The 144,179-nt window shown below is 38.2% G+C and overlaps 1 protein-coding gene and 1 pseudogene across 1 annotated transcript; both read right to left on the bottom strand.

The window, feature by feature from the left end:
• Positions 1–13,214: 13,214 nt before the first annotated feature.
• On the bottom strand, positions 13,215–41,320 carry LOC118854757 (annotated as a pseudogene).
• A 4,914-nt stretch (positions 41,321–46,234) lies between these two features.
• LOC118854756 (transmembrane protease serine 11A-like) lies at positions 46,235–118,749 on the bottom strand. Its single transcript, XM_036765021.1, has 10 exons — positions 118,742–118,749; positions 102,637–102,758; positions 101,037–101,155; positions 83,712–83,779; positions 79,320–79,480; positions 72,000–72,038; positions 65,536–65,707; positions 57,556–57,815; positions 50,640–50,782; positions 46,235–46,396 (listed from the first exon to the last, which is right to left on the bottom strand). The coding sequence occupies exons 1-10, from the start codon at positions 118,747–118,749 to the stop codon at positions 46,235–46,237; spliced, it is 1,254 nt and encodes a 417-aa protein (XP_036620916.1).
• Between the last annotated feature and the right edge of the window lie 25,430 nt (positions 118,750–144,179).

Below are 144,179 nucleotides of genomic sequence, written 5' to 3'. Positions count from 1 at the left end.
GCACTAAGTGATGTGTAAATAGAATAAGCACAATGAGTTCTGACGAGGGAAGGATGCTTTCTGGCTGGAGTGAGTGAGGAAATGGCATTTGTACAAACCTTGGGGAATAGTTGGATAAAAGGGATGGGCATTTCAGGTGGAGGAAACAACATAAGCTAAAATGAGACTGCTCAGAAGCAAAAATAAAAAAGGCAAAGAATGTTCATGGAATGATGATATTTCAAGTTAGTGATGGCATCAGGTTCATCTGATGGAAAGACATTTTGGGACCTGCTTGTGTAGTGCCTTAAATCAATTGTCACATGACCATACAGAATCTTAGAATCATAGAATAAAGTAGGATGGGACAACAGGGATGAACTAGTCTAGCCTACACCCAGATGGTCACTCCAGCTTTTGCCTGGAGACCTTGAGTGAAGGGGAACACGCTAAGTCCCAGGCTAGCCCATTCTGCTTTTGACCTGCTTTTGTTACCAAATTACTCCTTGCATTGAGCCTAAATTTGCCTTTTTACTGTGACTCTGGTGTTCCTCCTTTCGAGGGCCAAGCAAAATAAGTCTAATCACTTAACTCCATGAAAGGTCTCCAAATGCTTAAAGCCGATATCCTGTCCCTCCTGCCACCCTCACATGGAGAGGCTGTGCAGTTGTACTCTTGCCGAGATGGATACATTGGCTTGTTGCTGCTATTTTGTCCTAGGTCTGTTTCAGACCAGTCCTGCCCTGAAGGATCATCGCTTATAATAAAGTCATGAGAGGTAGTACAGGGTCGGCTCTGTTAAGTATACTCCAGGCTGTGATGCTTGGGCTTCCCATACATTTAGGCCTTCTATGTATGTTTTTGGCATTCATGTGAGAAAAAAGATTTACCATCTTCCCATGGAATCAAAGAATTTTAGGGCTAGAGGGAATTTGAGAAATAATTTAACTTTGCTTTCTTATTTCATACAATCACACAATCTCATAGCTCAGCTAGTCCAATCTTTCTTGAGCATGGATCCTCTGTACTACATCCCTGGAAACTGAGCGTCTGGCCTCCAGTGATCAGGAATTCATTATCTACTAAGATAGCTAGTTCCACCTTTGTATAACTAGCTCTGTCAGGAATATTTTTTCTGTATGTTGACACATCCTGCGTCTGACTTTTAGATTATAGCTTGCTTTTAGGATGGAACTTGGATCTTTCCCAGCATGGTAGAATCTACTAGAACTTGGGTTCTTCTAGCATGGCCTTCAGGAACCATCATTTCCTCTGTAAGGCTTTTCAAAATAGGAATTTGTGAAGCAGCTAGTTAACCCTAAATTATATATAAGGAACTCTGCCTGGGTTAGGTAAGACCTCCATATTTTCTTTTTGTAGACTGTATTCCAACCAATATTTGGGGATCAGAGGTTTCGATTCATTGGAGAATGTCCCAAACTACAAATCCCAGGAAGTTAATCAGCCAGTTAATAAACATTCATTATGTGCCAAGCACTGGGGATACAAAAAGAGGCAAGAGTTCCTGCTTTCAAAGAGCTCACAATGTAGTGGGGGAAGACAACAAGCAAATCTGTATATGCAAACAAGCAATATGCCAGATAATTAGGATATAATTAACAGAGGGAAAGGCACTGGAATTAAGAGCAATTGGGGAAGGCAGAAGGTGAGATTTTAGCTGGAAACCTATTCATGGGTGAAGAAAGAGGGAAATTTCTTGGGGTGTGGGAGATTCTGAAAAGAGTCACAGGGGAAGCTAGAAGCTAGATTACAAGAAGAAAATATTTGGTGCTATGCCCAGTCTTTGGCAAAAGCAGTGTTGGGGCAGAAGTGGCAGAAGTGGTGGCATGATGAGGTGGGAGGTTTGGTTTTCTTTTGTTCCAACAAGTGAGAAGTACCAATACCCAAGAATTTACGAAGAATCAGTAGCAGTTTCCACAACACACAGTCTGAGAAGCTCCTACGCTATAGATGAAAAGGTGAGTACTGCCCATAGCCCATGCTAGGCTCCCAATTCCTCTAATCCATTGAGCCTCTTGCCCTCCTACTTTGTGGGGAAGCACAAGGACTATTTGGAAGGTAGTAAATCTTCCTGAAAAAAATAACTGTGTCTTTCCTTGTGCAAAGATAAGACAAGAGTGGGAAAGAACTGAGCTGGAAAACTGGAATTTGGGAGGAGCCATTTGAGGAGACTGTAATGGAGTTTTTTATTCATTTTAATTTTCCTAGTATTCATCCTGTTTCTATTTTAAATAAGTTTTTCTTTCCTTGTTGTTGCTAATTTATGTATATTCTGTGATTAGTAACAGCTGGTTATAGGAAAGAATTTCTGAGAGAGGAGGTAATAGCATGTCTGAGAATTAATCTGGGTATATATGAACACCAAAGCAAGTACAAATACCCAGGGATAAAAGACTAGACTGGTTAAACATAGAATTGAAGAAGTACTTGGGACAGCTGGGCACAGCAAAGCCCCACCAGGACCGATGGCTTTACGCCTTTGCTTTTTTCCCTTGCCCCCTACTCTAGACCAGGGTAACGCTTAACATTCTAGGCTGTTTGACTGATTACTGGGCTTGAATCATATGAATGTCACCATCCTCTTCCTTCCTGGGAAATGGAGTACCACCAGACTTGGCCATAGATCCTGTCATTGCCTTCTCAGATCCTCCAGGCCTTGCCGTATGCTTTGCGTCTACAACTTCCATGCATCCAGAACTGCCATCTGATTTACTGATGTAACCTAAGGACTCCTGGACCTTGCCACCCACCCCACCACTACCGTCTTATGATTTTAGACCTTTCCATTCACTCAGCAACTAAATTTTCTTATGTATGTTGCCTTTCCTAATTAGAGTATAGGTTCCTTGAGATCAGGGACTATTTTCATTTTTCTATTTGTATTCTCAACACCTACCACAGTATTTGACATCTAACAAGTACTAAATAAATATTTTTCTTAATTCATTTACCCTAGAGCAGGAAACAACCTTAATAAATCATCGTATCCAACCATATCATTATAACTGGGGTTCTAAAGCCATACAGCTAGTTAATACAGAGTGGGACTAGAATACAAATATTCTGATTCCCAGAACAGTCTTCTTTCCAATATTCCAGAGTGCCCCTTCCTCCACTTAGGGCATAGTCAGGACTTGACGACATGTTTGAAAATGAGGCTGCTTTCAAAACTAGTTGAATATTTCTCTCTCTCTCTCTCTCTCTCTCTCTCTCTCTCTCTCTCTCTCTCTCTCTCTCTCTCTCTTCTGTCTCTCTCTCTCTCTTTCTGTCTCTCTCTCTCTCTTTCCATATCTATCTCTCTCTGCCTCCCCTCCTTCCTCCCTCCCTCCCCACACCCCCTCCCACCACCCTAGCACACCTGAGGGGTGGAACTTCACCCTTACAAGAATCTCAGTTGTAAAGGCCAAATCTGGCAACAAAGAAAGGCCTTTAATCACATAGCATAAACTTATTATTAACTAATCAAATTGAAGCTTGAGATCGTAATTCCCATTACTCATCAATATTGTTGTTTCTGAGGCTCACAGCAAGCATCCGTACTAAAGACTGCCTTTTGTCCTATTGCACAACTTATAATGTAGTGCTTCATGGATATGGTTGTTTATAGTCACTTTAGGCAGTCAACCATCTCAGGCAGAGCTGGAATATTGCATAAGTTTTTTTTTCATTCAGACTTTGCTTAAATTCATATTTAAGCATGAGATTACAAATGAAATTCACTTTTCAGTTATTCTGAAATATATGGGTGCTTAAATTAAATTGTAAGACCAATGTAATTTTTTTCTTACATTTCATTTGTGGGATAAAAATTATCCTGGAAATCTGGAAGAATGATCTTGACAATCTGACTTTAAGGAGAATTGAAGATGAGGACATTTTTTTAAAAAAATCGAAGTTTCCCTTCACTTTGGCTCCACATACAAAAAAAAAATTATTTCATTATAAACCTTGGGGAAAAAAAAAGCAGTAGTTGGGTTTGAGGGCAGCTATGTGGTACAGCACATAGTGCATTGGACTTGGAAATAGGAAAACTTGAGTTTTAATCCTGCCTCAGACATTTAGTAACTTTGTGACTCTTGGTAAATCACTTAATCTCTCTTTATGCCTCAGTTTTCTCATCTGTAAAATGGGGATAGTAATGGTCTCTACTTGATCTTTGATCTGCCTGATCTTTGCCTCAGTTTCCACAATTGTCAAATGAGCATAATAATAGCATCTATGTTCTAGGGTGTTGTGAAGATCAAATGGGTTAGCATGTCTTAAAGCACTCTATAAATGCTAGGTATTGTTATTGAAGATAAATAATAATGATGATAATAGTAAGAATCGCTTATACTTATGTAGCATTTCACAGTAGTATCCAGTCTGATGCTCACAACAACTCTGTGTGTCATAAAGGGAAAGTACCCTCCATGTGGTGGCAGTTGGCCTCCATTTGGTCAACATGAAAATTGAGTCTTAGAGTGGTTTGATTGCTTGTCCAAGGACTCCCAGTGGTAGAGTCTGGATTAGAATCTAGGTCTTCTGACTTGTAGTCGGCTGCCATTGCCATTACACCGTACTGGTGGATCAAAGGTACAAACATCTTAGAAGTACACTTTTTAAAGCCCAGAAGATCCAGCTTTTGAATGGAACAGGTGAGAGATTTGATACTACCAAATTTTTCTGGTTTGTTTTATGTAAAAACAAGTCAATTTTCAGATGTTAATGTATAATAGTATTTCATCCTTTCCTGCTCCTTTCTCTTCTGCTTTCACATTAACCAAATTGTTGCACTTTCATTCTTTCCTCATTTTAATTTAAAAAATTTTTTCAACTAACAAATTTTCTTCCTCTCCCTCCTATGCCCCTATGTAAAAAAACCACTTATAATAAATATGTATAATTAAGCAAAACATTTCTCCCACTGTCCATGTCAAGAAATGTATATCTAGCTTAATATTTTGAATTCATCACCTCTTTAGCTAGCTGGGTTCCTTGGTTTTTTCTTCTGGTAGTTAGGCTAGATTATCTCTTAGTTATGTTTTAGTTGGAAAATTCTATGAATTTCTTCTGGCTTTTGCTTATTTCTTCTTTGGGCAGAGTGAAGGAGCAGAATGAATAGAAGTAAGGTCAGGAGCTGAGAGAGAGGCCATGGGTACCTCCAAGGTGCTAAGAGAATGAGTTGGTCATGACATTTAAAAAAAGAACATAGCAGTGGGTCCTAGTCTGTGCACTGAATTATTAAAAGCGTTCTGTGAACCCATATGCACACTAGATATTTTGATTTTGTAATTTTATTGAATAACTCTATGATTTTATTGATGCTGAAGGTTTTCCAGCACCCCAGAGCCAGGGTAGCATCAGACACTTACTAGCTGTATGACCCTAGGCAAGTCACTTGATCTTTGTTTTCCTCAGTTTCCTCAATTCTCAAATGAGCATAATATTAGCATCTACCTTCTAGGGATTTTGTGAAGATAAATGAGATAATATTTTAAAAGCGCTTAGCATATAGCAAGCAAAATATCAATGTTTATTCCATTACCTTTTCCTTCTACCCTCTTTTCCCACCCTCCATTTATAGAGGGAGAAAATCTCTACCAATGAATATTTGTACCTGTTCTGCAATTTATATAGTCCAGGGAGCTCTCTGGGACATAGAGAGGTCAAGTGAATTGTCAGAGAAAGGACTTGAATACAGGTTTTCACGACTTCGTCGTTGGCCATCTAACCACTGAGCCATGATGCTCTTTATTTTTGTTTGGCTCCAACAAAAAACATGGAATTGTTCAGTGTCATTGGTAAATATAACCATCTCTCTAGATTGAATAATATATCTCATATGTATGCTAACTGTTCTTTTTAAGTGTATGTAGATTCTATTGTGATTAACAAAATTCAAGTGTAGGGATAAGAACTGTGGTTTCGTTTAAATAGAGAACACCAACAGTGAGGAAACTCCCTCATCCAATGTAGGTTGACACCTTCTCTGATCCCAAAGCACTGAGAGATTAAATAATTTTCCCAGGATCATACAGTCAGCGTGGATCAGAAGTGGAACTTGATTCCAGACTTTCTTTTGGGGCCAATTGTCTTATATTCATTGGCTCAAACAGGCTTTCAATAATACCAAAAAAAGTAATACAACTTCATTTTAAAATCATGCATGAATTCATATGAGCTTTTTGTTGTCATATATTTTTTTCTGTGTTAATAGGGGAAGCTAATATGTTGCAGAGGATTGAAGGGTGACCTTGGACAATTTCAGGTAGCAATGATTGAACAGCTAAAAAAAGAAAACCCTTCTACCCCACTCCACATGAAATCTTCTCACACTCAGATTGAAAAGTCTGCCCAATGATTGTGTTTCATGATGAATTCTTAGTTTTTTCAGCTAGGTGACAAGTTTTACTCTGCAAAAAGCTATCATCTATCAAGCTGCGAGTTCAATTCTATCCACTGAAATGTATCAGCTATGTGACTACAGACAGGTTCCTTGGTACTTTCAGTATCCCAGAGAACTTTCTGAAACTATAAATTATAGATGAATTACCTGTTTGTATAGGTGGAAGATGTTTGTCCTTATCTAATTTCTTATACCAGATACAGGCCCTCCTCCCTCAAATAGTACAAGTGGTACTTGAGCATGTGGTAGTGGTGGTCTTCCTACCTAAGACAGGTTGGGAACTACTTGATTAATGACATTGTCACATGACTATTTTTGGCAGTGGATCTTTCTCAACCAAATAATGTAGCCCTCCCCTCCCCAATCCACCTCCAGTTACAAAGAACTCAATGAAAGTAGAGGCATATTTTTGTTGAGGAGACTAAAAGAAGGCTGGAGGGAGACAGCAGGTTGTGTGGGAATATGAATCCCAAGGTTTTTTAGTGTGCACCACTAATATACAAGATCTCATGGTTCTAGAGTCTTTGTATCCATCCAAAGATACACCCAGTCCTATCTGCTTAATTTCTGTGGGCAAATGAAACACATATCTGTTGGTTGGGGTTTCAGTGCACAGTTTTTAAAAGTAAAAACTTAGCAACTCAGGCTTTGAATGAATAAGTAGGAACTTAGAGAGGACTTTTTAAGGTTATGACTTATAGTTACTCTCCCATACACTTTGGTTTCCTCTTTATGTGACATTGGATGGCAGGGTGTCTTACAGTTTTGAGCTCATAGTTGACTTTATTCACAAATACCACGCATGAAGATAGAGAGGAAGAACATGCAAAGACAATTATACTGTGCTCAGCCTTGTCAAGACTTGTCTATGTCTGACATAAAAAAATACCTTTTGTTTAGTTACTTCGGAACTTTCCTCAAACTAAATTCTGAACCACAGAGAAGCAGGGGAACATTCTGTTCCCTTTCCCTAACTCAAGCTGCTCAAGTAAGAGGACGGAGCCCATGGATGTCCCTGGGCATTGTGTAAATAGCAGTAACTGGGGGCTTTTAGAATGTCTTAAATCATTGGGACCCTACAACAAGAAGTAGAAGGGTGAAAGGATGGGGAAATCTTCTGATATAATCTGAGGCAAGCAAGATAAATACCATCTTTGCAAAATATCGGTGGCTTGGCTTCTTCTCTAAATATAATCAAAACATGTATCTTTTCTGCCTTTGCTGCTAATGAAGCATTCAGTCACTGGAGTTATTCCAAATAAAGGTAGCAATGTAAAATGATTTTGCTCAGTGAGATTCTTTGGCACTGAAACTGATTCAATACACCTACCGATGTACTAGCAGAACACTTGCTAAACATAATATACCTATTGGACAATTGATTTGGTCCAAAATGTACACCTGGATTTCCACACCCAAACATCAAATCGATGTTTTATAGCTTCCAATACTTTTCATACAGTTCTTTATGCATTTTGATGAGGTTTCATGAAAAGGTGACAAATTCTTATTCTGAATTCAAGCTTTTTGTTAAAGCAAAAATTGTTATATGCATTTGGACAATATTTCCTTCTGAATTCAATTCAATTTCACACACACAAAAAAATAAGCATGTCCTACGTATGAGGAAATGTTCTAGGGGTAAGCTTTAGAATGAGCCACCTACATTCTATCTCTTTCTTCATGGATTTTTCTGATGACATAAGAAATGATTTCATTATAAATGCCCCCCTGCTTTGAGTTAAAGAGGAGTCCTTTGTGTAGATATCAGGAGTAAAGTTCAACAATGGTTATGTTGTAAAAATCTAATGATGATAGGATGCTAGCTGCTAAACTAGAAAATCTGACATTTTAAACATGTAACTTTTTTTCAAACTCACTGATTTGGACGCCCAAGAATTTGAATTTTTGGAGAAACTAGGTATGCATGTGAAACAGGCATTTAAAATTTTATCTCCAAAATGACAAAATATGTGATCAGATTCATCCATTTAATGTTGGTAAAATTTAAGGGAAAAATCCTCCCACAGTTACCCAGGTCTACAAAATATCAGACAACCTATGTGGATGATTTGAGCATAAAATTAACAACAACAAAAGAATATATATATATATATATATATATATGTATGTATGTATGTATTTGCATCTTGCCGACAAGCCTAAAATTCTTAAGCATACCCTTTCTTTATACACAGCATATTTGAAAGCAAAGAACCCCAAGTTTGAAAGGTAGAACTCAACTTACCTATACATTCTTTTTTTCTGAATGAAAGGAAGATTCTTTCTCCAGTCTACCCAGTGCTCTGAGATTTTTCTTCAAATGAATGTCATCTCTTGTATTAATTGTGATCTGTGTGCTGGCTGGGGATAAAGGAGGAAATCTTAGTCAATTAAAACATAACTTGTTTAACAAGTCTAAAGGTATCAACTTTAACCAATGGCAAAGCTTAGTGAATGGACTCAGCAGACATGAGGGCTTTCGTAAACAAGTAAGAATTTCCTTGTTCTGGGCAATTACGAATAAATGAAACAACTGGTGTCGACACAGAGGAAAGACTCCAGTTCTTCTTTAAGTTACAAGAACAACTGCTTCTGATTCAGGAGCTGATGGGTCATTATCCCATTGTCATGGTACCCTATTCAATGCCAAAACAAATCTTAACAAAACAAAGAATATCAGAGGATGCTATTCATGCATGTGTGGATAATGATACTGCCGAATTCTTTCTCTTCAGTGGTAGGAATGAAAAGTGATGCATTTCTCCATGAAGTAAATGTTTATTGAACACCTCTGCATCTTATTCTGAACATTGAAAGGTGGGACTACAGCAATTTAAGACATGGTTCCTGCCTAATAGGATTCAATCATCTTTATGGGGAATTATTGGCTTCTACCTTTCCTCCCCTGGAACTCTGGCAACTCAGCTTTCTAGTTTCTCCCATCATATTCTTACTGCTACCACCCTTGAGTTTTACTCATCTACTTCTCTGTGGACAGATGAAAAAAAATGTTTTCAGAAGTCACAGAACTCTTCTTTAGGGTCTTAAAAGAATTAAAAGAAAAACTAACAAGCATTAGGAAGGTATTAGGCAAGGGTTAAAATAAACTAAAGGAAGAGGCTGCAAAGTCACAATGTTATTGATTATCTTTGGTCTTCCATATAATTTGTTACTTTAAAGAAATAATACAAGGCAATATTTACTTCAAAGATGTAGCTAGGACAAGTATAAATATATTCCTCAATACCTAAGAGGAACAATCTCCTCTATGCCACCTTGGTCTCTGAGGAGAGAACTTACACTTAATACTCTTTGAACACAACATTTGCCCCCTGCCGAATTCCTGTCCAAATGAGGCATAGCCAATAAGTCTTCATCTCCGACACTGATAGCTGGACGAAGTCAAGCAAATTGTTCCAGGCTTCACTCCTTGCCATCTAACCCCTGGTGAATTCTGGCATGAATTCCAGCTCCCAGACTTATCTCATTCTGGTCTTTCAAGGCTCACAAGGTCATGTGTATCTTCAGTCTCCTTCACCTAAAAGAGGAGAAAGTGAGGCTGGTGACTTTGAACAGCTCTCCCTCACTTAAATCCAATTTGCTTGCAAGTCATGGCATCACCTTCCTGATATCATGGTCTTCTTTGAGAACAAAGGACAAACAACAACTTGTGAGTAGTCTGAACTGCCCCACTGGGGACCCAACTGGCCAATTCCAGTTGGGCAATGCAACTTCTTCCTTCCTTCCTTCCTTCCTTCCTTCCTTCCTTCCTTCCTTCCTTCCTTCCTTCCTTCCTTCCTTCCTTCTTCCCTTCTCCCTTCCCTTCCCCTACCCTTCCCTTTCTCTTCCTCTGTCCACAAAGGAATGCAAATTTTGATGGCTGAAACCTAACAAGATATCTTGGGGTTTATGGTCTAGATTCCTTTCTTTAAGACTCTGCCTTAAATCCAGTTTACTCTGGTTCTTACTGATTCCCAACAATAAGCCCCAGTCCAAACCCTACTTAGTGGTGTGCCCTGATGGCTCAGAGTGAAGAGAAATAGTAATTGTTTCTGTTTTGGCCAGAAACCCTGAGGGTCTTCCCCTCCCATATTGACTTTTTTTTATCGGGTAAAAGGGGCCATTCTTGTCTCATTTCTTTCTTAGCTTTATCCACTGAGTGGGTGTTGCCTCAGTCAAAGTGAGAACTTGGAAAGACCTTAGCCTAAAAAGGCCAAGGTCTCCCACTGCATCTGGGGCCATCTCCAATCATCCTGATCTATTTCTTGCCACTGGACCCAGATTGCTCTGAAGGAGAAAGTGAGGCTGGTGACTTTGCACAGCCCCCTCTCACTTAAATCCAATTCACTTGCTAGTCACTGCATCACCTTCCTGATGTCATGGTCCTTGTTGAGAATGAAGGACAAACAACCTGGTACTCTACCTACTGTAGGACCTAGAGGAATTCTTAGCCTCTTTCAGAGTCTTCTTAGTCCTAGATCTAGGAATCTGATGTTATATCTTTAATCAATTAATCAATAGACATTTATTAAGTGCCTACTGTGTGCCAGGCATTATGCTAAGTTCTGTCTTTAGAAAAGTCTTCTAATCTGTCCTCCCTTCCCTCTTTGGACCTGCCAAAATTCCTCACCTGGAGTTTTGGATATCCTATAAGGATCTTACAGGTGTCTCCTTTACCTTTGATTTCAATCTGTGAACCTATTTGCTATTTTGTCCTTTTCTCCAGCTCCCAGGATGAGACAAGCCTTTTTTTAGCCATCCTCTCACAGGCTTCAGACCTGTCTGTACATGGCCCCATCCTCCCTATTGATCCAACCTTCCACTCTAGAACTGGATGTCTACTCATTATTTCCGATCCTGATGGCCTGTTTGTTTTACCAATTTGTTCTCACAGTTGACCATTTCCATCTGTTGCTTTTCAGATATATTTCTGGACTTTATTCCATTTGGCAGCTATCTGGCCTTGGTCTTTGAGGTGTCTGCTGCATTAATTTTTGCCTTTCTCAGAAGATAGTTGTCTACAAATACTCGAAGGACTATCACTGGGAAAAAGAAATAGAATTGTTCTACTTAGTCACAGAGAGCAGAATGAGGAGCAGTGGGTTCAAACAAGTAAATTTTGATTTGACATAAAGGAAAACTTTCCAAAATATAGAACTGTACAAAAGTAAGAGATACTGCCTTGGGAATTAGAAAGTTATCTGTCATTAAGCACCTTCAACCAGAGGTTGAAGCACTTGTTGGATATGTTGTAGAATTTTCTACCATATATGGGTTGGACCAGATGGCTTCTGTGGTTCCTTACAACTCTAGGATTCTGTAATTCTATTATTTTCTCATTTTTTTCTTTTTTTTGTTTTTTTTTTTTTGTTTGTTTTTTTGTTTTGGGTTTTTTTTTTTCAGGGCAATTGGGGTTAAGCAACTTGCCCAAGGTCACACAGCTAGTACATGTGTCAAGTTTCTGAGGCTGGATTTGAACTCAGGTCCTCCTGACTTCAGGGCCAGTGTTCTACTCACTACACCACCTAGCTGCCCCCTCATTTTTCTTTTTTTCCTGTCCGAGGGCTTTGACCTCTATTAGATTTCCCATTATTCTACTATTTCACACAGTCCTCTAAATCTGGACTTACTAACACAGATTGGCTAAGAAACTATGACCAAGGAATTTTTATCCACTTTAGCAAACTGCTAGACCTGACCAATTCCCTGGTAATTAATGTGCAGCAAATTAGTTGTGTAATTGATAGGTGCCATAGGAATTCAGAGGAAGGAGACAATATTGTGCTGTGTGGTAGATAAGGAAGGTTTCTCTGAAGAGGTAGGTAGGAACTGAACTGGGTTTTGAAGTACAGGTAGGACTAAATTAGGTAATAAGAGAGAAAGGAGGCTATTGCAGATGAGGAGCACAGCTCAAGAAAAGGCACAAAACTCGAATGAATGAGGAATGCTTAAAGGACAATGAATAGTATAGCCTACATGGAATGAAAATATATAATGGGAAGTAGTAGAAAATAAAGTTGGAAAAATAGGTCGTGGGTGGAATGCAGAGGTCCTTACGAAAAACCTGGTTGCAGCCCCATTAAATCATGGGGATTTTCTTTCAGAATATAGACAGTAATATTGCTAAATCATCTATGTTTGAAAATATGGTGTATATATACACATTTGTATATATGTACATTTATATATAAATTAATATTTATGTTTATATCTATGTATACATTCACATAAATATATTTCTCTACAGATATAAGACTACAGAGAAATTCCACCATTGGAAATTTATTTCTTTGGGTAAAATATTTATTCTTTTTCCAAATCTCTCCATTTCTCTCTCACATAATTTCTTTGTGCTTAATATTGGCCATCCAAATGTTTACATTTGTCTATTGACAATATCTCGAAGAATGATAAATGGTTAGTAAAAAAGAGATTCGGATGTGTGCCCCTTCCCTGATCCCTTAATCCCTTGTCACCCCTGCGTTAAGTGACTTCCCTTTGTTCTGAATTCCTGAAGTATGACTACAGGATCATAGAATGTAGACCATGATAGAATGTAGACCTGGAAAGGGCTTTAGAGATGATCTAATCCAATGTCCTTGTTGTTGTTGTTTTGTCTATTACTAATTAATTAATTGTTAAATAGTTGTTTATTGGAAAAAGTGGGCTGAGGAAGGATAACTAGATTCACCAGAGAGCAACAAAACCATACAAGTTAGGAGTGGTGGGAGAAGTCAGCACAAAGCTCTGGGATCTCAGCCTCTTCTTGGACCAGGAGGGATGACCTGGAGTGTTTAGACATACCCAGGTGGAAGGCCTTGACTTAGTAAGCATGGTTAGAGACAAAGAGAGACTGGTTACAGTTCCTGACTCTCCATTTGGAGTATACTTGCCTTGAGCAGCTTGGCTGTTAGCTGTGACCTGCTTAATATATTCCTCTTGGGCAGCCTGCACATTGTCCTTCTTTCCACCCCAGGTCTTGAGGGCAGATGCCTGCAGGGCTTGGCCATAAGAAAAGGGCAGGGCCCATGGCTTGTGCAAGGGGTGGGTGTTGATGGCATTGATTGATGGAGGCATCCTCTTCACTCTGACCCCCAGAGAGGAAGGTGATAGGAGATGCTTGCAGGGCTCAGCTATAAGAAAAGGTCAGGACCCATGGCTTGTGCAAAGTGCAAGTGTTGGTGGCATTAAGGTTGATGGAGGTATCCTCTTCTCTCTGACCCCTAGAAAGGAAGATGACACCAGTAACTGCAGGAGGCACAGTCTGGCAAAGGGCAGTTACAGTTGCAAATGCAATCTCCTCATGTGAATACTTCTGGGTACAGGCATGGCCACGGGTGACCATGTTAGGCTTCAGCAAGGTCCCTTCCAGATAGACATGGTGGTCACTCAGAGCTTTGTAGATAGCAGCCAGGACCTTCTCAGTGACTTGCTGACAACACTTCAGATTGTGTTCTCCATCAGGGAGGATCTCTGGCTCAATGATGGGGACAATGCCATTCTGCTGGCAAATGCTGGCATATCAGGCCAGCACGTTGGCATTCTCCATGATAGCAAGTGGGGAAGGTCTATAATCCCTAATCCTCAGTACACAGCTCCACTTGGCAAAGTCAGCTTCATCCTTCTTATACTGGGCACAGCACTTACTCAGCCCATCCAGACTTTGGGTGGTAGTCTCACCATTGATCCCCGCCAGAAGCACTACACCTTTGTCCACCTTATACCCACAGTGCCACCATTTGCCTTTATGACTTTGGGGAAGGGACGACCATCATGAGCTTTCTCATAGAGTGTCTCATGGAAAAGGAAAAAACCTCCAATACAGGTGTTCACTGCCTATAGAGGTTGTCAATTTTCTCCTGTGTTCTCAGTTCCAATGGACTGCAGCCCTTTGCAATGCTGCTGGGGGACTCTTCTGCTGCCAAGATTCCCTTGCCCAGAGAACAATTCAGTGACCTATATCACACAGTTCTTTCTTTTACTCTGGTCTCAATGCAGGGTATTGGCAAGGTATGTTTTCCTTGGCTGTGCTGGTAGTTTCCAGCAGAAAGCACACTGCTTGTGGTCAGGAATCAAACTTCTGCCTTGTCTATTATTTATGTCTGACTCTTTGTGCCCCCATTTAGGGATTTCTCGGCAAAGATACTGGAGTGGTTTGCCATTTCCTGCTCATTTTACAGACAAGGACACTGAGGCAAATAGGATTAAGTGGTTTGCCCAGGGACACATAGCTAGTAAGTGTCTGAGGACAAATTTGAACTCAGGAAGATGAGTCTTTCTGACTCTTGGCCCAGACTTTATCCATTTCAATTTGAAGTTCAGAGAGGTTGTAGGATAACCGAATCAAAGGATTAGAGTTAAAAGGAACCTCAAAAGCCATCTAATACAATCCCCTTATTTTACAGATGAGGAAATTAGGGAAATGAAGTGACTTGACTAAGGTTACACGGGCATTAAGAATAAGAGGTAGGATTTGAACCCAGGTCTTCTGACTCAAGTTAGGGTTCTTCCCATAGTACTACCTTGCTGAAATTATACAGATGCTAAGTTTGCTATCTGGGATTTCAGCCCAGGTACTCTGAGTCCCAATCCAGTAGCTTTTATACTTATTTGCCTTATCACATATATTGCCTTATACATAGTTATTTGTGTATATATCTCTTTTCCTCACTAGATTGTAAACTCTTTATGGGTGAGATTCATGCCTTAGCTTTCCTTGAACATTTCCCATGTAGTAGGAGTAGTATCTTCACCCTTCCTTCCAAGTAAGTTAGGCTAATTTTTCTTTAAAAGTATTGAGACCGTCATAAGACATAATTGACTCAGACTGTTGATATCACTTCCTTTTTGCCTGAGTACAAAACAGCCTTTAGGATCTCCAGGCTGGCCCTCTGATGATTGGCTAATGAATCACAGTGGACCACTCAACCAATAGAACTTCTCTCAGCTGAATCAACTCTAGATGTCCTCAACGCCTACTTTTGTTGAAAATCCTTCTCTTTTTAACTGAATGAGCTATTATTGTGTCATTTTGTTCCCATATTGCACCTGAACTATCAGGGCTCTGGTGAGTCAGGCCCAGCTCAGAGCAATAACCCTTGTCTTCTTCCTTTATACCCTTCTCCTTTTCCCATTCAATTTGTATTGTATTTAGAGGTATCTAGTCCTAGATTATAAATTCCTTGTTGGCAAGGACAATGTCTAGAACAGTGCTTTATACAGAATAGATGCTCAGTGAATATTTTGAATGAGTATTTAATAAATTATATGTACTATTCCAAACAAAATTGTAACAGAATAACACTCCAGTTGCCACTCAAGAACTGGAAGACATTACGGGAACAACATATAGAGATTATCCAAGTTTCAGTCTATGCAATGTGCCTACTATGTGCTTGACATAGAAAGGAAGGTAGGGCCCTGGAATTATGCATTAGAAACCAAAGTATTTTTTGTGAACAGTGTTCTGTGGAAGATTTATCATTCATTATTAATGAATAAATTACAAAAGTCACTCAATAAAGTAGGTGAGGGCTAGGAGGATGGGTATTAACTCATTGGAGGGAACTATTAAAAACAGAAGGAAATGAGAAAACATCATAATTGAAATATCAGAGCTCTTGTCACCCAATCTGTGAAGATGTAGGGTGGGGAATAACTTCCTTTTTCCAGAGGCAAGTTCCTACACTCAAATTAACATGACCTAGAAGGATAGAGTAGGGTAGCTTCATAAGGAGAGATGAGAGGAGGGAAATAATCTATCTAAAATGGCAAAGAAGACAAATAATTCAAGAACTGCTAGGATTAGCTCCATTTCCTGCCTGAGTGAAGAGTGTGGGTTCACTACAGCAACGTATTCCTAATCCTGGGCAAGATTTCTGAAAAGCCATGAATCATTAGTCAACAGGGAGAGAGACCAGACTATAGGTATGAATCACTTGGTTCAGCCCATCACCATGTCAGAAAAAAAAATCAAACCTGTGGCTTACTAAGGTCAAGTAGTGGTATTAATTTCTACTTTTGACAGAAGAATTTTTAAAATTCAGTTATTAAGGTAAAGCTTCTTGAAGATATGTAACAACGGTGGAAAGTGCTTCTTTATTGGAGGTCGACTTAGAAATGGAAAAGGATGCTTTTTTTTTTAACTGGCTTGCCTTATTTTTTAGGCTCTACCTCTGTGGTACATAAAAGTGAGCATTAAATTACATTTTGTTTCAAGGGGCTTAGCCACTAAAGTTTAATATAAGTATAATAAAAAATAAAAGCTTTAGTCTAAAGTAGCCTCTGATTTGGCATCTTCTTCCTTCCCTCACCTTCTCCTTCTTACCTGTTCCCTTTCCTCCATACATTTCAAAGCTTCCAAGTCAATTCCCCACCCCTCCACCCCCGACCCCACCAAGAGACCAAAAGAAAATCTTTGTTATAAAGAAGAATCACTTCTGTCTCTGTTGAATATTTTCTTTTTCTCCCAACTGAGTCACTCTATGTCACTCTTCTCTTACATATTGTGTGGAATTATTCTTCCTATTCCCTGCACATTGTCCCTAAAAATTTCAATCCTGCTTTCTCTAAGTATGGGGGAGAAAATTAGATGAAATAAATAGAAGGAATATTTATAAATATTTATAAGATTTTCTTCATGGACATCCAAACTCTTTAACGATCTGGCAAAGTCAGTTATTGGTATTTCTCCTAAAACCCCCTAAAGTAGTGAAAAACCAAGAAATGGCTTGTAAGGAGGACAGCAAATAAGAATGACAAATGCAAATAGTCTATCTAATTATAGCATAGACTACCTAAGAACTATTTTTAGCTCCCTCCCCTTCCATATCTTCCAGAAAAAGGTGATGGTTCTGACACCATTTAAGAAACTCTGTGACTTACTACTAATAAAAATACAACAGAAATACATGGATTTAGGCATTATGTGGCATGTCAGTGTGTTGTATTAGCTAAAAAAGATGGATAATTTGAAGGGTTCATAATTTTAGAGGATCCATGATATCAACAGCATTGATACTACTTTCATCAAAATATCAAAACCCATTCGTACCCTCCTTTCTTCTATGATTTGTGTTGCTTCCCTAACCCCACCCAAAGTCCTTCTGATCTTCTCTTATTCCTACTGCCCCTACACACATACACACACTCACACACACAAACACACATGCATTGATTTTTTTAAGGACCTCTCAAGTATATAGCATATTTCACTTCATATTGCAGTTACTTGTCGATATGTCATATCTCTTACTGAGGTGTATGAGTGTTCAAGGAGGACTAGCACCTCTGGTGTAAGGGCTTGCTGTGACCTTTTCAGGGCTGCTCATCCACCTTTGGTGTCTACCTGGCACTCAACTCTCACCTGTAGCTGCAAGAAGCTATAGCATGCACCATGGCCACACCATCCAGTAAACTCTCAGCAGACAGGCTAACCCAGATTGAGGGTAACCAATGGGCCATAAACCTATCAGTTAACTAGGGGGATGTCTACCCCAAGCATTCCCTTGGTGGAATGAGAACAATTTGTTCTGACAGTTATGAAGGTGGCTGATGGTGGCTGAAGCAGGCACTGTGGAATGCTTAGAGGTTGGTCAGATATCAAAGATGTTAATGTCATCTACTGCATCCCAGGGCATCACCAGTCATCCTAATTTTTATCTTGCCACTGGACTTTGATGACTCTGGAAGAGAGAGTGAGACTGCTGACTTTGTGCAACTCTGGCTCACTTAAATCTAATTCATGCATAAGTTGAGTTATCTCCCTGTGATGTCATTGGTTCTTTTAGAAAATGAAGGACAAAAAACAACATATCTCCCACTAGATTCTGAGCTCCTAGCAGACAGGGACTATGTCTTTTTGTCCCTAGAACAGTCCCTCACATAGTATATGCTTAATAAATGTTTGCTGACCTATTGAATGAAAATGTGAGGAAAATTGGTGATTTTCATCACTTCAAGTAACAAGCAATGACTATTTTATCTTTGGAAGGAAAATCTGTGATTTATGTCTGTGGTCAAGACAATAGTATCTGGAATTTTCCCAATGCCCAGTTACTTTATAGGTCCAATATTATAACTTAGCTTTCTTTCCCACTCTTGAACAATGAATTTTTTTTGATCATTTTAATTTCTGTTCATTGACAAAAGTGCCTGTTGTTTCTAACCTATTTGTCCTGCACCTGGAAACTGAAGGAAAGTCTATGGAAATGGCATCATTTGTTTTTTGCATGTAAACTTGCTGAGACAACATGCAGCAGAAGTCATAATGGTTTGTTATGAAGTAGTTTCTGCTGGTTAGAGTATGACTAAGTGTAAGCCTTGGATATGGTTTCTCATAAGTAACATAGTGATCTACATTTCCCAGTGTGATGTCTCTGATTTATAGCTTGCCCATTGATTGCCGAGCAATTATAACAAAGAAAATTTCTATTTATGAGTGTTAATGGTAATGACCAATATTTATGATGTGATGTCAGTGTTCTGGAATCTATAAAACAACAACAAATAGAATTAATTGTAGTGACATATTATTTATCAGAGTGATATAAATAATTTTATTTTGGTAGAGATTGGAGCTAGGGAGTTCTGAGCTGCTATGGACTAAGCCAATCAAGGTTCATATTACAATTGACATTCAATATGGTGAGGACCCTAGGAATGTGGAGGGAAAGCACCATGTTGCCTAAGGAAGGGTGAATTGGCCCAAGTGTGAAACAGAATAGGTTAAAATGCTATGCCATTTGGAATCACACTGGGCCTATCAGAATGAATAGCCCCTCTACTTCCATGCCAGATGAGATAGGGAGATGAAGGAAAGGAGAAAGGGAAAGAAAGGGAAGATTAAGAACTTATCGTGTTTCAAGAACTCTGCTCATAAAACAGGTAAGAGCAATAGAAAGAAAAAAAGAAGTGTAAATACAACTTGGTGAGAAGCCTAAGCAAAGTTATCCCAAGGACAATGAAGGATGAAACTGGAAACAAGTCAACAAAAAGATGAAAAGAGAAAAGAGCTATGTCATGGACTCCTTTGACGGTCTGGAGAAACCTATGGATCCTGTCGCAGAAAAAATGTTTTTAAATGAATAAAATGAAATATATTGCATTACAAAGAAAACTAATTATGTTAAAAAACAATTATCAAGATAGTAAAAAATGAATTCGTGGACCCAAGGTTAAGAACTACTAAATTATAATATTGGAGTAGTAGAGTAGAGGGAAAAAAGGCTCTTAGATTTTAAGCTTTTGAGGGTAGGGAGCATGTTTTGTACCAGATTGACCTCAACATAAGACTAGTTATTAGGTCTCAATATAAGACAAGGTAAAATACATTTTAAAAAGACACCTTAGTATATATTTGTAGAAGCAAAATGTGTATACCCTGTGTCCATAGTGTAGATAGGCAGGTAAGCATGGCTACTTTTCCAGGATGACTGCTCTGCCTCCTTCAAACACTGCCATTCTTTTAAATACTGATATAGCAGGAAGAATGTCCAACGAGCTTGCCTGAGCTTCCTAGGTTGGGCCTGGTCCTTGGAACTCAGGATCAGCTGTGCCAGTTAATTAATTCATTCAACAAGTATTAAGTATTTACAGAACTCAAGTTCTGCTGAGATGAAATACAGAATATTGGATCTGGAGTTAGATCTTCGTTGTTGTTGAATCATGTACAAATCTTCATGACTCCATTTGTGGTGTTCTTGGCAAAGATACTGGAGTTGTTTGCCATTTTCTTCTTCAGCTCATTTTATAGATGAAGAAGCTGAGGCAAACAGGGTTAAGTGACTTGTCCAAGGTCCCATGGCTAGTAAGTGCCTGCAGCCAGATTTGAGATCAGGAAGATGAGACTTTCTGTCTTCAGGCCCAGTGTTTTATCCACTGAGCCACCCACCTGTGTGATGTTGGGCAAGTTCTGCCTCAGCCTCAGTCTATTCCTCCGCAAAATGAAGGAAGAATATTAGACTAGGTGGCCTCTGAGATCCCTTGCAGCTTTCAAACTATGAGCCTATGAACATGAACACAGAACATACAAACTGTTCCAAAGGTCTTAATGTACTTTATTGCCAGCTTAATATTAACTAATATTAAGCTATTAAAGCTTTCACTGCACTAAGATTTTTAGGATACCCCACATACAGAGGAAATACAAAATAATATGGGGGTCATAAGAGACCCTAATAACTAGGGTAGGGGGTACACACTTGAGCAAAGCCTTGAAAGATGATAGGAATTCTAAGAGACTGAAGTGAGGAAGGAATACATTTCAAAGAATTGGGAATAGTCTATGAAAAAGTTCAGAGAATGGAGGATTGGGGTAACAAATAGCAGTGAGGTGAGTTCAGCTGAACTATAGAGTGCATGCAGGAATCTGTAATAAACCTAGAAACAAGTCTGGAACCCATTTGCAAATAGCTTGAAATGTCAAACAGAAGAGTATACATTTATTCTGGAGCTTCTTGGCCAGGGGATGGAAATAGTCAGATCCGTGCCAAATAAATCCAGCAAGTGTATGGAGAATAGAAAGGAGAGGGAAGAGACATGAGGCAGGGAGTCTAGCTAGAAGGCTATTTCAATGGTTCAGGTGTGATTCAGAGATGATGAGGGCCTGGATTAGGGTGGTATCCATATGAATGGAGAGAAAGGGATGGATGTGAACAGTACTTGGCAGCTGATTGGATATGTCTCTGTGTGGGAGAAATGGGAGAGAGTGAAGAGTCCAGCGTGACTCCAAGGTTGTGAATCTGAACAACTAGAAGGACAGTGCTGCCCTTGATTGGAAGGAAGGAAGGGAAGAAGGATGGAAGGAAGCATTTATTAAACACCTACTATATGCTAGGCACTGTGCTAAGCACTTTACAAATGTTATCTCATTTGATCCTCACAATGACCCTGAAAAGTAGGTGCTATTTTTATCCCCATTTTATAGCTGGAAACTGAGGCTGAGAGAGGTAAAGTCTGAGGCCAATATTTGAACCCAGATCTTCCTGACTCCGGACCTAGCACTGTAACCACTTTATCATCTAGCTGCCCCTGATAGAAACAGGAAAATTAGAAAAATAGGTGAGGTGTTTGGGGAGAAAGATAATGAGTCAGATTTTGGACATGTTGAATCTATAATGCTTATGGGACAAACATTTGAACTGTGCTGACTAAAATCTAAGGCTTCCCAGGTATTGCAGATAGGTAGCAGGGAGTTCTCTTCTCTGCTAAATGTTATCTCCATGTTATCTGTGTCCACCCTCTCTCCCTCCTTGGGTTATTTTTCAGAGCTGTCACATTGAACTTTGGACTGACTGTTTGCGGCAGTGACTTGCATGCTGAATTTTTCCTGTGTGTCTATGTGACTTCCTTGCTTTCAGTGCCTGATTCATCACCCTGCCCTGTCAGTCTGTGTTCCCTGCCCAAAGCTGTCTTTGTGTCTGGCTGAGCGTGGACTCCACAAAGAAGCTCCACGTGTCAATTCGTCCTGACAGGGCAGGTAAAGCAACTGAGTGTTCCCTTAGCTGGGCCAACTAACTCAGGCAATCAACGATTCCCTTCAGGTTAGTTGGCCATTCTGTAATCTCACTTTACCTAGAAGCCTGAGAACTAATGGAGAGGGGGTGGTCTAGCATGCTATGACATTTAGACAGATGCCATTGCAAGATATCTTACAAATGATGCCTACAGAAACAGAGAGAGATCCCAATGCTTGAGATCTGGAGAGTAAGGGAGGGGCATAGAGAGGAATTTTTATATTGAAGTCATTTTAAATTATATGTTTAAAAATCCTGTCAGGTTTTTAAATTCCTTGTTTTAACATGGACACAGGCCTTTTGAGAGGACAAGTTCTTTTTTTTTCCTTTTTGTTATTATAAGTTTTATTATATCTTTTTGTCTCTTCTTTGATTTAGATCATAGGAACTTTTACCACTTTGGCAACTCTTTTATAATTTATAGTCTTTTAAAATTCTATTTCTTTATTTATTTTTAGTTCTCAATGTTCACTTTTATAAGTTTTTGAGTTGTAAATTTTCCTTCCTCCCTTCCTTTCCCCCTCTCCAAGTCAGCATGTAATCTGATATAGGCTATACATGTACAATCATATTAAACACATTTCCACATTAGTCATGTTGTGAAAGAAGAATCAGAACAAAAGGGGAAAACCACAAGACAGAAAAAACAAAAGAGAAAATACTATGCTTTGTTCTGCATTCAGACTCCATAGTTCTTTCTCTGGATGGGGATAGCATTTTCCATCATGAGTCTTTAGGAATTGTCTTAGATCATTGCATTGCTGAGAAGAGCTAAGTCTATCAAAGTAGGTCATTGCACAATGTTGCTGTTACTGTGTAGAACATTCTCCTGGTTCTGCTCATTTCACTCAGCATTGGTTAAAGCAAGTCTTTCCAGGTTTTTCTGAAATCAGCTTATTCATCATTTCTTGTGCAACAATAGTATTCCATTACATTCATATACCACAATTCGTTCAGCCATTCCCCAATTGATGGATATCCCCTCAATTTCCAATTCATGGCCGCCACTAAAAGAGCTGCTATAAATATTTTTGAACATGTTGGTCCTTTTCACTGTGACAGGACAAGTTCTTAGATGTTCTGTAATGATAGTCAAGTTGTGATAATCAGAACTAGGAAGTTCTTAGGAATACAATTGCATTTAAATGATCAGTAATATTCAGTTCCAGTTTTCAAGGCAAAAAGGTAAAGGGGCAGGAGGACATTTTATTCCTGTGACCTCCCAGGTGAGAGGAGCAAAGTGCCCTTCTCTAGGTCCTATGATTTGTAAAATAAGCAACTTGGATTTCTTTAATTTCATTCCCTAGCAGAGCAACATTTATTATGTGTGGTGTTCCAAAAGTCTTAGTACAGTTTTAAGATATTAAAACTATATTTGCTATTTAATATGATAGAATATATTTTTAAATGAAAAAAATGCCTATTCTATTAACAGTAAGGCCTGTTTATGGTCAAAGCTGTCTTTTATTCAGGCCAACTGGTATGCTTTTTCTTTCCTTCATAGTACCTGCTATGGGAATCAGTAGCCTGTGAGATGGATGCCTATCACAGCACACAGCGTGATTTTGAATGACATTCAGGCCAAAACCTGATAGATAATTGTGAAATGGGTAGCTTGTCTTTGATATCCTCCCCTTTCTTTCACTCTGTAAATTACCTGACCTTGCCACATATAAATCCAGAAACAGAGACCCTATGTCCTGTCCTCACTCTCCACTTGATGGCAGCTAATCCCACTTGAAGTTTTAGCTAATCGTTGGTGTTTTAGGTAGTAAGGCCTGAGGTAGATACCTGTAGGAGTATTAGTGTTTCAGAAGAGAAATCTTTAAGGTTATGAGTGAGCTGAGTTGCAAAAAGGAATTCATGAACAGGCTGGGTTTGTCTTTCTGGATATCGTTTCTTTCTTATTTGACTGCTTGAGGGAAAACGATGCAGAGGAGTCAGAGGGAAGGGTACAGACTAGCTAACTAAGAACGAAGAAGGTAGATGAAAACTCTCTTTTTAGCTGTAACAACCTAAATAGAATGCTACCTCTGCCTGTGGCCAAGAAAAGAGCCATTAACAGCCCAGGAAAGTAGACTGGAAACATTTGGTGCAAAAGCTTGAAGGCAATGGACAAACCATAGGGAAGTGTTTTTGACTGTTATCAACAAAATTTCAGAGTAAGTTAGAAAAAGAGCATTCTATTTAAGTTGAGGGATAAAAACGGGGTTAAATTAAGCTGCAGTCAATAAGTTGTAAGAATTAGTGACAAAGGTATCAAAATGTTCACTAAGCCATGTGTTCAATATTATAGTTTAACTGTTCTAGCAATCAATGATAACTTGAGACTGATTGGTTCTAGATTTTAGTCAGTTGATAAACATTTATTAAGTAGCTAGCATGTGCCAGATACTGGGCTAAGTGCTGGGGACACAGAGAAAGGCAAAAGACATAACTTGCCCTTGAGGATCTTGTAATCTAATGGGGGAAGACAACATACAAAAAACTATGTATGACTAAGCTATATAGAGATTAAATAGGAAAATCAACAGAGGGAAGGCACTAGAATTAAGAGGGATTGGGCAAGGCTTCCTGTAGAAGGTGGCATTTTAGCTGGGTCTGAGTTCTCCCTCTCCTTATACAGATTGGAACCCTTCCACATATTCTCATCCTATGTGAATCTTGCTCATGTCTTTCCATACATCTTCTATAAAATACTTGTGCTAACTCAAGGATGTGAGTATAGTAGTCTATGCATCTATTGGCTCTCCTCCCTACATGAGTCATCAAGCTTCTTTTCTAGTTAAATATGTCCTTGATGATGGATGGCATTTAAGAATTAGTGGTAAAATCTTTTATGCTCTCTTTTAAATGTTGGTAATATGCTGCATCTTACTTACACCCATCATGTGTCTTTCTATTTGCTTTTTGGTTAATGTAAAATTTTGATTATACTGTGCTCATGATGTTTCATGATTCACAACCATATGAGAATCCCTAGGAAAATATTTGTATTGAAGAGGTACTCTTATTGTAGTGGTAAGCAGTTTGGGATTATTGAGCGCATGACGACATTTCCAAACTGATCTAGCCAGTCTTCTCCTGCAAATGAAATCATGATCCCAGCTTATTCATTTCACATTTCCTGTCCACGATAATAGCTAGTTATCTTTATACATAGATTTTCTGAGGGGCCTTCTTTGTGATCATTCCTCTTGCACTTCAACAGTCTGGACTTCTTGTCTCCTTACCATGTGCTTTCCTATCCTGGAGAAACCTCCCTCCTTGGGCCCTAATTCTTGACTGGTGACTCCAGAGCCCAAATTACCATTTCTTAAGTCACCCTAGCCATACCTATTTCACTTCCAACTAGATTGACTCAGGACTTTACTTCCTTCTCTCCTTTCAATCAGGTACCCCACCTACTCCCCACCCCAGCTCTCCTTCACGTGTCGTCTTCCTTCAGTAGGATGTAAACTCTCTGTAGGTAGGAATTATATAACTTGCTTATATTTTTATTCTCAGCATACATACCCATCACAGTATTTGGCACATACTAAGTGCCTGATAAATAACTCTCTTCCTCTCTTCTCCTTTCACCTTCTCTTCCCACCCCCCCCTTGCTCTCACTCTCATCACTATGAGAATATATATATATATGTATATATATATATATATATACATATATATATATATATGTATTGCTCAAATTCTGACATATAAAGACAGCAGTCCATTGAGTTCATCTATATACACTGAAGTGCAAATTCAATGGACTGCTGTACAGCTGCACACCACAGTATGAACAATATATATTTCATCTGCTTTGTTTTTACTTGTGATGATTTTGTCAATCACTTTCGCATTGCTGTGAATTTCCCTGAAGAGGATTTGCAATGTTCCAGGCTTTAATGTAAACTGATAAAAAGTCATCTGCAAATACAAAGCATTTGTAAGAGGATCTCACCATAAATAGGAAAACTTTTCACTTGGACTCTGCCAATGTCATGGAATACATCCTGTATTCTTATGTATCTTATGTACATCTGTGAGATATACCTCACGTCTAGCCTCTATAAGGCTATATATAATTCAGCACATCAAATGCTTTTTAAAAAGCAATAGTTATAATATGATGAATATGCTAAAAGATATTCTTTTTTTCTATCCTCATTGTTACAACCTCTCTCCTTGTCCATCATTTTTTTTTCACTATTTTCTTAATTAGGCTTCTTAACTAGGTATCACTCTTGAGAGATCTGGAAGCTTTCCTTGCTTCTTACTCATCAAGAGATTTTCTCAGAGAGGTTTCTTTCCCATCCCCCACCTGAAAGTCAAAGGGATTGTACCATTTCTATACGTGGGGGTCAAGGATAATTTTATTTGATTATTAATTGCACCATGTTATTTATACTGCTTTTATGTCTTAAGTGCATTTTTCCTTTGGATTTGTGGAGCTTGTATGGCCTATAAATAGAAGATGTTGCCCTAGTGGGTCTCAGGCCAAGATTTGTGAGGCCAGTTACTCAAAAAAAAGCCTACACTGAATCTTAGAAAAGCAATAAGGAACTCCAGATCCAGAATTCTGAGCAGAATTTCAGGTGACCATTTTGTAGTGACTTACCTGTGACATTGATAGATTAGTTAAGATTATTTATAGATTAACAGATTAATCTAAGCCTACCTGCTCTAACATTTTGGGGATCCATGGATTTTGGGGAGAAGAGAAGAACATATAAGCTATATTGATATCTAAAGGTATATATCATATCAGTAGCAGTAAACTTTATTACTTGAAATGTTTGCAATAGCAAATATATCAGGGACCTGTGATTTCGCCTTTCATTAACAGAGATTACAACCTATCCATTTAGAGAGTTGCTGTGGTCAATTAAGTTACAGCTGCCTTAGGTGGGAATTAGGTTTGTAGAGGCCTATAACCAGAATGGACTTTGTTTTCTTTGAATGACTCAGCTTACCTCATTGAGCTTCCCTGGACACTGGGGCTTGCTCTTCTGGGGCAGGAAGCCCAGCCACCATGCCAGAGAACTTCCTGTGTGATGAGTCATGGGGCTGGCTGAGGGGAGGTGTGTTAACCTGGTCTACGCTAGGGGGAGGGGCCAAGTCAAGAACTAATCGGCCCTGGTCATTCAGGCGGCACTTGATGATGTCAAAAACTCTATAAGAGGGGAGAGGACAGCTTGAAGATCTCCTTTTCCTTTTCCGGTTGGAGCCAGAGACACCTACAGCCAAAGCTGAGCTGCCGGTAGCAGAGCTGACCGGAGGCCAGTGGGTAATCTTCTTACCATAGAGGGGAAGCATGTATACAATTTTGCCTTATACTATCTCACTTCTCTGTGGCCTCCTGGTTACCCTTGTGAGGCGGACTTATTGGGCCTGGAAGCTTTTGATGAAAATATCAAAATGGGAACGCTGGTTTGTGGGCTTGTTACTGTGGAGTATAAATACATGCTTTAGTTCTCCTGCCTTCTGCCTAGAGAATTCCTTATATCCTGTGGTTCCGGACCTTTTAGGCACATATAAGATTCTCTTTGAAATCATAAATTCTGCCTTCCTAATATATTGCCAAATTCCATTGGCTTGCCATACTCCATCATTTTCATACTCATCATTTTCATCGCCATAGCTAACATTTATATAGTGCTTTAAGGTTTGCAAAGGACCTTCCATTATTATTTTATTGCTCCTCACAACAACCCTCCAGGATAGATGATATTATTATCCCCATCTTTCAGTTAAAGAAACTGAGGCTGAGAGAAATCAAGTGGCTTGCCCAGAGTCTTGTATTGAGGATAGTGATGAAGACTGCCTTGGGCTCCAAGACCATAACCTTAGTCCCAACAATCTTTCCTGGGTCCTTTCCACACGGATTCATGGAATCACAAACATCACTGATGGTAAAGATTTCTGGACAGTAAGTCCAACCTGATGGTTATCTTGTTGTTCCTCCTTTGTTTTTTAAGAAGACCGATGACATCATAAATAAGTGATATCTTGACTTACCCATTAATTGGATTTAAGCAAGGTGGAGTTGAGCAAATTGTCACCCTCACTCTCTTCTTCCAGAGAAATGTAAGTCCAGTGACAAGACAAAAGCAGGTTTATTGATGGACTGCCTGGGATGCAGTGGATGCCCTTTGTGTCTTAGATGTCTGACCAGTCTCTAACTGTTCCACAACACTTGCTTCAGCCACCTTCAGGCCATTGAAACAAATCATTCTCATCCTCCCATTCCACTGGAAGAAGTCTTCATATGCTTGGAGTAGGCATCCTACTAACTCACCAATGGGTTTAAAACTTTTTGGCTACTCTCAACCTGATCTAGCCTACCCGCTAGTACATTTTACTGGGTGGTGTGGCCATTGCACATGCTATGACATCTTAGAGTCACAGGAGAAAGTTTGGTGACAGATAGACACCAAAAGGGGGTTAGCAGCCCTGGAAATGGCTTGGTAAGCCTTCATACTGATGGGGTTTAGACTGTGGGAGTCCCCTTGAACTTTCCTTGGATCTTCCCACTTGATGAGGCATTTGCTGAGGCCATAAACCTTTCATTATTGCTAGGCCCAAATCTCTAGGTTACTCTTAACCTAGCCTAGTCCTCCATTGTCCAGCTACTTCCCACCCTTGATCCTAACAAAATGTCTATGCTCAAATCTGTGACCCTTAAACTAGCCTAGCCCTACAAGGTCTGTTATCTCCAGGTAGCCTTCAGCTACCCTTAATCCCATTCTCTTGGTTCCTGGAGTCTGACCTCACCCCAGTCCCATCAAGATCCTTCTTAGACTCCTCCTCAAGACCCTCCCTAAACCCCTCCTCCCATCACCCCAGGACCACCATAGATCCCTCCCACAATCTTTGTGTATATAAGTCTCATCCTGCCTCCATGAAGGTGCTCAGATTCCATCAACCTCAGATGGAATCTGGCCTGCTTGTGAAAACTAGTGTCACAAAGGGTGAGATTTCTTAAGACCATCCATTATGGCAAATCTGTAATAAACTTTATCTTTCTTTGGCTGAGAAAGCTTGAGTTGAATTCATTAGAGCAGGACCTGGTGTGTTGGTATTTTGGGGTCTCGAGCACCCCTAAAACATATGGTTCCCTGACCTCAACACCAGAACCACCCCTAGATCTCTACCACAACCTTTCTGTATGTAAGATCCATCTTGCCTTCATGAAGGGGCTCAGATTCAGTCTAGCTCACTAGATTGAATTTAGCCCACTTGTGAAAATGAGCATCACAAATGGTGAGATTTCTTAAGACTCTACCCACTGTGGTGAATCTTTGATAAACTTTGTTTTTCTCTTTAGCTGAAAGAAGGCTTGAGTTAAATTCATTTGGGCAGGACCCAGCATGTTGGTATTTTGGGGTCTTGAATATCCCTAAAAACATATGGTTCCTTAACTTCATCAATACCAGAGATGCTAGTCCTCCCTGAATACCCCAGGTATTCAGGTAGAAGTTATATTGTAGTAATTTTGTGAAGGATATAAAACATGCAGCATAGTCTTCTACAAGTAATGCAGGAGTCATGCCTCTTTGAATAAGAATTATTCATATTTCAATAATCAGAGTAAGCTTGAGTTTCTGTAAGGAAATTATGGGTGTTATGTTTTAAAGGACTCTTTAAAGGAAACAAGAGACAGATAATCAGACTCCCCTGTCCATTTTTCCACTATTTGGAAACAAATATTTCCTAGATGCATGATTCTGTCATAAGTGAGGAGGCATACTAGAAAATATGGAAGACAGACCAAGGATAAACTTAAGTATCAAAGTGTTTTATTGAAGGAAATAATATAACCAGCTGTGTTCTTTTGAGATTGTTCTGGGACCCCAAAATGGTGACATGCAGGTCCTGCCCAAATGAACTTGACCCAAGCCTTTTTCCAGCTGAAGAACAAGGTTTATCAAAGATTCTCCGTATTGGCCAGACTCTTAAGGAATCTAAGCATTTGAATAGCTAATGCAAGTGGGCCAGATTGAATCTGAGCACTTTCATGGAGACAAGATGGATCTTATATGCAGAAGGACTATGGGAAGTATCTAGGAGTGGCCAAGTAGTCTGGGGTGATTGGAGGAGGGGCCTAGGGAGGATCTTGATGGGAATGGCCGTTAGGATGGAGTGACTGTGAGGTAACACCAGGCACCTGGACCATTAGACCAAGGGAGACTCGGGTCTAGATGAGATCAATGAGTGGAGGTCTAGGGTGGGACTAGACAATGGAAGGCCAGTTGAGAGGATTACTGGCATGCCTCAAGCAAATGCCAGGTGAAGTAGGAATATTCAAGGAAAGTTCAAGGGGGTTTCCAGAGCCTGTAGCCCATCATGTTCTACGATGGTGTTGGGTGTTTCTTGCAAGCCTGTGGTGAATATCTTCATGCCCATAGTGAGCTCCAATGTTAGTAGAGGGCAGGCTATTGAGAGATGATTATTAATGACTAATGATTTGGGGAGAATCAGAGTTTCCCCTTTTTTTCTATCCTCACTTCAAGACTTCAGTCTCTGAAGGTTGAGTTAACCTTCTTCTCTGTCCAACCCCAACTTTACCTGGAATCTCTAGTCTAAGGTAAATTCCATTCAATCAAGCTTGGGTGGAGACAGATCCTTTTTTCTAGATTGCCCAAGGCTGGGAGTGGTCTGCATACAGTGATAATCTTTCTGTCCTAGAGTGACAAGATGTCACTTTCAGCCCCCCCCCCATCGGAGTAAGCTCACTTCTCTTTGTAAAATCCATCTCTCATTAAACTGTTTACTAATTATAGTTGATTGCTGTCTGATGGAACACCTCTTGTTCAAAGGTATATAAACCTAAAAAAGTAGCTATGCAATCTCTTTGATGGGATGAGAGTATAAAGAGCCTTTTTTTGTCAATCATGTGCTGGCTGTGATAGATAAAATTGACCATAATTTTACCCAAAAGTTTTATTTCTTGAAATTATTTTATTTGCCACACTATGCATGGAATGGTCCATCTTATTATTATTTTTAATGACTTAGGGCTGAAAGGTGCTTATTTGTATGTTTATGATTATTTTGGAATTGTAAGCCTAACCAGGGAAGCTCTCAAATGTAGGGAGTAATCAGAGAGCCAAGGAAACAAAAACGTCATTAAGACACTTAGCCCAATAATGTGACAACTCCCAATTCTTTGAGACAGTTCCCAAACTCAAATATATACAGATATAACACCTTAAGTCAGGGATTTTCTACAATCCTTATACATTAGGATGTTTTACATTTGTGAGGTAGGCTCAAGCTGACATGTTGTAAAAAGCCAGAGAAAGTACATATTACATATCAAAAAGGTAGATCCCCAGGGATCTGGGTAGACCCCTACCCAAAGCATTTTGAACTCCCAAGATTTGAGAAAGGCCTAAAACCTAGATTGGCTAATCAGGAGAGGCATTGTGGCCCACTTTGAGCTTAATCTACCATAATGCTTTGCAATTTTTTGGCATTACAGACATGCCTTGCTCTCTGAGTAAACTCAGAGAATGCCTCTTTCGGTGTCAACAAGGCCAGATGGAACTGACTAAGAGCATTTTTCCTCTTTTTATGGCCATTAAAGATGAAGACCTTAATCCAAGACACTATCTTGAATAATGAGACTTATCTTGTAGCATGTAAATAATGGTAAAGGATCATAATTTCCAATTGACATTACTTTATCAATTGTCTTATCTTATTGTATTTATAACCTATTCACTTAAGAAATTCCTTTCTCATATCGTGGTTAACTATATAGAGACTATAATTCTGACTGACATAGGCATCCTGAGCCAGGAAGGGAAGGAGGAGTGAGAAGAGAGAGGGAATTACTCTGAAGATATAAGATCTGCTTTGTCTGTACATCTTTGAGTTCATTGTCTCACAATGAGCTCCCACAAATATCTCTATATGCATGTTCTGCAAGTTTTGAAAGAAATAAACACTCATATTCAGACTAATTTTACAAACTTAGTAAAGGTTGCCAATTAGGACCAATTCCATACTCTTCGGAATGCTAGTATGGTACTGAAAGCAATAATTTGGGGCTTAGTATCTGAACTCCCTAATGGTCCATCATCATCATGGCACCTGTGCAGGAGATTACAGGAAAGTAGAGTAGTGTTAAAAGACATCATCAAAGAAGAATTGAGCCTTCCAGTACAAGGAAAAATCTAGATATGTTCAACTTTGGGAACTCTACAATTACTGAAGCATGAAACTTTTGTCTAAGGAGGAAACTCAGTATTAGAGCTAGTGTGTTCCTATGGGAGGGAGCATGGTCTCAGAAAATTCCACTGAGACAGAGGACCTCAGGAACCCCTTGAAACAATGGTATCATCTTGAAGATCCATATTTCCTATTCTTTACCTATAATTCAGGTACAAAAGTAGGATAATCAGCATGCATGTGAACTATTGGACTTTGAACAAGATAATAAATGTGGATCAGTATACTATGTCAAGAGTTCAAGATGCTTTCTATTTCTGTTTCCAAATCTATGATCCTGTAATTCATTCTAATCAAGGTCAAGACTTTAGATAGTTATTAGGCCTTGGAAGGAATCAAAGTGCCTAGAACTATACTTCACCATCCTCAAAAAACATTCACACAGGCAGAATGTTTTAATTATATTTCTGCTGAAAGTTCAGTAGATTCAGCACATAGACATTCTAATGCATGCATAAAAGGACACTAAGAATAATATCATAAACTTTTTGACAACTACCTGCAAAGTTTAGGTGAGAGTCACATTTATCTGTTGATCTCTGCTTTGGGGTCTCAGAAGATGGAAAAGATACGGAGATTCACAAACATTTGTTTGAGAGAGCAGATAGAGTCTTACTTATGTTGTCTGCTTGTTTATCTTAGTGTGGGGAGCTGTGTTATGTTGCTATGTTTACTGTCTGGAGCTTGATCCTGGGGATAGTGTCTACTATGCAATTATAGTGTCCAAGGAAAATGGGAGATATTGAACTATTGGAGAGTGAACTCTACCAAGTAATTAAAAGATGGGGCAATATACCAGTCTTCAAAGTAGCTCTGAGAATAGTTGAGACCCTGAAAATATGATACATTACACTCTGTAACTGCCCATCAAGAATTAGTTGGATTCATAGTGTCATATTTTTAGAGATGAAAGGATCCATTAAAACCACTGAGCCCAAGCCTTTTATTTTACAGATGAAGAAACCAAGTCCTGGAGAGGTTAAATGACTCAGATAGGGTCACACAGCTAGCATGTATCTGATCATGAGTTGAAGCCAAATCTTTCTGGTTTCAACTCCAATCCCCTATCCACTATACCATGCTGCTTCTCTAGGATGACAGAAGCTATGGTGGGTTGGTGATTCCAAGGAAGACTAACTAGCAGTTGCAATGGACAGGTGGCCCCAGACTATGGTTCATGTGGAGAGAATTCAGTTCAAGATTCAAAGGAAGAGGATACTGAATGTTTCTATGGCTTTGAGGGACAGGGAAGCTATCCAAGATTGCCTATGCCCAAGGAGCAATTCTGCCTCACATGAGAGGAGAAATGAATCCAGAGACTGCCCTTCTCCCACCTAATGTTATACTTTTATAGGCCCTAAAAATGAATAGGGCTAGAGTAAGCTATCATCACCTGCAGGCCAGTGTGTCTGAGACAACTAAGGGTACAGAACTGAGAGTGGTTTACCAGAAAAGAACTCATACGTGGCACTGATTTAGTAAGTTGCCCGATGGCTAGGATAAAACATGAGGCTCCAGAGGTAAGAGGAGAAGTCAGACCTCTTGCCTAGAAGGTGCTCACTACTGTATGTAGTGTGTATTTTGTACATGAATTTACATTCAATTCAATAAGCATTTTTTTACCATGTGCCTGGCAGTACTAGGCACAAGGGAGATACAATGACGAAAGTGAAAATTGTTCCTTCTCTTATGTCACTTGTATTTTACATGTTAATTCTATACATTAGAAGCATAAGCTCATAGATTTAATTCTAGCAGGGACTTTATAGGTCATTTAGTCAAACCTCTTCATTTTACAGATGAGATATCTGAGTCCTGGAGAGGTTAAATGATTTGCTCAAGGTCATATTGCATATAACCTCAGTATTTGCCCTACTGTGGCACCTGGACGCATGATGTTATGTGTTATGAATTACGCATGAGTGCTGTATTAGGTCTACTGCTTGTAACTCTGATGTTGACATTATATACTATATATCTACATGCGGCCTATGTATCAGATTAAAGGGGCCATCCCTTGATTAACTTCTTAAAGAGGCCTATTCACTAAATGGGCAAGCGTTACCTCACTCAGAGTGAGCACCTGAAAAGGTTTTAGCTTAAAAGGGCCAAGGTCTCCCATTGCATCCTGGGCCATCTCCAGTCATCCTGGTGAATATCAGGCCATTGGACCCAGATGGCTCTGGAGGAGAAAGTGAGGCTGGTGACCTTGCACAGCCCTCCCTCACTTAAAGTCAAGTGCAAGTCATGTTATCATTTTCCTGATGTCATGGTCCTCTGAATAGACAAACACAACAATGTATTGGATATAATTATCTGTGCAATTTAATTTATGTTTATGATTTCATCATATGGATACAGCTGTGCTCTTGTAGTTTTCAGGGATTGTAAATTTTTCAATAGGGAGGAGAATTAAAGAGCATTATGTCAGGTTTCCCTTAATATCTTGGACTCAATTCAAGTACCCATAGTCACCAAGATAAGGAAGTGCTATTCAGTTAGGGAAATTCTAGAATGTCATAATCCTTTTTGGCTGGGATTGTATCAACAGCATAAACTTGGAGGAGGATGGAAAGGAGCATAAAATGTGGTACGTGGAAAGTCCTGGGTTTTCTTTAACTTTCTTGTGAAAAAGAAATAGTCTGACACTAGGAACAGGCTTATTGAGCAGGAGATACACCAGAGCCTGCCCTTAATGCATCTAGTCTGCAAAAAACGTGGAGGCTGGGAGTCCAGAAGATTGACTCCATGTTGAGGAAGTTGGTAGCTCAGAGCCAGAGACAAAGTGCATCCAGCCCCAAGGGGCTGCAATAGATCTCTATCTTAACAATTGAGAACATGCTGAGAGAATAAGGTAAACAATGGTATTTCCTTGCCCCATCTGCTCATACCCTGAGGTATCATTTCCCTATCCTCTTAAGGTTTCCCTGGGAGGCTTGCCCCATTTCCCACTTCAGAAGATTGCCCTTTTGTGAGCCTGAGTAGAGCTCTATTGCATGCTTTTTTTTTCTCTTTTGTTATTTATTCTTTCCTGTAAGTATTTTTGTTATTTGATTTATGACTCTGGAATAATCTATAAAAGGAGAGTGCTGCACTGGTTCAAGTTGTGATTTGTAGATTGATTATTCCAAACTTGCATTGAATCTGGGAAAATTAGCAGGGTTCTGGAGTGGCTCTCAAGTTTCTCATATACATTATAAAGGAGTTGGATTTGATTAGGAATTCTTAATTTTGTGTATGTTAAGGACTCCTGGCAGTATTGTAAAGCCTATGGATCCTTTCACAGAATAATGTTTTAAAATGAATAAAGTAAAACATTTTTTCCAGTTGTTTACATCTGACTTTATTTGTGTGAAAAGAATTTTATAGTAGTGTCTATATAGTTCCTGGGTTTGTTTTGGCAAATAGACTCCCAAGTTTTTTACATTGTCTATAGTATTTTAAGTGGAATTTCTCTTCTATCTCTTGTGGATGAACTTTGCTGGTAATATACAGAAATGCTGATGATTTATGTGGGTTTATTTTGTATCCTGCAACTTTGCTAAAGTTGTTAATAATTTCAAGTAGGTTTTTAATTGATTCTCTAGGATATTCTAAGTATAACATATCATTTGCAAAAAGTGATAGTTTTGTTTTCTTATTGCCTATTCTAATTCCTTTCATTTCTTTTTCTTCTGTTGTTACTGAATTCTAGTACAATATTAAATAACAGATTTGATAATGAGCATCCTTGCTTCACCCTGGTTGTATTGGGAAGGCTTCTAGCTTATTTCCATTATAGATGAAATTCTTGCTGATTGCTTTAGATAAATGTTATTTATCATTTTAAGATAAGCTCAATTTATTCCTATACTCTCTAGTGTTTTTAATAGGAATGGGTGCTGTATTTTGACAAAGGATTTTTCTGCATCTATTGAAATAATCGTATGATTTCTGTTGGTTTTGTTATTGATACGGTCAATTATGCAGATAGTTTTCCTGATATGGAACCAGTCCTGCATTCCTGGTATAAATATCACCTGGTCATAGTGTAAGATCCTTGTGATATATTGTTGTAATCTATTTTCTAGTATTTTATTTAACATTTTTGCATCAATATTCATTAGGGAAATTGATTTATAATTTCTTTCTCTGTTTTGGCTCTTCCTGCTTTGGATCTCAGTACTATATTTCTGTTGTAAAAGAATTTGGTATGACTCCTTTTTCACCCATTTTCCCAAATAGTTTATATGATATTAGGATTAATTGTTCTTTAATTGCTTTATAGAGTTTGCTTGTGAATCCATCTGGTCCTGGTTTCCCCTCCCCCCCTCCCCTTAGGAAGTTCATTGATGGCTTGTTCAATTTCTTTTTCTAAGATTGACCTATTTGAGGATTTTGTTTGTTCTTCTGTTAATCTGGGTAATTTATATTTCTGTAGATATTCATCCATTTCATTTAGATTGTCAAATTTATTAGCATACAATTGGGCAAAATAGCTCCTAATAGTTGTCTTAATTTCATCTTCATTGGTGGTGAGTTCACCTGTTTCATTTTTGATCCTAGTAATTTGGTTTTCTTCTTTCCTTTTTTAAATCAAATTAACTAATGGTTTATCTATTTTTACTGATTTTTCATAAAACCAGTTTCTAGTTTAGCTATCAGTTCACTGGTTTTCTTACTTTCAATTTTATCAATCTCTTCTTTGATTGTCAGGCTTTCCAATTTGGTGTTTCGTTGGGGATTTTTATTTGTTTTTTTTCTAGTTCTTTTTTTGGTTGTTATTGTTGCATGTCCAATTAATGAATTGGACTACTTTTTCTACTTTTTCTCTATTTTATCCATGTAAACAATTAGAGATATAAATTTTCCCCTAGTACTGCTTTGGTTGCATCCCATAAATTTTGTTATGTCATCTCATTGTTGTCATTTTCTTTGATGAAATTATTGGTTGCTTCTATGATTTGTTCTTTGACCCACTTTTTTTTGATTAAATTATTTAATTTCCAATTAATTTTTAGTTTCTATTTCCATATTCCATTATTGAATGTAATTTTAGTTGCATTATGATCTGAAAAAGATGTGTTTGCTATTTCTACTTTTCTGTATTTGGTTGTGAGATTTTTATGTCCTAATACATGGTCAGTTTTTGTTTAGGTGCCATATACTGCTGAGAAAAAAAAAGTATATTCCTTTCTATTTCCATTAAATTTTCTCCAGAGATCTATCATATCTAGCTCTTCCAGAATTTTATTCACCTCCTTAACTTCTTTCTTGTTTATTTTTTGTTAGATTTATCTAGTTCTGAAAGGGGAAAGTTGAGGTCTCCCGCTAGTATAGTTTCATTATCTATTTCCTGCTGTAACTCTTCTTCAAAAATTTAAATGCTATACCATTTGGTACATATCTGTTTAGTATTTATATGACTTCATTGTCTATGGTACCTCAAGATATAATTTATCTCTTTTAATTAGATCTATTTTTGTTTATTCTTTGTCTGAGATCATGATTGCTACCCCTGCTTTCCTTGTTTCACCTGAAACATAATAGATTCTGCTCTAGCCCCTCACCTTTACCCTGCATGTATCTCTCTGCTTCAAATGTGTTTCTTGTAAAAACATATTATAGGATTCTGGTTTTTAATCTATTCTGCTATCTGCTTTCATTTTATGGGTGAATTCATCCCATTCACATTTATAGTTATGAGTGGGATGGTGAAGCCTTTTCATGGAATTTGGATCTTGGTCTTTCGGTGAGTTAAGTGGGATGCATGGGGTTGGGGACCTTTTGGCATGGCTCAGGGATTCTGATTGACAGCTCTGAGCCAATTTTGATGAGGATAAGGTTTAAATTTTGTCTGCCATTCCCCTTCTTAATCTTCCCCTCCATTATAATAGCTCTTTCATGTCTCTTATATGTGGGATAATTTACCCCATTGAATCTTACCTCTCCTTCTAGCACAATTTTCTTTCTCACCCCTTTATTTTGTTTTTTTGGGGGTATCATCCCATCAAAATCACTTAATATTCATACCTTTTCTCTTCATATATTCCTTCTAATTGCTCTTATAGTAATAAAGTTGTTAAGAGTTACAATTTTTTTTTTGCCATATAGAAATATAAACAGTTTGAACTTGATGAATATCTTATGTTTTCTCATTCATGGATTTGTTTTTTTTTTTTTTGTTGTTGTTGTTGTTATTGTTGGTAATGTTGGTGTTTTTTTTCAACCTTTTTATGTTTCCCTTGAGTCTTATATTTTGGATTTTTTTTTTTTTTGGCTCTGGTCTTTTAATTAGAAATGCTTGAAAGCCCTCTATTTTGTTCAATATCCATTTTTCCCCTGAAAATTTATATTCAGTTTTGCTGAGTGGGTGATTCTTGGTAGTAATTCTAATGCCTTTGCCTTCTGGTATATCATATCCAAGTCCTCTGGTTCTGCCAAAATCCTGTGTAATCCTGACTGCTGCTCCATGATATTTAAATTGTTGTTTTTGTTTTTGTTTTTTTGGCTGATTGCAGTGCTTTCTCCTTGATCTGTGAGCTCTGGAATTTGTCTATGATGTTCCTGTGAGTTTTCATTTTGGGATCTCTTTCAGGCAGTGACAGGTAGATTCTTTCAATTTCTATTTTGTCCTCTGATTTTAATATAAAAGGACAATTTTCTTTGATAATGTCTTGAAAGATGTCCAGGCTTTTATTTATTTTTTTTTTGATCATGGCTTTCAGGTGGTCCAATAATTCTTAGAATATCTCTCCTGGATTTATTTTCTAGGTCACTTGTTTTTCTAATAAGAAATTTCACAGTTTCTTCAATTTTTAATTTTTTAAATTTTGTTTTATCATATCTTGATGTCTCGTAGAGTCATTAGTTTCCATGTGCTCGATTCTAATTTTATGGAATTATTTTCTCAGTAAGCTTTTGTACTTCCTTTTCCATTTGATCAATTCTATTTTCTTAGGGAGTTATTTTCCTCTGTAAATTTTTATATATCTTTTTTCATACTATAGACTCTTTTTCATGATTTTCTTGCATTATTCTAATTTCTTTTCCTAATTTTTCTTCTTCTTCTCTAATTTGTTTTTTAAAATCCTTTTTGAGCTCTTCCAATAATTTTTTTTGGGCCTGAGACCAAATTACAATTTTCTTTGAGGCTTAACATATAGCCATTTTGACACTATTGTCCTCTTCTAAGTTTATGCCTTGATCCTCCCTATCACCATAGTAACTTTCTATAGTCAAGCTCTTTTTTGTTTTTCTTTTCTTTTTCTGCTTTTTTTTGTGACATGGTGTTTTTATTTGAGAATTGGGCTCTGGTCCTGCACTCTCCCAAGCTTTTTGTGCTGGGGCTCTGGGTTTTACTGATAGCTTTCAGTAGGCTTCAGGGCTTAGCTGCTTGCTTGCTCTGGAGGATAGGCTTCCCTTCTGGCTTGTATGGGGGGTGGGGGGGGAGTCCTCTGAGTATGGGGTTTAGCCGCTGGCCTGCTCTAAGGGTGGAGCCTTGCTGCTGGATTGCTATGGTAACAGAGTCTTTCTGATGGCTGGCCTTGGAGAAGGGATCTTGTTGCTGGCCTGCCCTAGGGGTTAGGCCCTGCTGCTGGGTTGCTATGGAAACAGGGTCTCTCTTCTGGTAAGCCCCAGGAGCAGGGTCTCACTGTTGCCCTGTCCTAGGGTGGAACTTCACTACTGGTCAGCAATGGGGTTAAGGCCTTGTTGTTGGCTTGTGATGGGGATGGGGCATCTGGGGTGGGGCCTTGTTGCTCTGCACAGACTGCTCACTTGTTGAGGGGGCTGCTTGTTTGCAGGAGGGCAGAGCCTCACTGGTGGATTGCCCGAGGCTTGGAGCCTTGCTGCAGACCCCTGCTGTGAGGTTGGGTTGCTGCTCCTGTTGCTCTTGGACCTAGTTCCCTTCCTTTCCCACCCCAGTGAGACAGACCTTTCCTGCCAAGCTTCTAAGCTGCTTCCCCTAGTTGTTTGGAGGGGAATCTGGAAGGGATTGAGAGGGTTCCTTACTTCCCCATCTTGGCACTGGAAGTCAATGCCCATGAGTTTCAACCATCTTTTATACCATACCATTATGTGAACTTCTTAAAAGTTGGAAAATTATTTGATTTTTAATTTCCTTTTCCATTTTTTCACATTTGCCTAGGGACAGCCTCAATCAGGAGATATAAAGAGGGGACAGCTAACTCAGAAGTTTGGCCTGCCACAGAACTTCTGCTGATGCCACAAGAGAAAGGGGAGAGAAAAGCATAAACAGACAAGGGGACAAAAAGCAGTACAGAAAGAATGATTAGAAACTGTGCAGTCATGATTTGATCCATACTTGTTTCCAAATAGATACATATGATACCTGAGTGCTGCTATTCTAAGAATTTGCTGAGAGTAGAGGAATAAGTCTCTATGTTGGAGAGGCAAAGGTGGCGATCAGTGTTTTAAATGCCTATTTATCACTATCTGGGGACAATTGGTCAGTTCCAGGGAATGGTCTGTTCACTTGGGAACATCTAAGAAAACAGAATTTGAATGATTATTTTGACTAGAGACAGATGCAAGATGAAAAAAATGAAAGGAATCCTGACACACAGGAATTCCTGACCTCATAGGAAAAAGAGACAACTTATATATTCACTCATTGATTCATGTTTGTTGAAATGAATTAAAAAAAAATAAGTGCTTACTATGTATCAGGTCCTGTGCCACAGTCATTGCTCCAGTTGGTGGAATATGAAAAGTGAATAGTGGCCAGTTGATGTGTCATGTACACTGAAGAATCAACTATGTGCTGAAATTGAAGAAAGTGCTCAAAGCCGATGGCAGTTGTTGATTACCCTAAAGGAGTAGCTGGATCATTCTATCAATGCTGGCAATTGGAGGAATTGGAAGGGCTAAATCTGTCCTTGGGGATTTGTACATTCAGTAGATGGAAAATAGAAAGTAGATGAAGAGTTTATATTGTGGGGGAAAAGAATAGTATTTGCATGAGTTTATGAGGAGAGAGAGAGAGAGAGAGAGAGAGAGTGTTTGAGAATACCAATGTAGAAGCTGGGAAAGCATAATTTGTGTAATTTGAGTGGTTTGATTGTGTCAAGTCATACCTGATATCCCTCCAGTGTGTGGCAGTTTGTGACATTCTCTGGCTGTGGATCCTGCGAGAGCTACAGTTGCCCTTAGTACTAACCTTAACTGGCAAGGAACGGAGGCAGGCCATCCCACCTATGTGAGTATGTAATTGTCCTCTGCCTCTGCCTGTGCATCTGGCCAGTGAATTTAGGCATGAATTACTTCCAACTTAGAGTGATTCTATCATATGTAGAGAGTTATCACAAATTTTGATAGATATTATATCTGATTAGAAAGCTGGTTCCTACTGGTAGATGATGGAGGAACAAGTTAGGTTGGAGTATAAATGGATCATGACATTTTGCTCTCAAAGAGCTTCCTTATGTTCTAAAAAAGGAGGTAAGAAGTAAACAAAAACAACCATTGCACAAATAGAATATAATAAGAAGAGTTGTAAAAACAAAAAGCCAAGCTAGTTGTGGAATCAAGAGATGTGGTTCTAGGTCCTGCATCTGCCACTTACTAGTTATAAGAGTGGGTCAATAGCTTGACAGAAGATAAGTAAGTAACTAAGTAAAGAAGATAAGCAACTTTGATTTTTTCATCTGTAAAATGAAAAAATTGGATTAGGATTTTTTAGAGTTCCTTTCAAGGTCTAACTTTTTATAATCCCCAATATCAATAGGAGTAGTACAAAATGTAGAGCCTGAGGAAAAGTGAGATCATTTCTTTAAGAAATAATGTAGGTAGATTTTATGGACCAGGTGGCACTTGACCTAGGCATTGAAATGTTTAGACCAGATCTATGATTTCATTAATGTAAGGGATTGGTAGTATGAACATCCCCTCTAATGATGCTCATTGGCAATTTCTCTGCAATTTATAATCCCTGAGAATTGATTGGTTCAGTGAGTGGATAGCCAGTTTGTAAAGGAGTAAGGATTTGAACCCAAGTCTTCCTCACTCCAAGGCTGGCCCCCTATATACTATGTCAGTCTGCCTTTTGGGCTTTGACAGATGGGCAGAATTTCAAAGAGCATTTAGAGTACTGGATAGAAATTAGGTATATGGGGGAAATAGACTTGGGAAAGCCTATAGCTCATTTTGAGAATGGATGGTAATAGTGTCTGGCCGGAAAATAGGGTATGCAGAAGAGTAGAAGATAAGTTTGGAAAGAAAGCCAAAATGCAGATGGTCTCAAATGTCAAGCTAGGACCCTCAGCAACTTATTTACCATATTCTCACCAAATCTCACCCCACTTCACTTCTGTGGCTCTGCCTGGTTTCAGTTCCATGGGATATCTTGCCCCTTCTAGGTTATGCTCATCTCTTCTAAACTCACCACCATGCTGCTAACTCAAATCTTGATTGACTCCACCTCCCTTAGTCTCCTCTTCTCTAAAATTAGAGGCTGGAGGGCAGAGTACCAAAGTCCTCCTAATGCCTTCCTTTATAGAGGGCAGAAAGTGAACTCTCAGCTCACTCCACTTTGCATCTGCTGCTCTGCCTGGTTTCATCTCCACAAAATAAGATACCACCGTGCTAGGTACTCTGCGGTGCCCCATCCCCACATATCTCTTTTCTGTTGTCTTCCCCTTTAGATTGTAAGCTCCTTGAGGGCAGGGACTGTTTTATTTTTCATTAATCGTATCCTTAGTAATTAGCACAGGGCCTGGCACATAGTAGGCACTTAATAAATGTTTATTGGATTGGATCTTTGGCATTTGAACTTTGTCCTGTTGGCAGTGGGGAGCTGTTTGAGGTGTTTTATTTTTTTTTTAAACAGGGGAGAGATATGATCCAAGAAATATTGTAGGAAGATTGATCTCAGATTTGGGTATAGGATATATTAGGAGTAGTGATGGTGGAGACTGGAGGGAGGGAGATAAGGAGAGAGGACAGAGCTAAGGGTAAGATAATCTGATAATGTCAATAGTAAAGTAATTCCAAATCAATTTATCTCAGGCTCTGGGATACATAATAGTATGATTTTGCAGAAGATTATTGATCTTGATTGAAGAATATTGATGTTGAAGCCAGCATTTAGGAGTTATTTCCTGAATATTTTCCAGTTTTGGCAATAGAGCAAAGAAAGCCATGAGGATATTAGTTGCCAGGCAAAAGCAAATGCGGTGTTGCCATGAGTATATCCAGAATGTGCACAGGTAAAATGGAGTCAATTATGGTTTACTAGAGGAGGGTGACAGTAAAACATCATGTTCAATAAGATACTATAGTTACAGATGAAATCCAATGTCTACCTTAGATGCCATTTTTGCCATTTTAAAAATAAAGGTATTCTTTCAGATCATTTGGGGCTAAGCGTTTCAAGGATTTATATAATATTAAAGGTAGTAGTGACTTCAGAAACTACCTAATGCATCCATTTCATTTTCTGGATTATACTGTAAATTAATACTTACAATCATTCTCTAAAGGAGAGGTGGCATAATGGCTAGAGATAAAGCATAGAGAGCTGGCCTCAGAGTCATGATGACTTGGCTTCAAGTCAGGCTTCTAACACATATTTGCTGTGTGACCCTGGGCAAGTCACTTAACCTAGTGGCTAGTAGGAGTCTGGAAGACCTGAGTTTGAATCCTAACTCAAATACTTACCAGCTGTGTGACCCCGGGAAAATCATGTAAGCACTCAGCCAGAAGTGGGGAACCTGTGGCCTCGAGGCCACATGTGGCCCTCTAGGTCCTCAAGTACAGCCCTTTGACTGAATCCAAACTTCACAGAACAATTAAAGGGCCACACTTGAGGACCTAGAGGGCCACATGTGCCCTCGAGGCCACAGGTTCCGCACCCCTGCTGACTCAGCTTATTTCATTATCTACAAAATGGGGATAGTAATAGCACCTAATTTCCAGAGTTATTGTGAAAATCAAATGAGATAATATATACCAAATACTTTGCAAACTTTAAAGTACTATATAAATGCTAGTTATTAATATTCAAGAGATAAAATAACTGGGAAAGTAAGTGAAGAAACTAGAACTTTCCCAAATTGTCGTTTAGGCAGAATATCCATAGCAGCATTATTTCTAGTAAGTTTCTACCATTTCTTTTATGATCATCATTAAAACTTGTTTATTTATTTATATCTGGAATTGATAGGTGGTACATACAGCAATTTAGACAGACATGGTCCACACCCTCCCAGAGGTTACAATCGAAGTAGCCAAACACATTTTAATCATCCCCAAACCTCAACATTAAGAAAGTCAGGAGTTACAACTTAACACCACAATAGAGAAGTACATATATTTGAAAAAGAAGCAGCATTCGACTCAAAATATTTCTAACCAGTTGGTAGGCAGCCAGCTGCCTAAGCAAATCACATAGTGTTAAATCCTGGCTTCTTGTGTTTCCCAAACTAAAGCAAAGCCAATCAAACAGTACTCAAATGCACTTTGAGGATCATCTGTTCATGTAAATAACATTAAAGTTGCTATTTTTGAATAGTGGAAGTGTTCTTCCTATTGTAAATCTGTATTGAAATTATTATCATGTAGTTCTCATGGCACCTAGGGGAAAAGTGGCCTAAAATAACTCCATTTCACAGATGACGCAACTTAGGTTTAAACTTTGTGAGCAAATAGCACCTGGACACATTCAGTAAATAAAGTAGCAGCATTATCACAGCCTTCATTTAGCTTTGTCCCTGGAAGTAATGAGGCAGATTCTCCCAAGGTCCATATTACCTATGGGGAGAAATTATTTGGGAGGCACATTTGGACTAAGATTTTGCCATCTGACTGTCATAGAGTCTCAGGGTGTAATTGGCTATATTAACACTGGAGAAATAAAATGCTCCCTATAGAATGAAAGGGCTTTATTTAGCCTGTCCCATTGTTTAGGAGTGGAGAATTTACTTTTATTATGGTAATAGTCTATGTTGCCCCCTAGTGGTATAAATTAACAAATGCATGCCAGTCCTTAATAGTCGATTCAAGAGTTTATAGAATTAGAAACTTTTATAATTTCAGGTCTGGAGGGATCTTATGACCAGATGATTTGACTTACCTCAAAACACTGCACAATTTTTAAGCCACTCTTTTCTCAATAAAAACATGATTTGTCCAACACTACCTATGACTTTAATGGTGTAGGAGAGCTCAGAATTAAGGGATTTCCTCCACCTAGGCAGCTTGACCTCTACCCTTTTTAAAGATTTAGTTTTAAAGATTTGCCTTGGGCACTGAGATATTGAATACCATGCCCAAAGTCACTCAACCCAGAGGAATGAGACTTGAATCCAGGTCTTCCTGACTCAGAGACCAGCTCTATTTGCTATGCAATGTTGTTTTTTTTAATACAGTAAATAAAAATTTTATTTTTCTTTCAATAAATAAAATACACATCTATCTCTATGAATGTATGTTCTGGAGGAAAAGTTGAATAGACTAAAAAAAATTAAGCAATAAGAGGGTGTCAAGATTCCAAAAAAAGATGGCGAATCACTGGTTTAATTCACTGTAAAGGCCAGTTTTGTCTTTTGGAGTAGTCTCCACTAGGAATAGAAGCAGCTGAAGCTCTAGGATAATATAGTATCTTTTCTCAGGCTAATGGGATGGTAACTTTTCCCTCATGGCTTTGGCTCTCCTGGAGGGTAAGACCCAGAGAAAGACAAAATAAATGTGTAAGGTGCTAGAAAAAGCACAGTGAAATAAAGAATGGATTTCTAGAGTTGTAAAAAAAACAAAAAAAAACTCATTTTTTTCCCCAATCATACTCAAAATTAGGAACAGATGATCCCAAAAGGCACATTTCAAAATATCTGGGCTTCCCACTTGACATTTTCATGGCTCTCATATTATTTTCTAAGGGACAGAAACCACATATCAGGCAAATCCTCATGATTAAAAAAATTTTTTAAAGCATTACAAATTGTCTATGGATGTATTGGCTGAATAAACCTCCACCTTCCTAAATGTAAATTCATTTTACTGTATTTGTATTATGTTGACATGGGCAATTGTTCAACCAAACTTTTAAGGATATACACATAGCTAAAGATTGGGAATTTCAGATATGCCCCGCATACAAAGAGCTCCATTAGAGACCAGTTTTTGAGGCAATCCACTTCCGATAATAAGTTATTTGGGTATAGACTCCAGGCTTGTTCACACGACCACAGTTATCACCCCAGCTCACAATTCCAAGGAGATACCAAGTATCTTTAGAATCTTTCACTACTAGGGGTCCTCCAGAGTCACCCTGATGAGAAAAAAGAAATAATGAGTGGCTTTCATTTGCATAGCACATTTTGTTTACAAAAGAACACTTCCTATACATTGTCTTAGTAGATTACAAGTGCTTTTAGAAACCTTTAACTAAGACCAGCAAAAAGGCCTCCTTTCTGTTTCTGTGATCTTGTTTCCTAAGAATATTGGCTACTGAAGCCATTCATTTCACCAGCAAAAGGTTCTCAACCCTAAGCACTATATTCTTTAGGATAAAGAGTAAGATCATCCCATGCAGGGTCAGACCAATGCTCTCAGGCTCAGTCTTTTCTTTATATTTCCTGATCCAAGAACCTGGGGCTCTTTGTTTGAGGCTTTACCCTAGTTTATGGAAAGCATTTCTTATACCATCTAATTTTAATCTCTGAAGGCTAGTCTATAAACTAAGCAAGCAAGCAGCAAGCATTTTATTAAGCACCTACCATGTTCTAGGCCCTGTGCTAGGTTCTAGACTGTGAGCTCCTTAAGAATAAGGTTTGTCTTTTACCTTTGTCTTCTCAGTGCTTAGTACCTGGCACTTAGTAAATGGTTATTGACTGACTAAGAAAGGCAAAAACAGTCTCTGACCTCAAGGAACATCATAGTCTAGGCGGGAGGAGCAGGAGACAACATGCAACAACTAGATATATGAATTATGTACGGAGTAAATTGGATTTAATTGCAGAGGGATAGCACTAGCATTGAGGGGGGTATTGAAAGGATCCTTGCAGATAGAAGTGATGGGGTGATGGGACCTCGATCCTGAATTTTCCCATTCATTTCAGCAACCCTGAATTTTCCCACACAACCCAGTCCCTGGCTTCTCAGGCATCTGGTACATCTCAGCTTATCTAGATACTCAAGAGTCCTTTCACTGTGGCTCTCCAACCTAACCCAGACCATTTAATTCCTTTCAAAGGTGCACCTGGGCTGCCATAGGATATTTACCACTACTTAATCCCATCTAGACCCTTTCTCTGTGCTCCTGGCCCACTCCCGGCTACTTACCACTCCTTAATTGCATCCAGATTTTCTCACTTTTTTTTTTTTTTTGTATATAAGTATCAGTCTCAACCCCATCAAGCTGAAGATTCATTAGGAATCTAGCCTTCTCTGTTGGTGTTACAATAAACCTCGCTACTTTGACTGAGAGAAGGCCTAAGTGCTTGAATTTTTTCCAGGCAGATTTATTCTGTACCCTTACATTTTGGGGTTCCCAGCAACCTCAAACCACATCAGAAGTATTTTAGCTGAACCCTGAATTCAGGGAAGCCAGGATATGGAAATAAGGAGGGAGAGCATTCAATACATAGAGGGAAAGCCAATAAAAATGCATGGAATAGGTAGATAAAGTATTTTATGAATAGTTAGACAGGTCGGAAGAGACCTAGGAGAGAACTGGGTCACCAAAGCCTAAAGAGGGAATCAAGCAGAAGAGTATGCTTGTCATTGTCACAGGTGCTCTCTAGAGTATTTGGGAATTAGGAAAAAGGGGAGGGTTTAGGAGGAAAATGATAAGCTAAGTAATGGTTATTTTCCCATTGAGTGCCAAATATTTCTGTGGTTCAGAAGTCCCACTTTTGAATCCTTCCTTTCTCCCACATATGTATAGTGGGAGAGAGGGGAGAAAGTAGAGGAAAAAGCTCATCTAGGGGACTTCTACCTGACTAACTGCATTCTGGTCCTTTCACAGGTATATACAGCTACTTCTGAGCCTCTGGTGAGTCTTTGAGTCACATCTTTATATCAAAGTGTAATTACAGTTAGCACCAAAATCAAGTCAACAACTACAAACATTTATTATCAAGCACCTACTAAGTTCCAAGCACTGGGCTAAGCATTATGTATACAGAAAAATTTTTTAATAAAGGATACTGTTCTCAAGCTCAGAGTCTAATGGGAGGAGGGAATATACAAGCAATTATGTTGAAACAAGATATAGAAAGGATAAATCTGAGACAATCATGGAGGAAAGACACTATCAAACATGGCTTATCATGGCCAAACAGGACAATCTTCTCATGAAGATACAAACAATTATGTTGAAACAAGATATAGACAGGATTAATCTGAGACAATCATGGAGGGAAGACACTAACAAACATGGATTGTCATGGCCAAACAGGGCCAATCTTCTCATGATGAGCCTCTCAGCATTTCATTAGCCTCATCCTTCGATCACTGACATAGACTGTTGCTAGGCCTATACTCAAAGTCTTTCTTGGTTGTTATGAAAAGAAAGACTTGTGTTCTCATACAAAAGTAACCTCCAAAAATCTCACATCCTTTCCTTGCCTAAGTGACACATTAGAATAATGATAGTGATCATAATTTAATTTTTCTTTAATGATTTGGTTCTTTAGGACTATTATGTAGCACAAGATATTTGTTAGAATGATCCAGTATTACTGTACCAGACATAAGAGAAGTAGGAAATTGGGTTGATTATAATGACCCGTGGAAATGTTTTGAAAACAGTTTTTGTTAATAGTTATATATTTCATTCGATCTCAGATCACATCCATCCAACCCTTTTTGTCCTGGGCAACTTTTGTTCATGTGCTCTATAAATCAGCATTAAAGAATCTACCCAGTATGATGAGGGCCATCCTCTTGATTTCTTGACACTGTATGAGTAGGTGTCCAACCAATGTAACAGACATCAGTTGCTCTATCTTTCTTGATCACATCTTGATGACGATTCCTTTTTTCCTATTTCTCCATGTAATTTTTCACTGAGAATACATTGCAGCCCAGTCATACCCACTATATACCTTTCCACGGACCTCTTGGTGATCCATTACTTTAATTCTTTTACAACTAGGATATTACATGACTCACTGGTATATAGCATCAACAAATATATTCATATTAAAAAGATAGGCCTTCGTTTCAGGGGAAGGTTTAAGGTTATTAAAAGCACAAAACAATTTTCCATGGGCAAGATAATGCACTCTCCTCCTTGGTCTGGAAAAAAAAATTCACGAAAAATTTATTCCATAAAGCCAAAACATAAACCTAGGCTTAATGAGGTGAATGACTTGTCCAAAGATGATGGAAGAAGTAAGAAGCGGTGCTGAGATTTGAACGTAGCTCTTGTCTATCAGAGTGAATACCCTTTCAGCTGGTGTAGTTCTCAACCCATTCATACTTTCTCAGTCTGTATGATTCTTATTCAGGTATTTCTATAAATTCTCCACAGAAAATCTACCCAAATCACTTTTTAGTCCAGTTCTTTTAGTTTTTCTTGAGAAATACTCAGGCTGTCTCTCCTTGCTACATGACTGACCTACCTCTTTTCCTGGACAGACATGTTCTTGATTACAAATTTCACTCTTCTAGACCATATCATTAGTGGTAATCTGAGTAAACCTACCATGTGTCTCTTTTTTTTTTGGCCTTTTGTTAGTGATTGGAAAGATATTTCTCCTTGATAAGATATTGGATAGGTCCACTTTCACTGTATAATGCCTTTTCCCACTTTCATTTCCATGGGAAACAGAGAGTTTCAAATTATTGTTTTAAAAGTAACATTTTTCTTTGTTATAATGGGAAGCATTGTAACATGAGAGAGCACAGAGGCTTTGTTAATTTGGTTGTTCTTACTGAGCATTTCAAGTGGAAGCTGTACTTGTATCCATTGCATAAATGACAGGAGACTCTTAGGCAGACGTATGTTGAAGCTAGCTCTAACCAGCTTGGGAAGACAGATTGTTATATTTTTGTGTGAACATTTAAATTTTAGAAATTGGCAAATGCAAATTGGCAAATTTATAAATCAGAGCTTGATTTATTGTTTTATTGCTTTCTAGACTTATGAAAGTAATGGAGAAAAGTTGATAGTACTAATTAAACACAAGTGTGTTGTTTATACTTTTTTTTTGGCGGGGGAGGGGGTGAAGGGATCTCGTTATTAAACATTTGCTAGCACACTCATCATCCTAGGACATAGAGATAAGTTTAAGTGGGACACAGACCAAATTATATCACTAGATCCCTATATCTTTCACTTCCTATTCCTCCTCCTCCTTCCTAATCGATTAACCAGTATTTTACATAGCTAATTACTTACTGGTTATGTGTGCCTGGGTGACTTAGAATTTTATGTACTGTGAATCAACACCATAACTTTAGTTTCCATTTTGTAAAGAATTCAAAAGTATTTATTTTCTGGATTAAATGGATTTCTTTAATAGTAGTAATGATAGTAATAGCAAAGTAATTACTACCCCACCTACCCTGCAGGCATCATAAATTCCTTCCAAGAAACCAGCACAAAACATTCCGTATGTTATCTCTTTGCCATAGACATGCGGCTGCTTGCATATGTCATCACTTATGATTTCCACTGCAGCTTGTCGAAGTTCATTCTGTGAGTCCCCTAAGGATAAATAAAAAAAATAAGTAGTTTCAGCATTTACAATTAACATCCTTTGATAAAGTATCAAAGCAAGCTATCACTACAGTGAAGTGAATTAGTTTTCCCACTTTTTCTAATTTCATTAGCTTTAGGAGAGGGAGTGCCTAATATGAGTCAAACCCTGGCTTTGGATTCTGCTTCAGATATAATTCTAGCTGTGTGATCAGAAGTAAACTCATTTAACATCCATCTATCATCTTTGGCTTCCTGGAGTGTAAAATGGAGGAAAAAATAATAAATGACATGCTGAGGGGGAGTATGTACTGTGAGTCAACACCATAACTACAGTTTCCATTTTGTAAAGAATAGATTAAGGGTGAGGAACCTATGGCTTCAAGGCCATATGTGGCCCTCTAGGTCCTCAAGTGCAGCTCTTTGACTGAATCCAACTTGGCCTCGAGGCTGCAGGTTCCCCACTCCTGGTGGACTGCCAGTTTTGGAAGTCTGGCATATTAGGCTTGATTCTTGTCTCTGAAACATACCAGCTTTGTGACCATGACCATGAACCTAACCTCTAAATGCCCCAAGCAGCTCTCTAAGACTCTTAAGCAACAAAGAAGTTTTCAGTTTGCCCTGGTGCTGGGGGAGACAAAGGGGCCTCTACTGAGATCTTAGAGAATTTACTACAACAAGCAGATTATAGGTGTTAACAGAAGTAATTAACTTGTGCGCAATCTACCTCTTAGAATTGTGAGGAAAGCACTTTGCAACTCTTAGAAACGCTGCAAAAATGAGGCATTGTTGTGGGGTTGGGATTGAATTTGTGATTTCTTTGGTAAAGAGAAGTCTCAGATGAGGGGACTCTCAATATCTTTGCATATGAGGAAACTCCATACCAATGAATGGGGAAGCCCTGTCTGCTGATGCAGGTCAACACTTTCTTTGCAATTTACAGTTTTAAAGAACAGAGGCTAAGTAACTTGCCTAATTTGCCACATAGCCAGTATTTGTCAGAGTCAGGACTTGAATCCAGGTCATCCTGGATCTGAGACCAGCTCTAGGCACAATATTCTATCTCTTGTTGTTGGTGATAATAAATTCATGAGGATTCCATCATAAGCAATTTCTAGTGAGGAAATTATCTGAGAATCGTGAAGTTAGACTTGACATAATATAAATGTGTAGTCATTTCTCTGGCATAAAAAAAAAAGTACCTCTAAACTTAAGAGCAGTTAATTTTCTTTTCCAGAAAACTGCAGTAGCTTTGTTAAAAAGATAAAATGGTTTATTTTCAAACCTTCCTTGTTAGTAAAGTTTCAATTCTGATTTGGTCTGTTATGTGTGTTATTAAGCTTTTTTTCTTACTTAGTATTTTATTTTTCCCCAATTACATGTAAAAACAATTTGAAACATTCATTTTTAAAACTTTGAGTTCCAAATTCTCTCCCTTCCTCCCTCCCCACCCCACCCATTAAGAAGGTAAGTAATTCAATATAATAACCTATGTCATATGTAGTTATGCAAAACATTTCCATAATAGTCATGTTGTAAAAGAAAACATAGATTAAAAAAAACCTAAAGAATAATAAAGTAAAAAAAGTGTATTTCAATCTGTATTCAGACATCATCAGTTCTTTGTCTGGGGGTAGATAGCATTTTTCATCAGGAGTCCTTCAGAGTTGTCCTAGATCATTGTATTGCTGAGAATAGCAAAGTCATTCACAGCTGATTGTCTCCCAATACTGTGGTTACTTTATGCATAGTACATTTCACTTTGCATCAGCTCATGTAAGTCTTTCCAGATTTTTCTAAGGTTATTAAGCTTAGATAATGTTTTTTTTTAAACCTTGGAAATTCATGTTGGAACATGGAGTCATTTTTGTTTTCAAAGCTGGCCTCCCGCCTAAGCTTGGATAATCTTATTTACTTATAAATGACTTTTTAATTGAATGAGCTTTTTCCTTCAGGCTCTAGATGGGGAACCAAGTACAGCAACTGATGGAACCAAACAATCTGTCAGGTACAAAGTCATTGAGGGTGAAAAAACCCATTACAGAAATCTAATTCATGTGCAAGTCAGGATCTCACCATCGTGGTATCATTGGTCCTCTTTGAGAATGAAGCACCATTACCACCACCCCACCACCAGCATACCCAAGGTGTTTTTGTGACCTGCTTAAATGGCAGGATTCTGAGACTTTGGAATAAAACATTTACTTGACCCTGTTATCCACACAAGCCATCATCCTATAAATCTCTCCCTTCCAATGCCAAACTACTAGAATCATCTACATTCTTACTTCTACTTTCTCACTCCCTGTTGCCCCCCTGGATTCTTCCTTTCAACCTAGCTGCTGATCTCATCATATAAATGAAACAGCTCTGCTCATTTACTAATGATCTCTTAACCACCAAACCTAGTCCTCTTTTCTCACTCATCATCCTTCTTGACTTCTTTGCAACTTTTAAGACTGTTCTCCCTGCCTCACCCCACCTCCTAGAGACTTTGTCCTTCTCTGGTTTTTGTGACATTTTATTTTTCTAATTTTCTCCTACTTGTCTGATTGCTTCTTAGTGTCCTTTGCAGGATCATCATGTGTCTCCTGCCTTCTTTGCGTGGGTGTTCTCCAGTATTTTATTCTGGTTCCTCTTCTTTCTTTATACTCTTTCCAAGATTGTATTACTAAATAGAGGTTCAGCTATGACTCCTAAATCTATATTGCCAGGCTTTATCTCTCTTCTGAACTCTAGACATACATTATCAACTTAATGCTGGATATTTCCTCCTGAATTACATGTGGACTCTCAAATACAACATGCCAAAAATTATGAAATATCTTCCTACTTCCAATGGTTTTTTCCTTCAAATTTCCCATTTTATGATTAAAGTGCCACCATCCTCCAAGTTACCCAGGTTCATAACCTCAGAAATATTTTCTCCTCACAACTTCCAAAATTATCTTCCTAAGGCATAAGATCTGACCATTTTAATGGAACATGCTTTTGTTAACAAAGAAGACATGTATACATCTATTCTGAACTCATTTACTTCTAAGATTGGTGTCTTAACTAAAATTAATATTCCCTTCACTGATGCAGGTGATCCTTTCATGCAGTTTCATGAGTTACTGTTAGAAATTTTCATCACTTTCTTTTGATCAGCCTCCGAACTAATTTACTGTTTTTTTCATATAGGTTCCTTAGAAATCACTAACAATTCAAAGATTAATGAAGTCCCACTACTTCTGGCCCCAGGTGGAGTAATCCTGCCATGCCAATCCCTGTGACATCATTTTTTGCTTTCTTTGGTTGGACCCCCCAAAATGGAATGAAATTCTTTTAAAAATAATTGGAGACTTGAATTGCTTATTAATTTATAGAATTATGAAATGGGAGTAGGCATGCCTGGTTTTTGGTTATTCACCTGGAAAGACCATAATGGTAGTGGGGACTAATGCTTCAATCACACTTTAGTAACACACAGAAGATGTAGGGGCAAATGGCACAGAAAATGCAGAGATAAGCAACACTAATGGTGGGGTGGGGTCATAGGAGCAGAATGTGTAGGGATGAGCATGAGGAGGAGTAAGGCAGACAGCATGGAGAAGAAGATGGGGAAGGAAGAGACAGAGACTAACTCATGTAGAATTAGGAGCATTCAGCAGCCTGGATCCAGATGGAGATGGAAGAGTACTTGAGGGGCAGGAGTTTGAAGTTTTGGTGGAGGAAAAGACTAACTGTCACCTATAATGCCTTGCTTGGGGTTAGCTCATTATCATATCCACATCATCTCAAAGTTATTAAGAACATTTAATTTAATGTTCTACTGGTCTTACTGTGGATGTCTGGAGCTTATATGAGATCATAGGAAGGGCCTGACAGCAAGACTTCTGGTTTATCACACAGTCTCAGGGTGTGATTTTTAATTAATGTATAATGCAGTTTGCAAATTATGCTCCTTTGATTTTGGGGACAATCCATGAGTAATTTTTAGGTGCCCCTTTGCAATCTTGCTTCCTTCAATAGTTAATTTTTACTGGCTACTTATAAACTTACTAATCCTAACTAGAAAGGCAGGAGGTTGTTGGGAGACCAGATCAAGATACAATTTTAACATACAACTTTATATTAGATATTATTTCAATAATATTCAGAGAATTATTCATATTGCTTTGCTATTTTAATGTTCTAGAGTTTTTCTCTAAAAACTAATGGTCATGGACTGGTTCTTGGAATTTGTTCTAATGGTATTTGTTCTAATGGGCTTTAACCATCATCAATTATAAGTGAACTATACTTCAGTAATTTGGGTTGTTTTTGCCAAAAAAAAAAAGGGGTCAAATAAAAATAGCATCTTATGTTAGAGAGAAGACCCAAATAGTCCAAATGAAGTTTATATTGAACCTTATATTTGAAGACTTTAGCAATACACATATTGTTGATAAACATGATAGAAATTATCTATGGAATTTGGAATTTGTGTGTATGTTTTAGGATTATGTAGTATGGCTACTTTCCGTACCAATAATTAATCAGTAAACATACACTGTGCTAAGTGCTAGGATAATGTACAGCTGCTGTCATTCACCAATTGCCAGTGGAAATTCTATTTATTGACTTCAAGTTTCCTAAAACCAAGGTCATGTTCTCACAGAGTAGCCACTTCATAAATTCTTCTTGATGAACATAATGAATCCCAAAACTGAAAATCCAAGTCTGTAGCCTTTGTCAGCTATATTAAGGTCTTTGGAAAAAATCAGTTGTGGACTCTGGTTGGGCAGCACGATCATTATCTGTACTTTGACTCTCACTTCCTTATGGAACCTTTACCTGTGGCACACCAGTTGTCATTGTAACTTCTGGTCTCTAGTTGATATATACCAACATTGTTCCTGATTTATCAATTACAGAAGTTACAAATTTTGCCTATTAGGCTGCCATAGTCCTTTGACATTATGGGTCCTAAATGTCCATTTTCATTCTATCTTACTTTCCTACCATATGGTTTCATAGAGGATAAATCACAGAATATTAGTGCTGACAGTGACCCTGGAGATTATCAAATCCAAACCGTTCACTTTATACATAAACAACTATGACAATTAGTGCTAGTAATAATAATAGCTAACATTTATATAGTGTTTACTATATGCCAGGCTCTTTATAATTAGTCTCATGTGATTCTCACAACAACCTTGGGAGGTGTTATTAGTAAACCCATTTTATCATTGGAGAAACTGAGGCAAACAGAGGTGACTCATCCAGGGGTCATGCATATAGTATCTGAGATTGGACTTGAACTTAAGTCATCCTGATTCCAGATAGTACTCAGTGCTCTATCCCATTGTAGCACCTACCTACTCCAGCAGTTTAACGCAGCTCAGTGTTCTATTTACTACACCAGACTACCCTGGTTTGTTTTCTTTTAGCTCTTTGGATAATTAGAATTTGTTGGTTATTTAGGGTATGTACTTTTAACCTAATTGGTAATCAGATCTCCTTAAACAAACTAACAGATGCAGAGGTAAGAAGAGCTCAATGTCCCTGTGATAGTCATGGTGAATTGATAATTACTTGAGTTATCGACACAGAAAACAAAGTATCTTAGTTTAAATAATATCTTTACTTAGAATTGCCATAAAATCCCAAAGGAGACTCATTTGGATATATACTGTAGTTTGTGCTTTATATGTAATTCTGAGAAGTTCATTCCTATTCATTCCTGATCACTCTCAATATTAAATTATCTGTGGTTTAAAAATAGCTTCCCAGATCCAGAATTAGATTCTGCTGAGTCTGAGTTTGTATATCAAAATACCTTGGTGGTAGGGCTCATCTTTCTTATCTAATGCCTCTCTCAGTGTTTCATGACTCAAACATTGTCATTTGCAGTGAGGAAAAAACAGTTAACATTGCCCTGTTTAGCTTTCTATTCCTAAGGTTAGTTGTTAATTTAAGTACCTCAACCTTGATAGATCTATTATCTTAAGGTAATATGTTTCTCGGCTGATTGACAAATTCTCTTTTAACAGACATACAGAATAAACCACAGGCTTATAGTTTGGTCAATACTATAAGGAAACAGCCTTAAATAAACAAAAGCATCCTCTATTAGATGATTAAGGAATTTTTTTTTTCTTTTCTGGAATGAGTGATCTAGAGTGAAGACAGGAAATGAAGACATGAAAAGGTAAAAGGTGTTATATGTTTCAGGAGACATGAGGTGAAAAACAAAAACACCAAATAGCAAAAGTTTAATGCCATCCTTCACATCCATTGTAATAATAATAATGGCATTCATAATAGCATTAAGGTTTGCAAAGTTTCATTTGGTCCCCACAAAAACCCTTACAGGAGAAGTTATTACTTTTCCCATCTTACAGATGAAAAGCTGAGGTCCAGAGTGGTCAAATGATTTATTCAGGGTCACACATCTCATAAGTATCTGCATCAGGTTTTGAACTCAGGCCTTCCTGATTCCAGGTACAGCACTCAATTAATTGTGTCATAAGATCACCTTCATTACAATTAGGCTGACCGAGTAATGTTTTGGGTTTTTTATTGTTTGGAGGGGAGCGGGGCAGTTGGGGTTAAAGACTTGCCCAAGGTCACACAGCTAGGAAGTGTGTCAAGTGTCTGTGGTAGGATTTGAACCCAGGTCCTCCTGACTCCAGGGCCAGTGCTCTACTCACTGCACCACCTAGCTGCCCCAGTGACCAAGTAATGTTAATAAGAATGTGTTGTGCTGACTGAAGAAGCATTTGTATCGTCGAAGTCTTTTCTGAGATACCTACCGCCATATGAAAGAGCTCCGTATCCTGTGATATAGACTGTTGAAGTAGGTGGGAAATAATCAGATGCTTCTGGTAGACAGATACGGCGAATGTCATCAGTAAAGGTGACTTGAGGAGAAATCTGCACTACTGCGATGTCATATTCTCGTGCCGGGGACCGGTACCTTTCATGAACTATGATTCTTTTGATATTTCTTTTCATTAAGGGAGGGTTAATAGTTGTACCAAAGCTAACAGTCCATCCACGTGGGCTGGGATAACTGTAAAAGATGGAGAAAGAATAATGATAAGAATTGGACAGCATTAGATTAATCAATTCTCAGAGTTTATTTACTCTAACCTGTGCCTGCCTTCTGCAAAACATACCTTACAAATGATCATCCAACCTCCACTTGATGTCCTCCAGTTATGAGGAATTCATTCCTTCTGGAGGCAGCTACTTTTTTAAGCAATCATTATTTACAATGCCCGGTCCCTGAACAAAGTATTACTATAAGGTAATAACTTGTGATTTTAGGTATTACTTCTGGGAAGACTGGCTGTGTGACCTTGGACAAGTCACTTAACTTCCTAGTACCTCAGGCAACTTCCTAAGAGGAGGGAGCTTTACACTGTTAATGAAAATATAAACAAAACAAATATAAACAAACAAGTAAATAAAGCAATGAGAGTGATTCCATAAGTCATACATATACATCAGTCTCTTTAACCCAAGGTCACATCTCATATTGATGGGGTACAGGATCTGGGAGCCCCTCTGAATTCTTGAATCTTCCCACTTGATTTTGTCTGAGGCCATAAACCTTTCATTATCTCTAGGCCCAAATCTCTTTGTTACTCTTAATCTAGCCTAGTCTTCCATTGTATGGCTAGTTTCCACCCTTGATCCTGTCAAAATGTCTACGTCCAAATCTGTTACCCTTGAACTAGCCCAGCCCTACATTGTCTGTTATCTCTAGGTAGCCTTCAGCTACTTCCCACCCTTAACTTCATTCTCTTGGTTCCTGGAGTCTGACCTCACCCCAGTCTCATCAAACTCCTCCTTAGACTCCTCCTCAAGACCCTTCCCTAAACCCCTCCTTCCATCACCCCTGGACCACCCTAGATTCCTCCCACAAATCCATCTTGCCTCCATGAAGGTGCTCAGATTCAATCTAGTTCAGTAGAATCTGTCCCTCTTGTGAAAATGAGCTTCACAAATGCTGAGATTTCTTAAGATACAAGCCAATATGGTGAACCTTTAAAAAACTTTTTTTTTTTGGCTGTGAGAAAGCTTGAGTTGAATTTATTTGAGCAGGACCCAACATGTTGGTATTTTGGTATCTCAAACACCCCTAGAAACATGGTTCTATAACCTCATCAAGATATCATCATTTCCATATCTTTCAGTGTCATGGTCTTCCTTTATGATATCTCTCATCTCCTCTATTCAATACTTACAAACCCCTTTATAACTTTGCCTTTCATCTCCTCGTTTGCTTTATCTGTCTCCTCAACATTTGCTCCAGTTTCTGAAGAAAAAGTAGCCCTCTTGATCAAGGCTAATGTAGAGACATTGGTGGTATCGTCTCTGTCTCCTCTGACCACTATTTGTTCCTATGATCTTTCCCTTTCTCCCTTATCTTTAATCTCCCTATCCAAAGGCTCCTTACCTGCTACCTACAAATGTGCTTAGGTTTACTCAATATTTAAAAGTCCTTTCTTGACACTGCCATTCCTTCAAGCTGTCATTTTGTTTCTTTCCTCCGTTTACTGCCAAACTCAGAGCTGTCTGCCCTCATTGCCTTCTCTCCTTCATTATTCATGCATTTCTTAACCCCTTGCAGTCTGGTTTGCAGCCTCATCATGCTACTGAAACCACTCTCTCCCAAGCTACTCTTAACTCCTAATTTCAATGATTTTTCTCAATCTTCATTTCCCTTCACCTGGTAGCTTTTGGTGCCATAGACCATTCTCTCCTCCCTTGACTTCCATTACATTGCTCTTCCCCTTCTCTCTGTCTGATGGCTTCGTTTTCCTTTGCTGTGTAATTATTTATCTCCTGGCTCTATCTCCTTTTTTCCTTTTCTCTCCTCTCCTCCCCTTCCTTTTTTTCTTCTCTTCAAGCTATTTCCCTGGCTGATCTGAGTCTTTCTTCTAATTTTAATGATCATTATACTAATAATTAAAATTCATATAGTGCTTTGAATTTTAAAAGGCATTTTACATATATTATCTGATCTCAGCTTCACAACACCCATTCTCCCAGTTGTCCAAATTTTAATCTCAAAATTATCCTCAATTCTTCTATTTCCCTAGCTATTGAAAGAAATGAATTTTATGCTGTACCATTTGATTATTTATAATAATTTGTAACATTCTCTTTTCCTTAAAAAGGCTAGCTTAAAAGAGGAGCCCCTCCCCTGCTAAAAGAATGTCAGAAGCATTCCAGCTCGGCTTAAGGCACCTAAGCAGGACTCCACACCCAACTTGGAAACCTGATTTCTGTTTAGGATGTAAACAGAATCCAGTGTGGGTGAGTTCTCCTGTCCTAGATCCCTTTCATTACAGTTTAGGGTGACCCAGCTCATGAAGGAGAAACCAAACCAGATAGAACATGGTCAGGGTGCCCAGGTTGCTAGAAGGAGCTAAAATATCATGACCAGACCAAGTTCTCAGTTAACTTCCTCCCTTAAACTCTGTGATACTTGGGAGCTTTTAGCCTACATCCTCATTAAATATCCACCAATAAGGGTTGAGTTTCACTTGTAAGGCAATTCCCTTTCTGAAGGTATATAACTGATTTAAGGTGTTTCAGAGTCTCCCTTGGTGTCTTTGTTTACTGAGAGCAACCACTGACCATCAACTTATTGGTTATTGACTAGACTAGTTAATAAATTGATTATTAATACCTGGAAACTTTGTCTCTTGGAATTTTTATTCAGAAATGAAGCCGGGGCGGGGGCAGGGGGGGGGGGTGTTCAGTAAGTTGCTTATAGTCCCAGAGCTATTGAGTCTCAGAATTTGAACTAAGTTTTCCTGACTTAAAGTCCAGACTCTATCCAATATGTCACACTGTCTCTCAAAGTCTTTAGATGAATTCCCAAATCAGTTTACTTTCCTGCACTCTAGTTTTGCATCTCTTACTATCTACTGTATATCTACATCTGCCAAAGTTGGGTTACCAAACCAGGTAACCAAATCTGCAGCTAGGTTTCACAGTGAATGGAGTGTGGGACTTGGAGTCAGGAAAACCTGACTTTGATCCTGCCCCAGACACTGGCCCTGGACAAGTCATATAACATTCCTCAGCCTCAATTTTTCCACCTATAAAATGAGAATAAAAATAGTACCTACTTCATATGTAAAATTCTTTGCAAACATTAAAGCTCTATACAAGTGATAGTAATTATCAACGTGTCCAAAATGGAACTCATCATCCCCTCATATTGCTCCCCTCTCAAATCCATTCTCTACATAGTATTTGCAATAGAAAAGTCTCAGTCATACCATTCAACTCTGTATCTTCAAATATTTAGTAGTTGTCTTTAAATATTTGAAAGTCTATAGTATTGTTTCTTTGATTGTTGTCTTTTGTTCTCAAAGAGGACCAAAATGACACCACTATGTTGAGGTCAAGGTACAATGTTTCAGGCTGTGGCTGATAATGCCAATATAAGCTTGGAAGGCTCTATTATGTTTATTTTGAGCTACTGCAATTCTTCTGTGCTTATAGAGCACAGCACCTTTTTTGATATGAACATGCCATGCTGGGCAGTCCTGTGCCAGGGTCTCCCATGTCTCACAAACATTGTTAGGCCAAAATTAGCACAAACAGCAGAGAATCAATCCATAACTTGTTGCACCTCAGCCTCAGAGGTTGCATTGAGTGTATAATTATCTGCAAATAAAAGTCATGCACCAATTCTCCCTCCACTTTAGTCTTGGCTTGTAGCTTTTCAAGTTAAATAATTTTCCATCATTGTGGTAACTGGTCTTTCAGCTGTTTTCATCCTAGTTGAAGTTGTCTGACAACTTCACTGAAAACATCACACTAAAAAGCATGGGAGCAAGCACATAGCCCTGCTTCACTCCACTGGTGGCTGTGAAAGCATTGTCTGTTATCCAGAACCTGGGCAAGCATGCCATCATGAAACTGAAGTACAATAATGATGAACTTATCTGGGTGGCCAAATTTTGCCATGATTTTCCACAAGCCATCACAACTGACAGTGTCAAAGGCCTTGGTCAGATCAATGAATGTTGTGTACAGACTTCTGTTCTGCTCCTGAAGTTTCCCCTGGAGTTGTCAGGCAATAAGACATATCCTCAGCCCTTTCTGAAGCCACACTGACTCTCTCATCTTCCATGTGAAAGATCAGCCTTTTAAGGAGGTTTCTGGTGAGAATCTTGCCAGCAGTGACTAAGAAAGACATTTCCCCCACCCCAACCCCACAACATGATTGTCATAGGACAACTTATTTCTTTTTGCTTTATAGAGATGGATAATGGAGGCATCCTTAAACTCCTGAGAGATAACCTTCTCTTGCCATATAACTTGGAAGAATTCAGTCATCTTTTGTATGAGTGGTAGACCCCCTGCCTTTGCAAATCTCAGCTGGAATAGAATTAGCACCAGGCACTTTCACACAGGAGAAGAGTCTAATGGCAGTCAAAACCTGTTTTTTGGTTGGAAGTTTGGTTAGACAGGGATTGATTTCAACCTGAGGTATTCGGTCAGTGGCTTCAACATTGATTGATGATGGTCTGTTGAGAACATTATGCAAGTGTTCAGCCCATCTCTCCAGGCTCATGTCTTTATCACTAATCAAAGTGGCTCTATCAGCACTGAGTAGTTAATATGCAGCATAGATCATCTTTGGCCCATAAATAGCCTTCAGGGCATCTTAAAAGCACTTTGGATTGTTACTATCAGCATAAAACTGAATTTTGCTTGCACTTTATTTTTAATGGAGCTAAATGTTACCTTCTTAGTGACAGATGAACTACCCTGCTAGAAATCCTTTGGAGTTCTTATTTTTCATTTAACAGCTTCTGAATTTCCCCATCATTTTCTTCAAACCAATCTTGATGTTTGCAAGTGTTCTGGCCCATATTAGTAAATGTACTGTACACCAAATCTTTGAAAGCTGCCCATTCCTTTTCTGCTCCTCTGTTGCCAACTATGTATTGACTCAGCTTTCTCTCTAAGTTAGCAATGAACTGCTGCTCAAGCTCAAAGAAGCACTCTAATCTATTGAAATTAAGTCTTCTGGTAGCCATCTTGCCTTGGGGCCTTCTGCTTTTGTTGAATATGGAAGTTTAGTTTAGAGAGGATGCCAATGATCAGTCTAGCCCTCATTGCCTCCATCACTTTTACAGCCTCTCTGTCTCGTCCTACAATGACATAGTCTATTAAATGCCAATGTTTGGTTTGAGAGTGCATCCATGGAGTTTTATTGCATTTAGGTAAATGGAAGACAGCATTGTTGGTGAGGTCATGAGATCCATAAGTCTTCAGTAGTAAGTGTGCATTGCTGTTGCTGTTTCTGACTTCTACTCATTCCAAGGATTCCCTGCCATATCTAATAGTCTGTGTCTACTCTGGCATTAAAGTCACCCAAGACTACAAGCTTGTCCTCTTTTGGCACATTGATGATAAGGGTCTCCAGGTTTTCATAAAATTGTTCTTTGGCCTCATCAGGGTTTGTCAGATGCGCTGATGGGAGCGTACGCACTGATGATGGCAGTATGGCACTTTTCCTGAAAGTGGCAATCATCTTGTCATGAACCTGTCGTTCACTCCTTTTGGGAGGCATACAAGCTTGTTGACTAGATTAGTTTTTATCGCAAAACCTGCTCCCATCACTATGTCCACTTCAGAAAAATGTAACCAGCTTTGACTTCAGTAAGCTGGCCTTCATTTGTCAGCCCTGTTTTCACTCAGAGCTGCTTTTTGGATTTGATACCTGTTAAGTCCCCTCACAAGACCTGTCATCTTTCAGTTCTACTGGCTTTCTTGTTATCCATAAGTGTGTACCCATCCCACATACCAATAATAAATGGAATCATCTTCACAAAAGTTTCTTGCACATTTTTTTGTGTGTGTGTTTTGACCACAGTGTGGGATCTCCGTCTGCCATGGTAAGCAGATCAGGGTTCAGTTTGGTAAAGCAGACAATTTTTAGGGCACCTTTCCTAGCCTCTTCCTCATGCCAGGAAGTGAGCAGTGTGGTCCTTAAAAAAACTGCTCCAACAACCAGGGGTCTGCCAAAGCCCATTTCTGTTTCAGTGAGAAGATAGCCCTATGGCTTGGGCTGCTTGTGTGTAGGGTTGTGACCACAGCTCCCAATATATCCTCACCTGCTGCTTCATACTTGCCTGCTAACACAGGACTTTGAGGTAGGTTAAAATGGTAAAATGGTGTGGGATCACCACATCATCAGTCTTTTGACCCTTACATAAATCAGATTTAAGTAAGGCAGAGTTTGCATGCAGGCTCACTATCTTTCAGAGTCATAGGAATATAGTGGCAAGACAAAAGTCAAGATGGCTGGTGATGGCTTGGGAAGCATGGGATGACCTTGGTGTCTTCAATGTCTGATCAAGGTCTAAGCACTCCACAGCACCTATTTCAGCTGCCTTCATGGTCCTTGGAACAAATTGTTCTCATCTGCCCATTCCACCAGGTGAATTCTTCACATGCTTGGAACAGACACCTCCCTAACTCACTGATGGGCTCGAGCCCCTCATTTACCCTCAATCTGGTTTACCCTGTCTGCCAAAATGGTTTACTAGTGTGTGTGTTGAGAATGCTACAGCCTTTTGGAGCCACAGATGAGAACTATGTAAGGCAGGTGGACACCAAAGGTAGAAAGCAGGTCTGAAAAGGGCTCAGCAGCCCTCACACCAGAAGTACTAGTCTTCTCTGGACACCCTTAGACCCATATCAATGCTAGATATTATTAACATGTCCAAAATGGAACTCATTATCCTCCCATATTGCTCCCTTGTCAATCCTATCCTCCACACAGGAAAGTCTCAGTCATACCCTCTAACTCTTTAAGTATTTAGTAATTGTCTTCAAAAATTTGAAAGGCTATAGTGTAAAAAGTACAGTAAAGTTGTCCTAAATTGGCCTAGAAGGCAGAACTAGAATGAATTAATGGAAGTTATAAGGAGGGAGGTTTCAAATACACCCAACAACAACAACAAAAAAAACCTTTCTAAAAGTTAGATGTGCACTAATAAAAAAGCCTACGTGAAAAGTCATAAGATTATACATATGGGATTATACAATGCCCTTATTTTACAAATGAATTAACATATGTAAGGTTACAAACTTTAAAGCATTATGTAAAGCTATTATTATTATTATTATTGTCGTAGATGAAGAAACTGAGGCAAAGAAGATTGTGACTTGCTCAGGGTCACACAAGCCAGTAATAGCCTGAAAAAGAATTGAAATCAAGCCTTCCTGACTCAAAGGCTCATGGTCTCTATAGTAAGCCATCTAGCTCCCCAGTGCTAATCAGATTTAAGTAAAGATGACCATTGGTCAAGAATACCATGGAAGACATTCTTAGACTCTTTGGGAGTTTGGATTTGATGATCTTCAAATTACCTTCAAATCTACCATTTCAAAATATAGTTTTCAAGGCAGTTGGAGTCTATAAAGGCACCAGGTACAAGGAGATACTCAGGAATATGAAATGTCAGAAACCATTTAGTCTGATCCCTTTGACTTTACAGGTGAAAAAACTCAGACTGAGGGATGTTAAATCACTTTACTTTAGACTACAGAGCTAGTTAGTGGCTGAATGAGCATTAGAACCTAGGTCTCACAGGCCAGTGTTCTTTCTACCTTAGTTTGTTTCCTCTCTACACTAATAGAATTTGTTTAAATGTGTTTGGGAAGAGCAGTTCAGTAAAATTCCATTTTCGTTAGTCATGGGTTTCAGCCTATGACGAATAGGACCATCCTACTTGGTTAAAACTTACTTCTTAAAGCAGTGAGCTGCAGTAACAAGCCATGTGTTACTAATCAGAGTGGCCCCACATTGATGCACATTGTCATGCTGAAGACTGGCTTGCCATGGCCAGGCAGATTTAGGTGCAATTTCTCCACCAATTATTCTGTTGACTATTGTTGGAGTCACTCGTTTGCCACAACCTGTAAGAAATTTGTTAGATGATTAAAATTTTCAATAAATCACCTTCAAGTTATAGAAGGGAACTTGTAGATACGTTTGTATTGGAATACAGTACTTTTTGCTTCTTCATGATCATCAGTGGTTATGCAGAATACAAGTTATTGGATAATGTAATACAATGCTAATTCAAGAAACATTTATTAAGCATCTCTAATATGTAAGATAAAAAAACAAAAAATCACAGCTGTTACAGGAAGTTAACCTCCTACTAAGAGGTATATCATGTAAACAAGTAAATCAGTTCAAGATAATTAAGGGAGGTAGAGGAAACTAGAAACTATAAGGATCAGGAAAGACTTCTCATAGGAGGTGGCATTTGAGTTAAGCCTTGAAAGGAGCTAAGGATTCTAAAAGGCTGAGGGAGGCAGTGCAATTCAGTCATGGGGAACAATCTGTGTAAAAGGCATAGAGGTGGGAGATAGAATATTGTTTGGGTAAGAGTTAAGTGACCCAGTATGGAGAGAATATAGAATATATGAAGAGAATGATTTGAAATATGTCTGGAGATGTAGAATAGAATCAGATTATAAAAGACTGAGAACTTTGTCTTTAATACTAAAACCGATAGTAGACCACTAAATATTCTTGAGGTGGGGGAGTAATACAGTCAGAACTTTAATTTAGGAAGATTATTTTGTCAGTTGTGTGAATGATGGATTGGAGATGGGGGAGACTTGAGGCAGTGAGACCAATTAGTAGATTAATACAATTGTCCAGCAGGAGATGGTGATTTTCTGAACTAGGGTGATAGCTATGTGAGTCTACAGTAAGAGGCAGAAGAGATGTGGAGGTGATGGGATGTAGAAGGTGAGAGAAAGGGAGGAGTTGAGGATTGCTGAAATTTCAAATGGAGTGGAAGAAGGATGTGGTAAAGCTTTTCCATTATTCAATTTGAAGCACAGTCTATCCATCCTACAAACACAGATTTAGTTGTTATACAATTCAGTCAATCCCACTCAAACTTCCCATTATGGTTTGGAGTTGACCTTTGTGGCTGAAAAGCTATTGAACTAGAATGCAAATTCTAGAACAGAGGTTCCCAAACTTATTTGGCTTACTGGCTCCTTAAAAAAAATACTCAGCACCCCCCTGGAAATCTGCTTTCTTCAACCCTTTAACTGTTTTTTTTTTAAATTTGCATCATTTCAAAAAAATGTAAAATTTAAAAATGACACATCTTAAATTTAATAACATTGTGAATTTGTGCTTGATGACACAATATTGTATCATGTAACCATTTAGTATTGTATTGTAAACAAGTGATTACACGCACATATTCCTGCCAATGCATACTGGGCTTCCCGACTATGCGCCATACACTCACCTGTCAACACTTGCTTGTTAAGACCTGTAGGTGGACTTCACCACTGATTGGTTATAACTTGCATTTTGTGTGTTTATTTGGAAAATAATGTAATCACTACAACTTTAACTCTATTACACAACAGATGAAATGTACAGTTTTTCAAAATTTTCTTTGCTTCTTTGCTTATGCTTCCACTGCCCCCTTGTTTTTATTCAATGCCTCTCAATTGTACCCAAGGGTACTACTGCCCCCTGGATTATTCCAGCACATATCTCTGGGGTTGTAACACCCACTTTGGGAACCTCTATAGGAAACTGGGTGGTACAGTGTATAGAGTTCTGAGCTTGCAGTCAAGAAGACATGAGTTCAAACCTGGCCTCAGATACTTACTGTCTGTGTGATCCTCAGCAAGTCACTTAACCTCTATCTGCCTCAGTTTACTCAATTGTAAAATTGGGATAAAGGTAGCATCTATCTCCCAGGATTGTTATGAGGATCAAATGGGATATCTGTAAAGGATTTAACACAATGCCTAGTACATAGGAGTGCTTAATAAAAGCTTGTTCCCTTCTTTCCCTCCTTTCCTCCTTCCTTCCTTACATCTCTCCTTTCTTTCTTCCTTTCTATCTTCCCTTCTTCATACTTTCAATCCCTCCTACACTCTCTCCTTCCTTCCTTCCCTCCTTCTTACCTTAAATCCTTCCTACCTTTTCTCCTTCCTTCCCTTTCTACCTTCCCTCCTTCCTTCCATCATTTATTCCTTTCTTCCTACCCTCCTTCAACCTTCCCTCTTTCCTTCCCTCCTTTTTTCTTTCCTTCATTCCTTGCTACTTTCTTCCCTCCTTCCTATTTTCCCTCCTTCCTTTCTTCCATCATTCCTTCCCTTCTTCCTACCTTCCCTTCCTCCTACCTTCCCCGCTTCCTTCTCTCCTTCCTTTGCTCCTTGCTATCTTCCCTCCTTCCTTCTCTTCCTCTTTCTCTTTCCTCCTTTCTTCTCCTTCCTTCCTTCATTTCCTCCTTTCTACTTTCCTCCTATCTCTCCCTCCTTCCTTCCTTCCTTCCTTCCTTCCTTCCTTCCTTCCTTTCTTCTTTCCCTTCTTCCTTCCCTCTTTCCTCCCCTCCTTCCTTCCCTCATTTCTTACTTTTTTCCTTTTCTCCTTCCTTCCCTACTTTTCCTCCTTTTTCCTCCCTCTTTCTTTTCATCCTTCCTCCCCACGCTCCTTGCTTCTCTCCTTGTATCCCTCCTTCCTTTCCTCCTTTCTTTCCCTTCCTTCTTTCCTTCCCTTCTTCCTTTCCTTCCTTCTTTTGCATACCTCCCTCCTAGCTTCCTTCTTTTCTTTCTTCTTTCCTTCCTTCCTTCCTTCCTTCCTTCCTTCCTTCCTTCCTTCCTTCCTTCCCTCCTTCCTGCCTTCCTTCCTGCCTTCCTTCCTTCAAAAGCCTAGAAAGGTTTGGAGGAAGAATACTAACTATGAGTCTGTGACAATTGACTGAGGATTAGTCTAGCCAAATCTGGTGAGGCTTATCAACAGGAATATGGAGATAAGGGTGACTATATTTTTGTCCCAGTGATAATTTCTTTGAACTGTTTTATAAGGCGTGTTGGAGTTTGCAATTGCATCGTTAGAGGTATATAGTAACCACACAGTTCAAATCATAGATCCTAGAAGTATAGAAATGTTTTATTGCTATACTTATGCTCCTACTAGAGAACCTCATGTAGGAATAAAAAGGAATTGGTGTTTTTATTTTGGAACTCCATGATATGTTTTCAGGTGTTCAAATCATTTTAGTTCAGTTTAACAAACATTGACTGCATGTCAAATACAAGTCATAAGGGATGTACTAAAAGTCGGCTGGAAAGTCATTCCAGGGTTTTAGTAGTAATAACTACCTGAAGTATTATAGATAATTATGAACAGTATCATATTGCAAAGCAAAGAGTAGCAGTGAATGGTAGAACCAGTATATCAGAAGCTGAAACTATACTTGATGAAGCAAAGTCTCCCAAAGACATTCAACAATGAAGATGGAAAGAAAAAAGAAGAAACAGAAGAAAATTGTTAACAATTTACAGAAACCATTTCAACTAATTCTTTTTTTCATCAAAGATGGTGAAACTACTACACTGGGATCTTAATGCAGCAATAGACACAGCACTAAAGAGAACAAAGAGAAAAGTAGCTAGGTTGGACCAAGCATGTATTAGAGGAGATCCATGCTAGAGAAGACTATTTTGAAGGTGTTGAGGGACAGATACACAAAGTATCTAAAGGAGAGGAAGAAATCAACATTATGGAAAAAATCTTGGGTCTTACAAATTGCAAAGAAAGGTAACCAAGAGAACAGAAATAATTACTGATTGACATACCTACTTTCCTAATGAGATAAACCCCTTTTCAGGTTCATCTATATATGAATGGAGAAATTCTCGATAACGGTTTTTGTATGGAACAATAAGGCTTTCACAAGCAATATTCAGCAATGAACCACATCTTGACAATCTTGCAACTGAAAGATGTAGAAAACATAACAGGCCATTGGTGCTTATTATTTGTAGATTACCAAAATTTTTTTTATTTGGTAGAATAAAACACCAAATTGTAGACTCCTTTGTAGCAAAATATCTCTCATCTCTATATCAAGATCCTTCAAGATTCCTCAGAAGATATAAAAACAGGAATAAACCTGGTCAGTCAAGGTATAAAACATAGAGATATGTGCTAGCCAATGTTATATGCTACTGTGATGGAGGAGATCCAGTGCAAATGTCAGGCTAAGGATGAATTCACTGTTGATAGTGATATCTTCCAAATGTTCCTATCTACAAATGTCTTAATTGCACCAGATCTCAAGACATTGCAGTCTCCTGGAAGTATTCTGCAGTCACACAAAGGAGTTTGGCCTGTCCACACACAGAGAAAAGAGCAAGAGGATGAAGAATATCTGCAGACCTCAACCTTTACTTTGATGGACTTATATAACTTGTCCAATAGTGTGTATATCTTGGACAAACTATACAGATGAACATTGAGAGAGGTCCAGAGATAAAAAGGAGGGGGACAGCAGGTTAGATTGCTTTGGGGAGATTGCAAAATTCTTTTACTGACTGAGCCTTTTCTTCCCCCAAAAGTAAAGGCCCATATTTTGGCAGTGACTTTTGTAACACCACTGCCTTCGAAGAAACAAATGACAACACACAGAGGGCAATGGAAAGGCATATGATGGGCTTGAGTAGGTTGCAATATATAGCCAATGAGGAAATCCAGAAAACAGGAGTAAATAAAAAGTCATCAAGGGATTATATATGACAGCAAGAGAATATAGACTGATCATGTGGCAGGAACAAAAGATGGCAGATAGTGAGAGTGGTCCTTTGGTACCTTCGTGGACTTAAAAGCAAATACTCCTACTTTTGGGAGAATATGGGCAAGAATTATACATGATGGGCAAGCATGGATGAATTGCAATCTATATTATTAGAAGGTACCCCTGGTTCAATGATATCATAGATCCATTTGGATATAATTGCTTGAGGACATCTTCTGGGTTTCCATTTCTATTTCTGGGGTGAGAGCAAGAGTGGTTTGCACAAAGTTCCCAGAAAATCAAGTTTCCCTGAGATCATCAGACAAGCAGACAGGTGGTTCCTAGAGGCAGCTAGGTGGCACAGCAGATAAAGTTTCTTGGCCTGGAATCAGTAACACCTGAGTTCAAATAAGGCCTTGCTATCTGTGTGACACTGTGCAAGTCACTTAACCTCTGTCTACCTCAGGAAAAACAATAGAAACTCACTTAGGTGTAAAATGTGGGTAATGAGAGCACCTCCCTCCTAGGGTTATAGTGATGATCAGTGAGATATTAATTGTTAAGCATTTAGCACAGTGTCTAGCACACAGTAAGTACTTAATAAATGCTTGTTCCCTTTTTGGCTTCCAACAATGTCTGCCTGAGTGACTCTACTAGAACATTAAATATTATAGTTATCTCTGAAGTGCATAATAAAGATGATTAATAAATTGTTTTGTGACTATGATATTGAAACACTAGAGCCTATGCTTACATCTGGTGGAGTCACTCAGGCAAATCTGACTGCTCAGTAGAGAGGCTCTATTCCTCCATTATCACAGTGACAAAACAATTTTATCAAGCACCTTTATTATGTGCATCAGAGACAATTACAATATTTAATATACTTGTCATGGGTTTGAGCTGGTTAAAACATGGTGCCAATGAAGCAAATATACTGGGTTCAGACGCTGAATAGATTAGTTGGACATATAAAACAAACATTTCACAATTGCTATCTGTGCCCTTATCCATTGTGAGCAAACCTATAGATGTCTACTATTTGTAGAAGAAAGACCAGACAAGGACATTAATGTAGAAAAAATAGTAATTCAAAGTCCACAGTAGTTGTGGATTAAGGGCATCATGTTATCCAAGGGATTGAGGTCAGCCATTAGTACAATGACTAGTTTCTGGGCCCCACCTCAGCTATTTTTAAAATACATTATTCCTCAGCACAAAACACATATTGTTGGTTTTCCACATTCATTTGCTTTCCTTGGACAAGAAAACCCCCTTCTTTCAAGCCTGTTTTTTCCTTACTTCATTAATATGACTTGAAAATATTTTATGACTCAAAAAGATCATCCTTGAAATTCATTTATAGCTCAGCTTCAGTTTTTGTCAAGAATCTTTAATGTATGTGTATAACAGGTACATTTAAGAGTTTATTTTCTTTTGGCGAGCACATTTCTTTTACTTCTTTTTTTATCCCTAGTGCTTAGCACAGTTCCTGGCACACTGTGTCATAATAAATGTCTACTGTAACTGTCTGACTGATGGGGTTGTAGAGGAAAATGATGATACTCCATTTGGAAAGAGTTTTCTTTTTCATACCATGGAAACCCTACTAGTTATTTAAATAAAGTTCTTAGACTTACATGATTGGATAGTTAGCTTGCCTGCTCTTGAGCTCATAGCTGGAAAAAAGTAAAATATCAAGATTTGAAGTTATTCGGGTCTTTCTCTCTGGCAAATATCACAGAACCCTGACTATATGTGGACTCCGGTTTTATAATCAAAATTTCAACAAAATGTTTGAAAGAAAAGAGACTAATCAGATGAGGGGATTATGTGGTGTAAAGAGAAATGTGTTCAGTATTTTCAATGAAACTGTGAAATGAGTGGGTGGTTTATTAGGCAAGACTGACATACTTTGATTTGCTGAAGTCAGTCACTTTGGAACTATGGTCATGCAACCTCTCTACAACTTCTCGTCATATGCGAATATCATGTATAATTTCTGGGTACTCAAATAAATTCATCAGAGAATCTACTGAATATATTGGATTATGGGTGTCTATTTCTAGATCTTTTAGCATTTTACAAATTTACTAGTACCCCAGTGTAGTTTTGCTGTTACTCTTTGCCCTTGGTATACTATCTGACTTCTCCCTAGGGTCTACATTTTCTTGGTGATACCTTTTATGCCACTTAAATTCAAGCCACCATAGTAAAGTACTAGAGTATATTGACATCCATCATGTATTTCTCCAGGACTTTTGAGTAACTCATGATTCAAAATCTTTCTATATCATGATATTCCATGATTCACATGGAATGACACTTCTTCCAAGAAGTCTTAATTGAGGCCTTTCCTCTCTCCCAAACAAAAACTATCCTTCCTATGTCCAGACTTGCATAAAGCTTAGTTTCTACCTTTCTTATGCACTTAGCCATTATGGTAATGTTAAAAAGATAGGTTTTTGTGTTAGGGACCAGACTGGGATTATTGATTGCCCTGCATAATTTCCCAAATGTCATCCCATCCACTTTGTTCCTCTTATTCAGTTCTGGGCCCACCTCTTTGTCCACTTACAGTGTCTAACCAAGATTTATGACTTAAGAACTGACTCTATGAACTGCCTAGCAACCTGCATCTCAAAATCTAGGCAGTACACATTCTTTATCCCTCAAATCTTTTCATCCATGGACTCTTAGGCAGATCAAAAAGCATGAGTTGGGTGATGACATTCTATAATGGATAAAGGTGGATCTCCTCAACTTATCTTTTTTTCTGCTAAAAAGAATGATTTTTTTAAACTAGAAGAAATGGAACAACATAAAATACTATGGAGTTGCTATACAAAGTAGGGAAAGGGTATGCCTAGAGGCTGGTAATCTGTGATGGAACCAGAGCAAGGAGCTGGTCCAAAGCTGCTGATTGGGCAAGGAGCAGAAACAGAAGTAAGGAGAACCCTAGTGGATTCTCTGATTCAGCCCCCAACCCAGCCTGAAGCCTGTCAAGGAAGAACTAGGATAAGGAGCCCAGACCAAGGTAAAAGCTACAGTTTTAATGTTCTGAACCTGAGATTCTTTCAGCTAGCTGACAGGAGCCAGCACTAATAGTTGTATGCTAGAGCTCCTGTGGTTGTGTCCCCATCCCTCCCCAAACTAAATTAGGATCAGGAATTCTGAAAGCTCAGATCAGGGCTAGGCAGTGATCAGATTTCATCCTAGACTAAACTCCTTTGGGTGTTTTGAAAGTTTGTAGATCCTTAGTCTTAATCACCTATAAGATACTGGAAGAACACTATACTCAACACCTGGAGAAAGCAACAATAGGACCCCAGAGAAGACAAATCAGGATCCAATTAAGCCCAGAATTCCCTGTAGATATGCACAAAGCCTGGCCCTAACACAAAGTCCCAATAGAGTAAATAAGACTGGAAGAATGAATAAACAACAACAATAAAAATATTCTCACCATGAAAACTATTATGGTAACAGGGATGCCAGACTCAGAAGAAAAATAAAATAAAACACTCCAAAACATCCACAAGCAAAGGCTCAAAATAAAACACAGCTTGGATACAAAGTTAAATAGAATTCCTGGAAGAAATTAATCAGGTTTTTAAAGAGTTAAAATTATTCTATAAATGAGATGCTAGAGGAAAGAGTTGGAGGAGAAATTAGAGCCTTAGAGGAGTGACTTGGAAGGAGAAAGAACACTATAATATAAAAGGTAGAAAATATGCCCAAGTAACAGACTACTTCAAAATTATCATGGACCAAATAGAAGTTAATGAGTATGAGACAATAAGAAGTATTAAAAACGAAATCAAAAGGCTGAAAAATATAGAAGAAAATATAGGTGTCATATCAAAACAACTAATCTGAAAAATAGATCAAGGAAAAATAATTTAAGAATCACTACACAACTTGAAAGCCTCGACAACAACAAAAAACCTGGACACATAATAATAATAATAGTAATAATAAGGAGGGCACCAATGCACCTCCTTTCAGAACTAGATAAATTTAAACAAAAAATAAATGAGAAAAAGGTTAAGGACCTCAACATAAGTTTAGAAAAATTCTAGATAATAAACCTCTGGTTATTATTGAATGAAGATAGAAGGGAGTATACATATTTCTTACCTGTGCATGGCACATTTACAAGAATTGACCGTATGTTAGGGCATAAATTCTTCACAAAGAAATGCAAAAAAGTGGAAATATTAACCACATCCTTTAGTGACCATGATGCAATAAAATTATAGTCAATTGGAAAGGATTAAAAACAAACTAGAGATGAAATTACAAACCTAAGGAATTGGTGAGTCAAATAGCAAATCACAAACAAAATACATAATTTCATTAGTGCTAATAAAAACAGACAACATTCCAACATTTTTGGAATGCAGCCAAAATAGTACTTACAGAAAAGTTTATGTAATCAGCATAAGAAAGAACAAATCAATAAATTCGGCATGAAACTTATAAGAAAACTATAGACCAATATGCCTAATAAACATTGACACAAAAAATTTAAATAAAATATTAGCAAAGAGGATACAGCAATATGTCATTATTCTACACAATGATCAGGTGGATTTATACCAGGAAAGAAGGATTAGTTCAATATTAGGGAAACTATATTGATAATAAGAACAAGAAAAAGTCAGTTATCAGTGGACAGAAAAACTGTTGAAAATATACAACCCTTATTCCTGGTAAAAACATTAGAAAATATAGGAAGAAATAGTTGTCGTTGTTTTTCAGTGATTTTCCAGGAATGTCCTACTCTTTTGACCCCATTTTGCATTTTCTTGGCAAAGATACTGGAGTGGTTTGCCATTTCCTTCTCCAGAAATTTTATAGAAAATTATAGAGGAAACTGAGGCAAAAAGGGTTAAGGGACTTGCTCAGGGTTACATAGCTAATATGTTTCTGAGGCCAAATTTGAACTCAGGAAGATGAATCTTCCTGACTCCAAGTCCAACATTCTATCCACTGTGACTCCTTTCTGCCCTTGAAATGAACAGGCTTTTCACTAATAGGGTAAATAATGTTTATCTAAAACCAAAACCTGACAAATCACAAAGCCTAATTAAATACCAGAAATAGAAATTCTGAAGAGCAAAAGAAAAAAGATAAAAGAAAGAACAAATTTGAAAGAAAAACAAAACAAAAACAACCCCAAACAAACAAAAACAAAAACCACTTGAACATAGGAGTATGCTTTCAGGACCAGGTTTGAGCAGAGGCACAAATATGTGATGAAAAAGTGAACTGACTACTTCACAGTTCTGCCTACAGCTGTAGTATATTGACTTCCAATAACAGTGCATTTTTTTTATCTTGTTAGCTCGATGATCCTTTAAATATCACTTAAAAAGTGTGAATAATGACTCTTGTACCAGACCCTAAAGGACTGACAGTACTTCTAAAGTCAGCATCTTGCCTGGCTAGTTTTGCTGTCAATTTGCTGTTCTATCAGAGAAATAATAATTCTTCTAGTAAGTAGTCCAGCCCACAGTGGATGAGGCTTCACTTGTCCTGGCTTCTCAATCTCCCCTAATATTGTTATTTACTAGAGTTAGAGTGAAACAAAGCTTTATTCTCCGCCACTGAAAATTGCTCCTTTGCATTCTGAAGTTACAGGTTGTTTCTAGGGTTATAGCCGATCAAGTCATTCATTAAGTCAAACGGAAGTTTCCAACAGTTGGCATTATTATCTATAGAACCACCAGTTATAGGCCTTACTTTCACAATTTTTATACGGAATTTTAAGCCTGTTTTGGATTCCCTGGCAGCCTCAGACCATGTAAGGATTTTAAAAGTCATTCTCAGGTTGCTTGGGAAGATATTTTTTTCCCCAGGAGAAGAGGTGTTAAAGAGTAGTTTGAAATAATGTTTAGCCACTCTTCATTCAAAGTCCTCATATTCTCATATTCATGTCTTTGTGTGTGAAAAGTCAGTCTGATGTACTGAGAAAATCAATGTTCTTGGAAAAAAGTGAGACCTGAGTTATAATCTTGCTTCCAGAACTTTCCATTTATATAATCATGAGAAAATCACACCCTTTCTAAGTTTCAGTTTCCTCATTTGTAGAATAGGGCTGATAATATATATGCCACTTACCTCATAGGGCTGTTGCAAGTGTCAAATGAGAAAAGGTATGTGGAATGTTTTACAAACAGGAAATGTTAAAATAAATGTCAGTTATAGTAATAATTATTCACAGAATAATAATATAGCTCCCAAAGGACAAGGAGGTAATTCACAGAATATTTTTTTTTCCCTAGAGGAAAACACTGTTTCCAACTAAGTATCTTCTGGTTAAAAAGCACAGGTCAGGGCAAGGGAAGGAAAAGCAACTCTGCATTCTGTTGAGCTGGCCCTCCAGTTCTTGGTGCCCTTCATTTATATGAAACCTTTCAGACTGCAATGATTTCAACCCTAAGGAACAATTTACAGAATAGTAATAGTTTGTATTTATGTAGCACTTGTGTTCCAAAAATATTTTCTGTCTCCTTGTGAATCCTCACAACATTCCTGTGAGGAAGGGAGTAAAGTAATTATCCTCTTTTTACAGATGATAAAATAGAAGAAAAGAAAGGTCAAATGATTGCCAATGATCCCTCAATAAGTCAGTGACAGGACCAGATCTTCTGACTTTCAGGCCTTTGCTCCATTTATTAGCCTATCTAGGGGTGGGGCACCTACAGCCCTGAGGTCACAGGTGGCCCTCTAGGTCATCAAGTGTAGCCCTTTGACTTCAAGTGAAGCTTGGATTCAGTCACAGGGCTACACTTGAGGACCTAAAAGGCCATCTGGGCCTTGGGGCTGCAGGTTGCCCTTCCCTGATACTGTCTCCTAGTCTAGGGAATGAGCCTTAGCTCACCAGCCCAAGTCCTAATAGAAACACTAGTCAGGTGGTGATGCTGAAGGACATCAGTCCATGTGCTTGAAACCATTTCAAACATCATCTCTAGTAACCTGGTCTTTTAAATTCATTGGGAATTAATGCTCTTCATTGGCAACCTCCAAGCAAAGTCATTCCTGGAGACTTTAGTCAGCAGTGAGCTCTTATTAAACACAAACTGTGTGCTAGGCATTATGCTAGGTTGTAGGGCCACAAAGATAAAAAGTCAATCCCCCCTTCCTTCTAGGAGCTTGCAATCTATTGTATGGCTTACAGTCTCTTGTAATGGGTAAAGGACAAAATGAAGACAGGTAAATAAATACAACATATGTGCAAGGTAGATCCAGAGTAATTTCTAGGGGAGATCACTAGTAATTGGAGCAGAAGGAGGAAAGGGTCAGGATAGCCTTCCTATAGGAAGTAGCAACTAAGCTAAACTCTGGAGGAAAGGAATGATTCTATGAGGCAGAACTTGGAGAAAGTAGAATAAAGGCATGAGGATAGATTGTTCAAAAGCACGGAGAAGGGAGATTAAATATAATATATAGGTAACAGAAAGCATGCTGATTTGACTGGGCTGTAGAATGTACCAAGGAGGAAGTGTTCATCGTGAGGAGATGATCCTTTGCTCACTGAGGCTGTGCCAGTGAAGCACAAATTCTGACTGGTCCTATCAAACTATTGAGTCCTTAAGTATGGGGTAATACTACTCCCTTCTTACAATGATAGACTCTTGTATGTTGTCTGAGGACCTTCTTAGCTAAGTTCAGAGTGTCTTTTCACAAGGCCATCTTCAGAGTGATGAAAATGGTTGCCAACAACTCTAGTAGACCAACTACTTAGTTATAGAAGACCGCCACTCATGGAATTGTAGATGCCTTAAAATATTGGTAATTCCATAATCCATGATATAACTTACCAGCATGGCCATTATCTCATAGTCCTCACAATGTCTTTTGTGATTTGCTTCCTAAGGCAACAGAATGCCTAGAGTGAAACTCTCTGCAGGTTCTTCCCTCTCCCTCTTCTTCCTCTCTGGGGAGGGCCATTGGATAATTTTTAAGTCTAGTGCTTTGCAGAACCTATTTAGAACCTTAGTGGCCCCCAAAGAGTTAATATAGCTCCCAAAGGACAAGGAAGTGCTTCTCTGTTAGAACTTGTTCCTACTACTCATGTCTTTATCCCTTTGGGGGAAAAAGTATATATAACATTATACATGTTCTTTAAACATAAGAGCTTCTTGACTATGTTCCAGGTTCCAGTCAAAAATGCAGAAGCTGCAAAACATCCTAGATTTTTCAGTTGCTTAGTCACAGAGACAACAGCTAGGACTTATTATTGATACACATTAACTTCTGCTATTTTGGAATGTATGTCATCAATGGCTTCATCTAGCAGAAAACAAAAGTTACTCCATGGCCCACTTACCTAAGATTTCATTTTTTAAAGTCACAACTTGAGTATAGATAATGTTGAATGTTACATATCCTTTCTCTCTCTCTCTCTCTCTCTCTCTCTCTCTCTCTCTCTCTCTCTCTCTCTCTCTCTCTCTGTCTGTCTGTCTCTCCCCCTTCCCTTATTTATCTACCTGTTTGTTTATTCATTTATTAAGTTGGTTTTTTTCATTTGTTCAGCCATTTTGCAAACTCATTTGTTTATTTTTATTTTTTGAGGCAGCTCAGTGTCATAATGGATAGGGCTCTAAGTCTCATCAGGAAGTCCTGAGTTTGTAATCAGCCTTAGACACTTACTAGCTATGTGACCCTGGGCAAGTGCCATAATCTCTGCCTCAGTATTCTCAACTTTAAAATGGGGTTAATAATAACACCTACCTCCTAGGATTATTGTGAGGTTCAAATTTTGTTATTTGTGAAGAACTTAACATAGTACCTGGCACCTAGTAGATGCTTAATAAATTCTTATTTCATTTCTTCCTATTTATTCATTCAGTCACTCATTATTCATGTATTTGTTAGAAAAATGACCAACAAATTTAGAAATAAATGCATTAATACAAGAATTAATGATAATTGGAAAAACAAATACTTGCCATTGAGCTGGAGGGATGAGGCATTTATTTTCAGAGCTCTTGTGTTTCTTATTTTCTGTTGTAAAATGTTATGAATTTTTTTCTCCCTTGTTTCTCTCTTCTCATTGGAGGGAAACTGAAACACCATTACAACATCCGCTCTCATGCCATCTATTTCTGGCCTGCAAAGCACAAAAAGACAGATGGAGATACCATGGAAGAAACGCTAGAATGGGGGTCAGAAGACTTGAATTTAAGCCCCAGCTCTACCACTACCTAGCTAGATGAACTTAGCATGCACTCTCAATTTCTTCTTCTGTAAGCAAAATGAAGTTGTTTAACTGTATGATTTCTAGGGTTTCTTTAGCTCTAAAATTCTATGACTTTAAATACTTACATCCTACACTTGCTCTCTTATTTGATTTCAAAACCCTTTATGCTCATCTTATGCAGTTATATGTTAATTTTTATTTTGTTTATCTGCATGTACTATAAGTACTTTATCTTCCTCCTACTAAATTGCAAGCTTCTTGGGGTGGAGGAACATGTCATATTTATCATTGTAGCTTCATCAGCAGGTAGAAGAAGAAACTGTACATATTCCAGTGGATCTATGATCACTTACACATAGATATTCCCACCAATGATGCAGGTTGCAACCTATCAATGCCTGCCCTTCATTTACAACTCTTGTCCATATCTTCCCATTCATTCACCATAGGGGTTTAACTCAATGTAGTAGAGGCCTTTGTATTCCATTGACATCCCAAGGATACCATTGACGCATGTGGGTTGTCCATTCCTCTTACTTTTGTTGCATGCTTAATGCATTTTCCCCATCATAAATTGCATGCAACAGGGGGCTTAGTACAGTGGCTAGCAAATAGTAAATATTTAATAAATTCTCATGAATCATTGACTAATTTGATATCCAACTGAATTGAATCTTCCAGTTTGAGCAGAATGGTGTTTGAATTGTTTGGCATGGTGACAGCTTACCTTCCCCAAGCCCCATGATTTTAATTTTTACTCTTCCCCGCCTTCTTGTCCCACAGAGGGCAGTTTTTCTGTTTTTTCCCCTTTCATGTTTTTCATTGAGCCCATTTTTGTGATTCATCCAAAGGTGTATCAGGTCAGGTGCATAGGGACATGTATGACAGTAAGATGTGGTAAGGACTGGTATGTACTTACAACATCTTGGTTTAATGCAATACCATAGAGCTAAGTTATACATTCTTTCAAAACTGAGAGAATTTAGCTATTTTCAGACTATTTTTCAAACATATTAATACGTGATTAATATTCTGGTATAGATTTCCCTAGTAGTCTGATAAAAGTTTTATTTTTTCTTATTGTTTCTTGGTTTGTGTTTTAAATCCTAGGACTAAAAAGCTAAAGAAAAGTCAATCTCCCAGATTCTCAAAGCCAAATAAGGGTGAGGTGGGGGAAGAGAAGGCGGAGGATTAAATAATGAATAGATGCTGTGTCATTTACAAAATATTTCATATATTTTACCAGAGTGGTAACTAGCACAGCTTGAATTTTTCAGTCAATCTAGGTATGTGTATTAAGTACCTACTATGTACCAGGCATTTTGTTACATGCTGGAGCTATAAATACAATTAATGAAAAAGAGTACTGCTTACAAGGAACTTAAGGTTCTGATTTGGGGTGGATGACACTTCCTTCTTGGAATGCTTCATTTTCTTCCTTGGCAACAACCATTCCTCAAACTTGTCTTGTGGTCCTCTTTCTGCCTGTGTTGCCACCTGACCACACCCCTAGTCAGACTGGCTTCTATGATGTTCCCCACACCCCATATGCTAAATCCAGCTCCTAGTGCTCTCTCCATTTTAAAATATTCATTGTGAACATTATATCTCAGAAAACTGCAAACACTACAAATCAGGGCTTGATTTATGTTTTGTAGATTATCTAGACCAGGGATGGTGAGGCCACAGGTTGCCCTCTAGGTCCTCCAGTGCGGCCCTTTGACTGAATCCAAACTTCACAGAACAAATCTCCTTAATAAAAGGATTTGTTCTGTAAAGCTTGGACTCAGTTAAAGGGCCACACCCAAGGACCTAGAAGGCCACATGTGGCCTCGGGGCTGCAGGTTCCCCACCCCTGATCTAGACTTAAGAAAGTGGTAGTGAAAATATTAGTGATATAGATTGTACTTAAAAGTGTGCTATGCTTTTCAGAGAGCCAGTTATTACAAATTTACCAACACATCCTGTCACCTTCTCCTTTGCTCCATCAGAGCTGCTGGCCTCAATTGCTTTTGCCCCAGGGGAAAAATTCCTCCTTAGTACTATGTGTTTTATTTCATTTACAATATTGAATCTGAAGATTAGGGCTTTAGATTGTACTTGATGTCAAATTGACAAACAATTCTCTTTTAGTATGTACATTCTACATCCACCAGAACATTTCTAGACTTAAATGGTTTGCTCAAAAACATCTAGGCAGTGAGAACATGAGAAAGAACACTGAATGAACTCTGCTAAGACGCATTTGTTGTAGTGATTCAGTACTCCCAACCAGGCTAGAAAGTCATTGAATTCATTATCTCTTCATCTCATAATTGTGCTGCAAGTCATGGAGCTATAGAATATTAGAAAGAGAAGGGGCCTTAGAGATCAAATCCCTTTTCACGGATGAGGGACCTAGGGCCCAGAAAGATCAAAGAACCTGCCCCAGATTATATGGTTCATAAGTGAAAAGTAGTATGGCCTAGTACACACACACACTGATTTATTAAGAACTTGGTTTGTTTAAAACTCCCTTCTGACATTTACTACCTTTGTGAGTTGGGCAAGTCATCTAATGTCTGTGATCCTCAGCTGCAAAAAAAGAAATGATAATACTTATGTTACCGACTTTGAAGGATTGTTGTGAGAAATGCTCTGTGGACCATAAGGCACTATGAAGTTTGAGCTATTCAATAGGGTGCAAATCTGGGACTTTTGATCCCCAAGTCTCATATTCATTCTACAATACCAAGCTACCAGCAAGTTCTCAATGGACCAATCCATACTTTTATAGCATCACAAACCTAAACTTAGAAGGGACTTATAGATTATCTAGTTTTACTTCCTCATTTTTCAGATAAGGATTGTTGCTGTTGTTGTTTGTCCTTCCTTCCTGAAAATGACCAATGGCGTTAGGAAGATGATGTCTTGACTTACAAGTGAATTGATTTAAATGAGGCAGGGATGTGCAAAGTCACCAGCCTTACTCTCTCCTCTAGAGCCATCTGGGTTCAATGCCAAGACATACATTAGGATGACTTGAGATGACCCCAGATGCAATGAAAGACTTTGGCCTTTTAAAGCTAAGGTCTTTCCTGGATCCCAGTTTGTCTGCGGCTATACCCATTTCAGTGACTGAGGCTAGGTAAGAAATGAGGCAAAAGAGGCCTCTTTTACCTACTTGAAAAAAAATAACCAACAATTGGGGAGGGAAAACACTCAGGATTTCTGGACAGAACATGGGGACATATCCAATTGTCCTAATCTATATCTTACCACTGGACCCAGATGGCTCTGGAGGAGAGAGTGAAGGGGATGACTTTGCATAGCCTTGCCTCAGTTAAATCCAAATTCACTTGCAAATTAAGACATCCCCTTCCTGATGTCATTCAAGAATGAAGGACAAACAACCCTCAGATGAGGAAACTGAGGCCCAGACAGGGTTGTGTGATTTGCTCAAGGGAACATAAATGATAAGTAGCAAAGCTGAGATTCTAACTCAGGTCTTATGATTCCAAATTCAATGATTCAAATTTCAGACTTTTTTCCTTTTCAACATAATAGCTATAATCAGATGGGAATGTTGTGAAATCTCACCCTGAGCCACTAGTGAATTGTTTTTTGAAATGCTGAAAGCCATTTTGAATAACCCAACCACAATCAGCTAATGAAAACCAGAATTTTTAACCTGAGAAAAAGGCTTAATTTTCTCCAAATCCATAAAAGAGTGTGTATTCTTCTTGGTCTGAGAAGGGAAGTCATATCTGTTATGCTTGTGATGTTGTATGGTTTTTTTGGTCACTCAAGTGATTTTCAAAAAATCATTAGACTTGTACTATAACCTCTGGGTACATTACAAATACCAAAAATAAAACAAAAACAACAACAAAAAAAAAACTAATAAAAGAACATATCTGTTACTCCAAAACATAAGTTGCACACCTTTTCAGTAGCATCTGTTGCTCTTGGAAATCACAACAGAAAAGAAAATCATAATCCCCTTTAGCTGCTGCTTTAGCAGCTGCTTCTAAAAAATGTTTGATGTGAAAAAGCCTGCCAGAGTAAGGAAGTTTACTAAATGAAGTTTTGCAACTCATTGGTTCTTACCTATGCTTGCTAAGCCACCTTTGCACAGTCCGTATTTTCTAAATATACTTACGTCAGTTTGATTACTCGATTCTTGATATAATGTTTGTTCAAGATTGAATCAATAAATGTCTCATCCACCTGATGAGAGAGAGAGAGAGAGAGAGAGAGAGAGAGAGAGAGAGAGAATTTGTGTTAACACAAAGATGTTTTGCAATAAGAGTGAGTCCTTGATTAAGAATTGTCATTCACAGTGAATTCCAACTGAGGACTATAACCATTATCTAGTCTAATTATACAATATCTGGTTTATGCACTTGAACCATCATGTAAGTCACTTTATTTTTTTTTTCCATTCTTCCTTTTGTTTATTTTTTAATATAGCTACTTCCTTTCGGCATCATTCATTGCTCCCAGCACCTGCTCTGTTTCTTTTTCCTGAATCTTTCCATACCCTATAGCTCTGAAGGATTTATGAGCTAAAATATGGAAAGTGTTTTTCAAAACTTAAAATTCTACAAAAATCCTAGCTATTATTATTTTGATAGGGATTTCTATAAGAAGCACTTGCCATTAAAAAAAGTATAGAAGACCTCCTAACTGACCATACTGTTTGTCACAATGAAGGATAATAACTCCATATCATGCCGGACAAAATAATTAAATATACTGCTGAATAGCTTAAACTGAAACCCCTATAACAGTCCCTGAATCACATTAATACTCCATTCATGGAGCTGTGAATCAACGGATCTAGTCATTCTTAAAAAAGGAATTTCGAATTATTTTTTAACATTGGCAAAAAATCTATATTTTCTGATCCAGAAAAATCACTACTAAGCATTGTACCCCAAGGTCAAAAGCAGAATGGTCCTGTAAATATCAATATATTCATAGCAGAATTTTTTTAATGACAAATAATTGGAAATAAAATTGATTCCTATAACTTTGGAAATGAATAAACAAATTGTTGTACATGTGTGTAATGGAATTTTTCTGTGTGAGAAAGGATCAAATAAAGAATTTCGAGAAGAATGGCAAGATTTACATGAATCAATGCAGAGTGAATTATGCAGAAGCAGGGAAATAATATCAACAGTCATTATAACAATGCCAATGGAAAGGACAAACATATCTGAAGCTTGTCTGGATGGACATAATAAGCAACGAGTTTGGCCCCGGGGGAGAGTTGAGAAAATACTCTTTCTTTTCTTCTTTTAGATATGGGGGACTAGAGGCATGAGTAATAACATATATCAGACTTGGTTGATATATTGGTTGTTTCCACTGAATTTTTTTCTTCTTTCCTTCCCTCATTCCTTCTCTGTCCCTCTGTCCCTCCATCCCTCAATCCCTCCCCCCTTTCCTCTCTCCCTTCCTTCTTTCCTTCCTTCTTTACTTCCCTCCTTCGTTGCTTCCTTCCTTCCTTCCTTCCTTCCTTCCTTCCTTCCTTCCTTCCTTCCTTCCTTCCTTCTCTCCATTCTTCCTTTCTTCCTTTATTCTTTCCTTACTCCTTCCCTTTCTCTGTCTCTCTCTCTCTTCCTTCTCCCTTCCTTTCCTTTCTTCTGTTACAAGAGATCGCTTGCTGGTTAAAGAAGGAGAGAGACATATCAGAAATAAGGTTGATCCAAATACAAAATACATCCATAAAAAAGAAAAGTTCATGAATAAAGGCACAGGAGAGAATCTAAGCTTAGGAGAAGATGATTATGGAAAGGGCAGAGAGGGAAGAGGAGAGAAGAAGTTGCATGTGAGCAAGGTACCTCTTTAGCTAAAAGAAGATAGGCCCCTAGTTATATATGAAGAGGTTAGATTTTTCAAAATACAAGATTTTATCCTACGATTGTTTAGAATAAAAAGTAGCTAGACAGAGACAGATTCAACAAGAGGAGACCTTCCAGGAACATATTTATGGGCCTTTTTTTTGTATAGAATATGAAGTCATTAACTATAAGAGATGGGAGGAAGAGGAAGAGGAAACACTCTGAACCTTAGTAGAGAAATGCAGGTTTGGATTAGTTCACTTGGTATAAATCAAGGGACAAAAATACTTGGTAATTGTTAGTCTTGAGCTGCATTGATCTGATTATATCTCTGTGTGCCAGAGGGGAAATAAAAGGCAACCATCCCTGTGCTACTGTTGTACATGATGTGTTGTCAGTGATGTAGTAGTCCAGTACCCAAGTTGCATCTGGCTCCTGCAAGTAGCAGTGTTTGCCAATGAACACTAGATGGCAGCAATGCGTGCTGAGTTTAAGCACGCTATCTATCTTTCTGTAGAGTTGCTTAAATTGGCTACTAGGCTACGGGATATGCTGAGCATGCAAATAACTTGCTGGAATTATACTGGGAGGGACAAGAAAGAACAACTGTCACCTTGTAAAAGGGCAAAAAAGAAAAGGAAGGTTGAGGTAAGGAAAAAAAAAATTAGCATTTCCTTACTCAGCATCAATGTTCATTTATTTGATTGTTCATGGTATATTACAATACTTTAATGGATCTCATTGTCTTAAGTGTGAATATTCATTCCACTCTTGTAGATAGTAACAACTCTATGTCTTTTTTTCTTGTCAATTCTTATCCATGACTTCACACAAAAGTTTCCCAGATTGTAATAGTTATAACTTACAAAAAGATTTACGAAGCATTTTCCTCACATTAACCCTATGAATTAAGGTGATACTAGAATTGTTTCCATTTTACAGATAATGCAATTGAATCTCAGAGATGATAAATGAGTTGTTTATGGTCATAAAGCTGGAAGAGTTGGAGCTCCCATGCTCTCTTGAATAATTGCTCATCTCCCCAACATAGTACAAAGGGGATGGATCAGTCACTTATGTCATGTGTGGACTCCAAAGGCTCAGGTCTTGCTGACTTGGTCCCTTACTGCTCAGGTCAGTACCTGACTTTTTCTCATTCTCCCACCCTCATCTTGCTTCCACTGCACCTGTTCTACAGCTAAGGTTCTCCTGGAAAAAGTCTCTGCACAGCCTCTGGCTACCAGTTGCTTGCTCTTGACCTAGTCTTTCATCATGCTACCGATATGTTAATCTTGTGGGAGAGGTTGCCATCATTCTGTTTAAATTAGCAGTATTGAAAGCCGCTCTACTAGTGCACAGGCCTTTGGAAATGTGTTACCCCCACCAAAAAGAACATGGTAGCCATATAACGTGCCTATCACCTCATGTACCTCCCCGAGTTTGAAAAAAAATGGCAGACACTACAAATCACATTAGATTCATGGCACATTTTTCCACTCATATTCTAAATTTTCATCATTTTGCATACAGCATAGTCACAGGTAATTATCTTAAATATCCAGTTTAACTGCAGACATAGAATACATAATATCTATGTTGGAATTGTATAGGCTGTGGAAAGAAATATAATGCATAATTCACATAATCCATAAAAATAACAAAATTCACATACAGCGCACAGCTCCACATATCAGTGCTTTAGGCAAAATATAAATCAGTGCATACTATCAGGCTACCCATGCAACCTCTCCCCCATCATTCCTGAAACATCCTAAGTCAGCTTGATCACTGGCTAGTTAGTTATTTTGGTATGGCCTGCTACCCGTTCTATATTCTCAGTATTCTCAGAACCACTGGCTTACCACTAAATTCTGAATTCATGCATAGCTCAGGATAGCTGCCACTGCTTCCCAACAAGTAAGATTCTATATGTGTCTTCTATTCTGCTGAGGCCCATACTACTAAAATATTAGTCAAGAAAGGGATGGCCTATGGACTCTTTCCTCCTCCCTCTCAATTTTAGAAAAGGTTTCCCTTCAAGTTGGTGGCAATATTGCTTAACTTCTCTGACCCTTGAAAGGGTACTAACATACACTTAGTTGAATCATGATCCATATTTTCTTCATATGAATGGTCATCTGACTTCAGTAATCCCTGTGCAACCAATAGATAAGCCTTTCTTAGAGCCCATGTGGCTAACCCTCTGACATTTTTGTCCTACTTATTAACAATGAACTGTAATGGCAAGCAAAGTGGGACTTTTTGCTGTTTTTTCTTTTGGAGTGCTTCTCAGCACTAAGGCAATCAAGTGCCTTTGATTGAGTCTTGCCTTTATTTGAATCAAGAGTCTTTGATTGAATCAAGAGTCTTTGATGACCTGCTTAAGTCACAATAAAGCATAAGCCACATGAGTTTGAGTCACATGGTTGTGATGCCCTCTGTGGGCTGACCCTGAAGAAGTTTATATATACTCTGAGGTTAGCATTTTGCTTTGGGGCTCACACATTGGAAAAGTGTTTGTGTGATTCGGCCAGATGAGACTCTGGGTAGCTGTTAAGGAGCCCCCTGGCTTTGAAAACCCAGATGTTGGTGCTTCTCTCTCTAGTAACTATGTATGTATTGCTACGGACAGACAGTTAGAAGCCCTGTCTGCTGATTTGTGTTATTTGCTCTGTTATATAATTTCCACTTGTAATTTCTGTTTGTATTTTATCTGAAGTTCAGGGTGCTGACTTTTTCCCCTAAACTAAGTGAACGATATATGCATGTTTAATTAAAGTGAGGTTGTAAACCCCTTCAAGTTGCTTTCCTTAGAAAAGCAGATCAAAGAAACTGTGCTAGCAGCCCTCCTGTGTGCTGGTGTTGTTGGTGTTACACATGAAACATTGTTGTTACAGGCACCTGACTAAGTGGGCCATAATCAACAGGTCGTTGTGATATATTGTCTTTATAAGGCCTCAACTGTCCTCTGGCACCATTTTATATGCCATCAAACTACACGGCCTTTCATCTACTTGACATGGAGTAGCTTTCTGCCAATCTGCTATTTTGTATTTTCCCTGTATACCAATAAACTGAGAACTATTTTCCTTTGCTGGAGTTGACGCCAGCAAACTTGCTCACTACATCATTTGTTTTTCTCTGAGCTTGTCTGAGATAAGATCATAGATAGGTGTTGGGCCTCCTTCAACTGATCCTCAGCAAGAAGATCCTCTGGTTATGCACATCTCTATTCTTTGACTCTCTAAAAGACAAATAAATAGGGAACAAATAGTAGCCCTTATCAAAACATCAACAGGTACTGAGTAAAGGCTGTAGCATCGTTCTTGATGACGTTATATTTGTGCACTAGAAATGCCCCATGTTGACTTCATTGAGCCTTTTGCTAAGGCCTCATGAAGGAAGGAAGTCAATAAGCACTGGTTAAGCTGTAGATAGAACTCTGGGCTTGGAATCAAGAAGACCTGAGTTCAAATCTTCCCTCAGACACTCAATAGCCATGTGACCTTGCATAAGTTCACTTAAGTTTGTCTTAATTCACTGGAGAAGGAAATGGATCACATGGAGTCAGGCATGACTGAATGACTGAACAACAACAACAGTATGCCAAATACTGTGCCAAGTACTGTACAAATATTATCTCATTCAAACCTCACAACAACCTTGGGAGGTATGTGCTCTTATGATGTCCATTTTATGGTTAAGAAAGATGAGACAAGCAGGGTACATGACTTGACAGGAGTAACAGCTAAAGTTATAATATATAAATATCATATATAATTATAGTTTATAAAAATATAAATATAGAAATATTTTTAAAAATAAAAATGTAATATATAAAACTATAATATATAGTAGTAAAAACCTAGCTGCCTCTGGATCATCATTGTGTCCAATAATGTAATTAAAAGCCTCTGATTTGAGGTCTCCCTGAAGATGGTAAAGTATAGTTCTTGACTTCTCTATTCTTGCCAAATTTAGCACCTCCATGAACAGCTTCCTCCTATGATCCTGACCTTTCTGATCTTTGTAGAGAAGCCATAGACAGAGAAATATTTCTCCCACAACACTCTGACAACCGTAGAAGTTCTCTGGTTGAATATACCTGTCAATACCAGGTCAAGTACTCTGTCACCATCAGAAGGTTGCTCATATTCATCTAGGGTCAATTCTAGGAACCAGTAGAGGACTTTTCTAGAGAAACTCCATTAAGAGTCAATATTCACTGGACATCAGAATACCATTGGTCTTCTAAGTGTCTATTAGCAACCCATAGTTTCCATTGTTACATAATGAGAGCAAATCCTTGTGAGCATTTGAAGGAATTCATAATAATGCATGAAAGAGTCAGCTGACTGACTAATAATAAAGTCTTAAAGTTGTTGGAGATAGTATCAAGAAAATAACTGCAAATGAAAGGTTTCCAAGAACATTCAGAGAGGGAATTTAAATGGATTTAGTATCCAAATGAAGAGAGGCTAATTGTTATGACTTCACCAGTGACCTGTATTTAAATAAGGAAACCACCAAATCACCCAAGAAACATGGACAAAAAAAATGAAAGAAATTTAAACAGGGAGAACAAGGAACTACACGCCAAGAGTGTGTTTAAAGACCAGTTTATAAACTTCCCTTAAATGAATTCCTCCCACCATTGATGGCTTTGCAATTCACAACTTGTTGACTACAATACTGGATTAAATTCTTGACTCACCACATGATATAATTCATCTAGCAAGGAAGCTTACTTGAAAAACTACTGAGCCAAGCATTATTTCCATCTGTGACTCCTGGGTTTCATGGGGGCAGATTGAGAGGAAAACAAATGACATGTGGTGTAGAGGTGAACTTTCTGATTCACAGTGATATAGAGACTTATGAGTAAGGCTTACTGAATATTGTTTGTATCCTTTAGAGACATGAGAGAAAAGCCTGAATGTAATGATAAATTCATTACCGAATGCAGAAGATACATAGTACTGTTCTCTAAAGGACGGAGATAATTTCTCTTGGATCAAGGACATACAACTTCATTTCTTTTATTTGTTTTAAAAAATTTACTGCTGCTCTTTCACTTTTCCATCCCATATATTTCCTGATATATTCCTCCTTATCCCTAGTTTTACAGAAAAGGTAGTTGAGACTCGGAGAGGAGTAGTAACTTGTCTATGATAACACAGTTAGTGGCAGAGAGTAGTACCCAGATCTCCTGACACGCTTTCCTTTCCTTCTCCTTCACTCTTGTCTAGTTCAGGTATTTTTTTTCCTGCTACACCAAGTTATATGTCTCCAAATATTCCAATTCCCTCTTTTGTGAGATAATTCAGTTACTTAGCATTCTGCCTCGCCTAATTCATTATTTTTATAACAACAAATCCAGCTCTTTCATCCTAATTTTATGCATTTGTTTTGACACTACTATATCTATAGCAATGGGACTGAGAGATGTAGACCTGTACATGGTTATTCAATTTGCCTATCATTTACCATAAGTAGCGGGTTTGTCACAGGCATGATACTTCCTGATATACTCTGCTGAGGTGGGAGGAATGACAAGGAATTACAGATGTTCTCAAAGTCACTCATGGGATGACATCAGTTTATGATGTCACTTGTCATGCAGGTGATATCAGTACTTCCTAGTGTATAACATCAGAAAGGTCTCAACCTCTTCTTACTAGACCGATATGCCCTAACCCCACAATATGACAGTAGGGGCAGCAATCATGTGTCAGATGAAGAGATGCTATCACTGCAAGGTTGAGGAGCTTTGAAATCCTCCTCGATGTATTGATTGGCCTTGTTAAAGACAAGCAATAAGAGTTAGACTGAATTTCCTCTTTGTCAGACTTTGACAGTGATTCACCTAATTTTACGGCATCAAGTTCTTAAGCTCTCACTCTAGGTTTTGGGACTTTTTTCCTCACATTTTACCAACTTTAAAGAATTGACAGAATCAATGAGATAATGGCTCTAAATTTGCTGAAGAGAAAACAATAAAGATAATCTTTAGGGAAATATGCTAACTTTTCTAGCATGCTGAGTACATTAAAATGGTTAATTTACTGTACATTTACTAGGCCACAACACTTAGTGAGCATCCACCAAGTAGCACCTCCATGAACAGCTTCCTCCTATGATCCTGACCTTTCTGATCTTTGTAGAGAAGCCATAGACAGAGAAATATTTCTCCCACAACACCCTGACAACCGTAGAAGTTCTCTGGTTGAATATACCTGTCAATACCAGGTCAAGTACTCTGTCACCATCAGAAGGTTGCTCATATTCATCTAGGCAGGCAGAGTCAGGAGCCACAACAGTTACAGTACCTGCCCCTGATGTGCTTAAAGTTGATGGTGAAGCTAATGACCTGGAGATATCAATGAGCAGAGATGTATTCCCTGCAATTAATTCACAATTTAACCTTTCTCACTAGGAGTACTAATTCAAACATTTAAAAAACAGTTGAAAGTCTTTGACAAATGGTGATATATGAATTTTGATAACATATTATCATCTCTACTGAGCTTTCTACCTTATCTCAATTTCTTATAACACTATATCCACAAGATGAGTGTACCATTCCTAACTGAAGTTAAACATGGTAGAAACACCTGGAAACAGGAAGACCCGAGTTCAAATCCAGCTTCAGACACTTATGAACTGCATGTCCTTGGATAAGTCAATTAACCACTGTCTGCTTCAGTTTCTTCATCTATAAAATGGGGATTAATAATAGCTCCCTACCTTCTTGGGATCTCATGAGGATAAAATGAGAAGATATTTGTAAAACATGTTGCAAATCTTAAAGTGGTATGTAAATGCTAGTTATGATCATCATCTAACTACAAAAGCATAAACTCAAGGTCCCAAACAAGAAATCTCAGTAATCTTTAAGGTGTCAGCAGCCTCTTATCTGCATGTCTGATCTGTTGTCCACCCTTGCTTGTATTTCCTTCACGGCATTTGAATCACCCTCTTCCAATGCACAAAGCCATCACCAGACTCTTAGTCCAGACTTTGGTCACATTTCACCTGAGCTCCTCCATCAGTGGTGATATCTCACCTTCAATCTTCTCATTACTTCTGGCAACTGCCTGCTCTACGTGGTTCTTAATGTTCCTGCCATATTGACCTTTTGACTAGGTCTTTTCCCATAGCAAGAATGCCTTCCTTAGAGGAACTTCCACTGAGCCTTGGATCTAATCCAAGTTCTTTACCCTTAGCTTCAAATTATTTCATCAAGCTACTTTACACTGCCACATTTCCCTTGTCTTCTCTTGTTTCCCAGCCAATAATCTCTGTAACTTTCTAGCAAATTTGTTTAATGCTGTTTTAAGAATCATTTCTGTCTTCACTTCTGATCCCATTAAAAAGAAGGAGTTCACAATTTAGAGCTGTTCTGAGCAGAAGGAGGAGAGCATAACTGTATTTAGGGAAGAAGGACTTTATCCATCTCCCTAATTTCTACCTTCAAAGTGGTGGTATTTGCATTTACATCTTAATCAATGGATAAAAATGAGACTATTAGGTAGATTGAGGAAAGAGAGAAGGGAGAAAGAAACAAATGTGAGATTCTTTTTTTACTTTAACTTTCATGTCAGGAAGAATAGAGACGGAAAGCCAAAATGAAAGTCTTTATAACATTAGTTCAGGACTTTAAAAGAATCTTGGTTGCATGGGTAAGAAATGGCAGCACCAAGCCTCAAATTCCAGACTTCTGATGCCAAATCCAGTGTTCTCAATGCACTGCCAAGATAGTTTCCTCTAAGTAATTTTAGTGTTCTTACCCTCTGTGGCCCTACCTAAACTGAGAGCAGATTAAATGATTAAAACTGCATTACTGTAGGGATATTGTGAAACTCCTATAGTAGCTACATAAGACACTTTGATTGATGAAATGTTATTATTTGTCATTTGTTTTGGAAGAGGACCAACGATACCACAGGGTGAAGACTTCATTTGCCCATGAATTGGATTTAAGTGAAACAGAGTTGCACAAAGCATAAGCCTCACTTTCTTCCAGAGTCATCAAAATTCAGTACCAAGACAAAAGTCAAGAAGTTTGGTGATGTCTGGAATGCAGTGGATGACATTGACATCTTCAACGTCTGACCAAACTCTAGGTATTCTACGGTAGCTGCTTCGGCTACCTTCGTGGCTGTAGGCACAAATTGTTCTCATTCAACCATTCTGCCAAGGGAAGTCTTCACATGCATGGGTAGGCACCTCCCTCACTTACTGAGAGATTTGAGGCTTGAAGGTTATCCACAACCTGGTGTAGTTCATCTGCCAAGAAAGCCTGCTGCCACACATACTACGGCTTCTTGGTCACGGATGAAATATATTTATATCGTGAGGGAAGCCAGGTGATGCAGTGGGTAGAGTCCTGGGCCTGGAGTCAGGAAGACCTAAGTTTAAATTTTCCCTCAGATACTACTAGGTGTGTGACTCTGAGCAGGTCACCTAACCCTGTTTGCCTCAGTTTCCTCATCTGTAAAATTATGCGAATAAGGAAATGGTAAACCACTTCAGTATCTTTGCCAAGAAAACCCCCTAAAATGAAGCCACAAAGTGTTGGATATAACTGAAATGACTGAACAACAGATTTATATCACGATCTCAGAAACGTGGAAGAGCTTGTCACTGTCCATGAGCATGAACCCATTTTATTTTTTTTTCACTCTCTCCATTCACATCAGTAAATTCAAAGCCAAGAGGAAGAACAGGACTTGCCAGCTTTCCTGCTTTAGCTATTTAATTAGTATTCATATGGGACAGGGAAAAAACAAACTGGCTTTATTCATTGGGATTTAGCAACAATGAACAGGAGTGGCCCAGGGAGAGGCATGGGCCTTTCTTATAATTCCCTTAAGGCGAACTTGTACCAGAGAGAAACTTGCCTCATAAAGACAAAGATAAAGAGTTTAAAACCCTTCCTGACCCCTTCCTTTTGCACTGACCTCCCTTTCCTCTTTCTTGCCTATTAAATGTAACACACAATTTAGCACTTAATTAGATGCTGCCCTGTATTGTTTGGCTGGTGTTTTATGTGTTCTTTTTGCCTGATTTAGTTGAACTCTTGTAGGATAGAGATCATCATGTCTCCATCTTCTCTTGGTCCCATAACACTAAGTATATAAAAGTTGCACAAGAAATATTTAACAACTGATGAAGATTTAGAAGAATCTCCCCTAGACTAGATTCTTAACCAAAGTATTGGCTATTGACTGGAGCTTGTGTGTTATTTGAACGATTCTCTCTTTGAGTTCCTGTCATGTGCAGAATTATCACATCTAGCATTTAAATGGCACTTTACAGTTAACAAAGCATATTATGTAGGTCATCACATTTAATTACCATATCAACCCTGAACATGGGTGTTATTGTTATCTTCATTTTATAGATAAGGAAACTGAGGCTGAGAGGTTAAGTGACTTACCTACGGTCACACACCTGAGGTATGATTTGGATTCAGGTTGTCCTGACTCTTAAGTGCTACACTCTATCCATTGCACCACCAGCTGCCTAAAGAATTCAATAATATTTTAAAAAACTATTAACATATAGCCCAGCTCTGTAGATTCTGAATGGTTTGCTCTTATCTTCTTGCCAAATGGGGAGAGATTTTGTAGTTACTTGTAAACATCTGGCTTAAAAAACATGTCCAGTAAGATTCTCCTTGGTAAAATATTACTTTACAATTATAGAATGTTTTTTTAAAAGAACTGATGCATACTTTTTCTGTTTCATACTTACAACTCTGTGAGGTCTATATTACAATACCTGTTTTATAGATGGAGAAAGTTATCCTTAGTTATCTGTAGAAATTAAATGGTAAAGCTGGGACTAGAGACAGCATAATATAATGGAAATAGTCCTGGGGGTGATGGGGGTGGGCAGAGCCAAGATGGTGGAGAAAAGACAGCCACTCGCCTCAGCTCTCCCCAAAACCCCTCCAAACACCTTTAAATAATGCCATAAAACAATTCCTGGAGTAGCAGAACCCAGGAAAGGATGGGGCAAAATAATTTTCCAGTCAAAAAAAACTTAGAAGGTCAGCAGGAAAGGTCTGTCACACCTAGGTGAGAGTAGACCACAGTCCAGTACAGGCTGTGCCAGCACACACCCAAACCTGGCAAACCAGGAGCAGCCTTTGGGAGCCACTGAATCAGCAGCAGCAGTAGCAGATGCTTCTGGAGCTCTCAGCCTATAGGTGGTAAGGAGGTTGAGGAACTGGTCAGAAGGAGAGACAGGGGTCTCTTTGCTAGCACTGAGGCAGGATTTTGTTGCTTTGCCCATACTTAGGTCTAGCTAACATTTCTGCAACAGAGCTTGCTGCCATAGTGGAGCCTTTCTCACAGTTCCAGGGCAGAAAAGAGTGATTATAGTCACTCACAGACCAGAGCACAGGCCAGGAGAAGAATAAATATACCTCTTTTTAGATCTTAGCACCTTGGAAAAACTGAAAACTTATAAGTCCCTAGAAGTATCTCTGAAAACAGCTGCATGAAATCCCTGAAGCTTGGGACAGTACTCCCTCCACCATGGAAACAGAGCCCTTCTTTACTAAAGAGTTAAAAGTCAAGAAATAGGTTGGGAAAATGAACAGAAAGTTACTATGGTGACAAGGAAGATCAAAACACACACTCAGAAGAAGATAATAAAGTCAAAGCTCCTACATCCAAAGCCTCTAAGAAAAATATGAATTGGTCTCGGGCCATGGAAGATCTCCCAGAAAGGATTTTGAAAATCAAGTGAGAAAAGTAGAAGAAAAATTGGGAAGAGAAATGGGAGTGATGCAAGAAGATCATGAAAAACAATTCAACAGCTTGGTGAAGGAGACACAAAAAAAAATTGAAGAAAATAACACCTTAAAAAAAAAGACTAGGCCAGAGGAGGAGGAGAATGCCTTAAAAAGCAAAACTGGCCAAATGGAAAAAGAGGCATAAAAATTCACTGAAGAAGAACCTCCTAAAAAAGTAGATTTGGCCAAAGAGAAAAGGAGGTCCAAAAGCTCACTGAAAATAATTCCTTAAAATTTAGAATAGAGCAAATGGAAGCTAATGACTTTATGAGAAATCAAGAAACAATAAAACAAAACAAAAAGAAAGAAAAAATAGAAGACAATGTGAAATATCTCATTGGAAAAACAACTGACCTGGAAAATAGATCCAGGAGAGATAATTTAAAAATTATTGAACTATCTGAAAATCATGATAAAAAGAAGAGTCTAGACATCATCTTTCAAGAAATTATCAAGGAAAACTGCCCTCATATTCTAGAACCAAAGGGTAAAATAGAAATGGAAAGAATCCACCGATCACCTCCTGAAAGAGAACCCAAAATGAAAACTGCCAAGACTATTATTGCCAAATTCCAGAGTTCCCAGGTCAAGGAAAAAATATTGCAAGCAACCAGAAAGAAACAGCCAAACATGGTGGAGCTACAGTCAGGATAACACTAGATTTAGCAGCTTCTACATGAAATGATTAGAGGGCTTGGAATATGAGACTCTGAAGGGCAAAGGAACTAGAATTACAACCAAGAATCACCTACCTAGCAAAACTGAGTATAATCCTTTGGGAGAAAATGGATATTCAGTGAAATAGAGGACTTTTAAGCATTCTTCATGAAAAGACCAGAGGTGAATAGAAAATATCACTTCCAAATGCAAGACTCAAGAGAAGCATAAAATGGTAAACAGGAAAGGGAAATCATAAAGGACTTAATAAAGTTAAACTGTTTACATTCCTACATGGGAAGATGATACTTGTAACTCATAAGGTTAGAAGGAGTATATATAGACAGAGGGCATAGATGTGAATTGAATAGCAAGGGATGATATCTAAAAAGTAAAACCAAGGGGTTTGAGAGGAGTATACTGGGGGAAAAGGAAAGGAGGAGGTAGAATAGGGTAAATTATTTCACATAAAAGAGGCAAGAAAAACCTTTTATGGCAGAAGGGAAAGAGGAAGAGGTGAGAGGGAGTGAGTGAACATTATGCTCATCAGATTTGGTTCAAAGAGGGAATAGCACACACAATTAATTGGGTATAAAAATCTATCTTATCCTATAGTAATGTAGGAGGGGAAGGAGTCAAGAGAAGGGGGGGTGATAGAAGGGAGAATAGACTGGGGGAGGGAATAGTTAGAAGCAAAATACTTCTGAGGAGGAGGGACAGGGTGAAAGGAGAGAGAGAGAGACAGAGAGAGAGAGAGAGAGAGAGAGTGACACAGAAAGAGACAGAGGGAGATTGACAGACAGAGATAGAGAGAGACCAATGGAGAGACAGAGACAAAGACAGAGACAGAGAGAATGGAATAAACAGAGGAAACAGGATGGAGGGAAAATACAGTTAGCAAGTACAACTGTGAAAAAATTTTTGAAGTCAGTTTCTCTGATAAAGGCCTCATTTCTCAAACATTCAAAGAACCACAGCAAATTTCCAAAAAATAAGAGCCATCCCACAATTGATAAATGATCAAAAGAAATGAACTGTTTTCAGATGAAGTAATCAAAACTACCTGTAGCCATATGAAAAAATGCTCTAACTCACTATGGATTGGAGAAATGTAAATTTAAAACAATTCTGAGGTACTACCTCATACCTATTAGATAGGCTAATATGACAGAAAAGGAAAATAACAAGTGTTGGAGGTGATGTGGGGAAAAAATGAAACATTAATACACTGTTGGTGGAATTGTGACTTGATTCAACCATTCTGTAGAGCAATTTGGAACTATGCCCAAAGGGCTACAAAATTATTCATACCCTTTGACCTAGCCATACCACCACTAGATCTGTATCCCAAAAGAGATAAAAAATAAAAAGGAAAAAGACCTATATCTACAAAAATATTTCTAGCAGCTCTTTTCTGGTGGCAAAGAATTGGAAATTGAGAGGGTGCCCATCAATTGGTCAATGGCTGAACAAATTGTAGTATGAGATTATGATGGCACACAATGGTGCTATAAGAAATGATGAGTGGGAAACTTTCAGAAAAACATGGAAAGACTTACACGAGCTAATGCAAAGTGAAATTTACTATGTACAAAGTAACAGCAATATTGTAAGATGATCAGCTGTGAATGACTCTGCTATTCTCAGCAATACAATGATCCAAGACAACTCTGAAGGACCTATGAAGAAAATGCTACCTATCCCCAGACAAAGAGCTGATTGTGTCTGAATACAGATTGAAGCATGACTTCTTTTTAACTTTATTTTTTTAGTTTTTTATCTGTGTTTTCTTTTTTGACATGACTAATATGGAAATGTTTTACCTCACTACACATGTATAACCTATATCAAATTGCTTGACTTCTCAATGGGGAGGGTGGTGGTTAGGGGAGGGGAGGGAGGAAGGAAGAAAATGAATGTTAAAATTGTTTTTACATGTAATTGGGGAAAAATAAAATGCTATATAAATTCTAGTCAAAAAAAAAGAAAAAATAGTCCTGGATTGGTAGTCCAGAGACCTGGATAATAGCTCTGGCTTTACCGTAATTCTGTGGGTGACTTTGGACTCAGCTTCCTCATTTGTAAAATGAGATTAGGGCAGGGCGTGCAGGTTAAGTTATGGGTTACTAGTCTGGAGTTTGAGAACTTTTGTTTTAAAATATTTTGATAATTGTATTTAATATAACTAGGTTTTTTGGCAATCCTATGTACTTTTTCATTCAAAAATATTATTCTGAGAAGAGATCCATAGACTCTACGAGACTGCCAAAGGGGTCCATGACATTAAAGAGGCTAACAACCCCTAAATTAGCTGCTTACCTAAGTTTACTTCTAGCTCCAAGGTAACATGATTCCAAGTACAAGTTTCTGGACTCCCACCCTATTCTTACTAATAGACCAAAATTAGGAATTGACACTAACAGTGTAGGTATAGTTACCTGAGCATTCTCTATTCCTTCCTTTCATAGCTGTGCTCATCTTTGTTCCATTTGTCAGGGGGTTATGATGGAGATTACATTTAATTATTTGGTTCTAGGTAGCCTGCTTTTCTTTTTTAAAGGGAATATCTTTAGGGTCACTGAGGTCCTGAATAAAATATTTAAAATCTGGGAATGCTCATTTGTGGATATATGAAGGACATCAGGTGAATGAAGTGAGAAGCATGATGGGAACTAGACTTTTGTGAGCTTCTTGGTTTTTAGTATGAATATGTTTAAATGAGTCCAAGGCTTTTGATTGCCTTGAGTAACCAGCCTGTTACATGACATCTATGGTTGGCAGTTATTGTATAATAACATGATGAAATCATATATCCATTGTGTAAATCATGTATTTATAAACTAAAAATATATTTATTTGTGCTGAAGGCTGCATAAAGTATTTGGTCCTGCAAATATTAGTGCCATCGTCATCATAGCTCATCTAATTGAGAGGTATCACAGTGTGGTAAAAAGAGTTCTGGATTGGAAGCTCCGGATTGGAAGCTCTGGATTGGAGCTCTATGTCACCTTTGATCACACAATCATTTCACTTCCCTGGGCCTCAGTTTCCTCATATGTAAAATGATGCCATCAAGCTATTTGTATTCCTGCCACTTAGCAGTGTCTGTCACATAGTAACTGTTTAATAAATGTTTGTTGACTTCACTTAACTTGATTCTGGCTCTAGTGGGTCTTTACTGTTGTTGTTCATTCATTTCATCCTTATTCTTTCCCTTATCTATCCATTATATATTTTCTCTAGTGGCCTAAACCAGAGTCAGTTACCTCTTAGTATTTCACTAAATTCTAGCCCTGGAGGAGATCCTAGAAGTTCCATTATCTACTACCCCTACTGTGAGGTTGGGGCTAGTCTTGCTGCTATACAGATCAGGAAACTGAAGCTTAAAGATGTAAAGTGTCTGGCTCAGAGTCACATAGAGAATTGTGACAGGACAGGACTTGAACGCAGGCATGCCAACTTCAAATTTAGAATAATTGGTAAAGATGTTTCCTCATGAAGACTTATAAGCATCATAATTTTCATACCTCTCTTAGGTACTTATTACCTATTATAGTTATTTGCATATAAGGCAAATGCCTCTATTGTATTTTAAGTTCTACAAAGGAAAGCACTCTCAAAAAAAGACAACTCATCACATGGAGGGTGTTTACTAAGTACTTATTGAATGCATGAACATATATGAGAAGTATGGGAGGTAACATCGTGTAAAATTAAAAGAATCAGAAGGGGAAATAGAAGATTTGTGTACGAACATGCTCTGTTTCTGACTTGCTTTGAGAGTCACTGTATAAAAACATTGAGTTTCAGAAGTAGAAAGGCCCTTAGACCTTATGTAGTCTAACCCCAATATGAAGTTCAAATTCTCTCTACAAACCTTCCAGTGATGGGATACTTACTACCCCACAAGACAGTGGATTCCATCTGTGTACATTTCTAATGAGATAATATATGTCAAATATTTTTCAAACCTTAAAATACTTTATAAATATCAGCTATTATGATGCAAAAAATAACTATAACAGATGTGAACCATTAGGGCTGCCCCAAATACAATGGACTCTTCCTTGACCTTAGCAAATTTCATAATTTCCAAAATTAGGGATTTGAATTAGATTGTCCTAGATTTCTTCCAACTCAAATTTCTGTGAAGAGAAAAATCTGGACCTACCAAAATTTCACTCATCTCACGTAAGTCCTTGTAATGATATGCATAGTCTTGCTCAGTATTGGCATTCAGCTGTACACCTGAAATCTTAAAGGTGCCATGATAATACTCCAGTTTCTGATCTGCATTGGAAAGAAAACAAAAGAAAAATAAGGATGAGATTTAGGCATACGACTCCGGGTCTAGGGAAAAAGATGTGTTAGACCCAGCACCAGTAGAGGTTCATACTGAGTCCATGATGAGGCCACTGTGATGCAATATTCTATTGTATATCTATCCAGAAAGTTATTGGTGTCAAAGAGGTTACTTTTTTTGTTCATCGATAGGCTTATAAATGTGAATTTCTAATGAGCATGACACAGCAATCCAAGAATAGATGAATGAATGTATGGAAATCAAATATTTGAGAGAGGGAAAGAATGAATATGGATTAACTTTTGGGAGAGTTAAAAAGTCAGATGGTAATGGAGACAAGTAAGAAAGTTGGGGACCAGTTTAGTGTCAGTGTTCAAAGGGTTTGGCTTGAATTGTAGGTAGAACAGGAGTATAGAGAGCTGTATTTTGACCTACAAAGGCATGATCTGCATTTTTGGAAGGAATTCCTGAATTGTTTTGATCCATTTGAATATTTAAGCATACCTTGAGCTTACAGTTGATGAAGGTAAAATTTTGAAGAGAAACAAATTTCTTAGATAGTTATCTAGAAAAAAATTTGGCCTAGGAAGGGGCTAGATCAGGGATTCTTAAGCTTTTCTATGTCATGGAAACCTTTGGCAATTTAGTGAAAGCTATGAATCCTTTGTCAAAATTACTGCTTGTGTATAACTATGGTGAATATATGCACATCTGACATTAACAAGTGATAGAGAAAGTATAATTTTAGTGAATTTTGCTTAGGACATGGCCACAAATTAAGATAGAAATAAATACATCATTTTTGCTATCGTTCTTGAAATGTAGAAAAGTTGGCAGACAAAAAAGTATGGTATGAGAAGGGAGGTCTGTGCCTTTCTGGCTTTGTGATATTAGGTAAGTCACAACCTCTCTGTGCCTCTGTTTCCTCATGTATAAAATATGGGGAATGGATTAAAGGGCTTTTTAGATTCCTTTCAGCTCCAGATCCATGGTTCTATGATCCATGGAGATGAATAAATATGGAATAGTTTATAACAAGTGCCTCAAGCTTTTCTTTTCTTAAATGAATAAGGCATATTACATATATTCTAGATAATATGCATATAAATACATACATTCATAACTTTTTGTTGTTTGGAAGACAACAGCTAAACTGATTAATTGTACCTTATGGGATTTTGGATTCAGAACTGGGAAATTACCTTAAAAATTCATTAATCCAACTCCTTTATTTTACAAATGAAGAAATTGAGGTCAAAGAGTTAAGTGCTTTGCCCAAGGTCACATAGCTAGTAAATAGTTGGGATTTGAATCCAGATTCTCCAATTCCAAATTCATGGCACTCTCTGCTAAACTAGCAATCATTTCTAAAACAGCACCTAAGAGATCCCAATTTCATTACTTTTACATGGGCGGGGGGAAAATGTTATCTTGGGGGAAAAGAAATTTTCCTCCAAGTTACACCTACCAGAGACCAAGAAATGAACCAGCAGACCAATAGTTACGCCTGTAATCAATAGTCCTACTGTAACAATAAGAACAATCATCCATGGTTCCAAACCTCGGGTTTTTGTGCCCAGTCCTACTGTCCTAGAGGGAGAGAGAAGAGACAGCCATCAATAAATAACAAATGTCACAGTGAAAGAACAAAAGACTTTTAGTTATTGCTGGAAATACAAAGGAGTAGCTTAAACTAATTTGACCAATGAATGAGAATTTGCTTGTTGGCGTCCCTGAGATCACAGCATTTAAAGAAAACAAACAAGACTAATAATTTGTAGCTATGTAGCATTTAAGATGTGCAAAACACTTTATAAACATTATCTTATTTGATCCTAACAACAGCCCTGGGAAGGTGGTGCTACTTATTATCTTCATTTTATAGATGAGGAACCTTAAGCCAAGATAGGTTAAGTGATTTGCCCAGGGTCACACGATGGTAAATGTCTGAGGCAAATCTTCATGACTCCCAGTACATTGCACTATGCACTGTGCACCCTTCTCTTATGCCTCATAGACACATATAATGCTAGCAGCCTTGTCTCTGAGCTGGGCAGGATAGCTTCTCACAGTGCCACAGTCTAACTTAGAATCACTGACACAGTTACAGAGAGAAGAAAGTAGCATAGTAGAGAGAAGTATGATGAAACCATGTATCATTGGCACCATTCACTTAAAAATTACTGTATTGTTTAGGGTCAATCCAAATATGGATTTTATAAAGTTAGAGTATGCCTATAATCAGTGTTATTTTTCAGGATACATTTATGAACTTTCTTAACAATACAGTAATTATATATAACCGATCACCCAGAACAGGAGGTGGACTGGCTGCAAAGTCCCCTGGGATTTGTAATTCTTCACATTTTTGGAAGAGAGGAAACTGGAGAAGATGCATGTGTGTGTGTGTGTGTGTGTGTGTGTGTGTGTGTGGTGTGTTTATATGTGCGTGTGGTGTGTGGCAACCAGGATAAGAAGCAGAAAAGTCTCTGCTGTTGGGGGTTTTGTGCGACATTCATTCCAGTAGCAGGATTGATTAGGGAATATCTTTTAGGAGGAAAGACTGGTCCCTAAACTACACTTGCCTTGCTTCTGTGTATTTTCCAAAAAATTATTAGAATTCTGTATTTGCCACACTTTAATAATAATTTTATAAACACCTATGACTGATTCTTATCTTTAAGTGGTCTGCTGCACTTTGTTTGCAAATACAAAGGTATTAGAGAGGGACCCTTCTTAGTATAAGCATGTAAGCTAAAACCTCATCCTATGGTTAGAGACTTCTCATCTCTAACTGGGGGAATAAGCACAAAGCATTTCATAAACTCTGAACTGCTATAAGTCTGGGCTCTGTTGCATAAATTTACCTCATAGATGAAAACCAAGGTGTTGCTTATATAGCTTAAAAAAATCTTATTGTCTCAAACCACTAATTTGTATCTTGTATCTTTGATTCATTTCTCATGTTTGCATGTTGTTCCCCCAGATAAATTATGTGGTCACTGTTTTGGACCCTCTCCTCTTTCCTTTTTAAATTCTGTTTCTTGAACTGGGCATAGACCAATATCTTACACCATATACCAAAATAAAGTCAAAATAGGCTCATGGTTTAGGAATAAAGGCTGATACTATAAGCATTTTGGGAGAGCAAGGAATAGTTTACCTATCAGATTTATGGAAAAGAAAAGAATTCATGACCCAACAAGAGATAGAGAGCATTACAAAATGCAAAATGTATAATTTTGATTATGTTAAATTGAAATGTTTTTGTACAAAAAAAGCCAATGCAACAAAGATTAGGAGGGAAGTAGAAAATTGGGAGAAAATCTTTACAACCAGTGTCACTGATAAAGGCCTCATTTCTAAAATATACAGGGAACTGAGCCAAATATATAGGAATACAAGTCATTCCCCAATTGAGAAATGGTCAAAGGATATGAACAGGCAGTTTTCAGACGAAGAAATTAAAGATATCTATAGGCATATGAAAAAATTGCTTGAAATCACTACTGATTAGAGAAATGCAAATCAAAACAACTTTTAGATACCACATCTCTCCTGTCAGATTGGCTAAAATAACAAAACAGGAAAATGATAAATGCTGGAGAGGATGTGGGAAAATTGGAACATTGTTATATTGCTGGTGGAGTTGTGAGCTTATCCAGCCATTTTGGAGAGTAATTTGGAACTATGCCCAAAGGGCTATAAAAATGTTCATGCCCTTTGACCCAGCAATACCACTTCTAGGGTTGTATCCCAAAGAGATCACACAAGTGGGAAAAGGACCCATATGTACAAAAATATTTGTAGCAGCTCTTTTTGTAGTAGCAAAGAATTGGAAATCAAAGGGATGCCCATCAATTGGGGAATGGCTGAACAAGCTGTGGTATATGAAGGTAATGGAATTCTGCAGTAGAGTTTGAATACTTGGCAATTTGGCTGAAGAAAGGACCCCAGCGACTGGTACTTTGTCTTGCTCAGTGATTGAATCTTCCTCAGATAATTCAAATGGAAGCGATTCAGTTTCCTGGCATAGCACTGGCATACTGTCCAGGTTTCACAGGCATGTGACAATGAGGTCCGCACAATGGCTTGGTAGACCTCCAATTTGGTAGGCACCCCAATACCTCTTCTGTCTCACACTTTCTTTTGGAGCCTCCCTAACAATGAGCTAGCTCTGGCAGTGTATGCATCAACCTCATTATTAATGTGTACATTCCCGGAAAGTATACTACCAAGGTAAGTGAACTTATCCACAGCATTCAAAACTTCTCCATTTGCTATAACTGATGGTTCCAACTATGGATGGTGTGGTGGAGAGTGAAGGACAGCAACCAATTGTTTCTTGGTGATCTAATCAACTCTGATAAGTTCAATTAACATCTCTGTGCAAATAATACCCAAATCTGTTTCTCTCCTGAATTCTAGTCCCTTATCACTAATTGACAGACTTCTCCACCTGAATGTCTAATAGACATATCAAATTAAATACATCTAAAACAAACAGTTTTTTTTAGCCTCAAACCAATCCCTCTCTATATACTCCTATTTCTATTGAGGTTATCATAATCCTTCTATTTATCAGTCAGTTTAGCAACCTTAGAATCATCCTTGACCCTTCCCTTTCCCTCACCCTTCAAAGTTTTACTTCTGGAATATATTAATGAATCCCCTCTCTCCATTCACAGAGATACATACTACCTTAGGTCAGGACCTCAACGTATTTGCCTGGACTATAACAAATAGCCTCCTACTTGGTTTCCCTTCTTCCAGGCCTTCCCCTTCTCATTCTATAGTCCCCATGGCTTCCAAATGGATATTTCTAATATGAATATATCACTTCTCTACTGAAAATTCTTTACCAGCTCCTTATTACCTCCATAAAGAAATGCAAAGGTGCCTTTTACCTAAAGCCCTCTACAATCTGGCTCCCACCTACATTTCCAGTCTTATTTCAGATTGACCCCTTCACACACTCTGTTCTAATGAAACTTGTCTACCAGCAGTTACTAGAACATGCCCTTCACCTCTTGATTTCTTGCACTGCGTATGTATGGGCATGCTTTGACCCGATCCCTGGAATACATCCCATCCTCACTTCCCCTTTCTAGAATCCAGAGCTTCTTGTAAGACTCAGTTCAGGTGCTACTTCCTCCTATTCAAGGGCTTTCCTGATGCTCTCTGGGCCTCAGTCTCTTTATCTTTAAAATGAAGGGGTTGGACTAAATAATCTCTAATAGTCCCTTTAAGCTTATTCCTGAAGACAAGGATTATTTAGTCTTCTGTCTTTGTACCCTCACAGCCTGGCATAATGTTTGGTAAATAGTAGGTGCTCTAGAAGTGTGTGTTACTAAAATATTTAGAGCAGCTCTTTTTGTGGTGTCAAAGAATTGGAAATTGAGGGGATGCCCATCAATTGGGGAATGGCCAAACAAGTTATGGTATATGAATGTAATGGAAAACAATTATGCTATAAGAAATGATGAGCAGGCAGACTTCAGAAAAACCTGGACCTACATGAACTGATATTGAGTGAGGTAAGCAGAACCAGGAGAACATTGTACACATTAACAGCAATATTGTTCAATGACCAACTTTGTAAGACTTAGCTCTTTTGAGCAATGCAATGATCTAAGACAATTCCTAAAGTCTCATGATGGAAAATGCTGTCCACATCCAGAGAAAGAATTATGGAGTCTGAAAGCAGATCAAAGCATGTTATTTTCTCTCTCTTTTTTTTAAAAAATGTTTTTTATCTTTTCTTTCTCATGGTTTTTTCCTTTTGTTCTGATTCTTCTTTTACAACATGACTAATGTGGACATATGTTTAATATGATCATACATATATAGCCTATAGCAGATTGCATGTCATCTTGGGGAAGGGAGAGTGGAGGGAGGGAGGAAAATTTAGAACTCAAAATTTTGTGAAAGTAAATGCTGAAAACTAAAAATAAATGAATAAATAACTTTTAAAAAACAAGTGCATGTTACTGAATCAAACTGATTATGGCAAAACTTCAAGTGTGTTGATTGTTGAGAATTTTACTTTGAGGAAGAAAAAGGAAGGAAGCAGAATGAAAGACAAAAGAAGGGAGACAAAATTAATTGAAATGGAGAGAAAAAAGAATAGTTTTGGAAAATGTCAGCCCCTAATAGTATTCTCCTTGATTAGGTAAAATAGAAGTGAAAGAGAAAAAGGGACGATATTAAAATGGAGCTCTAGCTGATAAGCATAAAGAAGGGAGAAAACTAAAAAGAGTTTCAGTCTGTAAAATGACTGATAATTATAAAACTACACAAATTCAAGCTATTGTAATTTTATGCTGTGGAAGATTTCTATAAACATCAAATGGACTGATAGGAGAAAAGAGGAAAGACATTTAAGAGTAGCCAACCATCATACTCCACTATTCTAACCCTTGCTTGTGATCTTGAAACACACCAAGGGGAATGACATCCTGATATAGGTTTGTAAGATTTGGAGCTGAAAGTAACCTTAAAGATTATCCAGTCTAATACCTTCACTTTACAGATAAGTAAACTACAACTCAGAGATGCTAAATGATTTATCCATGGTCACACAGCTGTTAAATATAAGAAATGGAATTTGAACCTAGGTCTTCCTGACTCCAGGTCCAGTAATCTATTATACTAGGAGCCAGGGGTGGGGATCCTATGGCCTCCAGGCCACATGTGGACCTCTAGGTCCTCAGGTGTGGCCCTTTGACTGAATCTGAGCTTCGAAATCCATGCTGCAGGTTCCCTACCCCACCCAGGCTCTCTTAGATCACCATCTGTTTGAAAGAGAATTTTATAATATTCCTTATGCTTTCGTCAAATTTTATTTTCCAACATCTTGAAGGGTGTGTAAGATCAGGTTAGGGTCATGTTTGTTAAAGCAAAACATAGTGGTTTTTTTCAATGAGTTTACAGATTGTAAAGAGAAATTTACACGCCCTGAAAAACACAAAAGAATGGATTTTGTTATGAATAATCAGGAGTGGGATGTGCCTGTGCTTGAATATTTGTGGTCTATTACACTGGCACATAACCTTGTAGAAGCCAGAATCAACTTGATTGGGCTGAAAACCACATGAAACATCAGCCTCATCTGATCTCTCCTTAACAGATTCAAAAACCATTTCTTAGGCCCTTCAAATGTGCACAGCAAACTTGTGCTTGGTGCTAAGCCCTGGAGAAAATACAGACATAGACAAGATGAACTCCCTAATGCCATGAAATTTACAATTTAATACGGAGGCAACTGCAAGGAACTATCACACAAAATGGCACACAAGTACATGAGTACAAAGTATAATTGAGGCCCAAGAAGAGAGAGATTATTTCCATTTAAAGGAAACCAGGAAGGCTTCATGGAACAGGTGACATTTGAACTGAGTCTTAAAGACAAGTAGAATTTCAAAAGGGAGAAAAGCTAGGGAAGAAAAAGACACAAAAGTGAGAGAGCACAGAATCTGTGCCGAGGATGGCAAATAGCCTAGTTTGGTTAGGACTTAAATTATGTGGAAAGAAGCAATGCAAGATAAAGTTGGAAAAGAAGAACTTTTCTACTAAGAAAAGGAGTATGTACTTTATGTACATGTGATCTCCAATAGAGTGTCATTGAAGGGTTTTGAGCAGGACAGTGACTTTATCACATTTGTTTATAAGGAATAGTGACCAAGCAATATATGAAGGATGAATTCTAAGGGAAAGAGATTAGAGATAGAAAGCAGTTTGGATAGTCCATGAAAGAATTGGTTGGTGATAGTGGAAAGAGAAAGGAATGAACTGTTGCCAGAAGTATTGAGGAAGTAGAATTGATAAAAATTGATTAGGGTGTGAGTGCTATGGAAGAGTCAAAGGTAACACCAAAGTTTTGACTATGGATAACAGAGTGAATGCTGGTACCACTAAAAGAAATAGGAACATCAGAAAGAAGAGCAGGTTTTTATGTAGAGACAAATTCAGTTACAGCTATGATTAACATGTTGAATTTGAAATGCTCATGGAGAGGTGGAGCAAAGATGGCAGGGAAAAGGCAGCGACTTCCCTGAGCTCTCCCCAAAACCCCTCCAAAGCCCTTTAAATAATGCCATAAAACAATTCCTGGAGCAGCAGAAAACGCAAAAGGATGGGGTGAAATAATTTTCCAGCCAAAGACAACTTAGAAGGTCAGCAGGAAACATCTGTCACATCTGGGTGAGAGTGGAGCACAGTCCAATGCAGGCCACACCAGCACAACCCAGCCCCAGCAAATCAGGAGCAGGCCTTGGGGGCCATTGAATCAGCAGCAGTAGGGATTGTTCCAAAGCTCTCAGCTCACAGATGATAATGCAGTCAAACAACCAATCAGAAGGAGATTACAGGGGTCTTTTTGCTAATACTGAGGCAGGACTCTCTTGCTTTGCCTATACTCGGGTCCAGGTCACAGTCCTGGGTGGCAGTCTCAGGGTGAGAAGCAGCACTAGCACAACATAGGTTGTGGCTGCAGTGGAGGGCAGACCCTTGCCACAGTTCCAGGGCAGAAAAGAGTGCTTGTGATAGCTCACACATCAGAGCACAGGCCAGGAGAGGAGTAACACCTCTCCTTAGATCATACCACCTTGGAAGAACTGAAAATGTATGGCTCCCTAGAAGTATCTCTGAAAACAGCTGCACAAAACACTTGAAGCTTAGGACAGTGTGCCCTCTTTCCTGAAAGCAGAGGCCTGATTTAACAAAGAGTTAAAAGTCACAAAAAAGGCTGGGAAAATGAGCAAATAACAGAAATGCTAGTGAGACATCCAAGTAGAGCTATCATATAATAATTATAGGATCATAAGGTTCTTGGATTTTAGAGTTGGAAAGGACATCATGTGGCTCTGGAGCCAGATGACCCAGGTTCAAATTCTAACCTCAGCGTTATTACCTGTGTGACTTTAGTCAAGTCATTTAGTCTCCTTTGGCTTTATCTCTGAGAGAGGGGATTGGGCTAGCCTCTGAGGTTCCTTGCTACCAAAGCTTTGTTCCTGTGACCTAGTCCAACCTCATCATCTTATAAGTAATTAATATTTATATAGTTACATATTTTACCCACAGTGGCCTTGAGAAGTAGATATGTTTTACACATGAGAAAACTATGTCTCAAATACAGTTAAGTGAATATACTCAGATCATATTAATTCTGAACACCAATGGTCAGTACTTAGACCCAATTCTTCTTGATTCTAAGACCAAGTGCTCTTTCTACTGAACTCCAGCATAAGATATCAAGTGTGGACTATTTTTTTTCAAAGAAGTTTGGAAGTGAATGGGAGGAGGGATTGGAAATGCTATAGGCTAATGGAAAAGATGGGTATTGTGATTGGGCATACCTTAATGTATTTATATGCTGATGAGAAGAAACCTATCTTTAATACTTGTTACTACACAAATTATTCTTCTTTGTGATAGATAATTAATTGGACCCCTATATTATTCCAATCAGTATTAATTTGATATTAATTCATAAGGGTAGTGATTATAAATTCTGTATGTTAGGCTCCAGAACTGTGAATTGTAGATTGGAAGTTCACTTGCTTAATCACAGGAAGCTTACTAGAGGACCTCCACCTTTGTTTTTGCCTTCTTATGGTGAGCAAACCCAGTGTGACAGAGGTGACTCAATGACATGGAAAGTCCCCCAACTATTTTTGTTGCCCCTCTATCCCTTGTCATCCCTCTATTGTCCAACATGGGAAGATAGCCATGAGCATTTGGCCAATAAGTGAACCTTTTTGCCAGCCTGTGGCCTGCTTTTCTACCAGTCCATCAGCCCGTGATGATGTTTTGATATCTGTTTATCAGTCCAAATCATGAGTATGTTCATTGGCTCTTTGTCACCCAATGGGAATCTATGTTTTGTGTAGGCCCTCCTGGAGGATCAAGGACAATGTCTATCAAGCAATGAGATTCTGTATTTTTAGTTTTCTTTATCTGTATTTTCTGGGTAATCAAGTACTATAAACCTAAAACCCTGGAGGAAGAGGGCATCGCAGATCATGAGGAAGATCTGAGGTCTCATTCATTGGAGGGAAACCAGTCCCTTTAATAAGTGGTTAATGGTTTAGAGTTCTGCCTCAGTGATTTTTCTTGCAGATTGGACTATTTTGTACCCCACACCTTGAGACAATACTTTTTGACTTATTCTATTCTTGTTTTAAGCTATGCAACTTTTATTCTTTAATCTACTAGTTCTAATAAGTTTCTTTCTGTTTTAATTTATTACTCCTGTATTGTTCTTTAAAAAATTTGCTTTATGTGAAATTATTTTGTGTATAAGTATATTGAAAATGTTGCTTGATGCAAAAAAAAATCCAACACTTTACTATGTTTTAAATACTGATAATTTCTTGGTTGTGTTATATGACCATAAATCATGGTACACCATTGAAACCCTTCATTTCTCATGTGTTACCACAGAAATGAGGTACATCCTGGAAACAACAGACCTGGAGTTCTCTAAGTGCCCATGACTTTGAATCTCAGCTATTTCCAAGAAAAAAAAAAAACAAAGGGCCATGAAAGGATCTCCTCCTTTCCTACCTCACCCCCTCAAATCAAGGTAGAGTGCCATCTAGAACTCTATGATAGATTATGAGGGAGTGGAGCATATTAAAGGCTGAGATGGGAGAAGTTTGGTAATCAGATGGAGCTGAGGAGATTGAACTCAGGCTGTCTCAAGAACTGCTATTTATTGCCTTGAAGCGATCAGCTCTCTGGATTCTATCTTGTCCTTGGCTCTTGATACGATTTGCCTCCACTGTCCTCTGGCTGTAGCCTTCACTCTGCTTCCTATCTGCAGGATTCAGCATGGAGTCCTGAAAAGTGTTATCCCCTGAGCCTGAGGCTTCCTCTGACACTGCCCTCTTGGCTTCTTCTCAAAAGCTCCTCAGGTTCAAAGTCATGGACATGAAAGGAACTAAAAATAAATGAATTAAGAACAGGAATTTCTAATGCTTCAAGTTTCCACAGTAATGTCTCCTCATAGGGGTAAATACTGGGTTAAGATGGTTTTAGAATAATCATATTAAGTAAATTAATAAGTCAAATGAATAAATAATTCAGTAAACTGCAGCATATTGGTATGAGCAAGAATTGATGTAAAACAATTGGTCCAGGAGGTATATGATCAGAAAAGGAAGTGGTTCAGTCCTATACTTAGTGTAAGAAAGTATTAGACGACCTGAGTTTTGTACTAGTATCTAAGAAATATTAGAAGAACCAAAAGAAGATCCCCAATGATTTAAATAGTTGCTCTACGGAGAACTTATAAAAAGACAGGAAGAAGTATCACACGGAATGAGAAGGCATGGATAAGATTCCATTTGAACTAGCAGAGGGAGTGTCTACACCCATTCACTGAACTATGGAAATAAATGAAAACAGGGAGTTATCACAAAAGACTTACTGTGGTCTTAAACTACAATGGCTTAAGCACCAATCTCCCTATATAGTGTCTCCACAAGACTAAAAGCTCCTTGAGACCGCTGAACATCCAACAGATTTCTTTTTTATATATTCAGCCCTACCTTGCCTCCCTCATTGCCATTCCTACTTCCAAGTAGTATTCTTGTTGATGTTAAGTTGCTCCAGACCTGTCTAACTCTTTGTGACCCTGTTGGAAGTTTTCTTGGCAAAGATACTGGAGCAATTTGCTATTTCCTTCTCCGGCTCATTTTATAGATGAGGAAACTGAGGCCAACAGGGTTAAGTGACTTGCCTAGGACCACATAGCTAGTGAGTGTCTAAGGCCAGATTTGAACTCACAAAGATGAATCTACCGTATGCCAGGTGGGCTCTCTATCCACTGTATCACTAGCATAGTACTGGGCAAATAGATACTCAATAGATGCTTTTGAAATGAATTGAATTATGTAGTAATTAATTTAAAACCCAGAAGTGAGACTGAAATTGGGAAATCAGGTGAGGAAACTATTACAAAACATTCATATTGGACCTTACTTATTAATCTGAAATTGGATTATTTTGGCAGGGAGAGGTTGTTTATATGTATACTATGAAAAGAGTATGCTAAATAAATTAATGTTATATAAAAAGGCATTTTAAAATCTCTGAAGATAAAAAAGTTCTTCAAATATTTCAGAAGCATCCTTTTATGTAGAAACATTTTTTATTGCATTCATTATAAATTATTCTTAATTACTCATTAAAAACTAACACTGAAGCCTTTTATTTGGTAAACTTTGTGAGACTAGAAGGTATTATGCTCTGCAGTTATATTACCAAGATCAGCTGAGATTCAGAGTTCAGAAAAACTTACAAACCTTAAATAAGAAGTTCCCTTAATTTTGATTCATAATACCTAATCTTTTTTATAAGCTTCTGATTCTTAAGGGCAAGAAAACCATCTAGTAATAATTACTAGTTGCCTCATAATTTTAAGCCATATAAATATGCTTTAAACAAATCTGACATGTGATAAATCTAGATTTATAAAATATATGAATTGATTGATTGCTTGCATTTCAAAAGGACTGTTTATGAGATCAGTTTCAAGTTGAGAAGCATGAACAGGAATAACCCACATCTTGCAAAGAGGGAAAATCGCTTGTTCTAATGCCTGGAATGTTCTCCCTCCTCCCTTCTAACTAATGACTTCCCTGGATTCCTTAAGTCTCAACTAAAATTCCTCTTTGTACAGGAAGCCTTCCCCAACGCTTCTTAATTCTACTGCCTTCCCTCTTCTAATTATTCTCTATTTATCCTGTTTATACCTTATTTTGTATACATCTGTTTGCATGTTTCCTCCCCCATTGGATTGTCAGCTCCTTGAGGGCAGGGACTCTTTTTTGTATCCCCAGTGCTCAGCACTGTGCCTGGCAAATAATAGACACTTAATAAATGTTTATTGATTGATTGCAACTGTAGAGACAATGATTTACCCCGTCCATATATAGGCTGTGCCATGAAATTTCCTCCACTGGGGTAAAAATATCTATAGACTTGAATAATAGTAATAGGGTTCTGAGGTTTGCAAAGAATTTTATAAATATTATATCATTTAATCTTTACAACAGTCCTGGGAGAGAAGTGCTATTATTATCCCCATTTTATATATGAGGAACCTGAAACTGAGGCTAAGTGACTTGACTAGGATAATATAGCTGGTCTGAGCCCAGATTTGAACTTAGGTCTTCCTAACACTCGGACCAGTGCTCTATCTGATGTACCACCTAGACCATGTGGTTTGTGCTGGAGGAGACATGGAAGAGAAAACTGCTGAGGAAGAAGAGTGAAAAGGCATAAATCCTGGAGCATATTCTTTGTGAACTCTCCTTCCCCATCCCTTAATCCCCTGAGTGGTGGCACCAAAAAGCTATCCAAGAAAACATCTTCAGGAACCATTTGCCTGGGGCTTACTCCGCAGGTACCAATGTGGTCATAATTTAAACTCCATCTTGAAAGGAATGGTGACATGCGGGCATCATAAGACCTGGGTTTAAATACCACCTTAGTTACTTACTAGCTGTGTGATCAGGGGCAAATCACAAACCTTTCACAAACCTTGGAAGCGAGGTGATAATAACAATGATTTGCACTATTTACTTCATAGAGCTGTTATGATAAAAGCCCTTTGTAAATCTTAAAATGCTCAATGAATGTGAATTGGTATTATTATTGGATTTTTCACATCTGTGGTTTGAGTCCTTTACATAAATGTCTGTGTAGGCCCACAGAATTATAGAAAACCTTGATTTGTCAGCCTTAACAAAATCAGGTTTAATCATATATCTCTCTCAAATGTTTACATCAATGTAGCATGGGTTTGTCCTAATGCTAAATTAGTAATGCATTAGTTAGGTTAAAAAAGACCTCAGTTCAAATCTTGACTTAGATACATACTTAGATGTGTGACCCTGGGCAAATCATTTAACCACTATGTGCCTCAGTTTTCTCACCTGTAAAATGGGGATAATGGCAGCATCTACCTCCCAGGATTGTTGTGAGGATGAAATGAAACACTATGTCTAAAGAGCTTTGCAAACCTTCAGAGCTGTATAAATGCTAAATATTGGTATTTCCTCATTTCCCATTTGGCTGCATTAATTTTGCGCTTTTTTTTTTTTACTTCAACGAGCCTTACGAAATTCATTATTGGAAAATCCCATCATCCTGCAAGATTCAATCACACTTGGTATTCACACCTTATGCCCTTCTGTTTCACACCCTTTCCCCCTCTGATTGGAGAGTAGAGTCAGGAACTCCTCAACCTCCATTTAAGGAGACATCTCCCGATTTCCCACTTGGCTGCACTGACTTTTAGACTTTGATTTTTCCACCAGGCCCTCCTACCAAATCCCTCCCTTACCTTCCTCTCTCCTTAATTTGTTTTAGTTCTCTTTTATGTTTTCTCCCATTTGATTGTAAGGTCTTTGAGGCCAGAGGTTGAATTTCTTTTTCATGATTGTATCCCTGGCACTTAGCACAGTGCCTGGCATATATTAGAAGCTTAGTAAATGTTTATTGACTATTATCATAAATCAGTGAGTATTTAATAAATGCCTACTATATATTGCTATAAATAAAGAAGTCACAGAATATTCTTAGATAATGCCGTATTTAAAAGATTTATGGGTAGATAGGTCACATGAAGTCAAGAAAAAATTATTAAATGTTAGAGCTGTCCAAAAATGGAATGGGTTGCTGTCCTAAGAAATGGTCATTCTCTCCTCTCAGAGGTTTTAGAGCAGAAGACAGAAGGCCACTTTGGAGGTATGCTATAGTGGAGATTCTTTTTATTTCATGTTTTGACTAGATGGCCGCTGAGTTCCTTTTCAGTTCTAAGGCTCTGATCCTGTAAATAAGGTACCATATCTTTTTTTAGTTACTTTCATATCTATATGCTTATATAGCTCAAAGCAATACACACAGTGGTATTAAATAAATACTTTTTACAAACAGCTTCTAAGAATTGACCATTTTACTTATCCCTATCTCCATTTGATTTTTATCTGTAGGGCACAATCTATTTTGTCCTACCTCACCTTCCAAGAAAATCTCTGTCAGGATGAAACTGATAACATATTCTTAATATATTAATTAAAAAACTAATAACATAACTTTTTCATACCTATTAACATGTTGTTAGCACAACTGTCTCCCTTCTTCAGGATCACAACAAAGCAAATTACATTGATTTCTTTTTCATCAACTCATTGCCTAGATATTTGTCTACTTGGCCAAATTTTTAGGATGCCCAAAGCAATTAGTAATATTGATATCTGTTAGTATATGGCTCAGAATATCTATTTAAATGCAGACATCTTATTTCATTAACTTGATGGTTGCTTTTATTTTGAAGTTTTAAAATAAATAACGATTTTAATATATGAGAGAATGAAGTTGGAGAGGTTGGCAATAGATTAATTGACATAAAAGAAACTAAGGTCACCAATGTTAGGTAGCATCAGTCAAACATTGGCGTGGACTAGTCTCCAAGAGGGAATACTAGGAAGGAAAGAGGAAGAGTTCCATATACATGAATTTAAGGAGATTAGTGAGCCATCTGGGAAGAAAGATAGGTGAGACTTCTGGGAACAGGATAAAAATCTAAGGTGAAGAAGTCAATTGGGTGTTAGCTACTACAAAGGTTATTGAAGCATTAAAGTGGATGAATCACCTGGAATTAAATTTAGAGGGAAGAGTAAGGGGGAAAGATAATTCTACAGGGAAATGAGAAAGAGAATTAAATGAGCAATAAAGGCCTACTGAAGGGGTTTGCTGTTGAGGTAAAGGGGGAATCAGTAGAGGAGGTTTAAAAAAAATCCTCCTAGCTAAAGAGAGAGGTTATCAATTACACCAGAAGCAGCCAGGGAATTAAAAAGTTAGGCGTGGTAGCAATAAGAGGCTGCAGCTTTAGCAGATTTTTTTTTTATAATGAAGGTCATAAGAGTAACAATATAGCATCCAAAACATCATGACCCATTCTTGAAGAATTATAGTTCTTAGTGTCCAACTCAAGGAGTTTTACTTATTAAATTCAAACTGGAATTAAATAAATTTGTCAATATGTTCATTCAAGAAACATTTTTGAGTGCCTTCTGTGTGGGAAGTACTGAGCTAAATGAGTTATCACTTTTCTTTGGAGAACTCAAACTCATGAAGTTGAAGTCATTATCTCATAAAGAATTCCTATTTCCATATTCCTGGGGCAGTTAGGTGGTGTAGTAAATAGCGTGCTGGGTCTGAAGTCAGGAAGATGAGTCTTTCTGGGTTCAAATATGACCTCAAACACTTAATAGCTTTGTGACCCTGGGCAAGTCCACTTTAACCTGTTTGCTGCAGTTTCCTCATCTCTAAAATGAGCTAGAAAAGGAAATGCTAAAGCACTCCAGTATCTTTGGCAAGAAGAGCCCAAACGGGGTCACGGAGAGTCAGACATGACTGAAAAAAATTCCCATATTCCTAAGGGATGATTAAGGAGTGGACTTTTTGTTCTGTCTTTTGCTGGCAAAGAAATTGGGATTTAGACAGATTCTGTGAATTAATAGTGTTTTTGGAGCTAAATTCTGGTCTCTTCGTCACTTGAAGCCTGGTGTTTTAACCACTTACAAAATGAATGGGTAGGATAGAAAGTATACTAAAATGGGGTTAACTACTTCTAGGATCTATGTTCAGTTCTATCCCTTTCTAGCTGGGTGGTCTTGGACAAGTCACTTAATCTCTTTGTATCTCTTTCCACAACTGTAAAAGAAGCCTAATCATATTTGTCCTTCCTACCTCCCCCCAGGGATGTGATAAAGAGCTAATGAGATGACACATGTGAAGACACTTTGAAGGCTTTGAAGTCCTATACCTATATAAAGCACTGTTACCTGTATTCTATAATGCTATATAACTAAAGCAATATTAAATTAGTCTTAATTTAATTTTTCTTTCTCATACACTTTCTTGTGATAAGTTATTTTGCACAGAATACTAAGTTATAATTAATATTTTTCTCCTTCCCAGGAGATTAAAAAAAAGAACGACACAGAATAATTTTATTTTCCTCCATGTCCTCCTCCTCTCTTTTTTTTTCCCCCAAAGATGGATTCCAGGTGTCTTGAGACCTAGACAGGGGTACCTCCAGATCTTTGCTGATCTCCACACTTGACTCCAAACACCAACTCTAGGGCATGAGGGGAAATAGCTTAGGCAAAGGTATAGTGGAAAAGTCAAGGCTAGCCCAATTTATTTGGGTACCTGAGGTACTTAACTTAAACACAAACAAAAGTCAATCCACAACAGAAATTAGCAATGCACCATTTAGTAACTTCCAATGGCTAGCTATCAAATTCCGCCTCTTACTTTGTTGTTGGGGAGTGGTAGAGCAAAGCATCCACCATAAATTGTCATTTTAGTTTGAAAACATAGTTGTGTCTCTTAATCCAGAGTTCCATGATATTGTAAAAAAAAAAAACCCAAACCAAAAACAAAAATAAAACTAGCTCAATTCAAACTTCAATTAAATGAATTAGAGGAATAATTGTTAGCCTTCCGAGTACTTACTCAAAAGTCCAATTAACCAAGATATAACTTGAACTTACCGATACATTGTCCCCTGAGGAGATCTTTTAGGTCTGCACACTGATTAAGAATTTCCAATCAAATGTGTGACATCTTGGGATCTATTAGAGATCTGTGTCTTGGGAGAAATGAAGAAACATATACAAGTTAGTTGAGATAAAACTAGTCAAACGAGTCTGGACAGAGCAGCCTTAACCAGTATAGCTTAAAGAAAAGTCAAAAGACCTATTAGAGTTCCAGTAAGAATTTCTTTGTTTTGGCCAATTAAATAAAGGAGAAGAAACTGGTTGTCAAGCTTTTCATGAGAAATGTCATTGGAATGCACTAGGATTAAGAATCTGAAAAAGACTACAGGTTTATCTGTGTGTACGAGTGTGTGTATATGTGTATATATATGTATATGCATATACACATATTTATGTATGTACATAGAAGACCTCTTAGGGTAAAAGTGGCTAATAGAATAAGCCATTTTCCCAGCATGGGTATCTAATTAGCATTTCTCAGAAATATTTAAGTTGAATTATTATACAAGACTTGTCTGTGAAAGTTTCTTGTCTGCCTCCCAGTGATGGTGTGAGAATGGTGGGAAATTTACATTAAATGAAGGTCTTCAATAGTGTAGAGTACTGGGCTTGGAATCAAAAAGATCTGGGTTTTGGCCTAATTCTATCATTCTTTTTGAGTCTCAGTTTTCTCATCTGTAAAATGAAAATAATATTGTTTACTATCCACTTTACAGGATTGCAGTAAGGAACAAATGACATTGTATATATATATATATATATATATATAAAGTAGAGCAAGGAAGTGGCACAGTGGATAGAGCACTGGGCTTGGAATCTGAAAGACTTATCTTCACTAGTTCAAATCTTGTCTGATACTTAGAAGGTGTATGACCCTGCCCAGGTCAGGTGTATGACCCTGCCCAGGTCACTTAACCTTGTTTACCTGAGGTCCTCATCTGAAAAATGAGCTGGAGAAGGAAATGGCAAAGTACTTCAGTATCTTTGCTAAGAAAACCCCAAATGGGGTCACAAAGAGTTGGACACGATGGAACAGCAATAACAGTATAAAGTACTTTGAAACTATAAACCACCATATCAACCTAAATGGTTTCCATTTAAAAATATTTTGTTGATGCATTATGTTCTTAAATCACATTAACTTCTGAATATAACCTTCTGCACACTCCTGCCCAGTGAACCTTCCATTATAGTAAAGATTTTAAAAAGAAGTTTGGAAAATCCAACTAACATATCAACTAAGTCTGACTGAATATGCATGATTCACCATTCATGGTCCCCCACCACTGCAAAGAAAGAGGCATATTTTCTCATCCCTTTAAGACACATTATAACTACTCATTGTTCAGTTTTGGTTTTGACTTTTGTTATTGCCACTTATATTATTATAGTCATTATGTATATTCCTTTCCTGGTTCTCTGACTTCACTTTACATCAGTTTTCCCATGCTTCTCTGGATCTTGTTCATAATTTCTTTTCAATCAATCAATAAATGAGGATTTATTAAGTACTTTGGAGTGTGCTAGATGCTGTGCTTATGGCACACAAGTATTCTATTACACTTATATACCACAATTTATTTAACTGTTCTCTAGTCATTTTGTTTCTGAGTTTTTTACCATCCCAAAATATGCTGCATATTTTGATGAATATTTTGATGTCTATGGGACTTGTCTGTCTTTGACTCCTGTGAGGTATATGCTAGTGTACTAAGTAATATGACAAGTTAAAGGAATAACTTTAAAAGAATCTGCTTCCCGAATCCAGACAATCTGCAGGTTGTATTACAACCTGATTATTAGAATTTAAAGAGGATATTTGGCTTGACTACATATGCAATATATATCGTTGTGTTTTATTCTGTCTTGGTTTGACTTTCCTTTTCAGACTGACTCAATTTCAAGGAAGAGAGATTCCTGCCCAGAAGGTCAGCCAAATAGTATTTTGAAGAACCCTTTCCATCTACCTTTAAGTCTTGGTGTGCACTTGCTACTAATATCTTCTAACTTCTATTCACCCTCCTCCTGGAAATGGCAGTAGAGAAAGAGGACTGTCTAGAAGCAGAGTAGTTCTGAATTTATGTCAAGGCAGGATGTTAGGAGCCACCTTCATTAAGAAATGCAAGTAATATTGCAGTGTTTAGCAAGCAAAATACAGATACCTGCCAAGTAGCCCCAACTTAACTCTCCTTACTATAAAGCAATGACTCTTAAACTTTTTGATCTTAGGACCCATTTATACTTTAAAAAATTGAGGACCCTGCAAAACTTTTGTTTATGTGGGTTGTATAAATGTTTTACTGTTATTGTGAAAATAGTTTTTTGCCTCATGGACCCCCTGAGTCTTGGGGTTCTCCAGGGGACCATGGATCACATTTTGAGAACCACTGGTCCTAGAGTATAAAAGAGAAGTAGTTTAGCATGGTGAAAAAAGAGACGACTTCAGAGTCAGGAAAAACTTAGTTGAAATCTCATATCTGACATGTACTTATTGAGGGATACTAGAGGAAATCCCTTTAACTTCCCATGCCCCAGATAAGTTTTTAAGGCTATAAGTTGCAGAACAGATGTTGCTCAGCTTTGGTAGAGGTAGTCCTTCACCCACAACACTGTATTCTGATCAAATCACAATCCATTAAAAAAAAAGAATAATCCAAAAAGAAGAATAAATACCATTTGAATTTCCAATAGTTATACTTTGGATGTCCTTCAGATTATTTTTGTTACAGTATAATTAATGCTGGGATACCTAGATGGATAGAGTGACAGGGCTTGAAGTCAGGAAAACCTGAGTTCCAACCGGCTTCAAATATTTACTAGCTGTGTGACCCTGAGCAAGTCACTTAATCCTGTTTAGCTTAGTTTCCTCAACTATAAAATGAGCTGGAAAAGGAAATGACAAACCACTCCAGTATCTTTGCCAAGAGAACCCCAAATGGGATCACAGAGTCGGACACAACTAAAACAACTGAATAACAAATAATTTATGCCCTCTGTAGTAAGTGCTTTGAGAGTTATAAACCACTGCAAAACTGTGGATTTGGTAATATAAGCATTACTCTCCCCATTTGACAGGTGAGGAAACTGAGACTCAGTGAGATGAAGTATTTGTATGTGGAGTCAAGATAGAAACCTTAATTTCCTGAATACAAGTTCAGCACTCCCTCTACTACACCACATGTCACCTTAGTGCCTGAAGTATCTATTTGGGTATAGCCCAAGAATGAATATTTTCCAGCATTAATGCTTTGAATTTTGCTCATGCCTAAACTTGTGTCATTGACTTAAAACCCTGTTACAGATAATACACCTTAAATATGATAAATGATTTGTCAGCTTAATTTAAAGTCATGTGTTACTGTTTTAACACCACTTCATTTTAAAAAAAGTTGCTCTCATAAAAAAATGGGATGGGGGGGCAAGCAGCTGAGTGGCAAAGTGGATAGAGTGCCTGGCCTGGCGTCAGGAAGACCTGAGTTCAAATCTGGCCTCAAACACTTACTAGCTCTGTGATCCTGGCTAAGTCACTTAACCTTGTTTGCCTCAGTTCCTCATCTGTAAAATGATCTGGAAAAGGTGATGGCAAACCATTCCAGTATCTTTGGCAAGAAAATGCCAAAAAGAGGTCATGAAGAATTGGACATGACTGAAAAAACTCAGAAACAACAACTCATCAAAAAAAGGGTTATATTACACAAGAATATTCAAGAGAGCAGTAATAATAAGCTTCTCTGAGGGACGTCAAAGCTATCTGTATTGTGCATGACACGTTTTGTGTGTGTGTGTGTGTGTGTGTGTGTGTGTGTGTGTGTGTGTCCTAATGGCTATTTAGCACCCTATCTGTTAAAGAGAGATTACTAATAGATAGTAAGCAATAAGCAAATATTGTCAGTGCTTCCAGTTAAGTGAAGAACACCAAATAGCCCTGTGAGTAATATTTCTATGTTAGTAGGATTTTTTTTACTTAGTAATCTTTTTTTTAATTTGTTTTGTTCTGAACTTGTGAATAATTAGTGTAAGAGACTACCTGTCTTTTCTTGTGTATTAATTTGTTTACCCCTATACTGTGGGTATCTCTGAAGAGAATCTCACATGGTGGGCTAGAACTCTTAGAGCTAGTCCCAGCTGACTTCAGCATACCCCCAACTCTAGGTTACAGGAGGCCTTAATACAGATTTTTTAGCTACAGGGATCCTCTGCAATAGCTATGACCTGAAAAGATCTCCTGAGGTCTTTCCTACTCCCTCCAGTGTGCCTGTGTGGGAAGGGTGTAGGACACTTGTAATCAGAAGTTGAGAGACCCCAAAGCCAACACTGCAGTTGAATAAAAACTCTCTCTTTTTCCCTTATAACTTTAGAGGAACGTATGGGTGTTTAAGGAAAACTAGTACCTCTGGTGTGAGGACTTGCCAAGCCCTTTTCAGGGCTGTTCATCCACCTTTATTGTCCACCTGTCACCCAACTCTCACCTGTGGCTCCAAGAAGCTGTAGCATGCACAGTAGCCACACCCCAGTAAACTATTTTGGCAGACGGGCTAAACCAGGTTGAGGGTAACTGATGAGCCACAAACCCATCAGTGAGGTAGGGGGGTGTCTACCTCAAGCACGTGAGGATTTCCCTCAGTAGAGTGGGCTGATGAGAACAGTTTGTTCCAGTGGCCATGAAGGAGGCTGAAGCAGGCACTGTGGAGTGCTTAGGCCTTGGTCAGACATGGAAGATGCCAAGGTCATCCACAACACCTGGGCTATTGCCAATTGTCCTGACTTTTGTCTTGTCACTGAACTTCAATAATTCTGGAAGAGAGAGTGAGGTTGATGACTTTGTGCAATTCTGCTTCACTTAAATCCAATTCACACTTGGGTCAAGACATCAATCACCCTGTAATATCATTAGTCTTCAATGGAAAAAAAGGACAAAAAAATGAAGAAAGCCACAAGAGGACCAATGAGTGACTATAGGAACTCTAGTGGGTATTTGGTTGGCCTCTGCCGTAATAGCAAGATCATGCTATAAAAATGACCATGCTGCTCCACCAGCATCCCCAGCCACAGTGGTAACACTGCTGCTTGAACTTATCATTTCCCTACCTGTGATACAGAGGCAACTGGAGCAGTTGTGAGCCAGTGTAAACTGGGCTTTAAGGTTCAGCCACAGACCTGAGAATGAAATGTGGTTCTACAGATGTCTTCATTTGAGGAAGATAGTTCCTATTTGGTTTAGAAATGTTATTTTTTTTAATTAATGCATTTCTCCCCACATCACATTCATTTCTGGTTCCTCCCTCACTTACCTAGTAAGTCTTCTCATGTAATAAAGATTTTTTAAAAATACAGTCAAATCAACAAGCACTTATTAAGTATCTAATATGTGCTAGGAGTTATATTAAGCATCAAGACACAATTAAGGCAAAAACACTGGCCCTATTCTCAAGGAGCTTATACCCTTATGGGAGAGATATGCAAATAACTACATCATTGCATCTCAGAGAGAAGGAGGTGAATGGAGGGGAAAGACTGGGAAAAGCCCCTTGTAGAGGAAGCCAAGGAAGGCCGGATGTGGAAGTGACTTAACTAACCCACACATTGACATCTGACAGTGTAAGCAATGTTTTACTTGCATAGGCCCCTACCTCTTCAATGAAGGCAGGGTGGTGCATATTTTCAACTTCTCCCTGAGGACAGGTTAGTCATTATAATAACACAAAGCTCAGTTTCGTTTTATTGTTCTTTTTGTTTATATTTTTGTAGTCACTGCATATATTGTTTTCCTGGTTCCTCTTACTGCACTCTGTATCAGTTCATATGTTCCCATGCTTCTCTGATTGCTCATATCTGTCATATCTTAGGCATTAATAATATTCCATTACCTTAATGTATCAGTCTGCCTTTGACTTCTTTGTGGTCAAAGCCAAACAGGGGGATCTCTGGGTCAAAAGGTGTGGATACTTTTGTTACTTTTTTATCATAACTCCAAATTGCTCTCTTTTTCTTTTCTTGTTTTCAAAATTCTGAACAAAACAAACACTAAATAAAACAAATTCTTCCATACTGGCAATAAAACAGAAAAGGGGGCTTGTAAACGAAACAGTATCTCCGTCACGTACAGTTTGCTTTTCTCTTTATATATGCAACCTTAAAAGATGAATTGGGAGGCAAGATAGGTGCTGGAAAGCAGGGACTTGCCAGAAGCTCTCCCCCAGGTCCCTCCAAACACCTATAAAAATGTCTCTGAACAAATTCTAGAACTGCAGAACCCACGAAATAGCAGAGGGAAGCAGGGCTCCAGCCCAGGACAGCCTAGATGGTTGCTGGGTAAGGTCTATCGCATGGAGCTGGGAGCAGAGCAGAGCCCAGCATAGGCTGCACCCAGAACAACTAGACCAGGACGCAGGCAGAACAGACCGTAGCATCCTGAATCAGGGAGTTGTGGCAGCTACTAGACTTCTAACCCACAAACACCAAAGACAACAGAGCAGGTTAGTGGGAAAAGCACTTCTGGGACAGAGTGAAAGGAGTTCGCAGTCATCCACTGCCCCCGGGGGGTGGCAGAGGTGGTGCATCTCTGAGGCTGTTTCCAGAGCTACAGCTGCAGTTGCTTCCAGCCCCAGGCCCACCTGGTGGGAGGAATTAAGCAGTGGATGAGAGTGGGAGTGCAGAATCTGCTTCAATCTGACTTGCCGCCCAGGTTGGCAGTTCTTGGGGGAGGAGAAGCGCTGGTGTGGCAGAGCTAACTGTGTAGAAATAGCTCTAAAAAGAGCAGCACAGCCCATCAAGCTTGGGACAAAGCACTCTCTACTCTACAAGCAGTCATACCCTGACAAAAAGCTCCTGGGTCAAATAGTTGTCTGGGAACATGAACAGGCAGCGAAATTGGACTTGGATTCAGAATCAGACTTTGGAATCTTTCTTTGGTGACAAAGAAGACCAAAACATACAGCCAGAAGAAATCAACAAAGTCAACGAGCCTACATCAAAAACTTCCAAGAAAAACATGAACTGGTCTCAGGCCATGGAAGAGCTCAAAAAAAAGATTTTGAACAGCAAGTTAGAGAAGTAGAGGAAAAATTGGGAAGAGAAATGAGAGTGATGCAAGAAAACCATGAAAAACAAGTCAATGACTGGTTAAAGGAGACCCACAAAAATACTGAAGAAAATGAAACCTTAAAAAATAGACTAACTCAAATGGCAAAAGAGCTCCAAAAAGCCAATGAGGAGAAGAATGCCTTGAAAGGCAGAATTAGCCACATGGAAAAGGAAGTCCAAAAGACCACTGAAGAAAATACTACCTTAAAAATTAGATTGGAGCAAGTGGAAGCTAGTGACTATACGAGAAATCAAGATATTATAAAACCCAACCAAAGGAATGAAAAAATGGAAGATAATGTGACATATCTCATTGGAAAAAAACCACTGACCTTGAAAATAGATCCAGGAGAGATAATTTAAAAATTATTGGACTACCTGAAAGCCACGATCAAAAAAGCCTAGATATCATCTTTCAAGAAATTATCAAGGAAAACTGCCCTAATATTCTAGAGCCAGAACATAAAATAGAAATTGAAAGAATCCACCAATCACCTCCTGAAAATATACCAAAAAGAAAACTCTTAGGAATATTGTCACCAAATTCCAGAACTCCCAGATCAAGGAGAAAATTCTGCAAGCAGCCAGAAAGAAACAATTTGAATATTGTGGAAACCCAATCTGGATAACACAAGATCTAGCAGCTTCTACATTAAGGGATCAAAGGACTGGGAATATAATATTCTGGAGGTCAACGGAGCTAGGATTAAAACCAAGAATCACCTACCCAGCAAAATTAAGTATCATGCTCCAAGGCAAAATATGGATTTTCAATAAACTAGAGGGCTTTCAAGCTTTCTCAGTGAAAAGACCAGAGTTGAATAGAAAATTTGACTTTCAAACACAAGAATCAAGAGAAGCATTAAAAGGTAAACAAAAAAGAGAAATTGTAAGGGACTTACTAAAGTTGAACTCTTTTGTTTACATTCCTACATGGAAAGATGATGTGTATAATTCATGAGTCCTCAGTATTACAGTAGCTGAAAGGAATATACATATATATAGACAGAGGGCATAGGGTGAGTTGAATATGAAGGGATGATATCTAAAAAAATAAAATCAAATTAAGGGATGAGAGAGGAATATATTGAGAGAGGGAGAAAGGGAGAGATAGAATGGGGTAAATTATCTCACATGAAAGTGGCAAGAAAAAGCAATTCATTGGAAGGGAAGAGAAGGCAGGTGAGGGGGAATGAGTGAATCTTGCTCTCATCAGATTTGACTTGAGAAGGGAATAACGTACACACCAAAATGGGTGTCTTACCCCACAGGAAAGAAGAAGGAAGGAGATTAAAAAGGGGGATGATAGAATGGAGGGCAGATGGGGGAAGGAGGTAATCACAAGCAAACACTTTCAAAAAGGGACAGGGTCAAAGGAGAAAATTGGATAAAGGGGGACAAGATAGGAGGGAGCAAAATATAGTCAGTTTTTCATAACATGAGTATTGTGGAAGGCTTTTGCATAATGATATTCACGTGGCCTATGTTGAATTGCTTGCCTTCTTAGGGAGGGTGGATGGGGAGGGAAGAAGGGAGAAAATTTGGAACTCAAAGTTTTAGAAGCTGATGTTCAAAAAAAAGACTTGTTTTTGCATGCAACTGGGAAATAAGATATACAAGCAATGGGGCATAGAAATCTTTCTTTCCCTACAAGAAAGTAAGGTAAAAAGGGATGGTGGGGAGTGGGGTGACAGAAGGGAGGGCTGACTGGGGAATGGGACTATCAGAACATACGCCATCTTGTAGTGGGGGAGGGCAGAAATGGGGAGAAAATTTGTAATTCAAACTCTTGTGGAAATCAATGCTGAAAACTGAAAATATTAAATAAAAAATAAATAAATAAAAAAGAATGAAAAAAAAAAAGATGTTTTACCTGTCTGTGATTTTTTCTAGCCTTCTTTCAATTTTCTTCTATTCATTAAAAATACTTTGATTACTCTTTTTTTGGGGGGAGGACAATTCTATACCTATGCTCCTACTTTAATCCTAATCATAATGACGATAATAATAATAAATACCACTTACATAGCACCTTAAGTCTTACAAAACATTTTACATATATTATTTAATTTGATTCTCGTATCAACTCTGAGATGTAGGTGCTGTTATTATTTCTATGGAGATCAGGTAATTACATCTGCTTAAGATGTATATAGCTGCCCAGGTTTATATATCTAGTAAGTGTATGAAGCAGAATTCAAACTCGGGTCATAATTACTCCAAATCCAGCATCTAATTCAAAAAGAAAAAAATAGATATACCTAGTAAAAGAAAAAAAACAAATTCCCCCATTAGTTGTCTAAAATAAATGTTTACATAGGAGTTCATCACCTTTCTGTCAGGAGTAGCATTGTTTTTTAAAAAAAAATTATTAAATTTGATTAATTAAATTTATTTTTTAAAGTTATAGAACAAAACAAACATTTCCACAACACAGTATAATAAAAAAAAATGATTGCACATGAATCTGCAAATCTACTACATACAACTTGCTATTCCTTTTAGATATACAACAAAGTTATCATGTAAATTTATTTTTTTCTCATCTCCCTCTGCCATAGGCAACCATTAGATACACACATACATGTAAAATTATTCTTTACATACTTCTGTGTTTCTCTGGATGAAGATAGCCTCTTTCTTCATATGTCCTTTCTAGTTAGTTTGGGTATTTATAATAGTCCAAATATCTTATTCATTCAAATTTATTCTTAAAGATCATAAAAAAGGGAAAAGGACCCATATGTACAAGAATATTTATGGCAGTTTCTTTTTTTTTGTGGTGGCAAAGAATTGGAAATTGAGGGGATGCCCATCAATTGGGGAATGGCTGAACAAGTTGTGGCATATGAATGTAATGTAATTGTGCTATAAGATATGAAGAGCAGGTAGATTTCCGAAAAATCTGGAAAGACTTACGTGAACTGATGCTGAGTGACATGAGCAGAACCAAGAAAATATTGAACAAAGTAACAGCAACATTGTGTTATGATAAACTTAGCTCATCTCAGTGATACAATAATCTAAAACAATTTCAAAAGACTCATGGTGGAAAATGCTATCCACATCCAGAGAAAGAGCTATGGAGTCTGAAACCATATCGAAGCATACTATTTTCACTTTTTTGTGTGTTTTCTTTCTAGTGATTTTTCCCTTTTGTTTTGATTCTTCTTTCACAACATGACTAATGTGGAAATATGTTTAATATGACTGTACATGTATAAACTATATCAGGTTGCTTGCCCACTTGGAGAAGGGGAGGAAGAAAAAATTTGGAACTCAAAATCTAATAAAAGTGAATGTGAAAACTATCTTTATATGTAATTGGAAAAAATAAAATACTATTAAGTGGGGGAAAAAACAAAGTCATGTTAGAAACAATATTGCTGTTACTGTATACAGTGTTCTTTTTGGTTCTGCTCACTTCACTCTTCATTATTTTGTTCAAATCTTTCCATGTTTTTCTAAGATCACTAAGCTCATAATTTCTTATAACACAATAGTCTACTACAGAGAGAGCTGATATAAACATTTTGGAACATACAGGTTCTTTTCCTTTTTATGTTATCATCTTTGGAAATAGACCTTTCTGTCAGGAGGTAGTAACATTAGTTTTCTGGAATCATGGTTGGTTACGTAAATTCTTAAATCATTTGAAGTTGTTTATCTTTACATATTGCAGTTATTGTATAAATTTTGTCCTGGTTCTGCTCACTGCAGTCAGTATCTTTTAACAGGTTTCAAGCTTTTACAGGTTCCCCTTAAATTATCCTTTTCATCATTTCTTACAGCACAATAATATTTCATTATATCCTTATACCATAATTTGCTCAGAAACTCCTCCAATTGATGGGTATACCTTAATTTCTATTTTTTACTACACCAAAAAGAGCTAGTAGAAATATTTTTGTAAACATGCACCCCTTTTCTCCATCTTTGTACTCTCCGAGGCTTGACTCTTGGCATCATTGGTCAAAGAGAATATAGAGTGCAGTGACTTTTGGGGCATAGTTCCACATCTTTCCAAAATGCCTGGACTAATTTACAGCTCTACTAATAGTACATTATTGTGCCTGTACTCCCACCACTCCTCAAAGAATTAGCATTTCCCTTTTTATCTTTTCAATATGATGGCAGAAGTAAGGTTATTTTAATTTGTATTTCTTAAATTATTAGTGATTTGGAATATTTTTCTTGTGATTGTTGATTGCTTCCTTTGAAAGCTGTGTATTTATGTCCTTTGACCATTTATCTATTGAGGAATGGCTCTTATTGTTAAAAATTTGAGTCAATACTTTACATATCTTGGAAATAATACATTTACCAGAAAAAAACCTGCTAAATGGGAAAAAATCTTTGCAACAAATTTTTTTGTTAGTCACTCTAGAGCCATTCCTCAATAGATACTCTAGTCGCCCTAGAGCCAAACTAGATCCAAGGGTAAAAGTGGCAAAAGGACAAACCCAGGTGTGATTTAAGAATTGCACTCAGGTTTTCTTGGCTCCAGAGCCAGTGGTCTTCTAAGTTTAAGTGCATTGCTTTTGTTTGTGCAAAACTTCTTCAATGTTATGCAACCAGACTGTCAATTTCATCTTCCTGACCATCTCTGTCCTTTGTTTGGTCATAAATTCTTCCCCATCTATATATCTGAATGATATTTTCTTTCTTGATCTTCTATTTTTTTAAAGGATATAACCTTTTCTATCTGTCATATCTCTATTTGGAGTTATCTTGGCATTACAAATTGCCCTTTGGAATGGCACAGCTATAATTGTTGATTACACCAAACCCTCGAATAGTGTAGGATTTCCTTAACAAGAACAAAAACCAATCAAAAGAGATCGACTTAGTAACCCACACAGGAAAAAAAAAAACCAAATAAATATAGAATGATTGTTGTCTAGAGTATGAGTTAAGAGATCATATTGTTGAGTTCTTCTATCATTACATATATTTTTATCACCTACTATAGATGAATAGTTGCCAGAGCCTAGAATTTAAAGGGTGGAGGACTGTGAGTAAGAAATTGTATGGTACTTTCTGTGATCTTCCTGACATATCAGAAGATGAGGCCATCTTCTAAACACTGGTTTTTTTGTGATACCATATAATTACAAATTATGGACCACAATGATCTCAGAATAATTAAAGTTATAGGTGGCTAAAAGCATAATGGAAAGGTGTGATGATACGTGTAAGCAGGCAATGACATCTCACAAATGATGGTAAACTAAAGGTGTAAGAACATCAAGATCTTGAAAAAAGTGGAGTTTGTTTTTGAAATCTAACAGGGAGAGAATTCAAACCCAGGTCCTCTGATTCTAATTCTGGCATTTTTTCCCACTACACAGTACTGGATATCCCATGGCACATCAAAACAAATTATTCCAATTGGATATCAACAGCTTCCTCTCCAAATCTAGTTCATCTCTTGACTTCTTTATTTCTGTTAATCATGCCACTATTCTCCTTATCTCTCAGATTCACAACCTTAATATCACTCCTTGTACTAAAAGCTTCACAAAGATCAATTGAGACAATGGGTGATATTTAAGATAGAGAAGAGAACACAGCCCAGGAATCATAGCTGTTGTCAGATTTTGTTTGTTTGTTCTTGTGAAGCAATCAGGGTTAAGTCACTTACCCAGGATCACACAGCTAGTAAATGTCAATTATCTGAGGTCAGATTTGACCTCAGTTTCTCTTGACTCCAGAGCCAGTGCTTTATCTACTGCACCACCTAGCTGCCCCAAAGTTGTCAATTTTTTTGAAGGGTTCCCATGTGGAAAAAGGATTAGTCACTATAGAGCCAAACTGGATCCAAGGGTAAAAAGGGCAAAAGAACAAACCCAGGTGTGATTTAAGAATTGTACTTAACTGAATGGTCCTGCCTTGGAAGACAGTGTACCCACCTCCTTCACTTAAGATGTTTAAGTAAAGGCAGACCGGATAATCACTTCTCATGCATGTTGCAGAGATAACCCTTTTTTATGGACAGATTGGACCTGACTGCTGATGTCCCTTTCAACTATTAAAATCTGTGATTCTATGAAACTGAGAAAACCAAATCAAGAAGTGAGATTGACCAAAGGCTCTAAGAAGTATGTCATGGGACTGTTGTCTATAAGAGTGAGAAGAAGTCAGAATTTCTCAGTCCAAACCTTTGTCCCAGGCAAGGAAACCTCAGGAAGAAAGGGCAGTACAGAGGACCTTTTCTTTATTGACAGAGTCCTGAAGGTCTGAAGAGAACAGAGGGAATAACTGGGGTGGCCATTATCACTAAAAAAAATGTTTCAATAGAAGGATAGGAAGGAAGAATGATGGAAAATAGATACCTTCAGGCAATATAAGACAAATAGCAATCTCTTTTCCGGGGAAAAGGAAATGGGTATGAAGAAAGAATAGATTTTAGAGAAGGGAAAACTAGGCAGTTAGTGTTCAGAATAGGAAGGCAGTAGTTCTTTCCAGTACCTAATGAGGGTAGCACCCTCTTTTACCCTCTAAAGTAGTCTGTATCCAGTCTTTTAACAGCAAAGTTAACCTCAGCTTTGGAGTTGGTGTTTCTAAATTGCCATTCAGTCAGTTCTTTATTACAGAGGTCAGTTTGGAAGAGTTTATGTGCCACGTCTTCTTTCTGGCAGTACAATAACAGTACTATCTCATGAGGTCAGTGATAGTTACTTTCTGGACAACACTTTCTGAACCCTTCTCTATTCTTTCAAGCCTGTACCAGAGGTCAGAGGACCTCTGAAGAAGTCTAAATTTGCCAAATATGATGTCCCTCCACTTTCTTTCTCCATTTTAATACTTCTAGCTTTATTCATCTGCTTTTATTTCCATAACGTGTAAAAGAAACCCATGACTTCCCTTTCTTTATACCTTTGCTCTTGATCCCATTTAAAGCTTCTTCCAAGAACTTGCCCCATGAATAATCTCCTCACTAATTTCCTTCTCCATCAGTTCTTCTCTTTTTCCCTTAAAAACATACCCAGCTCTTCCATACATGAAACTTGCCACCTCTTCAACCTATTATCTTATCTTTTACTTTTAGTCAGTTTCCACTTAATTACAATCAGTTATACCTGATGCCTCACAATCATGCTCAAGCTCCTACTACTCTAATAAAACTTCTCTTTCAAAGATCAATGATGACTTTCTGATCACTAAATCCGGTGGCTTTTGTATTTTCCTTTTTTTAACAATAATAATACCTAACCTTTATTAAGCACCTACTTTGTTTTTTTTTTCTTTTTGTTATTATTTATTTAATTTATTTAATATTTTTAGTTTTCAGCATTGATTTTCACAAGAGTTTGAATTACAAATTTTCTCCCCATTTCTACCCTCCCACTCCAAGATGGCATATATTCTGGTTGCCCCGTTCCCCAGTCAGGCCTCCCTTCTGTCACCCCACTCCCCGCTCCCATCCTCTTTTCCCTTACTTTCTTGTAGGAGAAGATAAATTTCTATGCCCAATTGACTGTATATCTTATTTCCTAGTTGTATGCAAAAACTTTCTTTTGAACATCTGTTTTTAAAACTTTGAGTTCCAAATTCTCTCCCCTCTTCCCTCCCCACCCACCCTCCCTAAGAAGGCAAGCAATTCAACATAGGCCACATGCGTATCATTATGTAAAACCCTTCCACAATACTCATGTTGTGAAAGACTAACTATATTTTGCTCCTTCCTATCCCCCTTTATTTAATTTTCTCCCTTGACCTTTTGAAAAAAGTGTTTGCTTTTGATTACCTCCTCCACCTATCTGCCCTCCTGTCTATTGTCCCCCCTTTTTTATCTCCTTCCTCCCTCTTTCCTGAAGGGTAAGATACCCAATTGAGTGTGTATGTTATTCCCTCCTCAGGTCAAATCTGATGAGAGCAAGATTCACTCATTTCCCCTCACCTCGCCCCTCTTCCCCTCCTACAGAACTGCTTTTTCTTGCCACTTTTATGCATTTACCCCATTCTATCTCTCCCTTTCTCCCTCTCTCAATATATTCCTCTCTCATCCCTTAATTTGATTGTATTTTTTTTAGATAGCATCCCTTCATATTCAATTCACCCTGTGCCCTCTGTGTGTGTGTATATATATATATATATATATATATATATATATATATATATATATGTAGATTCCCTTCAACTACCCTAATACTGAGAAAGGTCTCATGAATTACACACATCATCTTTCCATATAGGAGTGTAAACAAAACAGTTCAACTTTAGTAAATCCCTTATGATTTCTCTTTCTTGTTTATATTTTCATGCTTCTCTTGATTCTTGTGTTTGAAAGTCAAATTTTCTGTTCAGCTCTGGTCTTTTCACTGAGAAAGCTTGAAAGTCCTCTATTTTATTCAAAATCCATATTTTGCCTCGGAGCATGATACTCAGTTTTGCTGGGTAGGTGATTCTTGGTTTTAATCCTAGCTCCATTGACCTCCAGAATCCAGAATACCATATTCCAAGCCCTTTGATCCCTAATGTAGAAGCTGCTAGATCTTGGGTTATGCTGATTGGGTTTCCACAATACTCACATTGTTTCTTTCTGGCTGCTTGCAAGATTTTTCTCCTTGATCTGGGAGCTCTGGAATTTGGCAACAATATTCCTAGGAGTTTTCTTTTTGGGATCTTCCACTTGCTCCAATCTAATTTTTAAGGTAGTATTTTCTTCAGTGGTCCGTTGGACCTCCATTTCCATTTGGCTAATTCTGCCTTTCAAGACATTCTTCTCCTCATTGACTTTTTCGAGCTCTTTTGCCATTTGATTTAGTCTATTGTATAAAGTGTTGTTTTCTTCAATATTTTTTTCAGTATTTTGGGGGGTCTCCTTTAGCAAGTCATTGACTTGTTTTCATGGTTTTCTTGCATCATTCTCATTTCTCATCCCAATTTTTCCTCTACTTCTCTAACTTGCTTTTCCAACTCCTTTTTGAGCTCTTCCATGGCCTGAGACCAGTTCATGTTTTTCTTTGAGGCTTTTGGTGTAAGCTCTTTCACTTTGCTGACTTCTTCAGGCCATATGTTTTGGTCTTGTTTGTCACCAAAGAAAGATTCCAAAATCTGAGACTGAATCAGGGTGCGTTTTGCTGCCTGGCCATGTTCCCAGCCAACTTACTTGACCCTTGAGTTTTTCATCAGGGTATGACTGCTTGTACAGCAAAGAGTACTTTGTTCTAAGCTTGAGGGGATGCACCGTTGATTTCAGAGCTATTTCTATATAGCCAACTCTGCCACCCCAGCACTTGGCATTTTTTTGGGTCTCTTTTAGCAAGTCATTGACTTTTTTTTCATGGTTTTCTCACATCCTTCTCATTTCTCTTCCCAATTTTTCCTCTATTTCTCTAACTTGCTTTTCCAAATCCTTTTTGAGGTCTTCCATGGCCTGCAACCAGTTCATGTTTTTCTTGGAGGTTTTTGGTGTAAGCTCTTTGAGTTTGTTGACTTCTTCTGGATGAATATTTTGGTCTTCTTTGTCACCAAAGAAAGATTCCAAAGTCTGAGTCTGAATCTGAGTCCATTTTTGCTGCCTGGCCATGTTCCCAGCCAACTTATTTGACCCTTGAGTTTTTCACTGGGGTATGACTGCTTGTAGAGTAGAGAGTTCTTTGTCCCAAGCTTGAGGGGTTGTGCTGTTGTTTTCAGAGTTATTTCTACACAGAAAGCTCTGCCACACCAGTGCTCCTCCTCCCCCAAGAACGACCAACCTGGACTGAGACTCAGATCTAAGCTGGCTCTGCATTCCCACTGAGATCCACCACTTAATTCCTCCCATCAGGTGGGCCTGCAGTGGGAAGCAACTGCAGCTGTAGTTCTGTCCTCAGAGCTGCACCACCTCTGCTGCCCCTGGGTGGTGGCCAAACCGGGAACTCCTTTCACTCTGTCCCAGAAGCTTTTCCCACTAACCTTCTCTGTCGTCTTTGGTGTTTGTGGGTTGAGAAGTCTGGTAACTGCCACAGCTCCCTGATTCAGGGCACTAGGGCCTGTTCCGCCTAGCTGCCAGTCTGGTTGGTCTGGGCACAGCCCACACTGGGCTCTGCTCCCTCCGTTCCCAGTTCTGTGTGATAGACCTTACCCCATGACCATCCAGGCTGTCCTGGGCTGAAGCCCTGCTTCCCTCTGCTATTTCGTGGGTTCTGCAGTTCTAGAATTTGTTCAGAGCCATTTTTATAGGTGTTTGGAGGGACCTGGGGGGGGTGGTGAGAGGACTCATGCAAGTCCCTGCTTTCCAGCTGCCATCTTGGCTCCACCCCCTGGTTTTTGTATTTTCAAATCTCACCTGCTTTGAGCTCTCTGTATAGCCTGGCACTATTGACCACCAGTTCCTTCTTGGTACTGTCTCCTTGGATTCCTTAACAGTCTTATTTCCTCTCTTATATCTTACGTATACTTTGGTCTCTCTCTCCTTTCCTGACTCCTTTACCTCTGCCTATTATCTAAGTATAGACCATTCTAAGGTTCTATTCTTTCTGCCTTTACTTTACACTCTGCCTTGGAGACCTCAACTATTTTTTGGCTTCGACTCTCACCTCTGAAGATATTAGACAGAGCCTGGATCTATGATTTCACTGGTATGGGAAAATCCTTTTTCAGGACAGCACCTTCTCTATAACATGCAGTCTTAGAGACTTGACTAGCACACTGAGAGGTTAAGAGACTTATCTAGAATGAGACAGTCTGCATGTGGTCTTCTTGGTGTTCCAGGCTCAGAAAGGTATTCCTGGCTCCAAGGCCAGCCCTTTATCAGCCATGTCACGTTGTCTCTCTTACAACTATGGTGTTGTTGTTCATTCATTTCAATTGTTTCTGAGGGTTTTTTTCAAAGCAGTTGGGGTTAAGTGACTTGCCCAGGGTCACACAGCTAGTAAGTGTCAACTGTCTGAGGCTGGATTTGAACTCCTGACTCCAGGACCAGTGCTCTATTCATTGTGCCACCTAGCTGCCCCCATATCTGACTCTTTGTTACCCCATCTGGGCAAAGATACTGGAGTGAGTTTGTCTCCAGCTCATTTTACAGATGAGGAACTGATGTAAACAAGGTTAAGTGAGTCACTTAGGGTCGCATAGCTAATCAGTATCTGAGGACACATTTGGACTTAGATCTTCCCGATTTCAGGCTTAGTGTTCTATCTGTTGTGCCACTTAGCTGTTTACATCTATACCAAAATGTAGTTTTTTTAGTTCTGACCTCTCACCACTTCTGCATTTCCAATAGCTTGTCTGTGCCATAACACAATAGTATAAAAAACTTAAATCTCAAATTGACCATAGAAATTATCTAGACCTCTCATCTCTTTTTATCTATCAGGAAAGAAACTTAGAGAACGAAGGGTTCACTCAAGGTTGTACTGTACAGGAAGTGCGCATACAGTCCAGTAGCATGTAACCTCTTTAAAATCAAGGACAGTTTATTTTTTGCCTTTGTGTCACCATCTCCTAGCATAGCACCTTGCACAATGAAGCTCTTTAATAGATATTTGCTATTGAAATGTAGCAAGGCTCAAACCTAGGTTCTCTGAGGTTCCAAATTTAGGACTTTTTCACAACATGAATCTGAACATTCCACTGCCACCTCGGAGTCAACACGTACCAAACAACTCTGATTATTTGCACACTGCCCTCAAACCAGCTTATTCCCTGACTATGTTTTTCCAAGTATTTAGCTTTTGGTTTTTTTTACACTATTGTCATTTATTAGTATGTGCACTCTCCCCTCCATTATTAGAAAAACACTTTAGCAAACCCAACTATCTTTGACAGTGTAGCCTATATTCTGCACCTGTAATCCACTACATCTCCATGGATGAGAATTTTGCCTCCTCTATTTCTGATTATTATATGACCATCATATCTTCAGGGTAGGAACTCTCCAAGTTTCCAAACTGTTGTGTCTCTACTCTCTGTCTACTCTTTGCCTTGGGGATCACATGTACCCTCATAGCTTCAACTCTCACCTCTGTGTATGACTTCAAAGTGTATTTTTTTAGTCCCAATCTCTCTCAAGACCTTTATCATTCTTTTCTCCTCCTTCTTTCTCAACATCCACACATCTAGTCAGTCCCTAAGCCTTGTTATTATTGCCTCTGCAATAGCTCATGCATGTATCCTCTCCTTTCCTTTCGTATTGATATCACCCTGGGTGAGAATTTCGTTGCTGTTCACATACAAATTGTTATTGTCTACCAACTGCCTTTCTTATTCCTATGTGCTCCCCTCTCCAATACATCTCAGACTAATCCTTCTAAAGCACAGCTACTAGGCATCCCTGGCCTTGTTGAAGGTCTTTCAATTATGCAACTTGTTCACTGAATACAGGCCCAGCTCTTTAGCCTGTCACTTGAAGCCCTCTACTCTTTGACGCTAGTCTTTCTTTCCAATATTAGCTCACATTATTTACAAATATATGTTTTGTTATTGTAGTCAGAGTAGATTGTTCACTGTGTCCTCAACATACTTTGTGAATTATTACCTTTTCAACTTTGCTTATTCCATTCTTTCTACCTGAAATCTCCCTCCAATTATTTCTTGCTTTGGAATTCTTACCTATCTTTCTAGGGTAAGTTCAAATGACACCATTCCAATAAAAGTCCTTGGTGTCCCAAGTCGATCTGGTCTCTCTTTTTGTGTACTTCTAGATAAATAGTAGGTAGTAATGAATTTGGAGTCAGAAAAATGTTTGAATCCTGCATCAAACACTCCTTGTTTGATTCTGTGCGAGACACTTAAGCTCTCTAAATCTCAGTTTCATTATTTTTCAAAGGAGTTTCATAATAGAGTAACAGTGTTTTATGAGGATCAGTTAGGGTAACATAGAGAAAGTATTTCGTGAACCTTAATGCTCTATTCAAATGCTGCTAACTGTTATAATGGTGTAGATCATACTTTGTCTCATATTATAGTTATTTATGCATATGTTGTATCTCCTCTGTTGGATCATAATCTTATTAAGGGCAGTGACTGTACCTGTAGCATCTAGCACAGTGCCCTTCAGCTTCCTTTGATGTGGTATCTTATGTGAGCTCCTTAAGCAAAGGGGCTACCTTATGTCTTTCTTTGTATCCCTAGCACTTAACACAGTGCCTGACACATGGAAAGTGTCAAATAGATGTTTATTGACTCTGACTCCAATGCAGGAGATCTTTTAAGAAGAACTACAATGTCAAAATGTACTGGTTGGTAATCAGTGACCCACGGCCCAGAAGATAGGATAAAAACAGTCCCAGTATATTCATTTAATCATCTTGACTTTATACCACCAAAAAAAGAGGAAAATCTCTTGCTAAAATTAGGGGAATAAATTGATTTTCTTTGATCTAGGCAAAGGAAAGGATGTGACTTTTTCAATGATCCGTGGAGAAAGTAAGCCTGAACATCAGACTATTATCAATTTAATTTAAGAAAAATATAACAGAAAGGAAGATGCAGTGTGCTACAGTGGGCACAATGACTTTAGAGTTCAAGAAGACATGGGTTCAAATCCTGACTCTTATAATATTTTTCTGTCTGATCATGGGAAAGTCACAACTTCTTACTTCACCCCTCCCCAACTCTCTAATGTTATAAATAATAAACAAGTTGTCAATTTGCTTCGTTGGGAGGGAGTTCCCCAAATTACTAAAACTACAGATCTGACTAAAAACAACAAAAAAGAAAATGGCTTGATATTTCACCAAATCTTGGTATAGATTCAGTAATAAGCATTGATTGTAAATTTGAAAATATTTGTTTAAATTAAAAGCTTGATAAACAAAAGCTTATTCTTTTCCAATCCCCATAACTCTCAAATATGCAATATTCTTATGATTTTGGCTTTGTAGTGCAATACCTTTTATGATTCTCTCATTTATTTTTCCTACCTAGGAAACTTTCCTACCTAGTTGCAAAAATGGTATTCCCAACTCCTACCCCCAACCTCATGAGCCAATATTAGAATTATTTTCTGAATCTGAGATGGACATCATATTATTGTATAGTATCTAATGAACTGTCATTGTAACACTTATTAGAACAAATGATTGACTTTTAAGAACTTAATCCTTGCTCAACTGAACCTCATGGTTTGGTTCATTATGCATTTCCTTTATTGTACATCTTTCTATTTATATTAGGTATTTGTGAACAAATTAAATACAATTGTCCCCAATAGATTATCAATGAATCTACCAACCATTTGTTAAGCACCTGTAATATGCCAAGTACTGTGTCAAGCCCTGAGGATATTTAGAAAGGCAAAAACTGTCTTTGCCTTCAAGGAACTTATGTTATAATGGAAGAGAATTATGGGAGGGACAACAACATGTAAATCAGTTCTTATGGCACTAGGAGCTAAGGGTACCAGGAAAGACCTTTTGGAGGAGCGGGTGCTTATGTGTAGGCTTCAAGGAAGCCAAGAATTCTAAGAGTGGAGGTTATGAGGGGGAGCGTTCCAAGCAAGGGGGACAGCCAGTACCAAGGCAGGGACAGGAAATGGAGTCTTATGCATGAGGAACAGCAAATAGTAATGGTAAAATCCATGAGTAGAATGTAAGAAGTAGAATTATATTCTCGGTGGCAAGGGCTGTAGCTTATTCATCTTTGTTTTCTGTTGTAGGTCCTCAATAAATGTTTGTTGATGTGACTCGAATTGAAATAGACACATTAAATCCATGACTGGTTGACTATAAACTGAGCTATTGCAGAGGGGAGTCATGTGTCAGAAAGTGGATCTCTAAGGTCCTTCATAATTTTGAGGTGCTATGCTTCTATGAATTGAATTGTTTAAGCCTCTTGAGGTCATGGACTATGTTTTTTTTTCATTTCTGGGTTGATAGTATCTGACACATAATATGTGTGTAATTGTATGTTTGTTTAATAATTTCCTGTTGTATACATAGACCAGGAGATGGCAGCATAGCAATGGACCCAAGCTTGTTTTGTTTTATTTTTCTTATGACTTTCTTGACGGGGTAGTTGGATGCAGACATCTGTCATATTTCCCGAATTTGCTTATAATTGACATTGCATTAGTGAATTGTAGGGGCCTTGTTTTTGTTTTGGATTGACTTTTAGCCCAAAATACCATTTCTTATTTTTTCATCTTCATAATCAAAACTCTGTGGTACACCTGCAGGGTTTAATATATTTTATTTGATTGTGCCTGAACCTTTCTAAGCAAAATGATTATCCTTTGGTTAGCAAGAAGTGCCCTATTTTTATTTAAAAATGAAACTCCCAATTAGCTCCTTTATGCATTTCCGTGCTTAACTATGAAACTAAGAGCTCCTTTCAGCAAAGGGAATGTCTTTGCTCCAGATGGCAGTCCCATAATTTTATCCATTGATATGGATAACCGTATGTCTCCTGTAGATGGCTGGACCTAGTGACAGTTGTCACAGCACACTATCCACCTGATAAGAAGGAAAAGGATTTTCTGGGGTCTAAGAAAGTAAAACCTTGAATGAAAAAGCACTCACACAGCATTCCTTCTTCAGTTCTTGGTGCTTAGATACACTAAAAGTTAATTTTCTGTTGTTGTTGTTCAGTCTTTTCAGTTGTGTCTGACTTTTTGTGACCATGATTTGGGGTCTCCTTGGCAAAGATACTGCAGTGATTTGCCATCCCCTTCACTAGCTCATTTTACAGTGAAGAAGCTGATGGATTAAGTGACTTGTCCAGAGTCACACAACTAGTAAGTGTCTGAAGCCATATCTGAACTCACTAAGATGAATCTTCCTGAATCCAGGGTTTATTCTCCATTATAATGGAACCAAAATGTGCTGAAGACCACATTATATCAATTCCTCTAGGAGTACTCTGTTGTCTGTGAAAATTTAGGTCAAGGTAATTAATGCTTATGTTAAGAAAGTAGAGGGATGTGACATGTTTGACACAGAAAGCTCACCTTTCAACTCATCTCCAAGGTACAAGCACCAAGGGTCCTTCATTTGTGTTCAGTGTACGTGTAATCATGGCAGATTAATCTTTTTAAAAACCAATAGTTGAGGTAATCTCTCTGGACCTTGTTTTCTCATCTATAAAAAGAGGGACTCAGACTAGATGATTTCTGAGGTCCTTTTCAGCTCTAAATTTATGATCCAATGATTATCATTTGGGAGCATCCCAAAAAGGAAGAAAAGAAAATATGTCATGTAACATAAATGGCAGTGGAGTGGCTTGATGTAGAGACCTCAGTCAGAAACCTGCTTAAGAAACTCACTGAATGTGACCACCAGGTGAGTCATTTAACCTCTCTAAGCCTTAAGTCTATCATCTGTAAAGCGGGAATATCCATAATAGCACCTGCCTTTTGAGGTTGTTATGAAGACAAAGCAAGATACATGTAAAGTGCTATGTAAATACTGGCAATTATTTTTCTTCATTAGATATTTTTTTTAACTGGGTCCTTTTGTCTTAACCATATATCACATTATAGCAGTGATTCAAGGAAATCGAATCTATTTTTATTACCATAGATTTAACTACATTAGGGAGGGAAATAAAATCCTTTGATATGACATAAAACCCCAAAAAGAATGACTTATGCCATTAACTTAATTGCAAAAGATAGGGAAAAGCAACACAAGAGAAAATATAGTTCCATAGGATCAGAGGGAGAAAATGCACCTCCTAGGTAAACAAGCACTAGCAGGGAATTTTCAGGAGGAAAAGTGCAGACCAATATAAATAATAACGAGCATATATTTGGCTATTCCCCCCAGCCCACACCCCCTTGCTGATCCGTACATTAGAACTCCATCCTCCCACTCTGAGAATATTTACTTATGATTTCCCTCCAACCTGGAATTTTCTCTCTCTTCATCTAATCTTCCTGAATTCCCCAGATTCCTTCAAGTCTTTGCTAAGGCCTTGTCTTTTGTAAGAAAGCTTTCTGTGTTCCCCTTAATGCTAATGCCTTTCTTCTGTTGATTATCTCCAATTTATCCTGTCTATTTCTTGTTTGTACATAGTTGTTTGAATATTGTCTTCCCCAATAGACTGTAAGCTCATGGAGAAAAAGTACTGTCTTTGCCTTTCAAGGTAGCTACTTGGTGCAATGGATAAAACGTCCCAACTGGAGTTAGGGAGATCTGGGTTCAGATCTAACCTTATATAGTTACTAGCTGTGTGACCCTGTGCAAGTCACTTAACCTCCATCTGCTTTAGTTTCCTCAGTTGTAAAAATGGGAATAATAAAATCACCTACCTCCCTGAGTTCTGAGAATCATATAAGATAATGTTTTTAAAGAGCTTAGCATAGTGCTAATGGTAAGACTATCATAAATCATCCCATGAAGGTTTGCTCATTATCTTAGTGTTCTTTATAAATGGTACAGACATCCCCTGAGATAATTCCCTGTGGTCAGTTTTTAAAAAAATTAATGATGTATATTTTTGTGTTGACGTATTAGACTAGTTAGATTAAAATGATCAAAAAATGAAAAATCTAGCCACATGTTTGGTTTCCATATAATAGGACACTTTATTGTACTATACGTAATTAAAATAGCATGTTTAGTAGAATATAATATATTTTTTAAAAAAATCTGATATTGAAAAACAGTCACTAATAACAGGATGGAAGTTACTCCCATTTCTAGAATTGAAAACATCTCTTGGCTCTTGGAGACCATACCTCATTCCTCTCATTTCACCTTCATTAAGCCTTGTTATTGTAGTCCAAGGTTTAGGAGTCTCTGTCCTTAGTTTCTGAGGTTTATCCAGAATTTTTAATAGTTTAATTCAGCATCCTGTTGAACCTTCTCTTTTAAATACCTTTAGCATCATCAGAACAAGGATTCATTTATTCCTTGCTACAGAGATAAATATCAGTGCAAATGGCTAAGGAGTTAGCGCTCTGAAGCCATTAGATAAAAATATAAATGTAAACATTATTCAGTTTCAAGTAGTTGAATAAATGCTTCCTGGAAGGTAGGTCTTTGCTTAGTCTTTTGTCTTCCTTTTGGTGCTTTGTTTTAAAATGCAGCTTTCTGTGAAGTCAGGGTGGTGTCTGTCTTGGTTTTCTTTCAACAGTACACATAAAACTGCTTAATAAGGATTATTTGATATTGAAGACAAAGGAGAGTGAGGTCATGAGGGGAATGCTAGAGTGCTCAGCCAAGTGGAAGAAAGTATAGAATAAATATTTACTCACCTGCTTTAACCATCGGATAGGTTTTGTCTTGTTTAAAGCAAGAGTCCTTGACTTGGGGTCAAGGGGCTCATGGGTAGATTTCAGGGGCATTCAGTGAAAAAATATACCTTCATTTTCACTAGCCTCTACCTGAAAAATTTGCATTTCCTTCAGTTATTAGTTTAAAAAAATTCTCAGAAGAGGTTCATGGGCTCTACAGTACTGACAAAGGGGTCCATGACA

This window comes from Trichosurus vulpecula, chromosome 6 (genome assembly GCF_011100635.1).
Source record: "Trichosurus vulpecula isolate mTriVul1 chromosome 6, mTriVul1.pri, whole genome shotgun sequence".
In the NCBI taxonomy this organism is placed as follows: Eukaryota; Metazoa; Chordata; class Mammalia; order Diprotodontia; family Phalangeridae; genus Trichosurus; species Trichosurus vulpecula.
Note: the sequence above shows the minus strand (reverse complement) of the source record. Positions and strands in the feature narration are given on the sequence as shown.

Bases quoted from the DNA above. Each gene is read 5' to 3' on its own strand.
- LOC118854756 (XM_036765021.1), bottom strand. The intron at 101,156-102,636 runs GTAGGTGTAACT...TTTCCAATGCAG, and splicing joins GGTTCATTTCTTGGTCTCTG to ATCAGAAACTGGAGTATTAT. The intron at 57,816-65,535 runs GTAAGTTTTAAC...CATCTTTTACAG, and splicing joins GCAGCTCACTGCTTTAAGAA to TTATCCCAGCCCACGTGGAT.